The 144,179-nt window shown below is 37.9% G+C and overlaps 1 protein-coding gene across 3 annotated transcripts; it reads left to right on the top strand.

Moving 5' to 3' along the window:
* Positions 1–41,004: 41,004 nt before the first annotated feature.
* Positions 41,005–101,888, top strand: LOC121981408 (DNA polymerase I A, chloroplastic-like). 3 transcript variants are annotated; one of them, XM_042533902.1, is made up of 14 exons: positions 41,005–41,310; positions 55,221–55,381; positions 55,654–55,853; positions 57,112–57,300; positions 57,634–57,758; positions 57,837–58,310; positions 59,827–60,268; positions 60,555–60,650; positions 73,434–73,526; positions 73,602–73,796; positions 84,443–84,535; positions 84,632–84,844; positions 100,865–100,954; positions 101,527–101,888. In XM_042533902.1, exons 1-14 carry the CDS (start codon positions 41,168–41,170, stop codon positions 101,686–101,688), a joined length of 2,676 nt encoding a protein of 891 aa, XP_042389836.1. In that variant the 5' UTR covers positions 41,005–41,167; the 3' UTR covers positions 101,689–101,888. The 3 variants fall into 3 exon arrangements, with proteins under 3 accessions (XP_042389836.1, XP_042389835.1, XP_042389837.1); XM_042533901.1 differs by having other exon boundaries at positions 41,006–41,310; positions 57,634–58,310; XM_042533903.1 differs by having other exon boundaries at positions 41,007–41,310; positions 55,654–55,716; positions 57,634–58,310.
* The last annotated feature ends 42,291 nt before the right edge of the window (positions 101,889–144,179 follow it).

Here is a 144,179-nt window from a genome sequence, read left to right as displayed (position 1 = left end):
CCTCTCTGACCTAGTCCGGAGAACGAGCTGCCGAGCCCTCTCCGACTTCCCATGCCAAGCTTCCATACTTGAACTTCTCCTGTGCCAAGTCTCCATACTTGGACTTTTCCCGTGCCAAGCTCCCGGCTTGGACTTTTCCGTGCCAAGTCTTCATACTTGGACTTTTCCCGTACCAAGCTCTCTGCTTGGACTTTTCCATGCCAAGTCTCCATACTTAGACTTTTCCCGTGCCAAGCTCCCTGCTTGGACTTTTCCATGCCAAGTCTCCATACCTGGACTTTTCCCGTGCCAAGTCTCCATACTTGGACTTTTCACCAGATGTCTGGTCAACCTTGACCTATCTGGATTTCCCTTGCCTGGCTTCACTCACCAGGACTTGCCAACTGCCTGGTTTCACTCACCAGGACTTTCCAACTACCTGGCTTCACTCCCAGGACTTTCCCTTGCCTGGCTTCACTCACCAGGACTTTCACCTGGCTTCACTCACCAGGATTTTCCGAATCAGGTCGACTCACCTCGGGTCAACCAGATCAACCTTGACCAAATATTACACCCACAATCTCCCAAGTTTGTATTCTGTCAAACATCAGAATACAACTTTTCTACTCTCGTCAAACATCAGAATAGAGCTTTTCTATTCTCGTCAAACATCAAAATACAACTCGAGTCAGGTCAACTCGAGTCAGGTCAACCAGGTCAACCTTGACCTAAGGTTGCACCAACAATCTCTCCCTTTTTGATGTTTGACAAAACCATAAACAAGTTAGGTTAACCTGATAACCTAACTTAGGTTTCCCAATATTCTTCCTTGAACATTCTCCCCAAACTCTAATGTTCTTCCTTGAACATTCTTTGGATATTCTCCCATTCTCCCCCTTTTTGACACACATCAAAAAGAGTGAATCAAGGTCAAGAGTTTATTCCTAATGAAAGTCCCATACCTTTCATTGAAACCCTTAATTTCCACCTTGATACTAAAGTCAACAATCAACTTAGTGATAATCTCATATCACTCAAGTCTTTAGAGTAAAAACTCCCCCTAAAAGTCAACTCCCCCTTGACTAATAGGTAAATCTCCCCCTAAAGGTCAACTCCCCCTTGACCATTGCACCAACAATGTCTTGGAGAGTTTTAAACCTTTAGAAATCCAAAACACAAACTGTGTTTTAACTTTCAGCTGAAATTTCAGACAACACAGTCGAAAATCAGCATTTTGGCACGCCCGATCGGTCACCAGACCGATCAGGAACTCCCTGGATCGGTCCAGTGACCGATCCAGCATCCCCTGGACCGATCAGGGAACCTCCTGATCGGTCACACATCTGATTTCTGAATTTCTTCCTCCCGAAATTCAGAAACCCCTACAAAATTACAGAAAATTCCAAAAATTATAAAATTTTGAGGATACATTCTTCATAACATATACTATCATAGAAAAATAGTTTTCTATGAAAATAACTTCCATTTTCAAATCTTGATACAAAGTTCGGAAAGTTTTGAAATAGCTCAAAGTTTCAAAAACTTTGTATCAACTTGCTCAATGATGAATGCTATCACTAGAAAAGCTTTATCAAGGTTTTTCAAATCAATTTTGAAATGATTTTAAACCATTTAATTTAGGACCACAATCTTAGGGCTAAGTGTACATGACTTGTACACAAGCTTTCCCTATGATCCTCCATTTTGAATTAGGCTCATCTAGGTACAAGAACTATGCACCTTGATCCTAACTCATAATCCTAATATCTCACACACATCTAAGGTGTATCAAATACATCAAAGTCAATTTTGATGTGAGATATGGTTTAGGTCATCTTAATCTAAGTTCTCATGCATTTTCTAAACAACAATTTGATCTCCATATCAAATTGAGTTTTTATCCTTAAATCAATTTAATTGATCATTAATGCAAGAGATGATGACATGGCATACAATAATATCATAAGTGAAAACATGTGCCAATGTCATGATGTCATGTCATAAAGTATGAAACTTAAATAAAGCATGACATATATCTAACCTAAGTATTATCATGACATTTCAAATAATAATAAATTAAATATGATGTCATGACATGCCATATGGCAAACAATACATGGCAAATAATATATAAAGGTATAGAAAATACCTAATTCTAGCCTTAGTTGCCATTTTTGATAATTTTGATCATTTTGCCATAAATTCTATATTCCTAAGTGTAATAGACCTAAAATCATATACTAAAGATTTTTAGATCACTATGTGCCAATTAGATTGACCCTAGAGAATTCCTCAAATATGATTGGCACATCCTAATCACCTTAGGAATAACTTTTAATTTCATTTTCAAGGCTTGATTACACCTTGAAAATTCCTAAAGTGCCACCTTTTGTCATGAATAGATTAACTACCTATTCAATTAAGGTTGGCACACTCTAATCCATCTAGCATGATGGAATCATGCTCTTAGGAACCCAATACCTATTTGAGCTCATTGGGTTCACTAAATATTCACTAGGGATGACTTCCCTAGCAACCCTCCTAATGACCCTCCTAGGCTTTAAAGTCTTGGTCATTTGGGACTCATCAAGATCAACTCTAGGGGTGACTCCCCTTGTGACCTTGGTGATGGTCTTTCTAGCCCTAGGTCTTGTTCCATAATCGAATGGAACATTATGATAAGTGGGCTTGACCACTTGAGTCTTAGGTTTGTGACCCAAACCTCTCATGTCCTTAGGCTTTTGCTTTTGACCCTTATACCCTAGAGTTGACTTCTCTAAATTTTTAAGGGCCTTTTCTAAATTGTCAAGTCTTGACCTCAAGACTTGATTTTCCTTTTCTAATACCTCAAGTTTTAATTTGTCATTTTTCTTTGAGGGATACCTAGGCATATGTCTAGTTGTTTTGGTATTCCTACCTAGGTTTCCCTTAACCTTAGATGAGTTAATTCTAGAGTTGGTTTTTCTAGTATTGTCCTTATCTAGGCTAACATGTTTGGCACCTAAGCACGTGTATCGGTTACTATAGTTATCATGCTTATTATTATTGACAATAGCAATAAGGCTAGTAGCATGCATCCTACTAGAATTGCAAGAATGTGCCTTAGAGATTACCTTAGGGTTTGCCTTAGCTCCCCCTATAGACGTGCTCGATCTCTTGTCCTTGTGAGGTTGCCTCCCCCTCGGACATTGACTTCTATAATGTTCCCTTCGCTTGCATTGGAAGCACACCATGTGCTCCTTGCCCTTGCGTTTCGGGACTTCGACTTCCTTGACCTTTGGTGCCGGTGGAGTCTTCCTAATCCTCTTTGGACATTTACTCTTGTAATGCCCATATTCCCTACACTCAAAGCACATTATATGTAATTTACTTGAAATTAAATCGCTTGACTTACCTAGGGTTGTGGATGGATGTAATCTCTCTTCTTCATCCCTTCCGGAGGTAGAAGCTTCTTCTTGCACCAATCTTGAAGAAGAACTCTCCTCCTCTTCTTCCATAGATGTTGAGTAGCCCTCAACTTCTAATTCCTTACCTCCATGATGTGAGCTACTTGGCTCACTTGACTCCTCTTCATGACTTGAATTGGAGCTCTCCTCATGGAACTTAGCCAAGTTATTCCACAACTCCTTGGCATTATTGTATCTACCTATCTTACACAAGATATCACTAGGTAATGAAAATTCAAGGATTTTCGTTACCTCGTCGTTGATTGTGGATTGGTGGATTTGTTCTTTCATCCACTTCTTTTCCTTGAGAAGTTCTCCCTTTCTATCCACCGGAGGAATAAAACCTACTTGTACACAATTCCAATTTGCTAGGTTAGTCATAAGAAAATACTTCATTCTTACCTTCCAATACGCGAAGTCACAGCACTCGTAGAAGGGTGGAATCATGCTGTCTTCTCCGAGTCGATCCATTCTCTAGCTTGTGCTCCCCCGGGTGTTAATCCGACGAAGAGCAACCTCGCTCTGATACCACTTGTTAGGACCTTCGGATAGCGGCTAGAGAGGGGGGGTGTGAATAGCCGACCTCAAATTTGCGTTTCTTTCTACAAATCAAGTTAGCGCAGCGGAAAAATAACAACAGAAACGTAAATGGAGAAATCAAACCTCAAGCACAGCGATGTAACGAGGTTCGGAGATGATACTCCTACTCCTCGGCGTGTCCGTAAGGTGGACGAAGCCTATCAATCCGTCGGTGGATGAGACCCCAGATAACCGGCTAATATGAACTCCTTCTGGGTGGAGAAACCTCACCACAAAGTCTTTGCAACAGCAAAACAGAGGAGTACAACAATAGAGGAAACAAACAAGAACAATAGAAATTGTAAACACACTTGCTTGCCTTCTCGTCGGAGTCCGTTGATGAAGCAGCATCTTCACGGCTCCAGCAGCTAGAAAACCAGCACGAAGCTCACGCAAAGCTTCAGCAAACCGAGAGCTCAGCAAAGCTCAAGTCGCAGTTAGGAGGAAGAAGAGTTATTTCTGTAGAGGCCCTCGACCTTGATATATAACCTGCGAAGAAGAAGACAGATAAACTAGCCGTTGTGTCGCAACGGCTAGGGCCTGGACCGATCAGGCACACTCCTGATCGGTCCAGGAGTGTTCTGATCGGTCTTGGGACCGATCAGTTTTAGGCTGATCGGTCCCCGCATCGATCGCCAACTCTCGTGAGAGTTAGCCTCGCCTCGATCGGCCGCGGATCGATCAGATCGATCGCACATCCCACCGATCCCCCTTCTTCTCCCCTCCCGATCGGTCACCAGACCGATCAGGTAATTCACAGAAACACACTGTTTAGTTACTGATCGGTCACCAGACCGATCAATCAACCAGCGTATCACTGGATCGGTCACCAGACCGATCCAGGTTTAGAGCTCCCAGCCCTAAACCCTACCTAGTCCGGAGAACGAGCTACCGAGCCCTCTCCGACTTCGTCTGGTCCAGAGAACGAGCTACCGAGCCCTCTCCGACTTCGTCTGGTCCAGAGAACGAGCTACCGAGCCCTCTCTGACCTAGTCCAGAGAACGAGCTGCCGAGCCCTCTCTGACTTCGTCTGGTCCAGAGAACGAGCTCCCGAGCCCTCTCTGACCTAGTCCGGAGAACGAGCTGTCGAGCCCTCTCCGACTTCCCATGCCAAGCTTCCATACTTGAACTTCTCCCGTGCCAAGTCTCCATACTTGGACTTTTCCCGTGCCAAGCTCCCTGCTTGGACTTTTCCGTGCCAAGTCTTCATACTTGGACTTTTCCCGTGCCAAGCTCCCTGCTTGGACTTTTCCATGCCAAGTCTCCATACTTGGACTTTTCCCGTGCCAAGCTCCCTGCTTGGACTTTTCCATGCCAAGTCTCCATACTTGGACTTTTCCCGTGCCAAGCTCCCTGCTTGGACTTTTCCGTGCCAAGTCTCCATACTTGGACTTTTCCCGTGCCAAGTCTCCATACTTGGACTTTTCACCAGATGTCTGGTCAACCTTGACTTATCTGGATTTTCCTTGTCTGGCTTCACTCACCAGGACTTTCCAACTGCCTGGCTTCACTCACCAGGACTTTCCAACTGCCTGGCTTCACTCCCAGGACTTTCCCTTGCCTGGCTGCACTCACCAGGACTTTCACTTGGCTTCACTCACCAGGATTTTCCGAATCAGGTCGACTCACCTCGGGTCAACCAGATCAACCTTGACCAAATATTACACCCACAATCTCCCAAGTTTGTATTCTGTCAAACATCAGAATACAACTTTTCTACTCTCGTCAAACATCAGAATAGAGCTTTTCTATTCTTGTCAAACATCAAAATACAACTCGAGTCAGGTCAACTCGAGTCAGGTCAACCTTGACCTAAGGTTGCACCAACACACTGGAGTATGCAGGTTGCCTTTGCGTTCGCCTCCACTTTCTTTATTAAGGATGCATCATAGTTCTGGTATGATACTAATTTGCCTCAGTCGTCAAGTGGGAGATCAAGGCCAGTCTTGGTGATCATCCAAACTTCGAACTGGGTTTGCAAGTATGCCTCCATCCGGCCCTTCTAGTACCCGAAATTATCTCCGGTGAAGTGCGGTGGTCAAGCGGTGCTATAACCTTCTTGAAGTGTCATTTTAAAACCTGCACACACAAATAAATCTATTCCAAGACTGGGTCTTGGATTAGTAGTGTGGGATGTATAAAGAAAAAAAGACGAACTCGAGTGGTGTTGCACCAACTTCGAGAAAAACCATTTCGAACGAGGAAAACTTGATCAGAAAATAGCAATTATGCTAATTCCGATCGACTCTGAGAAAACTGAAAATACCACGAAAGAAATGCGTGATTCGTGGTTGCACCAGATCAACGCTACCCCGCTCTGATACCAATTGTTGGATCAAGAAGCGCTAGAGGGGGGAGGGGTGAATAACGCTCGTGGCTTTCACTTGTTTCGGAATCGTAAAACTCGAGTAATAAATGCAGCAGAAATTAAAAGAGCAATCACACACAAAGACACGAAGAGTTACTTGGTTCGGAGCCTGTGACGACTCTTACTCTAAGGCCCGCGATCGTTGATCGCTTCCGGTGGGTAACAACTATAAACTCGAAAATTATTACAATCTAAGTACAGAGAGAAACAGTAATTAAATTAATATTGACAATAGAATACTGAAAAACTGACGCTTCGGGTTGTCAGGATGATGTTGCAGCACTTCGGGATCGTCTCGTTAGTAGCTTGTAGCGTAAGGATTGCTCAGAAGGTGTTGTCCTGAGCTGCTGGTCGAGACTCCCTTATAAAGGGTGTCCAAGGAGCCTCCATCAAGCTCCAAGGCGCCTTAGAACCTAAGTTTTATCCCGCTTCGATTGTTGTCGATCAAGCATTGACCACTGCTCATTATCCACCTGAAGGCGCCCTCAATGCCAATCCAAGGCGCCTTCGAGCAGTGATCCAAGGCGCCTCCAGCTCCTCTGGATAGCTGGCTTCGACTTGCACCCGAGGCGCCTCCAAGCTCCATGGAGGCACCTCGGACACTGTTCATTCGAGGTGAAAGTTGCTCCTTTGTTCCTGCAAAATGTGTTAGTCCCAAACACATACCCTACAAAATAAAGTTAGCACAAAATAGATATGGTAAATAAAATATTGATAGTCTCCGGACTATCCTGGGTCTGACTTCAGATTTCCAACCGAAAACCCTAGGTCGACCCGACGCCTACTATTCACTCTGCGGGGAACGCGTCCTCACCTACTCCTCTCAGGAGAGTTACCGGTTGCCAGTGCGATCCTCCAGATCGACTGGACTTTTGCTCAGTGCTCAATGCTTCCGGACTTTTTGCTGGACGACCGCTCCCCGACCCGTCCAATCTTCAACCTGGTTCGCGACACCAGGACTATTCACCTAGGGTTACCAACCCCTAGGACTTTTTCCTGAAGCCCTCGACCCACCAAGACTTTCCGCATAAGGTTACCACCCCCTAGGGTTTTCCACCTGCCTAACCTCAATTATGACTTTTGCCTAAGTACACTTAGGACTTTCCTGCAAGCTCATTCAAACTTGTTAGATCACAACATAACCTTAACTTTGACTCCTTTGTCATTATCAAAACACTGATTCGATCATCGGATGCTTCCCGCACCAACATCATATGGTTTCAAGAGGAAGTTTATTTAAAAAGAATTTAATACACCAAAGGTAAAAGTTTTTGAGCTATGTAAATTGACTGTGGTAAATTAACAGGTAAGAAGTCTGGCTTAGAGGATACCGAAATTCTTACTGAATCAGAGGTTTAAAGGGGTTGTGAAACTTGACTAAAAGGATATCGGAGAATACTACCAAACCTAGTACTATGGTAAAGATTCGGCTTAGAGGATACCAGAATCCTTACAAAAGATGTGGAACCCGACTTAGATGATATTGGAGAACACTACCAAAACTAGTACTAGGGAAAATGTTTGGCCAAATGAATAGAGGATGAGGAAAAAAGGAGTCACATACAATGAACTGAACTCATTTACTCAGATGATGTTAAAGGTCATAATGATTAACGATATTTCATCAAAATTTGAAAGTTCATGGACTTTTGTGCTAGTAAGTTTTATTTTCTTTTGTTTAGAAAATGTTTAAGGTATTTTTCCTGAATGAATATATATATTGAAACATGTGTGTGTGTGTATAATAAATGTCGAATTTGCTAGGTCTTTCGATTCATTAGGTCTATATAGCGCAGGTAATGAGGAGACAGAGGATCTTGATGGATAAGCTACCTCGTATTAGGCAGCACACACCCGAGGGTCTCTTCATTTTAGAGTTGATGTCACTTTTCATTTATGATGTTGAAATCTCTTTTTTTTTCTTTAAGTCAATTATGTAGCTGGATGATAGATATTATGGGTTTCGTTAAGTTTGGTAAGTGGCACTCATTTCTTTTAGATGAACCTATTTGGTTTATAGGACTTTGAGATGATTTTCAAATAATAAATAAATCCTATGTATTTTATATGCAAGGTATAGGGAGTTAGGGTGTTTCATATATACTTTAGTAATTAGCTCTAATCATGAGATGATTGAGATGAAACTATTGTATCATATTTTAATAAAAGACAACATTTTGTGTTTATTATATTTATTTATATCTGTGTAAATTTGAATAAAATAATAATACCCTAGAATGGTAAATTATATTCTATAGCATATCAATTAGTTGAATTAATTGTGAGAGTCTATAGATATATATAGATGATTACTCTTAATTGTTTCTAGTTAAGTATTAATATACAATGACAATATTAATATATTGAGATTAGCATGTAGGTTAACTAATGACTTAATCTCATAAGTCATGGATATAAGATATCAAGTTAACACACTGGTATATATTAGAAATATGTACTAAATTGACCCACCATGAGAATGTTTCATGGATTATTATATGAGTGTTATAAATATTATCATAGTAACTATTACTATAGATAGTCCTTTAATCTGAAGTCACTACGGTTCCCTACATAAGGAGTTGCGTACTTTAGTATTGACAAATATAACATGTAACAAGGTTGATTATAAAGTTATTCACTGGGTATGCAATGAATTATGCGGAGGGATGTGAGTGATGTAGATGGAATTTGTCCCTTCTATATAATAAAAATGATATTTGTGAGTCCCTTGATTAAATAGGACTATTAAAATGCATAGTCATGCTTAAATAAGCCAATATGATAGATTATACTTATTTAGTTAAGTAAATCTACTTAGAGATTAAGAAATATATAGATTGATGAAAGGATGACATGATCTATATCTCGTAAATCAATCTAGATATCATGGATAAAAGGACTAAGTTATACAATAAAATGGCCATAAACAAGTTAGGTCGGATCTACGACATTCTCGTCACTTCAATAGCAATGACGCAGTGCTAAATAACACTCATTACTTGTGTCTTTAAAATGTGATTTTAAAGTCACTGCAAATGTTATGAGAACCTATTGGATTACACACAGAGAGTGCATCAATTTTAGATTTTATTTTATTTTAGTATGAATAAAATAAAGTGGGCATAAGTTTTACGTCTGAAATTAATTTCAGATTTTAAATTTGTTAGATTAATACTGGTCCTTCATTTAAGGAGAAGATTGTTGGGAATATAATCAAAGTTCCATATTAATCTAATTGAATCTTATTGTATTACTAGGTTAATCTAATTGGATCATAAACTTATTGGATTAATGGTTAATCTAATATATATTTGGTTTTTTAAATAAACCAAACCAAATGAAGCCCACGTTATTAGATAATATCTTAGTAGATAAGATTTAACCACTTTATTAGATAAAGTCTTATTAGATAAGACTTGACCATATTTTATTTGAGTCTTATTAGATAAGATTTGACCATATTTTATAAAGTCTTGTTAGATAAGACTTGGTGGTTACGATCATGTTTTATCTAATAAGATAACCCTAAAAATTAGGGTTTTATCTAAACTTATATATATGCATGATAGCTAGCACTACGGATAAGATATCGTAATTCTCCATTTGTGCTCGTGAGATGGGCGGTGACTATGCTCATGTGCATACCACTAGAGGCATGAATGTATTGATTGTGATGAGATCGACCAGACTCTCCAAACATGCAAAATGATTTTACACATCAAGAGGTGACATTATTTCCAAACCAATGATGTAACTTGAATTCACATGAATCCCTGGTGGATTTCTTTTCCACTGCGTTTAATTTTAATGCTTTATTTTTCTATCGAACCCAACAAAACTGCCTTCCACCTTTAACCTTATCACGTCTAAGTGTCGAGCATCTTGTAGTTTTATTAAAGTCAAGACGTTGTCTAGTTTTATATAGTTCTTTGAATTATATCTTCTAATAAAGAGTTTGCTTTTGAGACACTTGTTGTCCTTGCAAGATGATATTTCCTTTGTCAACAAAAGAGTCACCACTCAAAAAACTTTCTTTTGTCATGGATAAAGTCATCATTCCAAAAACTTTCCTCTGTTAGGGATAGAGTCGCCTTTGACATTTCCTTCATTAAGGGTAGAGTCTCCACTCAAAAAACTTTTCTCTATCAAGAACAAAGTCACCTTCGACATTTTCTTAGTCAAGGATAGAGTCTCCACTCAAAAAACTTTTTTTTTGTTAGGGGCAGAGTCGCCTTTAATATTTTCTCTATCATTCACCACTCAAGAAAATTTCCTTTGTCAGGCACAAAATCACCTTCGACATTTCCTCTATCAAGGACAGAGTCATTGCTCAGAAAATTTCTCTATTAGGGATAGAATTTCCTTTGACATCTCCTTCGTTAGGAACTGAGTCAATACTCAAAAAATTTTCCTCTTCCATGGATAGAATCACCACCGACATTTCCTTTGTTCGAGATAGAGTCGCCATTTTTTATCCTATCAGCCTTGAGCAAGGTTTCCAGGTCCAAGTTTAATCATAATTATCTATCTCATTTTCATATGAGTTATGTTTCTCTTTTATAATCTTGGTTGGCCTATCTCACATGGTTTATTGGTCATTTCTTTAATTGTGCTAAGGTAGTTAGTCTTATTCTAATTTCTTACTAAAATAATGGAGAAGTTTTCCAACACACGAGATTCAAAAAATGACCAATTTTTCATTTATCTAAAGCAATATTACATTAGATCTACTTGTATAAGAAAATACAAAAGATATTGTTGCTCAAGGAGATGCAAAGAATGGTAGAGTTGGGACTGAAAGATAGGGCAAGCTCTTGAGGTGACATGACAAGGTTATCTCCATCCCAGAGAGGCTTGCCATGTGGGCCTTGATGTTAGCTGTTGTGAGACAACTAACACAACAATTGTCTAGTCAGTTGGACTACTTTTTTCTTCGACTAGACTTAAGGAGGATGCTTATAATATGGGGGAAAATATAAGTTCCATGTGGCATATGACTTGGTCAATATAAACATACAATGGGATGAAAGTCAAGGCATGACCAAGGGTGCTTGACTTGAATGTGGTCTGAGATAGTTTGACTAGTCAGGTCAATTCAAATCAACTCGACTGAAGGATCCCAATTGGAATGATTCCAATGCAAGGAAGGCACCAATTACATGGGAAATAAAAAAAATGTGTATGTTGTGTCATTAATAATAGTGTCATAAATGGAAAGTGTGTTAGGAGAAGTTAATAATACTGCCACCGTCAACAATAATGAGGTGTGATAGTTGTAGGAAAGAGAGGTACGACTAGTACAAAGAGGTGCTCGTTAGGATTTCCTACGTGCTCTTCTTTCCTATTCTATATAAGGTGAAGGCGCCAACAAAGAAAGGGTGATCATATGATTTTACTACTACTCACTTCATTTTCTTTTTATTTCTCTATCACTCCAATACTAAGACTTGAGTGTTGAAGGGGTCATTCCATAGTGCACCTTGGCCCCTTTTAGTATTCTTTTCATCTCTTCTAAAGTAGCCGACCCAAGTAGACCTCTCCGAAGTGTTGGTATTAGAAGCATTAGCTAATCAAACATATTTTTTGATATTGATAAAGGTTCAAAGTTAAGTTATGTTATAATCTAACAATCTTATTTGAGTGTGTTGGCAAGACCTAATCAAAGGATTGAGGCACCTAAAACTAGATAGAAATGATCGAGAAGAGTTGCATTCAACATTCCCCATTTCAACAGTTGAGGCTCTTGGACTTGGATAAGTTGTGATGAACTCAGATCAGATAAGCTCTGGTCTAAGCTCCTCAATGGCATAGAGGTGACTAGATCACCCTTTATAAGCAGAGTTCAACTAGCAGCTACATAACAACTAAATGCTCAAAATCTTGCTGCAATACTTCGATTTCTAACACTACTACACTGCGACGCTACTCCAACAACTACGCTCTACACCATACTTTCATACTGTCGGTATAACTTACTTTCAAAATTATAATCATCTCTTTGTGCTTATTGAATTACTAGTGGATTGCCTAACGAAAGCGATTATCGATTGTGGGCCTTGGAGTAGTGTTAATATTAGTCATAAGAGTCAATTATGAGATAATTAGGCTTATTGGATTAATGACTTATTAGGTTAATTGTTAATCCAATATACTAATCCAACCCATTAAGAGGATAATGAAAATTAATGGAGATTAATTGGTATCATTATTGAAAGAAGACCAAAAGGCAAAGACTCTTGGTATTCTTTGAGACTCTTGGTATTTCTTGAAGAATATAAAAGGCCTTTTGAGCTTATTTTTCATGAGAGACTCTTGATCTTCTCCTTCTTCCTCCTCTTCTTCCTCTTAGTCGAATCCTCTTTGGCCATACCTTATAAGTGGCTAGTACCACAAAGTTGGTTCTTCTCCAAATCGTGGGCTCGTGAGACAGACAAAACATGTTCATGTGAATATTATAGAGGCGCAACCACTTGATCATGCTGAAATCCACCGAGGACAAAGTTACTGTCGGGAGTTCGTGTTTAAGCAACAAAAGAATAACTCTCATCACAACTAGTATATGGTTTCCTTCACATGGATCTTCTGGAAAGGATCTTAATATTTATTTCACTGTTCTTGTGTTGTTTTACGCTCAAGATCCTTACAGTGGTATCAGAGCCGCTTACAAAGACATATACCAAGTTGTAGTAATGTTTCAATATGTGATATAGAAATTGTATGAGACTTTTATTATGATTTGTATCATGTTATGAGTATTTGTTTTGTGTTGAACGAACTAAAGAATATAACATCTTCATACGTGTTATGAAAGCATGCTATAGTATGATTTTATTTGACAAAGACATACATGGTTATGGGTGGTCTCAGGTTAGTATCTGTTGAGAACAAATTGTGTGAAACACACAAATTATTATGAATAGTTTTGTTAGCTTCGGGTATGTGGTGGTCTTAGGTATGACAACAACTCATTTAAATAAGTTTGCAAAATAATTTTACCTTGGGGGCACTACCCCTAAGCCTCGCAAGGGGCATTATCCCCTTGACCCCCACCCACTAACTAGGTAGTGGGATTACCGTGGCATTACGGCTCATAATTCGTTATTCAAATCATAGTAAAGTATATGTCATAGATCTATTGTGAATGTTATATGACATGATGTATGGTTATGACCTTTTACCCCAATATGATTGGATATATGTATGTATGTTGTAATTCATAATACAGCTTGTGTATCGCGCCTTTCATCTTTTTTATTCCTATTGTAAATTTTGACTACCCTCGAATGTAACTCGAGTTTTTTTTAGATTTTGTAAGATACAAATTTTAAAAGAGCTAGTGTTGGATCGAGATGCACTAGAGGGGGGGGTGAATAGCGCTCGTGGCTATTTCGTTTTCATTTATCGGAATCGTATCGAGTAAGTCGTTCGAGTATAAGCGCAGCGGAAAGAAATAGAAACAAGTACAAACAAAGACACGAAAGATTTACTTCGTTCGGAGCTTGTGGCGACTCCTACTCGAAGGCCCGTGATCCTTGATCGCTTTCCGTGGGCAACAACTATAAGTACGAAAAAGAGTTACAACTTTGAAGTACAAGTAAATAAAGAAAACTAATGGTACCGACGACAAGAACAGAATCTTGGAGCTTCGGGTCGTCGGAGACTTGTAGCAGCACTTCCGGATGTCTTTTAGAGCAGCACGTTGGAGACAGAAGACTTGAAACTTGATTCTCTGAGCTGCTGGTCGAGACCTCTTATAAAGGCTGTTCAAGGTGCCTTCTACTGTTCACCAAGGCGCCTTGAATGAGCCGAGTCAGCCGCGGAGATAAGGGGCGAACTGGTCGAACCTTATCACAAATTCAAGGCGCCTTCTACTGTTCATCAGGGCGCCTTCCACTGTTCATCAAGGCGCCTTGAACAGCTTCTCGCAGCCAGCTCCAGCCTTGCACCCGAGGCACCTCCAAGCTCCATGAAGGCGCCTCGGACACTGTTCATCCGAGGTTTTAGGTCACTCCTTTGCACCTGCAAGATACGTTAGTCCAAACACTACCCTGCAACACAAAGTTAGCACAATAAATATGATAAATGAAGTATAGACAGTCTCCGGACTGTCCGAGTCTAACTTCGGGTTTCCGACCGGAAACCCTAGGTCGACCCAACACCTACTGCTCCCTCTACGGGGAACGCGTCCTCACCTACTCCACTCAGGAGATTTACCTGTTGCCAGTCGATCCTCCAGATCGACTGGACTTTTGCTCAACACTCGACGCTTTCGGACTTTCTGCTGGACATTCGCTTCCCGGCCAGTCCAGTCTTTCACCTGGTTCGCGACACCAGGACTTTCCACCTAGGGTTACCACCCCCTAGGACTTTTGCCTGAAGCCATCGACCTGCCAAGACTTTCCGCATAGGGTTACCACCCCCTATGACCTAGGGTTACCGCCCCCTAGGGTTTTCCCTTTGCCTAACCGCAGCTAAGACTTTTCTCCACCTAGGGTTACCGCCCCCTAGGACCTAGGGTTACTACCCCCTAGGGTTTTCACCTGCCTAACCGCAGTTATGACTTTCCTGAAACACTCATTCAACATGTTAGATAACAACACGACTTAACTTTGAACCCTTTGCCATTATTAAAACTTGGGTTCGATCGTCGGATGCTTCCCGCACCAACAGCTAGTCTACTAGATAATAGTGAAAAAGGGAGAAGGACAACAACACACGACGACCAAAGAAGCACTTGGAGAAGATACTTTTATCTAGGTTGACCTTTCGATCTTCTCATTGGCTTGAGAAGATTATAGTAGATGGGGCCATAACATGTCATGTTCTATTTTAGCATATATGTTGATATATGTCATGATATGTCATGATTGTATGCGATGCATTTGTAGTTTAATCATAATTTGGTCCTTTTAGTATGCCTACCAAAGTTTGGTACTCACTACTATCTCGATCAATTGTAGTCAGATTTTATTAAAGTAAAGTGACTTGATTTATCTTGATAGAGTGTGATAAGACAATTGTGATGTCCAACTATTGGACTTTGGGTGCGACTTAACTAAGTTACCTCAATTGGATTGAGAACTTAGAGACATATCTCATACGATGTAATTTAATTATACTAGTCTTGGGCAATTAGCCAAAGCTAACTCAAGATGAGTTATAATGTAGATTTCATGAGATCAAAAAATAAATAAATAGTCTTGTTCACCAATTATACAAGAGTTACCTATGATGTAATTGGTAAACGTTGTCTACCTAAAGTATACAAGTCTTGGGTGATTAGCCAAAACTAACTCAAGATAAGATAATATAGATCTTGCCCAATTAGTACATATTACCTACCTAAATTATACAAGTCTTAGGTGATTAGCCAAAGCTAACTCAAGATGAGGTATAATATGAATCTTATCCCACTTGAGTGTCATTACTTTTTGGTTTGGAGCTAATAGTGACTTACTCCTACTAGGCTTTAGAATTCAATGGGAGAATCATTTAATTAAAGGTCTAATTAAATAATCTAAATATGATACTTATATCTACATTTATTGTTGTAGATAATTATATTGTCTAGTACAACAAACACACACACTCTCTCTACGACCTGTCATTGATAAGGACAAGCTCAATGAAGCTAATTTCTTGGACTGGTATAGAAACTTGAGAATTATCCTCAAGCAAGAATAAAAATTGTGTTGGTGCGAGAAGCATCCAATGATCGAACTCAAGTTTTGATTATGGCAAAGGGATTCAAAGTTAAGTTTAATTGTTAACTAATGTGTGTGATTGAGTGTTTCAGGAAAGTCCTAGCTGCGGTTAGGCAAGTGAAAACCCCTAGGGGGTGGTAACCCTAGGTCATAGGGGGTGGTAACCCTATGCGGAAAGTCTTGGCGGGTCGAAGCTTCGGGCAAAAATCCTAGGGGGCGGTAACCCTAGGTTAAAATCCTGGTGTCGCGAACCGGGTAGAAGTCTGGATGGGTCGAGGACCGGACATCCAGCATGAAGACCGGAAGCTTAGGACGCTGAGCAAAAGTCCAGTTAGTCTGAAGGACCGAACTGGCAAAAGGTAAATCTCCTGAGTGAAGTAGGTGAGGACGCGTTCCCCGTAGAGGGAACAATAGGCGTCGGTTCGACCTAGGGTTTCTGAGTGGAAATCTAAAGTCAGAACCGGACAGTCCGATGACTGTCAAACTTTATATTTATGATATTATATGTGCTAACTTTTATATTGCAGGATATGCTTGTGTTTTGGGTCTAACATGTCTTGCAGTTACAAAAGAACAAGGTTGAGCCTCGGATGAACAGTGTCCCAGGTGCCTCCATGGAGCTTGGAGGCACCTCGGGTGCAAGCCAGAAGAAGTTAGCACAGTAGACTTGGAGGCGCCTCGGACCAGGCTGGAGGCGCCTTGAAGTTGGAATTGGAGGTGCCTTGGACAAACCATGGAGGCGCCTCAAGCTGGATAAGCGAGGAAAATTTCTGCGCTTATCTCCGCGGCAGACTCGGGGCTTGGAGGCGCCTCGGACAGGCTTGAAGGCGCCTCCAGCACTGTATAAAAGAGGGATTCGAGCAGCACTTGATATCATCAATTCAGAAGCTATCTCTCACTAATCTGCTGCTCAAGAGACGACGCTAAAGTGCTGTTGCAGTCCCTGATGACCCGAAGCTTCATTTATTATTACTCTGTTGTCGATATTGTTTCAATTTCAGTTGTACTTATTCCTACTTGTACTCATTCACGATATTTTAGTGATTGCCCAAAGTAAACGCTCAATGAGCGTGGGTCTTGGAGTAGGAGTCGCCCAAGGCTCCAAACCAAGTAAAACCACTTGGGTCTTCTGTGTTTATTTCTTATTTCCGCTGCGTTACTCGTTGTTTTTTACGAATCCAAAAAGAATGAAAGCCACGAGCGCTATTCACCCCCCCTCTCTAGCGCTTCTCGATCCAACAAATTGTACGTCTTAGAGCAAGTTATTCCTAAATCACCCGCCACCACTGCTACTCGTGCAGATAATAATGCTTATAAGAAGTATCAAGATGATGTATTAGATGTGTCATGTCTTGTGCTTGCAACCATGAACTCTGAGCTTCAGAAGCAACAAGAGAACATCAATGCTCATGATATGGTTGAACATCTTAGAAAACTATATCAGGGGCAAGCAAGACATGAGAGGTTTGAAATATCCAAAGACTTATTTCAATGTAAGATGCAAGAGGGAAGTCTCGTAGGAACTCATGTACTTAAAATGATTGGGTATATTGAGAACCTTGAAAGATTGGGATTTCCTTTGGGCCAAGAATTGACCATTGACCTTGTTCTACAATCGTTATCTGAGAGATATAGTCAATTTATCATGAACTACAACATGAATAAAATTGATAAGTCATTACCTGAGATATTAAGTATGTTAAGAACTGTTGAACTCAACCTTAAGAAGGCAAAGCCTAGTATCATTTTGATGGTGTAAAAAGGCAAAGACAAACGATAGCCCAAAGGTAAGGGTAAGACCCAGGCCAAAGGCAAGGGCAAGTCTCATGTATTGCAATCCAAAGGTAGGGTGGCTAAGGAAGAAACCTGCTTCCATTGCGGTGAGACTGGACACTGGAAGAGGAACTGCAAATTGTATCTAAAGGAAGTCAAAAGGAAGAGAAGTGAGGCTTCTACCTCAAATATATATATTATATAAATCAATCTATCTATTTCTATTTCATGGATATTAGATACCAACTGTGCATCTCACATTTGTACAAATGTGAAAGGGCTGAGAAATAGTAGATCATTGATGAAGGGAGAAGTGGACCTAGTAGGCAATGATGCATGGGTTGCTGCTATAGCTGTAAGAATATATTCCTTATCTTTACCTAGTGGGCTTATTTTAGAACTTAAAGAGTGTTGTTATGTGTCTGCTTTAACTAAGAATATTATCTCTGTTTCTTATTTAGATAAGAAAGGTTTTTCATTTGCAATAAAGGAAAAATGTTGTTCTGTTTATTTCAATGAAATATTCTATTACAGTGCACATTTTATGAATGGACTCTATGTCTAGACTTTGAAAACTCAATCTATAATAGAAATACTAAACGGTTCAAATCTAATGATCTAAACCAAGCATCTCTCTGGCATTATCACTTGGGTCACATAAATGAGAATCACATATCACAACTCCATAAGGATGGACTTTTAGACTCATTTGATTTTGAATCATATGTGGTATGCGAATCTTTTCTACTAGGCAAGATGACAAAGACTCCATTTAGTGACACAGTAAAAGAGTTAATGATTATTAAGATTCATACATATTGATGTATGCAACCCTTTCAATATAGCAGCTAAAGGAGGCTATCAATACTTTATTACGTATACTGATGATTTCAGTAGATATGACTATGTGTATCTTATGAAATACAAGTCTGAATCCTTTGAAAAGTTTAAAGAATTTAAGAATAAAGTACAAAACCAACTTGGAAAGCCTATTAAGATGCTTCGATCAGAATAAGGTGGGGAATAACTTAGCCAAGAGTTTCATGACCATCTCATTAAGTTTGTGATCATATCCCAACTCACTCCACCTAAAATACTACAGTGGAATGATGTATCAGAAAGGAAACATCATACTTTATTAGATATGGTACGATCAATGATGAGTCATATAGATCTTCCTACTTTCTTCTAGGAATATGCTCTAGAGACGGCTGCCTTCACACTTAACCATGTTCCATTTAAGGTGGTCATAAAGACACCAAATATGATATGGACAGGGAAGAGTCCCAAAATGTCTTTTATGAAGATTTGGGGTTGTGAGACTTACATTAGACATTAAATTTCAAAAAACTAGTACTCAAACCTGATAAGTGTTATTTTGTAGGATATCCCAAGAAAACAAAAGGATATCACTTTTATAATCTCACACAAAGTAAAGTGTTTGTTGCTAGAAATGATATTTTTGTAGAAAGAGATTTTATTTCTAGAAGAGCTAGTGAGAGTAAAGTCAATTTTGAAGAAATTTAAGATACACAAACTAGCACTAAGGCCTTAATGGAAATTGAACAGGCACCATAAAGTCTTATGGATCATGAATATGTTACACCACAAGTAGTTCTAGAGCAATAACCTATTCTCAACCTGAGAACAAGTGCTATGCAGATCTGGTAGATTACATCATCAGCCTGAGAGATATTCTTTTCTCTTGCCTAACCATGATGATGTAATGCTTGTTGATCTCAATGAGCCTATATCCTATCAAGAAATTGTAATGAGCCCAAAATTCTGAGAATAGCTAGAGGTTGTACACCAACCAAGTATGGACTTTGGTTTATTCATCTAAAGGGATCAAACTCATTGGGTGTAAGTGGGTCTTTAAAAGAAAGACTGATATGGATGGTCCTCTTCATACCTATAAGGGGTGATTGGTAGCTAAAGAATTCAAGTAGATTCATAGTATATAAACTATGATGAAACCTTTTCACCAGTTGAGATGCTTAAGTCTATTTAGATTGTGCTTGTTATTGTCTCTTACCATGATTATGAGATCTAATAGATGGATGTTAAAACTATATTTTTTGAATGAAAATATACTCGAGGATGTGTACATAACATAACCTGAGGGTTTTGTAGATCCAAAGGATGCTTGAAAGGTATGTAAGTTACAAAGGTCCATTTGTGGATTAAAGCAATCTTCTAGAAGTTGAAATCTTCGATTTGATGATGCAATCAAAGTGTTTGATTTCATCAAGAATAAAGATGAACCTTGTGTCTATAAGAGGGTTAGTGGGAGCATAATCATCTTTCTCGTCTTGTATGTAAAAGACATACTTCCCATTAGAAATGATATCCCTTCACTACAGTCTATGAAGATTTGGTTTGGAAATTATTTCTTAAAAAAAGACTTATTAGGCATCAAGATTTATAGAGATAGATCTAGGAGATTGCTTGGTCTAAGTCAAAGTACATATATTGACAAGGTGCTTAATCATTTCGCCATACAGAATTCTAAGAAGGGATTTCTGCCAATGTCACATGGTGTGAGCCTTTCGAAAACTCAATGCCTTCTCTTCTAAGGTAGAAAGGGGCAGCATAGATCAAATTTCTTATGTATATACTATAGGGTCTATCATGTACGTCGTGCTTTGTACTCACCCTGATATCTCGTATGTATTAAGCATGACAAGCAAATACCAGTCAAATCCAGGTGAAGGTCACTGGATAATAGTCAAGAATATTCTTAAATACTTGGGAAGAACGAAGGAATATTTTGCTTAATGAGGAGCTCGTTGTAAAGAATTACAGTGATGCAAGCTTCTAAACTGACAAGGATAATTCCATATCCCAGTTAGAGTATGTATTTTGCTTAAATGATAGTGATGGGTATTTGATGCTATGGCGGTTCAATCTCATTCGAGAGATCATTAATAGAAAAGATGTGAGACTATGTAGAGTATTAACCAATGCTAACATTACGTATCCTTTGACCGAGGCATTTGCACAGAGAAAGCATGATGGTCACAAGTAATTGACATTAGTGACATAAGGAGATTGTTAGTGTAAGCCTAAGAGTCAATCAAGAGTTGACTTAGGACATTTTGTATCATATTTCATTAATAAAAGGTAAAGGTTACAATTATTATATTTACTTGAAATCTGTGTCAGATGAATAAGCATAATAATGTCCTATCGTAGTAGGTTCTAGTCTACAACATATCAATTAGTTGAATTAATAGTGGGAGTCTATAGATATATATAAACACTTCTATTAACTATTTATGATCAAGTATTAATATGCAAGGATAATAGTAATGCATTGAGACTAGCATATAGGTCAATTGATGACTTAATCCCACAAGTCATGGATATGAGATATCACGTTGACACATAGGTATATATTAGAGAATATGTACTAAATTGACCCGTCATGAGATGTTTCATAGATCATTATATAAGTGTCATAAACATTCTTATAATGATTATTAGTATGAATAGTCTTTAGACCTAAAGTCACTATGATTCCCTACATAAGGAGTTGTGTACTTTGATATTAACAAACGTCACATGTAATAAGGTTGATTATAAAGTTGATTACTATGTATGCAATAAGATATGTGGAGTGATGTGAGTGATGTAGGTAGGATCTATCCCTTTCATATGATGGAAGTTATATCTGTGGGCTCCTTGATTAAGTAAAACTACTAAAATGCATGACTATGCTCAAATAAGTCAATATGAGATATGTGCTCATTTGGTTAAGTAAGTTTACTTGGAGATCAAGAACACAGAGATTGATAAAAGGATGACATGGTCTATATATCATTTGAACAATCTAGATATCAAGAATAGAAAACTGAGTCATGCAATATAATAGACACAGATAGGTTAACTCAAATCTTGACATTCTCATCACTTAGGTAGCAATGATGCATTGCTAGATGTTACTTATTGCTTATGTATCTAAAATGTTGATTTGGATACATTGTCAATATTACGAGAGTCTGTTGGGTCATACACAAAGAACATGCTACTTTAGAGATGAGTTTACTTTAATTTGACTAAAATACTAAGGAACTTAAGAATAATGGGTTAATTCAAAGTGTCAGCATCATTTTTGTAATGATTGACAATAGTGATAGTGAGAGATTGTTAGTATTAGCTCTAAGAGTCAATTATGAGATGATTAAGCTTATTGTGTTAATGACTTATTGGTTAATGATTAATCAAATATACTAATCGAACCCATTAAGAGGATAATGTAGATTAATGGAGATTAATTGATATCATTATTAGAAGAATACCAAAAGGCAAAGACTCTTGGTATTCCTTGAAACTCTTGGTATTCCTTGAAAAATATAAAAGGTCTTTTTGAGCTCATTTTTCATGAAAGACTTGATTTTCTCTTTTTTCCTCCTCTTCTTCCTCTTGGCAGAATCCTATTTGGCTGAACCTTTTAAGTGGCTAGCACCACAAAGTTGGTTTTTCTCTAAATCATGAGTTTGTGAGATGGACGGAAAGTGTTCGTGTAGATACCGTAGAGATGCGACGACTTGATCGTGTTGAGATCCACCGAGGACAAAGTTACTGTCGGGAGTTCATGTTTATACAACAAAAGTATAACTCCCTTTTAACAAACTTAGTATATGTTTTTTTTCTCCTTCGAGCGGATCTTCTAGAAAAGATCTAGTTAGTTTTTCCGCTGCGCTTTCTACGTGTTTAGCGCTTTACATTGGCGGAGCCAGCCTGGGTAATCTACCCGAGCTATGGGCCACTAGTGCGGGTGTCGGCGCCAACATCACCCGGTCTAGCCTTCTATTTTTTCCTTTTCTCCTCTAGGAAATCAGCTTTCCACCATTGTTGGCCTTCAGGCTACAGTTCGGGTAGCCAACAACGTGGCTTTACCCTTGGCGTTTTAGATCTTTACAAGTAGGAGTCGTCACTGTAGGTGCATCGGAGGCCGGCAAGAGGGGATGAATTACCTGAAAATAAAAAACTATACCCTCCTCGTGCTTTCAACTTCAAAATAATAAGCAACAGTAAAATAAACAAAGAAATAGACTCAGCAATTTACTTGGTTACAACCAAGACGGTTGTTAATCCAAGGTAGAAGAAAAACGCTCTGAAAAGATCTCCTTCTCTGAAGGCGGAGAAGCCTTTTACACAATGGAAAGCTCAGACAAGTTGCTAGGAATGACTACTAAGTTGAAAGAACAATTGATGAATAATTCCTAGCTCCAGGGGCCTTTATATAGCCTCTGAAAATTTTATCTCGGAGGTCCAAGGCGCCTCCAAGGGAGCGAGCGGATAGAACTCTATCCGTAGTGCAAACGGTCATTTTGACCAGATGAAGGCGCCTTCATCAAGTCTTGAAGGCACCTTCAAGGTGAAGGCGCCTTCAAGCTATGATGAAGGCATCTTGAGCAGTGTTTCCAGCACACTTACTTCTTTGCTTCAACTTTCGAAGCTCCGATCTTTTGGGTGATTCCGGCTAACCGAAATAGGGCTCACCCGAACCCAATTTCTGGCCTTCTCCTCGAGTAGCCTTCCTCCCCGACTTAACGTCCCTCTAACACCATGAACGTTTTTCTCGCCCACCGATATACTCTTCCGCAGCTCTCTCGTCCTTCCGACACACCGAGCCCGTCGGCTCCCTTCCCGTGCCGTCCTTCTCGCTAGCTGCGTCTTCCTTTCAACTTCCTGCGCTCCTAAGCTCCTGCATACTTAGACACAGGGATCAAACACAAAGCAGGACTTAACCAACTTGGTTGATCACATCAAAACAACCACGGGGTCTAACAATCTCCCCCTTTTTGATGTGCATCAACCCAAGTTCAAGTTAGGGTACAAATAGACAAACAGTAATTATAAAGAAATTACTAAACTAACATTTTTAAGTATAAATTTATAATTAAAATAAATTGCAACTATTTAATTAAGAGTTTAAACAGAATTTTTCAAAAATATTTTCAAAACTCAGAATTTTGAAAAAAAAATCTCTCCCCCTAAACTTGTACGTTTCTCTCCCCCTTTGATCACAGTAAAAATGAGGTAATAATAAGAGAATATGATATTTATTTTAAAAAAATATTTGGAAAATTCTTAAGTTAAAAAATTTCTAAGCAAAATGAATTTTTAGAATTTTTCAAAAAAAATTCTAACTAAAATGAAAATTTTGAATTTTCAAAAAAATTCTAAGTTAAATGACTTTTTAGAATTTACCAGAAAAAATTTCTAAGTAAATTGAATGTTTAGAATTTGAAAAAAAAAATTCTAAGTAAAATGACTTTAAAAAAATTCTAAGTAAAAATTTTGAAGATTTTCAAAGACAATATTTGAAAAACTTTCAAAGCATTATTTAATTCTTGTTTAATGTTTTTTCAAAAAGTTAATTAAACATTTTATTTCAATATTTCAGCTTTCAGGTCGTGGCGAGGCACTAGGCCTTCTTGGCTATTGGAGTAACAACCACTTCCTTAGACAAAACCTCATAGAGAAATTTTAACGTTTAATTTTCTTACTGGAAGCTTTAATAATAAAAGAAATTTAGTCTAATAACGCTTTTGGAACTCAATAGAGGTTCCTTCCTACTGTATTAATCAGAAACTTAGGAGGTATATAATTCTTAGGAATTTTCCTAAGTTGACCTTGATGATGTTTAACATACTGGTTTAATTTTCCATAAATCCTAAGTTTTGACTTTTGAAAAACATTTATTTTAAAACATGCATCAGTTTTCAAATTTTCAATTTCTAATTTTAAATGATCATTTTTTTATTTTAATTTATCTAAAATTCCATTTAAGTCAGCATTCTCTTTTTCCAATTTGAATAAATCTTTAGAAAGAGACTTAATAAATTGAAAGGATTGAGTTGGGGTTAGATTACGTACCTTACTTACCTGACTTGGTGATCCCCCTTCACTGCAGCTTTCTTCCTTTGATGTTCCTCCCCCTTCATCTATGCCCATCTCTGAGCTTGACTCTTCTTCCAGCTAATGGTTAGCCATTAGCGCTAACCCCGAGAAGGCTTCGACGTCTGATTCGGAAGAAGACGAATCTGACCAAGTGGCCTTCAGGTTCTTCTGTTTGGAGGAAGATTGTCGCTTTTCCTTTACTCTTCCCTTTTTCTTCAATTTTGGGCAGTCATCTTTGATGTGCCCTTCTTCATTGTAGTTGTAGCAACGAACCGTTCTTCTCTTTCGCTCATGCCTCTTTGTCTATGATCTAAATTTATTAGAATTAAAAAACTTATTAAATCGTCTTACCATTAATGCAACTTCGGATTTATCGATCGAGGCTTCAGAGTCAAAATTGTTTATTTTTGCCTTTAGGGCAATGTTCTGACTAGTCATCTCTACTCCATTGGGCTCTGCAACTCGAGATTCGTGAAGTTCAAAAGTAGAAAACAAATTTTCTAAAGTACTTACCTCGAAGTCCTTAGAGATGTAATGTGTATCTACTAAGGATGCTCATTCTGGAGTTCTGGGGAAGGTGTTGAGCGCGTACCCGATCAAGTCCCGGTTCGTTACTTCTTCTCCAAGGTTACTTAGTTGAGTTATTAGCTCCTTAATCCTTACTTGGAGTTGCGCTACCTTCTCGCCTTGGTTCATCCGGATGTTCGTAAGTTGAGTTCGGAGGATATCGCGTCTTGCAAGCTTCGCTTCGGATATACCCTCGTGAAGCTCCAGGGATTTTCCCCAAAGGTCTTTCGCGGAGTCGTAGCTTCCGATCCGACTTACATCTTGTGGTGGCAGCACGCTAAGCAGGTGGAACTCTACCTTTCCGTTGGTGATAAAATCGGCTTGCTTCTTCTTACTCCACTGATGCTCTCCTTTATCTTTCGGAACTTCAAAACCATATTTCATAGTTAGTAAAATATCGAAGTCGGTTTTAAAAAATACCTCCATTTGGCATTTCCATGTCACGAAGTCTCCGTCGAACTTCGAGGGATGAATACTTATTCCGGCCATCGTCTTGATCTTCGTGCTTCAATCGGCGGTTAGTCCTTCTGAGGCGGTCTGGCTCTGATACCAATTGTAGGTGCAGCGGAGGCTGGCAAGAGGGGGTGAATTGTCTGAAAATAAAAAACTATACCCTCCTCGTGCTTTCAACTTCAAAATAATAAGCAACAGTAAAATAAACAAAGAAACAGACTCAGCGATTTACTTGGTTACAACCAAGACAGTTGTTAATCCAAGGCAGAAGAAAAGCGCTCTGAAAAGATCTCCTTCTCTGAAGGCGGAGAAGTCTTTTACATAATGGAAAGCTTAGACAAGTCGCTAGGAATGACTACTGAGTTGAAAGAACAATTGATGAATAATTCCTAGCTCCAGGGGCCTTTATATAGCCTCTGAAAATTCTATCTCGGAGGTCCAAGGCACCTCCAATAGAGGTCAGAGATGCCTCCAAGGGAGTGAGCGGATAGAACTCTATCTGCAGCGCAAATGATCATTTTGACCAGATGAAGGTGCCTTCATCAAGTCTTGAAGGCGCCTTTAAGCTATGATGAAGGCGCCTTTAAGCTATGATGAAGGCGCCTTGAGCAGTGTTTCCAGCACACTTACTTCTTTGCTTCAACTTCCGAAGCTCCGATCTTTTGGGTGATTCCGCCAACCGAAATAGGGCTCACCCGAACCCAATTTCTGACCTTCTCCTCGAGCAGCCTTCCTCCCCGGCTTAACATCCCTCGAACGCCACGCACGTTCTTCTCGCCGAGTGGTGTACTCTTCCACAGCTCTCTCGTCCTTCGGACGCACCGAGCCCGTCGGCTCCCTTCCCGTGTCGTCCTTCTCGCTAGTTACGTCTTCCGCTCAACTTCATGCACTCCTAAGCTCCTGCATACTCAGACACAGGGATCAAACACAAAGCAGGACTTAACCAACTTGGTTGATCACATCAAAACAACTACGGAGTCTAACAGTCACAAACTCTGAACTAAGTAAAACCAATAGTATCGAAATTGTCTTTTTATCATTCTGCTGCCTTTATTACTTTAAGTTTTTTTAGAAAAAATAAAAAAGTTACGAGCGTTATTCAACCTCCTCCCCACTCTAACGTTGTTTCTCGATCTTACACAAAGGTCGAGCTCATTGAAGGTTGACCTCGCTAGAAGTAGATTCATTAGAATTCACTCGTCAGAAGTCGTGCTTGTAAACCATTTTCTCACACGTTCATGGATGGAACAATTGATCTAATTGAAAAGAGGATAATATCTAACCAACTAATTAATCCATCTATTTGGAAATAAAAGTCTGTATAAACACAAAAATGTTCACGAGGTTCAAATACATATTTTTTTATCATACCGAATCGGATTAAAAATGTATAAAGTTTCTCAAAATAAAGGTTTATCACTATAATTCATGCATTTATTATTATTATTATTATTATTATTATTATTATTATTATTTATTTATTTATGATGGATTAACTCCTCTATTTATAAATAAATTTCATGCATACAGTTAACTTAAATCTCGTCCAATCATTTGAAACATTGATCAAGGAAGCTTTATTTGACAATAACCACTCATCAACTCAACACCTATTTATCTGACTTCGATTCATATCTCAAGTGATTCAGCATCATCGACCCCTACCCTAATTAAATATTGATAGATAAATTACAATAATATTGTTTATCTTAATACAATAATCCTTTATATGAGACTAAAATTCATATGTTGATTCAATTAGAGAAGATCACAAGCTCATCTATCAATGGGTAACATTTGCATTAGACTCAAAATAAGTGTTGGAATAAATAATTAGTTACTGGAGATTTACGGGGAATTAATTGAATTTAAACTACACTGAATTAAATTCAATTTACAATCGAAATGACCTGAGTGGATAATCTTAGGCTGCCAGCAGGGGGCTGATTTCTGCTACATGTCAAATAGCGGACTGAGTCGCCGAGCGGGCCGATCAGCCGAGTAGTAGGTCTGTATTGCTGAGTAGGCAGATCGGCTGAGTTGCAGGTCTGTGTTGCAGAACGGCAGGTATGCATTGTAGAGTGACACATCTACGTTGTAGAGCGATAGAGCAACAGATCTGTGTTGCAGAGCGACAGAGCTGTAAGTCTGCATTATAGAGTGACAGGTCTGGCAGATCTGCTTTGCAGAGTGGCAGGTAGGGTAGATCTATGTTGCAGATTGGTTGAACAGCAGGTTTAGGAGTAGACCGACCGAGGTCGATCAGGCCAACAAACAGGCAGATCAAGACGGTTCATGCCGGGTAAATATGCCGAGCGGAGAGGCTGACCGGGCAAGTGACCGGTCGGGTTTTGAACTGCGGACTGAGGCCTATGATTGACGCAATTTTCTTGAAACAGATTCACCCGCCTCTGGATGTGCTTTGAGGCTTACTATGGTCGTCTGTTTCTCCAAAAACAATAGTTGACCGTGATTCCCACCAAGCACTGGTGGTCATGGTGAACTAAGTGACACCCGATTTCTATCACTGGCACTCTGCCGAGCAGGAGCTACACGACAGAGGAGGGAATGAAGGTGGAGAGCTTTTGTTTGTGTTGTTGTATATTCTCTGCCTATGATCGCAGCCTCCTTATATAGGAGCTCAGATCAATAGCAGCGTTAATGGTTGATGGTCAATTAATGACCATTACTCACCGAGTAGTGAAACGCCCACCGTTTCACTCATTATCACTCGACCATTTTGATTCTGCATTAATCTCAAATTTAATGCATCAGTTACACAACAGCAAAATGTTTACGTGGTAAAATGTTGATTGTTCCACTTGGCCAAATTTTGCCTCGACAGGTCTGGCATTCAGCGCGCGCAGGTCGTGCTCGCACACGAGTCAACATGGTTCAGTGCAATTCGAGCTCTAGATTTACACCCCCCCCTCTGTGCACACACGAGTGAGAGAGAGCCTCTCCCCGTGCATTTATTCACATCCTCAATGCATGTGAATCAATATAAACTAACCAACATGCCATGAAACTCCCAATGTGAGACTAAAGTCTCATTCATAATGGAGCTTCTATCCTCTTCCACCTCTTCTCTATTCATACATATTCAACAATCCCCCACATGAATGGAGATAGGGTATATGATAGCATTCAATAGTTGAATCAAGTATAGGATAGGTAGATTTTACCCTTTAAACCTTCCCTTGTGAAGATCTGGTTGCTTATTGACTGATAGTAGACACGATATCCTTGAACTATACTGTCGTCTGTGTAAGCAGTGACAAATCTCACCCAAGACTCTCCCTAATACAACTCAGTTCTCATGAGTATGTTCATTCTTAGCCATGAACACTCTTGGTTCTGTGAGAAGCTCGAAAAATTGTGCCTCCAATTCTCTTTGAAGCGGGCTTACTTCTTTCTCACATAGGTGATCCCTCAAAAGTTGTCATATACTCTTCTTGATCATTAAAAGCTCATCGACTTACCCTGGTCTAGTCACTATTTCATTAGGCTATCTCCCATAGTGTGTCAGCCAGTGCAGATTAGTTATCCCTTTAAACCTAGTTCTTGGGATCTGCAGTCAGCATAGGTTGGATGTCCTCTATACTGTTCACTGACAACGACATCAAACTCATTCCTTGTAATGAGCTTACAACTAACTCTCGATTTAACCCTTTGGTTAGCGGATCTGCTAGGTTATCCTTTAGCTTCACATATTCAACAGTGATAACTCCCGTTGAGAGTAGTTGTCTAATAGTATTATGTCTATAACGTATATGTCTAGACTTACCATTATACAGATAGCTTTGTGCCCGATCAATTGTTAATTGACTGTCGCAATGTATGCAAATTACCGGCACATGTTTCGACCATCGTAGAATATCTTCTAAGAATTGTCGTAACTATTCAGCCTCTTCACCACATTTGTCAAGAGCTACAAACTCAGATTCCATCGTGGATCTGGTTATTATGGTTTACTTAGAAGATTTTCAGGAAATAGCTGCACCTCCCAGAGTGAATACATATTCACTCATAGACTTAGAGTTTTTTATGTCAGATATCTAACTTACATCGTTGTATCCTTCGATCACAGCAGAATATCTCGTATAGTACAGACCATATTCACGAGTATACCTTAAGTACCTTAGTACTCTTATTATCCCTTTTCAGTGTTTAACATTGGGGTTACTCGTGTATCTACTTAATTTACTTACTGCATAGGTCAAGTCTGGTCATGTGCAACTCATCAGGTACACCAGACTTCCAATCGCTTGAGAGTATTCTAGCTGAGAGATACTTTCACCTCGATTTTTTGATAGATGTTGACTCGTATCTATCGGCGTTCGTGCTAACTCAGTATCACCCTTGGTGAATTTCTCAAGAATTTTGTCCACATAATGGGACTGGCTAAGAATAAGTTCTTCTGTTGTTCTAAGAATTTTGATTTCTAGAATCATATCAACTAGGCCCATGTCTTTCATGTAAAATCTTGAGTTCAACATATCTTTAGTAGATTTGATTATCTTATCATTACTCCCAATAATAAGTGTGTCATCTACACATAGTCACTCTCTATGACTTTCATGTAGACACATTTATCACATTCATTGATTTTGAATCAACATTCCTTCATAGCATTATCAAATTTTTCATGATACTTCTTTGGTACTTATTTCAAGTCATATAATGACTTCACCAATCTACATACCTTATTTTTCTATCTTGGCATAGAAACCCCTTAGGTTTCTCCATGTAGATTTCCTCTTCTAAATCCCTGTTTAGAAAGACAGTCTTTACATCCATCTGATATATTTCGAGACTCCATAGAGCGGCAATAGCCAACAATACTCTTATGGAAGTTATTCTCGATACCGAAGAATACGTATCAAAGTAATCAAGACCTTCTTATTGTCGGTATCCTTTGATTACCAATCTGGTCTTATACTTATTAATTGTGTTATCTGATTTTATTTTCTTCTTGAAGATTCACTTGCAACCTAGTGGTTTACTTCTCGGAGGAAGATCCACAAGTTCCCAAGTGTGATTATGCAAGATAGAGTCTATCTCAGATGCAATTGTCTCTCTCCAGTGAGGTCCATCATGAGAGTCTACAACTTCTAAGTAACTTCAGGGCTTACTTTCTAACATGAAAGTGATAAAATCCGATTCATAGGATTTTTCTACCCGAGCTCTTTTGCTCCGTCTAAGCTCAACCTCTACTGGTTCCTCATTATCATCTTCACCTTGTGTTTTATATGTCCGCTTTGAGGAGCTAGCATCCTCTCGGGTTTTATAGGAAAACACATGCTCAAAGAATGAGACATTTCTCGATTCTATTATCGAGTTCTTGTGTATCTCTGGTATTTGTGATTCATACACAATAAATCAATAAGCATTGCTATTTTGTACATATCCAATAAATACGCAATCAACAGTCTTTGGTCCTATCTTAATCATTTTCAGATCATACACCATCACTTTGGCAAGACACCCCCATATTCGTAAATATTTATAGGACAGCTATCTTCCATTGCATAACTCATAAGGGCTCTTATCTATTTTCTTCTAGGGTACCTTATTTAAAAGGTAATTAGCTGTTAATGCAGCTTCCCCCACATGAACTCTGGCAATCCAGAGCTCAAAAGAATAACATTCATCATCTCATTTAGAGTTCGATTCTTTCGCTCAGCAACTCCATTTTGCTGAGGAGTATAAGGAGTTGTTGTTTTGTGGCTGATCTCATGTTCAGTACACAACTCAATAAATGGTGATACATATTCATCGTCTCGGTCACTTCAAACCACCTTAATCTTTCTATTAAGTTGGTTTTCAACCTCATTCTTATAAAGAGCAAATTTCTCTATAGTTTTATCCTTACTTTTAAAAAGATATACATAATAGTATTTTATGTTATCATATACAAAATTGATGAAGCACTTATTCTCACAATGTGTTGGTGTACTTTTAAAGTCTCACACATCAGTGTGGATTTGGTCAAGTGGTTCGTTACTTCTTTCAATATGTTGAAAGGATGACTTTGTCATTTTCGTTTCAACACAAATCTCACACTTGTGTTTTGGGGCAAGGTGGAATGTAGGGATGCTTTGCATATTTATTAATCTACACAATACATCGTAATTAACATGTCCTAGTCTATCATGCCACAAACACGAAGACTCAAGCATATAAGTGGAAGAACTTTTATTTTTATTTATCTTGGGTCTAATGGTTATTACATTGAACTTGAATATCCCATCAGATACATAACCCCTTCCTACAAACATTTCATTCTTGGACAGTACAACTCTGTCTGACTCAAAAATAATGTGAAAATCATGCTTACTTAACAGTGATCCGGACACTAGATTCTTCCGAATCTCTGGAACATACAACACATTATTTAAAGTAAGCTCCTTGCCCAAGGTCATCTTCAGCACCACCTTTCTTTGGCCCATGATGTATGAGGTTGCTGAGTTTCCCATGAATAGTTTATCTCCAATGACTTCTTCGAAGTTGTGGAGTAGCTCCTTGTTGTAGTATACATGTCTGGTGGCTCCAGTATCAATCCACCATTGTCACAGGTTTGAACCGACCAGGTTTAGTTCTGAGACCACTACGCAGAGGTCATCCATTTCTGGTCCTTCGTTCAGGTTAGCCTCCTACTTCTTCTTCGGCTTCCTGCACTTCGAAGATTTGTGATTTACTTTGTCACAGTTGAAACACTTCCCAGAGAACTTCTTCTTGCTGATGCCTCCTCTGGGTCTCATCTTGGAAGACTTGGGGTTCTTTCATTTCAAGCTTTGACTGTGCTCAACCACGTTGGCTTTCACAGTAACCTAAGAGAGCAACTTTCTCTCTGAACTCTTGTTGTTTTCTTCGATACAAAGTCGAACAATTAGTTCCTCCACATTTATCTTCTTCCCCTTGTGCTTTAGGTAGTTCTTGAAGTCCTTCCAGCCTGGGGGGGGCAGCTTCTCAATGATAGTAGCCATCTGGAAGGTTTCACTCAGAACCATCCCTTTTGAGTGGATCTTGTGCAAGATCACCTGAAGCTCCTAGACTTGGTTGATCACCGTCTTGGAGTCAACCATCTTGTAGTTCAAGAATCGGCCCACAATGAACTTCTTGGCCCTTGCATCCTTCGTCTTGTACTTCTTGTCCAGAGACTCCCATAACTCCCTTAGTCGTTCTCTTCATGTTATACATAGCGTACAGTGAGTCGGCAATGCAGTTGAGGATGTTGTTTCGGCAAAGGAACTCAGAATGAGTCTATACCTCCACTGCACTGATGGTCTGCGCATCAACATCCTCAGCACGCTTGGGAGGGTCCTCGGTCAAGAACCGAACCAGGTTTAGTGTGGTCAAGTAGAAGAGCATCTTCTGCTGTCACCTCTTGAAGTTAGTCCACTGAACTTCTCTGACTTTTCCCCATGATTGATTGTCACAGTTCCAATCGGGGCTGAGGGAGCCTTCAGGTGTTGAGTTTGTTGCATATCAACATTTTGTTCTGTGGCCATCTCAACAGAGCTAAGTTTGTTTCAAGATTGTTAGAATAAACAATCTGTTGCCGGAATTTAAACTACACTGAATTAAATTCAACTTACAATTGAAATGACATGAGCGAATAATCTCAGGCTGCTAGCTGGGGGCTGATTTCTGCTACGTGTCGAATAGCGGTTTGAGTCACCGAGTGGGATGATCAGCCGAGTAGTAGGTCTGTATTGCCGAGTGGGCAGATCAACTGAGCTGCAGGTCTACGTTGCAGAGCGACAGGTCTGCGTTGTAGAGCGATAGAGCTGCAAGTCTGCGTTGTAGAGTGACAGGTCTGACATATCTGTGTTGTAGAGCGGTAGGTAGGGCAGATATGTGTAGCAAATTGGTTGAACAACAAGTTTAGGAGCAGACCGAGCGAGGACGGTCGGGTGAACAAACTAGCAGGTCAAGACGGTTCAGGCCGGGCAAATATGCCGAGCAGAGAGGTTGACCGGGCAAGTGGCTGGTCGGGTTTTGAGCTACGGACCGAGGCCTGCAATTGATGTAGTTTCCCTGAAACAGATTCGCCCATTTCCGGGTGTGCTTTGAGGCTTACTATAGTCGTTTGTTTCTCAAGATACAACAGTTGACCGTGATTCCCACCAAACACGGGTGGTCATGGTGAACTGAGTGACACCCGATTTCTATCATGGGCACTCTGCCGAGCAGGAGCTACACGACATAGGAGGGAATAAAGGTGGAGAGCTTCTGTTTGTGTTGCTATATGTTCTCTAACTGTGATCGTACCCCCTTATATAGGAGCTCAGGTCAACGACAGTGTTAATGGTCAATGGTCGATTAATGACCATTACTTGTCGAGTAGTGAAAAACCCACCGTTTCACTCATTATCACTCGACAATTTTGATTCTGCATTAATCTTGAATTTAATGCATCCGTTACACAGCAGCAAAAGGTTTACATGGTAAAATGTTGGTTGTTCCACATGGGCAAATTTTACCCCGACTGGTCCTGCATTTGGCACACACAAGTCGTGGCCGCATACAAGTCAACATGGTTTAGTGCAATCCGAGCCTTGGATTTGGACCCCCTGCACACTCATGCGTGAGAGAGAGTCTCTCCCCATGCATTTGTTCACATCCTCAATGCATGTGAACCAATATAAATCAACCAACATGCCATGAAACTCCCAATGTGGAACTAAAGTCCCATTCACAATGAAGTTTCTATCCTCTTCTACCTCTTCTCTATTCACACATATTCAATAATATATTTAGTCCACTCAAATCTAAGTCAATAAATTCAAAATCTTTTAGTTCACTCAAATATAGTTCACTCAAATAATTATTGTAATGAATTGTGTCCTCTAATTGTTGTAATGAATGGTGTCCTCTAATGGATACTTTTTTTAGTCGACTTAAAATCTCATGGAGTAAAAGATTAAGAAAAAATCACTATGAGATGGATATAGAAAAGTGTTGAGGACAATGCCCATTACTAAGAGTTTCAACTTGGAAAGGAATCATAAATGCAGTTTTATAATTTTATTTTTTTTTGGTATTTGTTTTTGTCTGAGATCGATGGAAGATGAGCCACCGATGAGTTGCCCCTGATGTTGATAAAGTCACCGATCACCAAGAAGAGGAACCATCAAAGATACTCACCAGTCTTAAGAAGGAGAAAAAGAGAGAGAGAGAGGAGGCTTAGAATGGAGGCCGGGGGTGCTCTAGCTCAGCCACTCCAACACCGAAATTAATTTTCCAATGGTGGAGAAAATATAGGAAAAGAATAGTGTGTGATGGTATATGTGTACCTTGGCCCACATATTTGAACCCCTTTTATAACATTGTTGAAATGATATTCCCTTCTTATTAATTAGACATCGTGTCATAATACGAATGCTACAACATCGTATTTCCATGTATCATATAATCATGTAACCCATATCCTATCTTAGTATAATCATACCGTCTCATGTGCCTTGACAACCCACGTGCTATTCTCACGTGCCACATTAACCCAAGTGTTGGCACACTCCCACAAGATGTAGAATTACTTGGGCCCAAGGGCTAGACCTGCTAAGCAAAGGAGTAGCATGTAACAACCTGACCCATTTGGCGGCCCATTTGGCAGTCAATTTGGTGACCCTCGGGTCGTCGACCGTCGGTCGTGCCGTTACTCTTTAGGACTTTCCACCCCTGGCAGTGGATTTTTGCCTCCCCCAGGATTTGAACTCTAAACCTCTAGGCTTAAGTATTAGAGTTTATGAATCCTGGTAACCAAGTGAGATCATCTCGGCCCTTATGTCGTCGGTCCTTATGTCGTCGGTCGACCAAGGGTCGTCGGTCGACGACATTAGAGGTCGCCAAATGGACCGACGACATAAGGGCCGACGATCGACGACATGAGAGGTCGCCAAATGGGCCGCCAAATGGGCCAAGACGGTCGGGTCATTACATAGCAAAGGAGGATTAAGTCGAGTCAATAGAGATGAACCAAATGACGTGAGCTTATCAAATTAGTGAAACTGTGCATCTGTTGCAGGTTGTCGCGAGAGTTAAGCCCCAATAGTGGGGTAGACTGACTAGAGGAGTCAAAGGAGCTAAACTTGTTGGGACCAAAATGTAGCTAGAGGGGGGGGGGTGAATAGCTCGTCGCGATCGTCGTGCTCGTCGTATCTTGTTTCTTTGATGGTGTGCAGCGAAAATACAAGAAACAAAAACATACAACACTAACAAGGAGAGTTTACTTGGTATCCACCTCACAAGAGGTGACTAGTCCAAGGATCCACACCTACTCACGCACCCTCCACTAAGAAATCACTCATTTTCGGTAACTACCGAAGGCGGAGAAGCCCTACAAGCTTACAGTACAAGAAGAAAGAAAGGAAAACAAATACAAGCAATAGCTTACAGGTTTTACACTGAAAACTCTAACCCTAGCTTTCTTCTTCAGCTGTAGATCCGCCTCTTGACTTGGAAGACCTCCAAGAACCTTCAAGAACTGGCGGAGAGAACCCTGTGGAGAAGCTCTGTGATCGCTGGTGAAGATCAGAAGAAATGGCCGAGAGTTCTGCCGAAGAAATCGCACGCCTGCAGCCTTTATCTGCGCCAACGGTCGGATCCCGATCGATTGGATTGCTCCCAATCGATCGGGGAGGCTTTGGATCGATCAACGGATCGATCCAGAGTGCCTCTATGCTCTAGGAATTTGCCTGGATCGATCGGCTGATCGATCCAGGGCTTATCGTGACAACACGCACCTTCCCAATCGATTGGGACCTCTGGATCGATCAACTGATTGATCCAGAGACGTTTTGTGTGCTCGCGACTTCCTCCCAATCGATCCACTAATCAATTGGGACGAAGGCTTCTCACGGGGACACCCCAATCGATCTGCCGATCGATTGGGCTCCAGCTAATCGATCGACTGATCAATCCAGCTGCTGGTTTTTGCCCAAAACCAAGTCTCAAAGCCCCCAAACCAACACCCGGTCAATCCATGACCTGTTGGTTCATCATGCCTAGCATCTGGTCAACCTTGACCTACTAGGACTCCCTCACCAAGTGTCCGGTCAATCCCTTTGACCCACTTGGACTTTTCTTCGTCATGCCAAGTATTCGGTCAATCCTTTGACCTACTTGGACTTTCACCAGATGTCTGGTCAACCTTGACCTATCTGGATTTTCCCCCGTGCCTGGCTTCACTCACCAGGACTTTCATTCTGCCTAGCTTCACTCACTAGGACTTTCACCTAGCTTCACTCACTAGGATTTTCTTCTACCTGGATTCACTCACCAGGACTTTCAACTGTCTATCTTCACTCACTAGGACTTTCAACTGCCTAGCTTCACTCACTATGACTTTCACCTAGCTTCACTCACTAGGATTTTCTTCTGCCTAACATCCCAGTTAGGACTTCCCAGTCAAGTATCTGGTCAATCTTGACCTACTTGACTCTTCTTCAACCAACCTGATCAGACCCTGATCAGAGAGGAATTGCACCAAACAATCTCCCCAAATGAACAACTGCATTGTCAAACATCGAAACCCAAACCAAGACTCAAGCTTGGTCAACCAGGTCAGCCTTGACCTGAGGGATATTGCACCAACAATCTCTCCCTTTTTTGATGTTTGATAATACCACATTTAAGTTAGGCTAATCCCATAGGCTCAACCTCCTTCATGCCAACATCCCAGTTAGGACTTCCCAGTCAAGTATCTGGTCAACCTTGACCTACTTGACTCTTCTTCAACCAACCTGATCAGACCCTGATCAGAGAGGAATTGCACCAAACAATCTCCCCAGATGAATAACTGCATTGTCAAACATCGAAACACAAACCAAGACTCAAGCTTGGTCAACCAGGTCAGCCTTGACCTGAGGGATGTTGCACCAACAAAACTGACTAAGTGAAATAATGGGTCAGGGGAGTTGAGCCCCGAGAGCCGGATAGATTGACTGAAGGAATTAGAGGAAGCTAAACTGACTGAGCAAAGTAATATGTTAAGAGAGTTCAACCCCAAGAGCCGGGTAAGCCGACTGAAGAAGTCAGAGGAACTTAATTGCCTTAGCAGAGTAATTGTTAGTGAAGCTGAACCCTAGGAGCCAGGTAGGCCAACTAAAGGAATCGAAAACAGCTTAACTGACTAAGCGAAGTAATGTGTCAAGGGAGCTAAGCCCTAGGAGCCGGGTAGGCCAACTAAAGGAGTTAGAGGAACTAAACTGACTGAGCACAGTAATGTGTCCTGGGAATTGAGCCCCAAGAGCTAGGTAAGTCGACTGAAGAAGTTAGAGAAACTAAATTGACTCAACAAAGTAATGTGCTAGGAGAGTTGAGCTCCATGAGCCAGGTAGGTCAACTGAAGGAGTTAGAGGAAGCTAAAATGATTGAATAAAGTAAAGTATCAGGAGATCTAAGTCCCAGGAGCTGAGTAGGCCGCCTGAAGGAGTTTGAGGAAGCTGAGCAGAGTGTTGAATGTCAAATGCCGAATTAGTTCAAGGGTGATAGATTTGATAGATGAATCTCCTCCCCTCAAGTAACCTAAGCAATCAGTAACCCAATGGACTCCGTTTGACTATTGACCTATTCCTAAATAGAAGCCTCTGATCGATCTCTCCATCAGTATTATTTGATTGAATTAGAAGATTAGTTACGTTGTATATAATTGAGGATTTATTATGTATCTTGTTATACAAAAGAGGTGACATGTGTCCCCGGGATAATGATATAATAGTTAGACCCTTCAAATAATTAACCAAGTATATACTTAAGGGTGAAATTCCAACTATGATATATTATAGGAATTTTTCTCTAATGGGATGAGAATTCTAAAATATTAACCGTTTGGATGTATTTTTGTGATTATTTTCTGATTTATTTCTGATCTATAATTTTTTTTATATTACAAGACCGATATAAAATTTATAGGTTCGCAAAAAATTAGCTATCTAAATTATTTAAAAAATAGCATGCTAATTCGAGCGAGAGTGCAATCAGGTGAGGTTTATGTACGATTCAATCAAAAATGGTGGACCCGGGCCACTTGTTGGTTAAATTTAAAATGTGATGCATAATCTTTGGTTAATTCAACCATTTTCTTTACAAAAGTCTCACAAAAAAGTAAATATTGTCTTTAGTCAGAGAAAGTGAAAAATGCAGGAGAAAGATCCATTCGCACTTTAATTTTGAAATTAGACCAAAACTTTAAAAGATAAATAAAGAAAGCGAGACAGTTTCCAAATGTTTTGATTCATGATTTTTTTTTATATTTTTGATATTTAGATGGATAAAATTGATGAACCAAATAATTCCTGAAAAAGTTTTTTTACTTGATTTAAATTCAAAATTGAATGTTAGAATTTTCAAAGATGATTACAATTCGCAGTTTGAAACCCTCCTCGGTTTATGACGTTTCAAAATTATTAACTTTTATTTATAATTTTATAAATTTAAAATTAAAAAATAATTTATATTTATTTAAATTGCATTTGTATCCTTTTCACAGTATAAGTGAATTAAAACCCTAGTAATTTGTTTATCTTTTTATTCTTATTACCTTAGGAAGTGGTGTTGTGACTAATTTTTATTTTCCATTCTTGTATTGTTAGTTCTTTTGATATCAAAATTTTCTATCTCATAAAATTGGATTTAGCTCTCATACAATCATCTGGATTTTCTGTATTTTTTTATAGCTCTCATCCAATCATCTGGATTTTTTGTATTTTTTTATAACTCTCATCCAATCATCAAGTAATGTCTGTGCTTTTAAAAAGTTAGGAGACAAAATAGATTGTCTTGCATCCAACATATTAACTCTAGAACTAAATATTTGTTCAATAGCAACAATTGACATAAGACAAGTTATAATTTCTTTTATTATGATAGAGAGGAGGGCAACATAGAGTGTTTTGTAACCACCATAATATCAAAATCAGTCTCGCTATCTTGTTCACTAAAATTTAAAAAAGTTATAAAATAATTCTTAACTTGAGATTCTCATGAATGTTTAATCTATTCTTTTAATAAAAGTTAATTTTTGTAAGTTCTAAAGTACTATTGCTACTAATATTTTGTGTATTAACGTATTAGTTTTTAATCCATATTTTAAACTATAATTTTTATAAATATTATATAAATTATTTTTAGTATTTTATTCCATATTAGTTTGCTAACATCATCTGATGAGATAAGATTTAATTGTTGTTGTATTCAATATTAGTTGGATAACATAAATTTCATATAAAATATTTAATTTAAGTGTCGTGTCAATTGCAACTAAATAATATCATAAATATGATAAAAATATTTTTCTCTTTTGTATTCATGGTTGGTAGTAATGAGATAAAAATTCATCGGTAACATATTTATTTAAAATTAAAATTGTTTAAAAAAATCATCATAACTAAAAGAGAGTAAAATTATTTAATTATAGGGATATATTTTTTTCCATCTTTCTAATTTTTTAATTATACCAATAAGTATAATTTGTAAAATACTTTTAGCAGATGAATTAAATTTTGTGTAAATAAATTTAACTAATGATTTTCTTAATTTAACATTAGAGTATTTAGAATATGTACCTTATTATTTGATGCAAAGGAGATATGACATGTCGAGTTTCGATCCTAAATCTCATGTGGCAACACTCTATACCTTAATCAATAGGAGACACTTGATACAAGTTTAGATAATTATATTTGAGAAGTTAACTTTAAATTTTGTTTGATATTTTATTTCGACATGTTACTTTAATGACTCATAACCGTTGCTCGGATTGAAATTCATAAGAAGTTTTACAGTATTTATATCTTGCACGTATTTATTAGAAGAATGATTTTTTCTCAAAATATTTAGTATAATTAGACGATTTTATGGATGAAAATTTCCAAATCTTAGTAGTTTCGATTTCTGATGTCTTAACAATTGAAAGTCGTTTTGGTTCATCATCAGAAAATTAACTATTATCAAAATTTATATTCAGAGTGCTTAGATGAATTTTTTAATTAAAATTGAAGAATTAAAGTTGAAAGTCGTTAAAATTTTAAAATTCAGACATAGAAGTAGAGAAGGTAATATAAAAATAATAAAAGGAACGAAGTGGTCGTCTATTTCCAATGGTCAAATAAAAAAAAAGAAAATTTGAATCCAGTGGTTAATTTAGCACAAAACCGTTCTGACGAGGCCAGTTACAATTCCGACTCATTTATCCGGGTCGGGACTGAGTTACCTGAGACTGGTCCAATTTAGGATTTAGGGTTGTGGGGCCGAACGAAGGCTTCTCTTCCTGCCACTCAGCCCCTGCCCAGCACACTGAGACCGGCCCATTCTCTCTCCGTCTCAACGACGGCTCCAGGAGCTGGCGCCGGAAAATTGATGAATTTTCTGGGAGTATGGGTTTGGGTTTCTCCACCTATGGCGGCGCTCTCAGGCACCATTCAACCTCCTACAACAGGGTTTGGTTCTCTTGCGTTTCCCGAGTAATCTCCTCCTCGAATGCGACGGCCCATATACGCCCCTACTCGTCCAACGGAAGGTGCTCGACTTTTGATTTCTTTTAATCTATTTCTATTTCTTCCTTTTTTTCGATTTGGTAGTGCTTCACTATACATTTGGTGGGGTCTTACATGACTTACCCTGTGTTTCGATGGGGTGAGCGAAGGTTCATTAACGGAAGGGGAAGGGAGGGGAATGGAGGAAAAGGGAAGAGAAGTAAAGTATTTATATTCTACTTGTTTGGGAGGGAGGGAAGGTTTATTAACGTAAAATGTATTACCGTGTTTGAGAGGAAAGTGAGGGTAATAAAGGTTAAATATATAAAGTTACAAAATTACCCTCACTTTTATTAAAAACTTACTTATTCAAATGCTCAGTGCATCTTGCATATATTTGTTGGTTAAGACTTACGTATTTAAATAATTGTAGTTCATTTGTTAAAGTCGACGTAGACATTGGCGTCGACGTCGAAGTCGACGTCGAAGTCGACGTCGACATTGGCGTCGACGTCGAAGTCGACGTAGACATTGTCGGCGTCGACGTCGAAGTCAACGTCGACATTAAAGTCTACGTCGGTGTCAAAGTTGGTGTCGACGTCGACATCGGTGTCGGCGTCAACGTCGAAGTCGGCGTCGGAGTCAAAGTCGGCGTCGGCGTCGACATCAAAGTCGGTGCCAACATTGACGGAGTGTGAACATTGGGTGGTGCCAGTTGGGCGATGCAAGTGTTTTTCGTCATGATGCAAAGAATACCTAAAACAATAATTTTTAAAATTAATATAATTAATAAAATAGGGATAAAATTGGAATATAATTTTTTTTTAATTGCCTTTACTCTTCCTTACACCCCAAATCGGGGTGTAAGAAATTCTTTTGTTTCATGGATAAGGAAAGTTAAAGCTTACCCTTCTTTACCTTTCCTTTCCGTAGCTCACTCCTTTCCAAACAGGGTTGCAAGTTTCCCTTCCTCTTCTTTACCCTTCCCTCTCCTTCCCTCACTTCCTCCCAAACAGTGCGTTACGCGCATCGTTAATTTCTCGAAGGGTTAACGTGTTCCCTTGTGCTTGGGACTTGTTTATACATAGAAGATGCCATTTCTCCACTTGGGTTTGAAAAATTGAAAAAAAAAACACAATTTGATATCTGTAACTGGGCGAGAATTTAATTGTTCCAGGTTTTAATAGTTGATTTTGAGAAATCACAATTGATATCTGCTTTGTTGACCACGTATAAACTGGCATTTGGGCCGACATCAAGGAAAATTCTATTAATTTCTTATCCTTGGAACTTGGTTTCATCACAGACCTGCAACTGCTACGACTTTGATATGAACTCTTGTTCATTTTTATTCTTCGATTATACCATTTGGGCTTGCCTAAGTGAACTTTTATGGGCAATGGACTATGCCTATTTATGAAAATAGAAGATTTTATGTTCCTTATCAATCATAATTATCATTTATCAAAACTAACAAGTTCAAACTTTCTCTACTCAATCTTAGATTGAATCTTCAGTCAAAATACCTGATTTTTTTTTTTATAAGATCAGCTTTCAGACTTATGATTCCTCATCTCGGATCATTTTTCACTTTGTTTATCTGCTACACAATTTTCTCTCCTGACACTCTTAGGTGAAATACTGAACTAAGAAATTTTTAGTTTTAATTTGAGACCTCACATAAAGAAACTAGAGTATTGCTGTTTTAGTTTTTTGGTTATACCTAAAGTTTCTACATTTCAAGAGAATATAATAAAGAAGAATGGGAAAATAGGTTCTAAGTTTATTTAAAGCCTCCTATGTGCATAACTTCTTCAAACATGGAGGCAATATGTTTCCTTTTTCCTTTTTTGGGAAGTCCAATTTCATTATCTAGATAAAGATTAATTGTTTTGATAATGAACTTGATACATTATGATATTTGTAGTAGAATTTTAATCACTGGGAAAATAAGTTCTTAGTTTATTTAAAGGCTCCTATGTGCATAACTTCTCCTAACATGGGGGCAAATATGTCTCTTTTATTCTTTTTCAGGAAATCCAATTTCGTTATCTAGATAAGGATTAATTGTTTTGATGGTGAACTTGATACATTATGATGTTTGTAGTAGAATTTTAACCAATGGGAAAATAGATTCTTAGTTTATTTAAAGCCTTCTACGCGCATCGTTAATTTCTCGAAGGGTTAACGTGTTCCCTTGTGCCTGGGACTTGTTTATACATAGAAGATGCCATTTCTCCACTTGGGTTTGTAAAATTGAAAAAAAAAACACAATTTGAGAATTTTATTGTTCCAGGTTTTAATAGTTGATTTTGAGAAATCACTATTGATATCTGCTTTGTTTACCACGTATAAACTAGCATTTGTGCTGACATCAAAGAAAATTCTATTAATTTCTTATCCTTGGAACTTGGTTTCATCACAGACCTGCAACTGCTACGACTTTGATATGAACTCCTGTTCATTTTTATTCTTTGATTATACCATTTGGGCTTGCCTAAGCGAACTTTTATGGGCAATGGACTATGGCTATTTATGAAAATAGAAGATTTTGTGTTCCTTATCAATCATAATTATCATTTATCAAAACTAACAAGTTCAAACTTTCTCTACTCAATCTTAGATTGAATTTTCAGTCAAAATACCTGATTTTTTTTATAAGATCAGCTTTTAGACTTTTGATTCCTCATCTCGGGTCATTTTTCACTTTGTTTATCTGCTACACAATTTTCTCTCCTAACACTCTTAGGTGAAATACTGAACTAAGAAATTTTTAGTTTTAATTTGAGACCCCACATAAAGAAACTAGAGTATTGCCGTTTTAGTTTTTTGGTTATACCTAAAGTTTCTGCATTTCAAGAAAATAGAATAAAGAAGAATGGGAAAATAGGTTCTAAGTTTATTTAAAGCCTCCTATGTGCATAACTTCTCCAAACATGGAGGCAATATGTTTCCTTTTTCCTTTTTTGGGAAGTCTAATTTCATTATCTAGATAAAGATTAATTGTTTTGATAATGAACTTGATACATTATGATATTTGTAGTAGAATTTTAACCATTAGGAAAATCAGTTTTTAGTTTATTTAAAGCCTTCTACGCGCATTGTTAATTTTCCGAAGGGTTAACGTGTTCCCTTGTGCTTGGGACTTGTTTATACATAGATGATACCATTTCTCCACTTGGGTTCGTAAAATTGAAAAAAAAAATACAATTTGATATCTGTAACCTGGCGAGATTTTATTATTCCAGGTTTTAATAGTTGATTATGCGAAATCACTATTGATATCTGATTTGTTGACCACGTATAAACTGACATTTGGAACGACATCAAGGAAAATTTTATTAATTTCTTATCCATGGAACTTGTATTCATCACAAACTTGCAACTGCTACGACTTTGTTATGAACTCCTGTTCATTTTTATTCTTCGATTATACCATTTGGGCTTGCCTAAGTGAACTTTTATGGGCAATGGACTATGCCTATTTATGAAAATAGAAGATTTTGTGTTCCTTATCAATCATAATTATCATTTATCAAAACTAACAAGTTCAAACTTTCTCTACTCAATCTTAGATTGAATCTTCAGTCAAAATACCTGATTTTTTTTTTATAAGATCAGCTTTTAGACTTATGATTCCTTATCTCGGATCATTTTTCACTTTGTTTATCTGCTACACAATTTTCTCTCCTGACACTCTTAGGTGAAATACTGAACTAAGAAATTTTTAGTTTTAATTTGAGACCCCACATAAAGAAACTAGAGTATTGCTGTTTTAGTTTTTTGGTTATACCTAAAGTTTCTACATTTCAAGAGAATAGAATAAAGAAGAATGGGAAAATAGGTTCTAAGTTTATTTAAAGCCTCTTATGTGCATAACTTCTTCAAACATGGAGGCAATATGTTTCCTTTTTTCCTTTTTTGGGAAGTCCAATTTCATTATCTAGATAAAGATTAATTGTTTTGATAATGAACTTGATACATTATGATATTTGTAGTAGAATTTTAACCACAAGGAAAATAAGTTCTTAGTGTATTTAAAGCCTCCTATGTGCATAACTTCTCCTAACATGGGGGCAAATATGTCTCTTTTATTCTTTTTCAGGAAATCCAATTTCGTTATCTAGATAAGGATTAATTGTTTTGATAGTGAACTTGATACATTATGATGTTTGTAGTAGAATTTTAACCAATGGGAAAATAGATTCTTAGTTTATTTAAAGCCTTCTACGCGCATCGTTAATTTCTCGAAGGGTTAACGTGTTCCCTTGTGCTTGGGACTTGTTTATACATAGAAGATGCCATTTCTCCACTTGGGTTTGAAAAATTGAAAAAAAAAACACAATTTGATATCTGTAACTGGGCGAGAATTTAATTGTTCCAGGTTTTAATAGTTGATTTTGAGAAATCACAATTGATATCTGCTTTGTTGACCACGTATAAACTGGCATTTGGGCCGACATCAAGGAAAATTCTATTAATTTCTTATCCTTGGAACTTGGTTTCATCACTGACTTGTAACTGCTACGACTTTGATATGAGCTCTTGTTCATTTTAATTCTTTGATTATACCATTTGGGCTTGCCTAAGCGAACTTTTATGGGCAATGGACTATGCCTATTTATGAAAATAGAAGATTTTGTGTTTCTTATCAATCATAATTATCATTTATCAAAACTAACAAGTTCAAACTTTCTCTACTCAATCTTAGATTGAATCTTCAGTCAAAATACCTGATTTTCTTTTTATAAGATCAACTTTTAGACTTATGATTCCTCATCTCGGATCATTTTTCACTTTGTTTATCTGCTACACAAGTTTCTCTCCTGACACTCTTAGGTGAAATACTGAACTAAGAAATTTTTAGTTTTAATTTGAGAGCCCACATAAAGAAACTAGAGTATTGCCGTTTTAATTTTTTGGTTATACCTAAAGTTTCTGCATTTCAAGAATATATAATAAAGAAGAATGGGAAAATATGTTCTAAGTTTATTTAAAGCCTCCTATGTGCATAACTTCTCCAAACATGGAGGCAATATGTTTCCTTTTTCCTTTTTTGGGAAGTCCAATTTCATTATCTAGATAAAGATTAATTGTTTTGATAATGAACTTGATACATTATGATATTTGTAGTAGAATTTTAACCATTAGGAAAATAAGTTCTTAGTTTATTTTTGCCTCCTTTGTGCATAACTTCTCCTAACATGGAGGCAAATATGTCTCTTTTATTCTTTTTCAGGAAATCCAATTTCGTTATCTAGATAAGGATTAATTGTTTTGATAGTGAACTTGATACATTATGATGTTTGTAGTAGAATTTTAACCGGAAAATAGATTCTTAGTTTATTTAAAGCCTTCTATGTGCATCGTTAATTTTTCGAAGAGTTAACGTGTTCCCTTGTGCTTGGGACTTGTTTATACATAGAAGATACCATTTCTCCACTTGGGTTCGTAAAATTGGAAACAAAAACACAATTTGATATCTGTAACCTGACGAGAATTTTATTGTTCCAGGTTTTAATAGTTGATTTTAAGAAATCACTATTGATATTTGCTTTGTTGACCACGTATAAATTGGCATTTGGGCCGACATCAAGGAAAATTCTATTAATTTCTTATCCTTGGAACTTGGTTTCATCACAGACCTGCAACTGCTACGACTTTGATATGAACTCCTGTTCATTTTTATTCTTTGATTATACCATTTGGGCTTGCCTAAGTGAACTTTTATGGGTAATGGACTATGGCTATTTATGAAAATAGAAGATTTTGTGTTCCTTATCAATCATAATTATCATTTATCAAAACTAACAAGTTCAAACTTTCTCTACTCAATCTTAGATTGAATCTTCAGTCAAAATACCTTGTAAAATACCGAAAAATGGCGGCTAATGATAAGGGAATTTTCTGAAATTTTTAGAAATTTTCTAGAAATTTTTCGGAGATCGTATGACTTCGTTTACGGGGAAAGTAGCCTGTTTCGGCTATCCCATTTAAGCGAGGAAATGTTGATTTCCTTTTTATTTTCTTTTTCTTATTTTTTTTCTTTCTTTCCTCCTCCACGCGCCCGAGTCTTCTTCCCCGCCCGACACCGTGCCTTAACCGCACGCGGCAGTTTCCTTCTCCCCCGAGAGTACAAAGCCGTGCCCGACACTTCTTCTTCTTCTCCATTTCTCTTCTTCCCTATCGCGCTGCTCCTCACCTGTGCCCTAAGATCCTGCCGCCGACCCATCTCCTCTCTTCTTACCGCCGGCCAAGTTTCTTCGTCCCTCGGAGTCACCTTCGGCCAAGGAGAGGTTCTATGCCGAGCCTCCACCTTTCTTCTCTTTTCCCCGACGCCGATGCCGCAGGGAGTCGACCCTAGGTCTGGTCCCTGGGCGCCGACCGAAGCTTCCCTTCCTCCTCGCACCAAGCAGCAGCGCTCCTGTGCCCTAGACTTGGTCCACCGCCACCCTTGCACGAGTGGGCTTTCAACCAGAGGCAAAGGTCCAAGGCCTAGTTGCTTCACCCGTGCCCTAGACCTCGCCATCGGGTCTTCCATCTTCACCACCAATCGCCGGCAGAGGGAATATCGAGTAGGTAAGGTGCACAGATTGTTATGGATTAGGTGGTTGTTGGCTGTGATGATTCTTGAGTTCATTCTGATCTGGACATTAAAATGCAGGTGTTGGCGATACAAACAGAACCTAAAGATCAGTGGTGTTTGGTGTTGAAGGGTATTTGATTTAGAGGGCACCATTTACCTCGCTTCGGTCAGGTTTACTGGCAGCAAGTTGTCTCTGGCTGTGGATCACCGATTGAGGTTTCAGATTAGGGTAAGTGTGTAGACTTGGTTTGATGCCGGAAGAAAATTCTTCCTTAGTTGTTTATGTGTTGATTAGGGTTTTGCCCTAATTTAGTGTTAGAAATTTTATTTAGCTACTTATTTAGATTTAGCTAAATAAAATATACACATTAATTGGTACAGGACTGTGATTCGAGACGGTGTCTCGACATCGGATTGGTTCGATTCGATCTATATTAGAGGCGGGTACTTTGACTTATCGTTTTAGATATGTATTGAGCATAGTAATGTTTTTAACAAAATAGTAATGATTGTGTTTCTTATCTGCATCGGTTGGTCACTACCCGATACTTGTTATATGCTTGTTTTGTTTACTTGTTATGCACTTCATGTTAGTACCTACCTGATTTTACATGCTTATAGGGGTAGTGACATAACCATGTTTTATTATGTTCAAGACCTAAGTTTTAATACCTTATTTGACGTATGTACCTAGACCATTGATTTGGTCAATGTATTCTATGGTACACATTATGTAGAGATGGATAGGTTCAGGATATTCCCATGCTTAGTATCATGCACCATCTCGCATGATTACATGCTGTGCGATAGTTGACTCCATTATTGTTGAGCACATCGCCAGTTACATAGATCTGCACATACCACCACTCATGGGTTAGTGGCATGTCAGGCAGGTGTGTGACAATTCTGCTGTTAGGCTTCGCTAGTCCGGTGACTCAGCGTGGTAGCCGGCAGACAGTTCTGATCTGTTAGGCTCCGCTGGTCTGGAGATGGGTAGTGTGACGCAGCGTGGTAGCCGGCAGGGATCCCTCCTCTGGACTTGCTCAGGGAGATGAGAGCATTGAGCTCCCCCACTTATGATTTGGGGTAGGAGGATAGGTGTACTCCGATAGCATCCCGTCTACTCGGTCACTCATCAGGAGTAGTGATGGCAGAGTGCACGGTTGTCACAGCCCTATCCACTCGGTCTCACCATCGTGTGTGAGATGGCTGATTGGCAGTAGGGGTGACCAGGACATGTCATTGGCATAATACGCATTGATGCATTTATTGCTTGTGGTTGCTGCACTTGTATACTGCATATTGGATGGATGCATTTGTTTGACATGTATACAGGATTCCTATACTTCTCGGTTGATTATCCATACACCAGGTCCTAGTTAGTACAGTTTTCTCCTGTTTAGTTCAGTTGCATTTATCATTCTTATATCAGGAGACTATACGCATGATTAGTGCTAGTTGTTATTTTATTATTATGCATGTCAACATTATCCGCTGAGGAGTTGACTCACCCCGTGGATATTTTACTATTTTCAGGTTGAGGCTGTCTGGAGGAGTTCCAGTCGCTAGTCCCCTGTAGATCGCGAGGATGTGTTTTATCTTTTGGTTTTTTCTTATTGTACTTTTTAGACTTGTACTAGTTTGACACTTGGATATTGTGTTATCTTTATTGTCGATGAGTTTTATTTGGATGTGTTTTTGCTACATGCCCATCTCGATGGCAAAAGAGGTGAGTTTGTTGTGATTTGTGTTTTATGAGTGTAGTGAAGTAGGATATCGGTTTTGAGCTTTATGGGTGTAGTTGAGTAAGATTTTTGACTTGGTTTTCCTTATCGTTGCATTTGTTTAGTTTTACTATCAAACTGCGAGGTGATTGCTTATATTTATATATATTGTTCCGGTCGTGTTGGCCGAGGTATTTGGATGGATGTAGAAAGTTTCAGATTGTTACCCGTACAGGCGAGGTGTTGCCAAAATTTCTTCTGGCAGGAACTCCCCGGGGCGTGACAATTTATTTGGTATCAGAGCTAGGTTAGCGATACTTGTTTGTTTTTTTTTTTTTTCGTGTTACAATTTTCAAGATTAATCTGATACCAATTTATTAGTATCAGAGCGGGTTACGATACCTGCTTTTAGTGTTATGGATTTTAGGGTTAGTCCAAGTTTACTAGTTAACTTGGGTATTTATTTTCGGATTTGTACGACGATTTTCTCGTCCGGAATTTTGAGGTAAATGGGGACTGGACAACGACGGAATATCTCCAGACGGCAAATAGGTATAAAGGTAATTTTATAATTTTTATACTTGTAGTGATATTTGTGTTATAACTTAACAGATATGAGGAGATCTACCCGAGTAGCTGCGAGACGTGGTGTAGGACGACCACGTAAGAGGACTTTGGAATCTCTGGCAACATACTCGCCAGAGATCCCTACTGGTATGAGCCTGTCGGTCAGGGATAGACTCAGGATACTGCGGGCGCGTCGGACTCTCAGACCCCGATGACTCCTTTATAGGTACCTACCTCGGCTGCACCGGTTGTACCCCCCTACTGTATTTACGGTACCACCAGGGGTACCACTGGCATACCCAACACCTGCTCCGGTCGAGCCCACGGCGTACCAGGCACCACCGCCTCTTGGACCTACAGTGTACTCAACACTCGCATCAGCAGTACCGGTTGCTCCATTTCCGGTACCACCACCTACCGTACCTCCAGCTGCGACCACCCATCTCGACTCTGCGGTACCACTAGCGGTATATGCTCCGTCTTATGTAGCAGCACTGGGAGTACCTTCCTTGGTCTATCCAGCGGTACTACCTGTAGCACCAGTTCCAGTGGTTCCGCTAGTTCCAACAGCCGTCCCTACTCACCTCACAGATATTGTCGCGGCACAGTTCGGATCCCAACATTGGCAGAGTCGATGAAGAGTCGATTCACACTCTTCCGAGAAGAGACTGATCCAAGTGTGGCTCAGTCCTGGTTAGAGACCATGGAGCGGACCTTCTTCTACATGGCTTGTTCCGAGTGGGAGAAAGCAGAGTTGGCTGCTTTCCATTTACGGGACGAGGCCGACACCTGGTGGGTTACGTAGCGTTCCGTCATAGGCGAGTAGAACATCACCTGGGCCAGATTCAGAGAGGCTTTTGAGAGCCGTTATTTCCCACGAGCATATCAGATGACTCGCCGTTAGGATTTTCTGAGTCTGCGACAGAACAATCGATCGGTGACAGAGTACAATGCCGAATTTAATCGGTTGGTCAGATTTTGTCCAAAACTAGTTGCTGAGGACAGTTCCTGTATGCAGCAGTTTATTCAGGGATTGGATGAACATCTGCAAGTAAAGCTTGCCGGCTTTGGGAACTCATCTTACATAGAGACACTGGACAGAGCCCTGATGATACAGAGAGCATATCAGGACAAGAAAAGGAAGCAGACTAATCGGACATCAGGACAGATCCAGCCGACACAGGCAACACAGCAGCAGAGTGGTCGCAGTCGGCCAGGTCAGGGTACTTCTGGGGCTTCTGGTCAGCCTCAGAAGTCAGGGTGATCTACATCAGGACGTTTCCGGTCTTCTCAGCAGAATCGAAAACAATCCGCCAACGACATTTGCTGCACCAGATGTGGGTCCAGAGACCACATCACCTCAGTCTGCTCCCTGGGACATTCAGTTTGCTATTTTTGCAAACTGCCTGGGCACTTGAGTCTAGATTGTTTGATGAAGGCTCAGCATATTGCTTCCGGAGTTTTTGGTCATGGAGTTTAGTCCAGTCAGTCCGGGACTCATCGAGGAGGGCGGAGAGCCCATTCTTCGCATACCCAGCAGAGGATAGCTCCCCCGGCAGCAGCTGCATATGGCATGGATGGATAGGAGCACCCCAGTGCCCTCTTGGTACCACAGAGTTCTGTTGTGGGACCCCCGTATCAGCTGCAACCTCAACCCCTAGTCTAGTATCTGCAGCCCCAGTCACTGGTTCAGTACCGGACGCAGTCTCAACTACCAGTACAGTATCAGTCGCAACCCTCTCATCCACTTTTATAAGATCCGCATTTAGACTTATGATCCCTCATCCCGGATCATTTTTCATTTTGCTTATCTGCTACACAATTTTCTCTTCTGACACTCTTAGGTGAAATACTGAACTAAGAATTTTTTATTTTTAATTTGAGATACCACATAAAGAAACTAGAGTATTGCCGTTTTAGTTTTTTTGTTATACCTAAAGTTTCTACATTTCAAGAAAATAGAATAAAGAAGAATGGGAAAATAGGTTCTAAGTTTATTTAAAGCCTCCTATGTGCATCACTTCTCCAAACATGGAGGCAATATGTTTCCTTTTTCCTTTTTTGGGAAGTCCAATTTCATTATCTAGATAAAGATTAATTGTTTTGATAATGAGCTAGATACATTATGATATTTGTGGTAGAATTTTAACCACTGGAAAAATAAGTTCTTAGTTTATTTAAAGCCTCCTATGTACATAACTTCTCCTTACATTGGGGGCAATATGTCCCTTTTATTCTTTTTCAGGAAATCTAGTTTCGTTATCTAGATAAGGATTAATTGTTTTGATAGTGAACTTGATACATTATGATGTTTGTAGTAGACAATGGGAAAATAGGTTCTCAGTTTATTTAAAGCCTTCTACGCACATCGTTAATTTTTCGAAGGGATAACGTGTTCCCTTGTGCTTGGGACTTGTTTATACATAGAAGATATCATTTCTCCACTTGGGTTCGTAAAAAATATCTAACCTGGCGAGAATTTTATTATTCCAGGTTTTAATAGTTGATTTTGCGAAATCACTATTGATATCTGCTTTGTTGGCCACGTATAAACTGGCATTTGGGTCGACGTCAAGGAAAATTCTATTAATTTCTTATCCTTGGAACTTGGTTCCATCACAGACCTGCAACTGTTACGACTTTGTTATGAACTCCTGTTCATTTTTATTCTTTGATTATAGCTTGCCTAAGTGAACTTTTATTGGCAATGGACTATGCCTATTTATGAAAATAGAAGATTTTGTGTTCCTTATCTATCATAATTATCATTTATCAAAACTAACAAGTTCAAACTTTCTCTACTCAATCTTAGATGGAATCTTCAGTCAAAATACCTGATTTTTTTTATAAGATCCGCTTTTAGACTTATGATCCCTCATCCCGGATCATTTTTCATTTTGCTTATCTGCTACACAATTTTCTCTCTTGACACTCTTAGGTGAAATACTGAATTAAGAAATTTTTATTTTTAATTTTAGATACCACATAAAGAAACTAGAGTATTGCCGTTTTAGTTTTTTGGTTATACCTAAAGTTTCTGCATTTCAAGAAAATAGAATAAAGAAGAATGGGAAAATAGGTTCTAAGTTTATTTAAAGCCTCCTATGTGCATAACTTCTTCAAACCTGGAGGCAATATGTTTCCTTTTTCCTTTTTTGGGAAGTCCAATTTCATTATCTAGATAAAGATTAATTGTTTTGATAATGAACTTGAAACATTATGATATTTGTAGTAGAATTTTAAAAATAAGTTCTTAGTTTATTTAAAGCCTCCTATGTGCATAATTTCTCCTAACATGGGGCCAAGATGTCTCTTTTATTCTTTTTCTGGAAATCCAATTTCATTATTTAAATAAGGATTAATTGTTTTGATAGTGAACTTGATACATTATGATGTTTGTAGAATTTTAACTAATGGGAAAATAAATTCTTAGTTTATTTAAAGGCTTCTACGCACATCGTTAACCTTGTGCTTGGGACTTGTTTATACATAGAAGATACCATTTCTCCACTTGGATTCATAAAATTGAAAAAAAAACACAATTTGATATCTGTAATCGGGCGAGAATTTTTTTGTTCTAGGTTTTAATAGTTGATTTTGAGAAATCACTATTGATATCTGCTTTGTTGATCACGTATAAACTGGCATTTGGGTCGACATCAAGGAAAATTCTATTAATTTCTTATCCTTAGAACTTGGTCTCATCACAGACCTGCAACTGCTACGACTTTGTTATGAACTCTTGTTCATTTTTATTCTTTGATTATACCATTTGGGCTTGCCTAACTGAACTTTTATGGACAATGGACTATGCCTATTTATGAAAATAGAAGATTTTGTGTTCATTATCAATCATAATTATTATTTATCGAAATTAACAAGTTCTAACTTTCTCTACTCAATCTTAGATTGAATCTTCAGTCAAAATACATGATTTTTTTTATAAGATCCGCTTTTAGACTTATCATTCCTCATCCCGGATCATTTTTCATTTTGCTTATCTTCTACACAATTTTCTCTCCTGACACTCTTAGGTGAAATACTGAACTAAGAAATTTTTATTTTTAATTTAAGATACCACATAAAGAAACTAGAGTATTGCCGTTTTAGTTTTTTGGTTTTACCTAAAGTTTCTGCATGTCAAGAAAATAGAATAAAGAAGAATGGGAAAATAGGTTCTAAGTTTATTTAAAGCCTCCTATGTGCATAACTTCTCCAAACATGGAGGTAATATGTTTCCTTTTTCCTTTTTTGGAAGTCCAATTTCATTATCTAGATAAAGATTAATTGTTTTGATAATGAACTTGATACATTATGATATTTGTAGTAGAATTTTAACCACTTGGAAAATAAGTTCTTAGTTTATTTAAAGCCTCCTATGTGCATAACTTCTCCTAACATGGGTGCAATATGTCTCTTTTATTCTTTTTCAGGAAATCCAATTTCGTTATCTAGATAAGGATTAATTGTTTTGATAGTGAACTTGATACATCATGATATTTGTAGTAGAATTTTGACCAATGGGAAAATAGATTCTTAGTTTATTTAAAGCCTTCTACATGCATAACTTCTCCAAGCATGGGCAATATGTGTCTTTTTCCCTTTTGGGAAATACAATTTTATTATCTCGATAAAAATTAATTATTTTGACAATGAACTTGATACATTATGATGTTTGTAGAAGAATTTTAACCAACGAATTTCCAAGACCATAGTGACACTTTGTTGCTGCTTCTTGTTTCCCTAGCACATGGGTGAACTTGTTTGAATATACATCTCAATCTTGTGGATTGAATCATAACTAATTGCTGGGTTGGCCTGTTTCAATTTAACAGAAAATTTGTTTCAATTTAACAGAAAATTTACTTGATTTGAATAACCTTCAACCAATTAGTTTTTACTTGTCTTTTTAAGACTTTGACATTACTGCTTTGATTCTCATGATCTTTGTAAACTTATTTTTCATTTTTGCATAAATATTTAACTTTATGCTACTATTATTAGCTACCATTGCAAATCAATTATTGTAAGGTTCTATATGCCTAAATATAATGACACATTCTACTCTTCAATGTAGGCAAGAAGTTGATTCAATATCACAATTGCCTTGCTTAAAGTCAAGGAGTGATAACCATAAAATTGTGAAGGGTTGTGTGTCAGTCGAAAACCATGATGCTAAAATTCGAAGAGTAGCTGCTCAGTTTAGACGTGGAGTTGGAAATGGGGGTGGCTACAATGGTAAATTCCAAGATGAATTTTCTAGTGATGCCTTCATAGATGAGGATCTCATATCCTACAATTTTCCATGCTGTAGTAATTTGGTTGTTAAACACTGTTCTGATCAGAAATGTCAGAAATTGACATCATCTTTTTATCACACCCTGAGAGAATCATCCCAGTTAACTTGGCACAAGAGATCTTTACCAGTTCAAGTTTCTCAAATTGATCCTTGTCTAGAAGTGCCTCAAGATGTTTCTAATAAGGCTGTACCTGCTGAATTTTTTTTGCAGGTGGCCAAGATGTTGAAGGCTCTTCTAAGATTGGTATCCCCATTAAACAGATATGGGCTACATGTAAGGCAGTAACTAAGAAACAACTTGCTGGTATATATGACAAAATCCTTGTCATCGATAATATCTCAACAGCTAAAGTGGTGGTTCAATTTCTTACCAATAAATACATGAAATTTATCCATGCATGTCATGTAGAGGTTTGTCGACTGGCACATGTCTATCTTGATAATATTTAGTGCTAGATATATTTGGAGTTTACTAATTAGAATATGAATGTTATGGTTTGTGTTCTTAATTTATGCAAGAGTGACACTTCAATCATCTCTCAAAGGCCATGGCTTCATTGCCAAGAAAATAAATGATTTATGATTGAAATTATTTCCTATTTCTCTTTTATTGTGGTTCTGCAGACAGATAGTTGAGAGGAAAAATATAAATTTTGTAGTTTAGTAAAAAAGAATTATGATGGAATATGCATGAACTTTGTCAACAGTTGTGAAGCTTGACAATACTTTGGGCTGAGCTTTAACTAGTTAACTACTAGGCTAAAGTTGATGGTGATCCACTTGGAGCTCCACAGGGATTGCTCCATGATTCAACCTCAACTTGTGATGTGCATTGAAGTTGCACTAGTTTTATTGTTAACAATTACTTTATGGTGAATAATGTTTTCTCCTTGTTTATTGCATTTTTCTTTCTTTCATTTATGGATTCCTACTAGAAAGAGAAGACTCACAACTCTAGTTACTTGGGAAAAATAGAACAAGAAAAGAGAGAAGATGGAAGTTAGGGAGGCTAACAAAATAAAAATCCCTCACTTTTTTATTTTCTTCTTTTTTTACTCTGCAAAACTAGGTGCTATGGAATTACACATAATTGCTCATGCGGACGATCTGGTTTCAATTTTAAGTTATGGAATAAAGAAAACATATTGAATTCAATTAATATATTAAAAGGGGTTTAATTTTATTAAAATGATTAAAGTGTCAATCTGTCAAACTTTCCATCCATGAAAGTTTTCTCACCCATTACTTTTTTTTTTTTTAAATCTATTGTCTTTTTACTTTTCCTCTAGTTTTCCATCCATGTAAGACAGTCTAAACCCATAGGTTATCCAGTTTACATTAGATCAGTTCAGTTTCAAATCATCTTCTAAAGGTTATCTCCCGTATTCAGCATCATCACTTAACATTTTGCTTAGGTTGTTTTGTATCAGTGTCAGGTCATATACCTAGAGGCATTCAGTTTATGTTTGATAATTCCCTTACAGAGATTGTACTTTTTGCTCTATAGATAGAATGTTGCATGAGTGTACTGGTGAGGAGTCTTCTGCATAATGGCAAATAGTGTTTAAGATTTAATTAGATTTTTCAGATACTTAACGTCCTTATATTCTTTACTTATTCCGATTTCTTTGTTCATAAAATCTTATTGCCTTAATTTGTTGTTTCTTAGGTTACAAACTTCGATGAAAATTCAGAGACGCCAGTTGGCCATGGGGAAATCATATGCTTTAGTATCTACTCTGGTCCAGAAGCTGATTTTAATGAAGGAAAATCATGTATATGGGTTGATGTTCTAGATGGTGGGAAGAGTATACTACTGGAATTTGCTCCATTTTTTGAAGACTCGTCCATCAAGAAGGTGGGTTCTTCCACTAATTTCACCATTTCTGAATGCTAGATGCCAATCTTGGATTATTTTGTACTCGAATCTAATGTCTACTAATCATAATTTTTTGGTTAATGGTGCATTGATAAGTAACTGTGAACTACTGCACTGTTTATCTGTTTGAGCCTTTAGGCTCTTGGAGCCGAAACCTTTGTTTTTGGATTTGGAATTTTTTTCTTTGAATTTCAATTAGTAATGCCCCATCATCCCATCTTATTATTTTCTCCCTGGTTTACTGAGTTTATGTCTTTGCTGAAGGAGAAACTAACTTAATTATTTGATATATATATATTTTTGACTTTGTAGGTTTTCCATAATTATAGTTTTTTCAGTCATGTGTTAATGAACCATGGGATCAGGCTTTCTGGGTTCCATGCAGATACCGTGCATCTGGCACGACTTTGTGATTCTACCAGAAGAGCTGATGAAGGGTATTCACTTGAATCACTTTTGAATGATCCAACTATAATGTCTTTGCAAGAATTAAATGCTTTTGATGCATTAATTAGGGGAAAGAAATCAATGAAATCCATATTTGGTAAGAAAAAGTTAAAAAAAGATGGTTCAGAGGGAAAACATATCATTCTTTCTTCTGTTGATATCCTTCAGAGAGAAGAACGGATATTATGGATTTGTTATTGTGCTTTAGATTCCATAAGAACTTTAAAACTCTTCGATTCCTTGAAAGAAAAGCTTATGGATATGCCATGGAATCTTGATAGTGAAGACAGAGGAACAATGTATGATTTCTATTTAGAATACTGGCAACCTTTAAGTGTTGTACTAGTGCAAATGGAATCCAGGGGAGTGCTTGTTGACAGACATTATCTTTCAGAGATGGTAAAACTTGCTCTTTCTCAAAAGGAGATTGCTACAAACAAATTCAGGAAGTGGGCATCAAACTACTGTCCAGATGCTGGATACATGAATGTTGGAAGTGATGCTCAAATCCGTCAGCTATTGTTTGGTGGCGCATTGAATAGGTGGTTGCATATTTTCCCACCATTTTTTATTACTTAAAAGGTTCTCTGGCTTTATTTTATTGTGAGCATATTCCTAATCTTTTATCTTTATTGATTTTTTTTTTATTATTTCTGGTGCTTTGGTAAATCTGCATAAAATATATGAAATTGTTTTACCTTCCGACATGTTTTTGTTAACAAAAAATGTTAGTTAAGAAAAGACTAGATTGTATATATGTGTACTGAGGAGTAATATTGGAACTGTCAGGTTGGAATTCTTGTAGGAAAACTTCATGCTTTTTAGTCATTTTCTTGGTAACATCCAATTCCACTAGTAGTGCTCCCCATATTGTTTATATCAAGGGTTAAAATCTCATTCGGAGTTAGAATTTGGGTTTCTGGTCAGAACAAGATGTTTCAGTGCTGTGTCGACAACTCTGACACACAATGCTGATGGTGCTAATGAGAGAAGAAAAGAATTGGATCCAAGGAGAAAAGAAAGAAGATTGGAGGAGAAAAAAGAAAATTCTAACCTCTTTTTGTGATTGTTGTAGAAGCTTGTGGTGGTGTTTGATGCTATAGTGGTTGGCATTGTTGCGTTCTATGGTTGAGCGGCTTCGTCGCCTCGAAGAGGGGAAGCCTTGAGTGGCTTTGTCTCAGACAATGAAAGCTTTGAGTGGCTTTGTCTTGGGCGGTGTAAGCCTCAAACAACTTAGTTTCTAATGGTGGAATCCTCAAGTGGCTTCATCTTTGATAGTGGAAGCCTCAAGCAACTTACTGTCTCAGCCAGTGGAAACCTTGAACAATTTCATCTTAGGCAGTGGAAGCCTCATGCAGCTTCGTCATCTCTGACATTAGAAGCTTTGAGAAACATGGTCATCTCAGAAAGCTCATGAAACTTAGTTGATGAGGTCCAAAGAGTTTGAGATATTGCAATGACGTTAGACAACCATAGATTGCAGTTTAACCATCTTGAACAGATTCCATGTGTCCGTTGGCAGGTGGAACAAGATGTTTCTCCTATGCCGACTGACATAGAATGTTATTTAAATCCTTTGTTTATGTTCATGGTATAACTGTGGAATTCTTGTTCTTCTTCTCAACTCAAGCAAGCAACATCTGCACCATGAATTAGTGGCCATGGTTGCAGTCAATCTGAAATTGTACAAATGCTGATACTCTTAAGAGTCATAGAATTATATTGATAAAACAATTGCTCAACAATTTTTTAATGTTTACTGAATAATTTTATTAACATTACCTGAATATAAGCTCAGCTAGTTGATGTATTCTTTAAAATGTGTAGTGCCCGGATTCTAATCTTTTAGTTGGCAGACTCCTGAGCAGAATTGTTTTGGATGGAGTTTATTTTAGTTGGTTTATAACTATAGTCAAAAGGCAAATTACTGAGTATCCAATTTTTGTTATGTTTTAGTTTAACTTGTTTTATGCTGCATTTATTGATTCATATTTGTTTTTAGCATTATGCTAAAAGTTCTTATGTTTTACTTATGTTTTAGTTACTTGTATGCTCCAGGAATGATCACAATGAATGCTTGCCTGATTGCAAGTCATTCAAGGTGCTTGATACTGTGAATGATTTTGATGAGGGGAAAAAATCTCCTAAATTCCGTACTATTTTGCTACATAAGATTGGTGAAGGTTTACAAACTGATGTATATACAGCCAGTGGGTGGCCTTCAGTTAGTGGCAATGCTCTTAAAGTTTTTGCCGGAAACTTGAATGATGGGTACAAGGATCAGTCTGGTAGCAGGAAAGATATCTTGGTGGACCAAACAGAACAGATTGCTGATGCCCCCTATGTTTGTACAACTGGTGAACACATTTGTGGTTATGGATCTGCGTACAAGGCATTTGGTGGAGGTAAAGAAGGGAGAGAAGCTTGTACAGCTATAGCAGATCTTTATGATGCTGGTTCTATTGACTCCTTGATATCAAATTACCTTCTCCCATTACAGGTTTTTTCCCAGCATGAAAGACTCATAGATAAAAATGTTTGTGTAATGTTATTATTGTTTGTTAGCCTGTCTGAATGATTGCATTATAATGTTTAAATATTTTTAATACCTACATTGTACACATCGGACTATGCGAGCTTATGTAACATCTCAAATTGTTTACAATCTTCTTCAATTTTGCTGGACATATGGTTCTACTATTTATTGCCAAATATACTATTTTGAAGAATACTTGCTGTTGCGTGAAATCTTAATGGGTCCCATACGCTACTTTCTTGTGGTGCAGGATAGTTGTCTTTCATGTGCTGATGGACGAATTCATTGTTTGCTGAACATAAATACTGAAACTGGTCGCATATCAGCCATGAGGCCTAATCTGCAGGTTCTCTTTTTATACCTTGCCTGTACCTCTCTCTATGATAGTATTTTTCTTCTTGTATAATGTTAGCAAGTTAGAAACCAAGATATTTTTTTTTGAGTATCTTGTGTAATCCTAGTGATGCTATATCTATATCATACTATTTCTCCTTAATTCTTCTGACATGCATTAACATCCTTCAATGGCAACATAATTACAATGTTAACACTTGACATGACTTTCCTTGTACTAAAACTTGATCATGATTGGGCTCTCTAATCTGTTGAAACTAACTTTGTAGAATGTATATCTTTCGTATTTCCTCTTTTCTTTGGAGTTGACTGAGTACATTAGTTATGTTATTGTTTAAACCATACAAGAATAAATACTCGTGCTCAATTGAGATTTAACTGCCAACATAAAGTAGATGTTCTTATATATAGTATTTTTTTTTTTTGTTTAAAATTGTAGTTCTCTAAATTGTAATATAAATCATTAAAACAATGAAATCTCAAAATTAGTTAGGCCAATTAAATTTCTGATTTTGAATTAAGCCCAATTAATCTCAAATTCTAAAAATCCAATTGTATTAAAATTATTTGAATTTACTGCAACTCAAGAATATTAAAATAGAGTTGGCGAAAGTTTAACCTACTCTTTGTTAAAAAATTAATTGTTCTAAATTAATTTCGTAATTTTTATATCAATAAGAGTGACTTAATATAATTGTCTCCTATTCAAATACATTTGACCCTGCGTAATAAACCTTGCTAATGTAACACTAAATTACATTTAAATTAATAAAATTACCTTATCTTATTAATCAGAGATATTCAATTAATTAGTCTTGGAATCAATTAGATCAATAAATCTGATCAATTTAATCTAACTGTTGCTTTCTACCAGTTTAAGCTTTTGAATAATGAAAATAATCATCACAGAAAATACCAAAATATTATTAAATTTAAATTATATTATTTTTGCCTATATATTTGTTTTTTTAGTAATCCAGATATCCAATTCTTTGAATCCACTAATCCTGGCTCGGTCCCACGGAAGTTTCCCATACCAGGATAAATCGAGGAGTACCGTAGAGGGCTATCCAAGCGGCCAACGCTCTTAGAGTTGTCATCCTATTGGATGAAAATCTGTGCAGTGCATCGCAGCTGGGATTCGACTCTTAGATTCCTAGTTAATTACTTGAAGGGCCTAACTGCTGTATCATTGCCCGGGGATATGTGTGTGTGTGTTCGTTCTTAACTCGACAAAATTACTAAAGGTTGTTGATTGTAGGTATTATTAAAATTTATCTGACTAAGTTCACTTATTTAATTCAAAATTTAAAAAATCACCATTTAACTAATTCAAATATTGATTGAACTTGCTAAATTTAGTTTAATGCAAATTGACTAAAAAAAATATCAATTAAAATAAAAATAATTAAATAACCAAATTACTACTTTTTTGAATGCTTGCATACTTATTGTTTTAAATAAACATTTTCAACTAAATCTAATTTTAAATTATGTGGCCCTTGGACAGTCGCAAAATGAAGTTTTCCTTTAGTTATTGCTTATTTTTGTTCCTGAACAGTAATACAGAGTCTGATTGATCTTGAATTTTTATAAATATAAATTTTTATGCATTAAAGATTATTTTGTAAATATCAAAAATATTGTAAAATATATTCTTTATGGATATTTTAATACAAATATTAAATTATTATTTGGAGCACTTTCCACCAAAGGTCGGGTTCAAATCCGTATAACTACACTATTGAGAGGGTACTAAGCTTGCTGTTCTCGTCCCAAACGGGGATTTATGTCACATTTATTGTGGTGTGGGGAAACCTGATGGACAGACAAACAAATTATTTATCTAGTAACAAATATAGCAAATTATGTTGAAGATGATTGTATCTATTGCCATCGGAGAGTTGATGTGACAATACACAGTAGATGCAAAATAAATTTGCACCAATTGAACCTATCCACCAACCAGACACCAAAGCTTAACTACAAATTAAGCTTGATAGGACCCCACCTTATTAACTATTGGGATGGCATGAAAATTCAGATTTGGGTATAAATCATGTTTTTTTTCATCTCTCACTCACTCTTGTTTAGGTTGGAAACAATGCTTTAGATATAATGGAATAGACTAAAATACAAGTTCTCCATCAGATCATGTCATGACTGTTCAAGTAGCCCACATGACTATTGCATGCTGTGTTCATCTATTAGATAGTGCAAGTTCTCCATCCGATGCATACACTTGTCCAACTAGACCGGTAATACATCACACATGAGAAGATTGAGGTCACAGGTTTTAGAAGAGTTTACATAATAGGTTGGCAATGCATGGTATTCAATTGCTGGACTAGTACCAGGTTTGAATATGCAGCCACTTGGTATAGCATTTTGTTTAATGGCATTAGGCTATAATTACCAGGTAGAGCTTTCATGGTTACAATGTCTGATGAATTGACAGTTCACATGTGAAGGACAATAACTTGGGGACAAACAAGCACATGTATGAAAAATTTCGGATTGTGGTTTATCATGAATAATACTTTTCATTGATTAGATAATTTATTGTTTTAGATCATAATGTTTTAAAAATAACCAATAATATGACTTGATCCATGAACAACTAAGAAAGGAAATTTTGCTTCATTGTCGTTGGATTTTAAAGCCTTTTTTTTTTGTGTTGTTTTAATGTGCTAAGCAAGGTTTAAAATTTCAAGTCATGCTGGAGTTTCGGTTTATGATAGGAATAATATGATTTCGGTTCGGTATCATGCTAATATGATTTCAATATATTTTTTAAATATAAAATATATTAATTAAAAATATTTTTATTAATATTTGATCACTACATATGCTTATTGGTGAGTTATATTTGAAATGTAATATTGAATTTAAATTTTGATATTATCTCATGAAATGTTTAATGTGTATTAAGTAAAAGCAAGGAAAAGAATACCATTCCGTGCCGGGCGGCACATACGATTTTTACTGTTCTGTCTCTCGGCCGAAACCGGCACTAGACGCGCTATAATTTCGGCGCGCAACTGTGACAACACTCGCGCTGTCGCGATCAATTAATTGAGCGACAGTAGGAATCGAATCAATTCCTTTTATCGCATGATCGATTACAGGAGGAATCAAATTTTAGATTTAATTAATTTAACCAAATTCCAAGTAGGTGTGATATTCCAAACAAACTTTTATAAACCCTAATTAAACTATTTACTTTTATAAACCCTAATTAAACTATCTAAATAAAATATATAAAAAAATATATTTAAAATTAAAATTTTAATTAATATTCTGAAAAATTATTTTTTAATGGTTTAAATTGTATTTAAAAATTTTAAAAAATTATAATAAATCTAATTTATATTTTAATATTTTTATTATTATTTTAAATTTCATTTAAATTTTTTAAAAAATTATAAAAATACAAATATATATTCTAATTTTTTTTATTATTTTAAATTTCATAAATTCAAAAAAATTATACAAATTCAGATATATATTCTAATATTTTTTTATTATTTTAAATTTCATTTAAAAATATTCTAAAACATTTAAAAAATTCTAAAAAAATCTAATAAATTAAATTTATATTCCGATATTTTTATTATTTTATATTTTTTACAAATAATAATTAAAATTAATTAATTAATTTGTATAATTATTATATATAGAGTAACATTTTTATGTTAATTTATATATTTATCATAGATAGTGTTTTTTTATTTTAGAATTAATTTGAAATTTGAATCCATGAATATTAACATATTTAACTTTTATAATTCTTGCTTCCTGAATATATAAATATATATTTTTGTCAAAGAATGTTTCGTCATATATATTTTTGTCTTAGAATGTCTTTACTTGATATGTTTAGGAAGTATTACATGTCCTTTATTTTAGAAGTTTTATATGCTGTCAAGTTTATGATTCCTAATAAAACACTTATAATCTTGTGCAATTCTGATCATTTTAAATTGAGAAAGATGAATTAATATTTTTAGAAGATTGTTTCAAATTTCAGGAAGTTGCTCTTTATAGTTTATATACTTGATTTGTAAATTTACAATGATAAATACATTCTTGATATTATAAAATTATGACCATTACTTGGAAATGTGTGTTATTCTTATGTTTTTGTATAATGCATAGATAATGACACTAAAGCAACAATCTCATGATTCAGCTTAGAGACACACGTTGATTATAAAATCGATTCCATTGGCAATGTTTGTATTGCGATATGATTGGACGCGGCAGTGGGGTCACATGCCTAAAACAACATCTTGCTGGTGGATATCCGGATGTTTCTAATTGTCCAAAAGTTTCTCAAGAAGTTCGTCGTGCAATGAAAGAGGGACTTGATGGCAAAAAAACATTAAAGTATAAACGACAACGTGAACTTGTTGATAGTCGAAGCTCTAAAGAATGAATCTATGATGAAATTGAAGGTCGTGGTGAAGTTTCAAATGCCGAAGACTTTTTAGCAGCTCTCAGTGCCTCTCGAACTCAATATGACTATGAACAAATATGCGACATAGAAGTGACTCAACTACTGCAACAACATTAGGAAGGAGTGCAAGTGTTCTTATTACTTCAACATAAGGTGATATTGGTCGGTTTTTTCCTTCTATGGGATGAAGACATGCAGTTGATATTGTTGATATTGATCCACTAGCATTCTCAAACTAAACTAGCAAACAGACTAGGATTGATGATACATATTCAAAAGAGAAGAAGAAATCAATGTAAAAGTATTGCTAAATTTTTTCATTTTAATCATTTCCCCCTAATACAACAAACAACACATACTAACGTAGCATGGTGTCTAACATCCAAAAATCTGGTCATGGTATTTAACCTCCTACTGCATATGAAATTGCAAGTCCATATTTAGATAAACAAGTGGAGGAGATCAAGACTTGGATCCTATCATGCAAGAAGCAATGGAGCTTATATGAGGTTACGTTGATGTGTGATGGTTGGACAAGATCTACACGGATGAGCATTATCAACTTTCTACTATACTACAATATAAAGGTGATATTTCATAAATCTATTGATGCAACTATAGATTATCATGATGCACCTACATATATCGTTTGATGGATAGTGTAGTTCACGAGATAGGTGCAGAACATATAGTGCAGGTGATTACAAATAATGGTGCAAACTTTAAAAGGGTTGGAGAGTTATTGGGGCAAAAGTATCAAACATTATTTTGGACACCATGTGCATCCCATTGTATCGATTTGACGATGGTAAATATCGGTAAGTTCGATATAGTGAAGAAGGTAGTGAAAAAAGGTCAATCTTTAACAAAATTCCTCTATAATCATCATTGGGTTCATGGATTAATGAGGAAATTTATTGATGGGGAGATTTTGAGACCAGGAGCGACTAGGTTTGCTGCTTACTTTCTCCTGTTAAAATTGTTGAATAAGAAAAAAGTCGGATGGAAGGCCATGTTCTCTTTTGAGGATTGGGAAGCCTCTCGATATTTTAACATGACCGAAGGTAAGGAGGTGCAAAAAAATTATTATATCTGTCAGATTTTGGGACTATATTGTAGATATTCTTATAGCAGTAGAACCATTGTAAATTGTTCTATGTAAAGTTGATATGGACAAGAAGCTACAAATGGACAACGTTTATCACTTAATTCATGAAGCAAAAGAAGAAATTAAGAGGCGTCTACAATCACTGACCAAGTATCAACATTACATTGATATAATCACTACAAGATGAGACGATCAAATGGGAAAATATATTCATTTGGTCGGTACGATTTTTTAATGATAATTTTTTTTTAATATTATTATTAATAATTATATATGTTTAATTATTGTAGGTTATTATCTCAATTTGGCATATCAATACTGTTATAATCTTGGCACAAATGATGATTTATTAGTGGCCCTCAAACATGTAATATCAAGACTACATACACAGAATCAATTGTTGAGACTATTAATGAAAGCTAATTATTTCGAGAGGCATATGACTCTTTTAGTAACCCTATTGCAGTATCATGCAGATATAAAATGGATGCAGGTAAATATAATAAAAATTATTACTAATTATTATCAACAAATATAAATACTATTTTAATTTTCTTTTTATTTATCTTACAGTTGAGTGATGATTATAATATGGATGATCAACTCCAAATTTGAAAAAGATTGCGGTACGAATTCTCTCACGGACTATGTCTTCAAGTGGTTGTGAGAGAAATTGGTCAACTTTCTCCCTCGTTTATACAAAAGTACGAAATTGTCTTTCTTATCGTCGCTTGGAGAAGATGGTCTACGTTCATTATAATATGCGTCTTCAACTAAGAGCAATAGCAAAAGAGAATGAAGAACAAGATTCTGGTGATGTAGACTTATTTGATATTGGATTTGTTCAAACTGAGAATGATTCAATGATGGATTGGTGGAGCGCTGTTGAGGCTGAGAATCCATTACTTGATGAAGCAGGAGACCCACCACGACCATCTCAATTTCTTACTCAACAGATTGAAAAAATACAAGCTAGAGGAGATATCTGAAGATGATGATGAAACTTTTGAGCAAGAATTTCGATTTTCTAGATCTCGGTCTAGACGTTCTCAAACATCCTAACTCCAAATCCAACCAAAGTTCATAGATAAAGGCAAAGGCAAAGCTCGTGCAATTTTTACTAAAAAGAAAGAAAAAGGCAAACCTCCTGCTTTTACGAGAAGGGGTCAATTGAGAATTAGAGAAAATCCACTGGATGCAATTGATGAGCAAGAACTTGATGACAGTGATGAAACATCATCACCTTTTGACACTGTAGTCCGACGAGAAGTTCAAAATGAAGATAGTGATATTGATAGCAGTGCGTACTCATGGAAGTGATGACAGTGGTGATGCATCTAGTGGTAAAAATTATGTTCCTCTACTCTAGCATCGGAGTCATGGACATGTGAGATATATTACACACATGCAACAAGCTCGGGGATGTATGCTTATCCTTATCCTTATCCTGTGCTTGTACCTATACCCGTTCCGATTTCAGTGGTGCTAGTTCAAATCCAATAGCTAGTGATTGATCGAGACATGCTGATGGACATGTGGAGAAATCAATATCAATATTGCATGTCATGGGATGATTATTTAATCTGTGCGTTGGAGAACTATGAAGTTGACCTAAGCAGAATGTTACAAGAATCAATGCTTCCATTTGATTCACGCTACTTCTTTTGGTATTAGTAAGGTAATATATTATAATGTATCAATTTTAATTCAAATTATTGATAGATCAATTTTTTTTTAAAGAAAACTATATTTAATTATTTTTTCTAACAATATTAAGTTATTCAATAATTGAGAATTTATATAAAATCAATATATAACTTATTTTTAAATTATATACAATAAATATATTTATCTAATAATTATTATATAAATAAAAAAAATACTGAAACAGTATCGACACGACACGATAAAATACTGAAACCGTATCGTTTCGGAGACCGAAATCTCGATATGGGTCGAGATTTTAAACCTTGAGTAAAAGTCAATTTAGGTTAAATTAAATCAAATTTATACATAGAATAATTTAATTGATTAGTAGTAGGATATTTTATAAAGTTAGAAATTATATTATATTTAATTTTTTTTATCTTAATAATCTGTTTCCTATCCCGTTAATTGTTTTTTAACTTTAGTCTACTCACAGTAGCCTTTGCGAGGTTCACGACAACCATATTGTGAGTTAACATATTTATATATATCATGTAATAGTTATATCTTATAAACAATAATACATTCTTATCCCTCTCAACTTGACATTAAAGTGGCTTCACTCCTAGGGTTTGATTTCTACAATAATCCCTTGACCTCATCTTCTACCTTATCAACTTAGCTTCCCTTTTCTTTCATCTTATCTATTAAACGCTAATTTTTTTTTCATCTTTCTACAACAATGAAATATTATTGATATTAGCAAATATCATTCTATCACTTCAAATTCTTCTGTATCATTGTTGCTCCTTTTTTTTGAAGGCTTGTTCCTCATCTTCTCTTTGTTCCTTGCTCCAAGTTCTTGTAAATCAGATTCAAATATAAAACCTAATTAGTAGTTCCTCTTTAGCTACTCCATCAATTACATGATTATCCTCATCATTCTCTCCATGGACACAATCCTTTTCCTTTTTGACCTCCACATCTCCTCTTCCTCATGCTTATCTTATCTCATATCTACATCTTTTCCTCCTACGTATCTTTTCTCTCATCTCCTTGCCATAGTGTTTCTACTTGAATCCCTTATTGCAAAAGTCATGCAATTTTTTGACCTCACTTTTTTTTCACCAACTTTCCTAGATAGATCTTGGTAGAAACTTTCTTCCCTTTGCTAGGTTGCTCCCTCTCAATTTGTTATGAATGTGTCACATGCATGTGACGATATGAAAGAGGACCTCATAGAGAGTCATGTTCTCCCATTGTATATCTGGGCATGCTAATCTTGATGAGTTAGATGAAGTAGATCATCCACAATTGTTCCCTCTTTAAAATTGAAGATCACTTTCTCTTGTCTTTGGATTGTCATTTCCTTGCTTGTTTTGTTGAAGAAGGATTCTATGATTAAAGAAGCACGGTTGCAACATCCCCCATTTGAAGAAACAAAATGATGTTGTCTTAAGGCTCAATTAGAGAGTTGGTCTTAGGGTTGTAAATTGATCAAATGCTTGTGAACAACCTTGATATTCGTCTTGGTAAGAAATCCTTTATGTTCATTTAGAACTCATTAAACTAAATGAACGAGTTTAGGTGTTTAATTCATTATTGTTTATGTACAAAAATTACGAAATTATTCATGAATAATGTAAGCAAATAAAGCTCATGAACAATGTTTAACAAAACTTTTTATCAAACTTATAAATAAACCTACAAATAAATAAAAAAGCTTTCAAAATGAACAAACAATGTTGTAATATCAAACTCACTAAGCAATCAAGCAAGCTTAAAAATGTCAATGCTTCAAACAACTAAACAGATTCAAATTAAGAGCTTGATAACATTCAAGGTCAAGCTAAAAAAATCAACCAAGTTGTTTTAGTAGCTTGGTTAATTCTAGTTGGTCAAATTCCATAAGATCCTATGTATTTTGAAAAAAATAGATAAAAAAGAGAGGGAATATCATATTAAGGGGAAAGTGTCCCCTTTTAGAAAGGGAGAAATAGTAAGGAGAAAGAAAAAAAGAAAGAATAGAGTAATTCATGATGACAACATAATAACGAAGTGCAAAATTTGGAAAATAATTTAAATGAAAAGGAGTTGGAATACTTCTATTTTTAAAATAGTGATATTTGAATTAAGAATAAGAATGGAAGATTAGAAATATGTATCTTGGTTCAAAATTTCTCATCGTCTTTTGTTACTAAGTATTGCTAGTTTTTAAATTTCACCATCATGATTGCATGTCTCATTCATCTCGTGTTTTTGTCTACGTTTTGTCTACTGTCGTATGATCTGGAGGTCACGGTTTCGAGTTGCAAAAACAACCTCTTACAATACAGGTAAGGTACAATAGACCTTGTATGACAGGAGTTTCGTGCACTTGGTTGCCCTTTATAGATGAGGATATAGTAGGGGATCGAGTCCAATGACATAGGAGGATCCATATAGTTGATCTCACTTAGTCGGATAAGGACTTACTTGTTGATGGTTTTGTTTGAGTAAAATGATTGACAATTCAGTATCCATTTGCTATTTCTCATCCACAAGGTTGTCGATCAGATCACTAATCTTAGTCATGTTTGCAATAATTATATCACATTCTTCATTGGTTGCAACTTCAAAAAGATAGATATGTCCTTGTCCTCTTCTTATCTCTTCTTGTTTAATGAGAAGATGCTAGAATTTTTACTGTCTCCACTTTGGCTTCCTTGTCTCTAGGAGTAATATCATAGTTTGCTTGATGCCACTCCTAATATTAACTTCTTTTTGGATAAGTAAAAGTGGTATATCATGTATCAAGATGTACAAAACCTAATATTAACTTCTTGTCTCAATAGATGGTGGACTTCCAATTAATTTATTCATTTTGAAGCTTCTCACAAGTTGTCATTTCATTATAGTAAACTTATGAATCTTATGGAATTTCAGTTTGAGGGAGAGTTACTACAATAACAGCCAAACCTCATCTCACTAGGTGGGGTCAGCTTTATGAATTCTTCTACAGTATTAGGTTCTATCCTCTATTATATCATCATTTATAAAAAAAAAAGGGCAGCCCGGTGCACGAAGTTCCCGCCATGCGGGGTCCCGAAGAAGGATCCATTGTACCCAGCCTTACCTTGCTTTTTGCAAGAGGTTGTTTTCAGGATTCGAACCCGTGACCTTTTGGTCACATGACAACACTTTACCGTTGCGCCAAGGCTCCCCTTCTATTATATCATCATTTATATTTAAATAAATTTTATCTTATTTTATTATTGCTAACCAAATTTTTTTAGTTTTCCTTTTCTTCGTTTGATGTGCACATTTGTTATAGTTCACATCGCCTAACTGAAGCATTTATTAGTCATTACATGTCTATACTATCTTGAAGGGGAGCCTTGGAGCAACGGTAAAGTTGTTGCCATGTGACCAAAAGGTCACGGGTTCAAATCCTGGAAACAACCTTTTGCAAAAAGCAGGGTAAGGCTGCGTACAATGGATCCTTCCCCGGGACTCCCATGGCAGGAGCTTTGTGCACCGGGCTGCCCTTATACTATCTTAAACGTGTTTCCAAAGTTTTACTTTCTCGCTAATAATTTTATTTTTTATCCCGTCCATCCTTTTATGTCTACACATCCACCTTAACATCCTTATCTCTGTAACTTGAGTCATAACTTAACATTTAACTCCATATAACATAGCAGGTCTAACTGTCGTGTTGTAAAACTTTACTTTAAGTCTTAAAGGTACTAAAATTTATGGTCCATTTCAACCATCTTGCGTTATTCTTTGTAGGACATCTCTGTTAATCCCTCGATCCTTTTGCAAAAATGATCCTAAATACTTAAAGCTCTCACTTACAAACAACTTATCATCTCTTATCTTAACAATTATCTCATTACATTTAATATTGCTAAACTTCAATTTCATGTATTCTGTCTTTACTACTAAGTCTAAAATCTTTCACTTCTAGCATTTCCCGCCAAGATTTAAGATTAACATTTACTCCTTCGCGTATCTCCTCTATCAAAATAATATCATATGCAAATAACTGACACCACGATACCATGACTTCATCCATGATGAGTGTAGAAAGATAGGGGCTTAAAGCTAATCGTTTGAAATCTTCACACTTGTATTACATCCTGATACATATCCTTGATTAGTTCAATATATGCTATGCTAACTTTTTTTTTAGAATTTTCTCTATAATTTCCCTTGAGACTATCATAAACTTTTTTTATCGACGAATATCATGTGTAAATCTTGCTTAAAAGACAGATTATTTAAGTCCTTTGGTGACTGTCATCTACATCATATTTCAAGATCACTTTCTTATAAAAGGCATTTGCTTTAATCTAGTTGTCAACTCTTTGAAGATCGATCTAGTGCATTGTGTCAACATCCACAAGCCGCTACACTAGTATTGTATCTTGATCTTCATCATTGTTAACTGATTTGGTCAGTTCTATTCCTTTTTTTTTTTGGCTTTTGTAATTTTTTTTTCTAGTTTATTAAGTAGCTGAACTTATATAATATTTTTGCAGCATCTTGAGGAAGAGTGTTGAAGTTACTAGATATTGAAGTTGTTACTTATTGGTTGCGTTGTGAATTTAGTCCTAAATACAATGTAATAGTTATTTGTTATCAACAATAATATAATATTTTAACCCTCTCAACTTGACCAATCTACCAATTTGAGCTGGTGAAATGTCTTGGTTTGGATGTTCGTATCAACTCTTGCCTTTCTATGCCTTTTTTGGTAACTTTAGATTAATTGATGCCAAGAGAAATATGTTTTGGAACAAATATACTTTCATCAAAAGCAACATGTGTAAGCAAAGTTTTGATGACATAATTTCTAACTCTCATGTCCTTTGCTCTTTTTTTTGCTCTCATCTTTATTTATCTTTCTTTCCCTTAATTTATTGTTTGTTTGGAAAGTTGATTAATTCAATATGCTATTAAAATCAATTATTATGCTACTGAACTCTCCTTGTTTTCTGTTCCAACTTTTTAGTCTAATCTGGTTTACTTAGGCACATTTAGTTCCATAATATTTAAAGGTTAATATTTATGTACTCCATTGTTAGTAGCTGTCTCTCTTTTGAAACCATTATTCTCTTTATTCTCATGATTCGGATACTTAAAAAAGTTCAAGCCCGACTCTCTTTAGATTTCTTTTTCTGGTTTCAGGCTAAATTTCCTAAAATCCTAGATTTATTTATCAACATGTTACTCCCCGCTGAGTGAGTCTGTCAGAATCATACATATCATGGTGCTTATAATGGAACCATTTCTGATATGGCAGGTGTAAACAATCCTTCGGTTGGATGATAATGATCCCTCTTATCATTAAACTACTAAATTCTATGAGTAGATATTGTGAAATTTCATGTGTTGATAATGTCTTGACTACAAGTAACCTTTTCTTCAGATCAATATTATTTTTTCAATTCGTTTCTTATTTTATCATGCATCCAGATATATTTAGTGATATTTCCTTTATGATCTTAAGCATGAAAGGACTTTCTGTTTTTAATCTGAGGATAATTACTGTCTCTCTATTTCTACCTTATTAGACTGTACCTGCACGGGGAAAGGATCGATACAAAATTCGACAGGCCTTCATTGCTGAACCTGCGAACTCTCTCATTGTTGCGGATTATGAACAGGTTAGGAACTAAATAACTAGTGAAAACATACTCATGACTAACTCGTGCTTATCTTTGTTCAAACAAAATCTGAAGCTGGAGCTTAGGATACTGGCGCACCTTGCTAATTGTACAAGTATGTTGGATGCCTTCAGAGCTGGTGGAGATTTCCATTCTAGAACAGCTACCAATATATATGCACATGTGCGAGACGCTGTTGAAGAAAAAAAAGTACTGCTTGAGTGGCATCCTCAACTGCCAAAATATGAACCTCCGGTCCCATTACTAAAGGTGAGACACCTTGATAAAGAAGCATTTCTTGTTGGATGGACGCTCCAATTAAAAAATGAAAGTATTTATTTTATTTCTAAAAAATCATACAGCCAAGTAAAATAAATTAGTATATGATATAAATTTGAATTTATTTATTATTATTTTGAGTTATTCTATTTCTAACAAGCCTAGATATTCATGATTCATATCAAGTCTTTAGAGGTTGATAAGGCCTATCCATCCTACTGTTGTTCAATCATCTCAATAATGATACATTTTCTGAAGATTATTTTCTCATGAGATTGATGGAAGTCAGCAATCCCTTTTGATATTGTTGGTTGAGGTTCGTGGAATTATCCTCGCATTACTCCAAGTTACATGAGGTTGCTAGTTGAGGCATCTGACCTTGCTCTTGCATCCTTAATTAGCGTTGTGCTAATGTGCTGTCACAGCTCTTCAGTGCTATTTTAAACAGAGGATGCAAGAGCTCTTCACAATTGTAAACAGAGTATGCAAGAGCTCTTCACATGAGTATTTTGTGGAGACCAAGCCTCTCAGCCTGCGGGATTATCTTTGTGCTACAAAGGTTCATTCATATTAGGCGGACACTGGTAATAGAAAAGTGCAACAATTTTATCTTGAGATTTATTTAGGGGTTGATTCAAGAATGTAATAGAAATTGCAAGAATCAGAATTTGAGACTTGGTACAAGAGCATATGTGAATCCAATAAAAGACAAATTGCAGACCTTAATAGAGAGAAGCCTATCAGATACAAAATCAGATATGGACATGTGATAACTTAATTAGTGGATTTGTTGATATCATCCTTGCATGATTATTATTTTTTAAAAATGATAAATGTTAAGAGCTCTGCCCATATTACTTCATAAGTTAGAAAACACTACTTAATTAGTGGATTGAGGAATATGGAAATAAAACAAACTTCCTTCCATTACTACACAGGGGAGTTTTAAGTTTTGCTTGCTATCTTAACTAATGGTAGTAAGTTTTCTGTGTGTTTGGAGCTCTAACCACCTAGGTTCTAGTATCGTCAATTCACTGGTTCAATAATGTCAGCGCAGTAGGTAGGACTATCTTTGAATATATTGCGATTCTTATAGCACTAGGAACAATTTTAACCGAAAAACTCACAGAGAAAATATGCTATTAAATTGAAAAATGTATGACATCCATACCCTCTATAAATCAAACAATAAAGATCAAAGTACCTAACAGGATAGAACAAAATTTTAAAATACTTAAATAACCTTTAAACATTTTAAACTTGGAATTTAAAATTAACCCTAAATTTAACCTTAGTTATTAAACAATATAATTTTCATTGGAGCAAAAGGTGATATTGCTCACCCCAAGCGACCCGTATCGCCGACCCCACAACAACATACAGGCAGGTAAATCACGGGGGACGCTTTGCTCTAGCGGAATGACCCATTATATGGGGGAGGTTAGGTACTCAACGAGGCATTTTGCATAGAACTTGATTTCTAGGCTAGTTATTAGCCTCTTTCTTAGGTTCTCAATTTTGAGTATAAGGAACAATTGCCTCATTTACTTTGATTCATATGGTTTCTCCGTTAGTTTTCCTTGATTTACCTATTGAATATGAGAAACTACTTTATTTTCATCTTTGCTTTATTCTTTGAGAAATTTATTTTCTTTATCACCTACATCTTTAGATGTGTCTTCTAATTAGCAAGGAATAGTTTTTCTTTTTCAAATGAATATAGCTGGGTTTAAGGTTTTAAATGTCAAGCCATTTTGGTCGGCATGGATGAAGATTACTATTCCTCACTATTGGCTCACAAAACATATAGTGACTGTTATTTAAGATAAAAAGAATACTTTATTTAACGAAGAGTGAGACATATTTATATACAAACTAGAGATATGTTTTAAGAAACTACAATTAGGCTAATTATTTAAACTATAATTAGGCTAATTAATAATTAACCTAATTGACAAATATATTTTAACTACGGTTTTTTACTGAATCAAGTAGGTAACTTTGGGAAATGACGAAATCACGTAGGTAAGTTGAAAAATAACGAAATCACGTATGCTGTATCGATTTTAACCCTGTTACAATCGATTCTTTTACCAGTCGAATCATTTTTTTCATCAGCCGTTTTTGATCAAAATCGGCTGATCAGTAATTTCGGGATCTAGAGAGATCTCAGAATTATGTGAAACTAGTTCCTATGTGCTCGTCTAGTTCTTATGATTATATTAATGCCCTCAAACATCAATTTGACCCAATATATTGAGAACAATGATTTTTTGAACATGAAAAATTAATTCATGTTCAAAAAATCATTGCTCTCAATATATTAGGTCAAATTGATGTTTGAGGGCATGAATATAATCATAAGAACTAGACGAACACATAGGAACTGGTTTCATATCAATCATAGATTGTTTGCCCATCAAACGATTTTTTCCAAAATAGATTTTTTTAAAAATCCATCATGAACAGTATTATTTTTTAAAAAATTAATTCGTGTTCAAACGAATAATGTGCTCAATATATTGTGTCAAATTGATGTTTGAGGGCATTTATATAGTCAGAAGAATTAGACGAACACATAGAGATCTAGTTTCATATTATTCCGAGGTCTCTAGGTCCATCAGCCGGTTTCGGCTAATTTTGGCCGAAAACAGCTGATGGACGTAGAGACCTCGGAATGACATGAAATCAATTCCCATGTGTTCGTCTAGTTTTCCTGATTATAAAAATGCCCTCAAATATCAATTCGACCCAATATATTGAGAGCAATAATTTTTAGAACAAGAAAATGTGTTCGAAAAATTAATTCGTATTTAAAAAATCATTGCTCTCAATATATCGGGGTCAAATTGATGTTTGAGGGTATTTTTATAATCAGGAGAACTAGTCAAACATATAGGAATTGATTTCATATTATTCTGAGCTCTTTAGGTCCATTAGCTCGTCCATCAGTTATTTTTGACCGAAATCGGTTGATGGATGAATTTTTCGAAAATTGATTCGACTGGAAAAAATCAGTCAAATCGATTTCCAATGGACTTTTCAAATAGTTTGGAAATTGATTCGACTTATTTTTTTCTAGTCGAATCGATTTTCGAAAACTCCATCCATCAATCAATTTCGGCCAAAATTGGCTGATGGACCTTGACCTCGGAATGACATGAAATCAATTCCTATGCGTTCGTTTAGTTCTTTTGATTAGAAAAATGTTTCAAACATCAATTTGACCCGATATATTGAAAGCAATGATTTTTTAAACCATAGAGTGCTTGGAATCAAGTGAAACCATGTCAAATTGATGAACATAGAGTGCTCGGAATGAAGTGAAACCATATCCTATGAGTTCCTCTGGTTCTCCTGATTATATCTATGCCATCAAATATCAATTTGACATAATATATTGAGAATAATGTTCCGAACACATTTTCAGGTTTAAAAAATTATTGCTTTCAATATATCGGGTCAAATTGATGTTTGAGGGCATTTTATAATCAGGAGAACTAGACAAACGCATAGGAATTGATTTCATGTCATTTCGAGGTCTCTAGGTCCATTAGTCCGTCCATCAACCGGTTTTGGCCGAAATCGGCTGATGGATGGATTTTTCGAAAATCGATTCGACTAGAAAAAAATCAGTCGAATCAATTTCCAAACTGTTTGAAAAATCTATCGGAAATCGATTTGACTGGTTTTCTTTCCAATCGAATCAATTTTCGAAAAATCCATCCATTAGCCGATTTCGGCCAAAACCGGCTGATGGACGGGTTGATGGATCTAGAGACCTCGGAATGACATGAAATCAATTCCTATGTGTTTGTCTAGTTCTCCTAATTATAAAAATGCTCTCAAATATCAATTTGGCCCGATATATTGAGAGCAATGATTTTTAGAACATGAATTAACTAGTTCTCCTGATTATAAAAATGCCCTCAAACATCAATTTGACCCGATATATTGAGAGCAATTATTTTTTGAACATGAATTAATTTTTCAAACACATTTTCTTATTCTAAAAATTATTGCTCTCAATATATCGGGTCAAATTGATATTTGAGGGCATTTTTATAATCAGGAAAACTAGACGAATACATGAGAATTGATTTCATGTTATTCCGAGGTCTCTACGTCCATCAGTCGTTGTAGGCCAAAATTAGCCGAAACCGGCTGATGGACCTATAGACCTCGGAATAATACGAAACTAGGTCTCTATGTGTTCGTCTAATTCTTCTGACTTTATAAATGCTCTCAAACATCAATTTGACACAATATATTGAGCGCAGTATTCGTTTGAACACGAATTAATTTTTTCAAATAATACTGTTCATGATGAATTTTTAAAAAATCTATTTTGGAAAAAATCGTTTGATGGGCAAACGATCTATGATTGATATGAAACCAGTTCCTATGTGTTCGTCTAGTTCTTATGATTATATTCATGTCCTCAAACATCAATTTGACCTAATATATTGAGAGCAATGATTTTTTGAACACGAATTAATTTTTCATGTTCAAAAAATCATTGCTCTCAATATATTGGGTCAAATTGATGTTTGAGGGCATGTATATAATCATAAGAACTAGACGAGCACATAGGAACTGGTTTCATATAATTCTGAGATCTCTAGGTCCTGAAATTGACTGATCAGCCAATTTTGATCGAAATCGGCTGATGAAAAAAATGATTCGACTGGTAAAAGAATCGATTCGACTGGAACAGTAACAGGGTTAAAATCGGTACAGCATACGTGCTTTTGTCATTTTTCAACTTACCTACGTGATTTCGTCATTTCCCAAAGTTACCTACTTGGTTCCGTAAAAAGCCGTTTTAACTAATATATATAGTAACAAATATATATATATATGGTAACTAATATATAGATAATACTCCCCAAGTTGGAATAGATATTAATCATACCCAATTTGTTACAAAGATAATCAACCCGAACCCCATTTAAAGCGTTTGTGAAGATATCCCTAAGTTCACTGTCTTCACATCCTGTAGAAATCAAGCTTTGTTGAATTTTCACACGAATAAAATGACAATCAATTTTAATGTGTTTAGTTTGTTCATGAAACGCAGGATTCGATGCAATATGAAGAGTAGTTTGATTATCACACCACAGTTTAGTTGGTACTGAAATTTTAAGTCTTTAGTCAAGAGTTGATATAGCCACATTATCTCGCATACAGACTGTGCCATATACCTATATCTTGGCTTTGCACTGGATTGTGACATAATGTTTTGGTTCTTACTCTTCCACGAGATTAAATCCCCCCCCCCCCCAAAAAAAAATATAATAACCTGAAGTAGATCTTCTATCCATTTTGGAACATGTTCAATCTGCATCTCAAAAACATTCAATATGAGTGTGCCCTTGATTTTCATATACGATACCAGTCCGGGCGCTCCTTTAAGTAATACAAAATTTGCTCTAATGCTAGCCAATGATGAACGTTTGGAGGTGACATATACTGATTGACAACACTAACTGAATATACAATATCTGAACGAGTTGCGGTAAGATAATTCAACTTCCCAACTGACCTTCGATATCTCTTAGGATATTTAAATAGTTCCCCATCTCTTATGATGTGCATGTTTTAAGTCATTGAAGCACTACAAGGTTTTGCCCCCAATTTTCTTATCTCAGTTAATAAGTCGACGACATATTTTTTTTGTGATAGAAATATACCTTTTTTACTCATAATTTTAACACCTAAGAAATACTTTAGCATCCCCAAATTTTTCGTATGAAATTGAGTATGAATGAAAGATAGAGATAAGATTCTAGTAGTATCACTTGCAGTGACAACAATATCATCCACATATATAACTAATAGAATGATACAAGCTGTTGACTTCTTGTAGAACACAAAATGATTATACTTACTTTTCATCATATCAAATTTTTTAACAACCTGACTAAATTTTTCAAACCAAGCATGAGGTCTCTATTTCAAACCGTACAAAGATTTTCAAAGACGACAAACTTGCCTTGACTCCTCTTGAGTAACAAAATCAAGAGTTTGCTCCATATACACCTCCTGAAGATCACCATGAAGAAAAATATTTTTGATATCTAGTTAATGTAAAGGCCAATGATGAGTAGTGACCATTGAAATAAACAATCGAATAGATGCCAACTTTGCAATAGGAGAAAAAGTGTCACAATAATCCACCCCATAGCTCTGAGCATAGCATTTAGCGACAAGACGAGCTTTTAATGACCCATTCAGATTGATTTTAACTATGAATATCCATTTACATCCAATGACTCGTTTCCCTAAGGTAGATCGACCAAGTCCCAAGTACCATTATCATCTAAAGAATTTATCTCCTCTATCATTGCATCTTTCCAACTAGAGATATGACCTCACGTCTTAGGAATAGAGATAGAGTCAAGTGAAGCAATAAAAGAACAAGAGGAAGAGACAAGCTGTTATAAGAAACAAAAGTAGGATAAGTACACTGGCGTTTATCTTTGCGTAACACAATAGGAAGATCATCGCTCATACTGGATCTGATGATGAAATAGTAGGTATATGATATGAATCTAGAGGGTGACGTCTGGAGTAGACTTGAATAATAGGAGGCTTGATAGGAGCCGGTTCCGGGATGGATGCGGAGGATGTGATAGAATATAACAGCAAATCATAATTCTCCTTTTGACAAGTCAGAATAGGTAAGGACGGGAAATAAGATATCTTCCATGAAGGTAACATCAATTTAGACAAGATATTTGTTAATATTGGAACAATAATATCTATAACTTTTTGAAGATGAGAATAAAAGGAAGATACACTTTAAAGACTTGAGATCTAATTTAGTGACATGTGGACGAACATTCCGAACAAAATAAGTGCTACCAAATATCCTAGGGTTAATAGGAAATAATGACTTATTGGGAAAACAAATTTTATAAGGGATCTCACTATGACGAACAGAGGATGACATGCGGTTAATGAGAAAATATGTTGTAGAATTTGCATCAACTCAAAAAGGTTTGGGAATATTTATTTGAAATAAAAGAGTCCATACAGTTTCAAGATGTTTATTTTTATGTTTAGCCATACCATTTTGGGATGGAGTGCCAACACAAGAGGTTTCATGAAGTATGCCATTTTGACCCATGCGATTGGAATAAACTAGACATACACTCCTTAGCATTATCACTTCGCAAAGTACGGATGGATATTTTGAATTGAGTTTTAATCTCAGTATAAAAGACACAAAACAAAGAAAATAATTCAGAACGATTTTTCATTAAATATAACTAAATTATACGAGAATAATCATCCACAAAAATAACAAAATACGTAAAATTAGGTTTAGATAAAATAGGACAAGGACCATGAACTAATTTAAAAGGAATAGTAACACGTTTATTTACTCTAGGATTCGAATTAAGATGGTGATGTTTTGCAAACTCACATGACTCACAATTTAATGAAGACATTGTGGATAGAGTTTTTTTAGCAGAGGGAGAGATGGATGGATGTCCCAAGCTATTATGAGCCTCGAAAGGAGAAGTCACACTTGAGCAAGCCAAAGAATTTGGGAGCGATGTGTCAAGAATATAGAGGTCTTCATACTCATGTCCTTTATCAATAATTTTTTTCGTCAAAAGATCTTGAAATAAGCAATAATTAGGAAAAATGTGATGCAACAGTTGGGATTACGAGTTAGTTGACTAACTGAGAGCAAATTAAAAGATAAATTAGGTAAATGTAAGATAGAGGATAAAGGAAACAAAGGGGTAGGATTGATAATGTTAGACCCACGAACACAAGATGGAGACCTATCAACTAAAGTAACGGTATGAGTATTAGTTTTGGATTGAAAAGTAGAAAAGAGACTAGAGTTGCTTGTCATATGATCCGTGGCACCAGATTCAATGACCCATTTGGAGTGTGAAGAAAGAAGACATGCGTTTTGTTTACCTGAATTAGCAATAGCAGTTACAGAGGGAGATGACATGAGTGATTCCTGATATTTTGAGAATTTGGTAAATTCATCTGCAGAAATAAGGATTGATTTATCAGAGACATTATTAGTGAACACAATATGGGCAAGTGTTTTTGTTGATTTTTATAGTGAAGCTTTCTACACTCAAACTTTGTATGACCTGACTTACGATAATAATTACACACAGTTCCACCAAAATTCAAGTTTGAAAGTCTTGAGAGCCTCTTCCTTTGCTTCCATTGTGACTAGTTGATCTTTTAGGCACATAATTAATATTGCAACTTACCAAGGCACCACTAAGCGGAACAGATGTAGTACTTTCTGTACAGAGAATGCGATTAAATACATCTTGTAGAGAAGTGACCTTAGAATCAAAGAGAACTTGTGACTTAACAGACTCAAAGTCAGGAGATAGCCTAGCAAGGAAGCTCATGACATCCATATGCTCTCGTTAGAATTGTTGAACCTTCTCATATATCTTTTTGAACGCCATAGAATAATTGATCAGAGGCCAATCTTGTTTTTCCACACGGTAAAAGGCTTTGCAAATCTCATACATGTGGGAGAGATTCCCTTTTCTAAAGTATTAAAATTTCAAATAATCCATCAGTTCTTTAACTTGATTGATCGAACCAATTATCTCACTATCAATACAATTTTGAATATGAAGGAATTAGCGAGCATCCTCTCTAAGCCATGTTTGTTTTGTATCTATCGTTAGGAGGATCATCAGTCAAATGTCCATCTTTATCAATACTTCGTAGATAAAGACAAACAATCTTACTCTAATCTAAATAGTTCGAACCATTTAACTTATGACCCGTGGTCTTAGACATTACAGGAACTACATCCGTCACAATAGAAGACTTATTCTTAGCCATAAGCTTTTATCCCACAGGAGAAGGATGATCAACCAAAACGCAGCGACAGTGGGAAGAGAAAACGCAGCAACAGGGGATGGAGTGTTTGGGAAGAAGCAGAAACAGAAGATTTCTGAAAATGTGAAAGAGCAACTATCTTCTGCTAAAGAAGAGGTTGAAAATAAAACGTGCACGGCTTAATATGGAAGACAGAAGCAGAAAATAAAATGGAGACAGAAGCAGAAAACTAATTTGGTGAAAGATGAGCTTACGGCTAATCCAAACAGCAGAAAACGCATGCAGTATGCATCTGCATCTGTTTCATTGGAACCAACAAGTATGAGAAAGGATCTCTAGCTTGTGCCAGAAAGAGAAAACGCAGCAAGGAGAAGAGAAAACACAGCAACAGGAGAAGAGACGTGCACGGAAGAACTGGGCAAAAGCAAAAACAAAAGCAAAAGGTGAGACCATGCAGCCGGAAGAACTGGGCAGAGAAAGTGAGGTAGATAAAAAATATTAAAAAGGGCAGTCCGGTGCACGAAGCTCCCACCATGTGGGGTCCCGGGGAAGGATCCATTGTACACAGTCTTACCCTGCTTTTTGCAAGAGGCTATTTCCAGTATTCGAATCCGTGACCTTTTGGTCACATGACAACAACTTTACCGTTGCGTCAAGACTCCCCTTCATAAAAAATATTAAAGAAGCTTGATAATCAAATAAGAACCTGCTGTTTTATGTCTGTTGTCAATGCATCCTCCTCGCTGCCCCTACTGTTTCCTCTTCCTAAATTAGTGAACCCCATTGACGTGTGGTTTAGAATAGTGTTGGTATGTTTCTACAACCAATTCTATCAATCTTGGTAATAATTAATAATGCTCACTCATATGAGAGAATTGATCTATTACTTTGTTCTGCCCAACTAGTCTCAAACTGTTTAGTTCATCTATTTAACCTTATAAAGTAGGTGTATTGGTTCACAATTTAATGTGTTTTACTTGTGATGGTCTCACTTAATGCTTAGGTCCTCGTCAAGATCCAAAGTCTAGTCCATAATTCATAATCATCCTTAAATTAACATGTAATGCCTAGTGGTCCTTCCATCTTAATACATGCATTTCTTTTCAAATACATCATCAAACCTACAATAAAGTTTGATGTATTACCAATTTTAACAAACGTTTTAGATGAACTTTCTTTTCTTATTAACTTTATTGTCCCAATCATTAGCCCAAATATGTTTAATCTAAGTTATGGTGAGTTGCTAATCAAAGCTTATAAATCTCCTTTAATATGGTTATCAAGTGCGACTACTACACTAGAATGCCATACAATCTCTTGGAACCAGAGAGCAGTAACTTTTACACTCTCGTGGGGTATGCTGCAACTATTGAAGACGTTAGCTAAAATTGTGCATTTGGCTCCATAACAAATATAGTTTTTCTATGTTAGTTCAATTGCTTATTTATTTTGAGTTTTTCTGTTAGGATGCTAATTATTTTCAGATTGACTATTGAGCTATTGATTATAACTTAGCGGAGCATAAAGTTAAATTTCTTATGATATTATGCAGAACCATTAGATTGTGCAGGGTAAAAGATCCCATATAACTGCAGCCCAGATCCTCTGGACCGCTTTTTGCGGTCCAGGGGATGGTCCCTTGATATGGATTGATGGGGATGAATGATCCCCACCTATTTTGTGAATGAGGACCATTCATTTCACCAATCCATGCCAAGGGACCATCCCCTGGACCGCAAAAAGCGGTCCAGAGGATTTGCCCTCATATAACTGTCTCCTTACATTGATTATAGGATGTATTTGCTGCTGAAAGGAAGAGGGCTAAGTTGCTTAATTTCTCTATTGCGTATGGCAAAACTCCTCTTGGAATTTCTCATGATTGGAAGGTAATATCTGAGTAGTGTGAATAGCCATTTTATTTTGGTTGATTACCTAATTTGATCATCTATGAAGCATTTGTCCCTGTATTACTTTGTGAATAGATTCCCATTAGGGAAGCTGAAGAGACAATCAATTTGTGGTACAAAGGGAGGGAAGAGGTTTTACATTGGCAAAATCAACAAAAAATGGAAGCTAGAAATAACAAATTTGTCAAGACATTACTTGGGCGATCACGCCATTTTCCTTCTTTGGTGAATGCTGGAAATGCTCAGAGGGCTCACATTGATCGAATGGCTATTAATACTCCAGTTCAGGTATTTTTCCCTATCTTAGTGTTTAGTATATCCTTGGATGATTTATAAGGTAGAAGGATATCGAAACCTTTATCCTTTTCTTGGAAATTTTCTCGTAGAAACAACTGATTGGTTTTGCCCTGTATCATTTCCTAAATGTTAGGGAGATTAATATACTGATAAAAGTGGCTTGAATTGACATCAAGGTGAATCCTTACAGATGTACCATTTGTGAGGAAAAAATGCTCCATTTTTGAAGTACTGGACAATTTAATATTTCATAGTTATCACCTCTTGAAATGGAATTTTATTTTATGTGGGCTCAAGAACTTTCGACAAGGGCGATATCTTACTGTTAGTTTCTTCCAAAGGACTATAAAACCGTTGATTAAGATGGCAAAAGTAGTGTCAAAATGATAAAAATGTTTATTGATGGAATATTCATTTACAATATCCATTACTAGTGTTGTAAATGTGACGGTAAGCGGTGGCGGAGCGGTCAATGACCGCCTATCGCCTAGGCGGTTGATTTATTTATTTTTAACACTTTTTTATAAATAATAATATAAATAGTCATCATTTTTTATGTAATATATATAATTAAGTGATGTATATGTATAAATAAGCTTCATACAATACAATACAATTTATATAGGTACAAATAAATATATAAATGCAACTAACAATATAATTAATAAAGATTCATCACCATATTAATATTAAAAAAGTAATATCATTACTTTTACCAAAAGTCTAAGTTTAAAATTCAAAGTTTCAATTCAATACGATAACAAACCAACAAGGACTAGATTAAATATAACTAATCTTCTAAATCCTCTCCACATGCATCATCAACTCCATTCGTAATTTGATCATCGAACTCAAAATCAACATCTTCATTCTCCTTCTCTGATGTATCTAAATCCTTATCAAGTTCTCTAATAGGGATCTTCCTTGTACTCTTCCTTGGTTGTAGTACTTCATTCGCTCCCGAGGCCTCCGCCATCATTCTCCAAGTAAGTTTCGAACCCCGTTCGACCTCATCTTCATTACCACCATCAACAAGCCAACCTTGAGCTTTACTAGCATGAGAGGATAGAAGCAAATATCTACCTATTTCTCTTTTACTCTTCTTTATAAGATTGACGTTGAATTTGACATATACAAGTTCATTCAATCTTGATATCTCGAGTTTGTTCCTCTTCTTAGTATGTATTTAAACAATTAGAAAATTATTAAAAATTAATAAAATGCAAGGATAAATAACATAATTTATGAATACTACTTACTCCTTCAAATTGAGTCTAATTTTTTCATACCCAGATGAACTACTTGTCAAAGAAAGAAATTTCATTGCTTTTTTTTTTGTATGTTTGAAGTGTCACCACCATAATTGGACCACCATCCAACTTTAAAAAAGTAAAGAGGCAAAAAAAAAAAAAAAAAATAATAAACCAAAAAATAGGTAAAAGAGACATGCATGTTAGTGAATAGAAATAAAGGAAAGAGATGTATCCGAATTAAAGTCATGGTACGCATCCACCTTCTCATATGTTGCGACCGCCATTTTTCTTCCAAAGTTTTCGGATTTACTCAGTTACTTCAACAATTCATCGTTAGAAATGGTGGATTGCATGATCTCGTCAATGAGAAAAATTCTCTAAACACAATTCAAGAACTTATTCATAACATTAGTGCCATTTTGTATGCTTGGATCTTCGAATTAAAAAACCAGATTCAACAAGTAAGCGGCACGATACAAAGGACTATCAAGTCTATCTTTAGATTTCTCATCAATAATCTTCAAAATAGGGGTGACATTTTCTTCCTTTGTGAATGTCTTTCTAATTTCTTCCCTGACTTGTTTAAGTGCACCAAATACAAAGGCCGTTGAAGGTTTTTTGTCACCGTCAATAAGGCGTAAAACTTTCACTAAAGGGGTGAAAACATTCAAATCCAAAGAAACACCATTCCAAAAAGAGATATTGGTTACGTTGCCTCTTTCCCCTTCACACTACTTAATTTTGTTTTGCTCCACTTGATGTAAACATAAGTCTCAATTGATATTTCTTGTTTTGAGACTTTCTAAGGTCAAAAATGAAGTAGCAAATCTAATCACCTTGGACTTCACAATATCCCTCTTCTTGGTATATTTCCTTATAATAACCAAAGTTCTATGATGTGCATAGATGAATATTGATAGGCCCTTTGCTTTCATAAGCATACCGTTAAACTTGGATAGCTTTCTATTTGCTTCAAGTATGAGGTTGATTGTATGAGTCACACAAGAGGTTAAAAAATTTGAGGTTGTGTAACATTCAACAATTCCACCGTCGTTATATTGTTTGTCGCATTGTCCATCACTACTTGAACAACATGTTGAGAACCAATTTCATTAATGTATTTTTCCACAAACTCGAAGATGTAAGCCCTGGTGTGTGCCTCCATGGATTCTTCAATAGAACCAAGAAAGTGCCTAATTTGCAATTAACATATAAATTCATAATGCTTCTCCTCTTGCGATCCGTCCATGCATCGGTCATAATTGAATATTCATTTTTCATCCATTATACTTTATGCTTTTTTAGAAATAATTTGGTCCTCTCAACTTCTTGCTTTAAAAGTGTCTCTCTTAGAAAATATTGACTTGGAGGTTTGTAGCCTGAGTCGAATGAGTCGAATTGGCCAACCGTCTCTACAAATTGTCTAAATCTTTGATTGTAAATTGCATAAAAAGGAACCCTCGCCTCATAAACCCATCTTGCAAGGTACTCATGCACACCATTTGTAAACTTTAACCTCAATACATCATTTATGTTTTGTTGTCTTGCCTTTGTTGGGCCGATTGCGGATGCCCATTTATTAATAAGCCTGAGGTGCTTTGACTTCTTTTTAGAAAAATCTCCCTCTACTTGACAATCATCATCGTCTACTTCAGCATCTATATTTACTTCCGCCCTTTCTTAGCATTTATCCTATCTTAACAATTTATATGCCTACTACTACTAAATTTAAATTCTATATATTCTACCTTTATTAAGTCTAAAACCTTTTACTTCCAGTGTTTCCAACCAAGATTCAAGCTTATCATTTACTCTTTCACATGTCTCATCGATGAACGCAAGGTTAGGGATGTAAATGAACCAAACGGTTCGCGAGTTATTCGAAGCTCGGTTCGATAAAAAGCTTGTTCGAGTTCGTTCGTTTATCTTATTGAGCCGAGCTCGAGCTCGACAGTTTTATCAAGCCGAGCTCGAGCTTAAGGATATTTGGCTCGTGAGCTCGCAAACATGTTCGTTTGTAGTCTCACGAGCCAAAAAACGAGCTCTAAAAAGAGTCAAAAAACAAGTTCTAAAACGAACCTTAAAACGAGCCAAAAAAATGAGCTCTAAAATAAGCCCGAAAACGAGCCCGAGCTCGCTTAACGAATTAGGCTCGTTAACTATGATAATCGAGCTAATAACGAGCTGAGCTCGTACTGTTCGCAAGCTTGATAATTCCAAAACGAGCCGAGCTCGAGCCTTGTAATAAAAGTTCGATTCGAGCTCGAGCCGAGCTCGAGGCTGAATATAACTTAAACGAGCCGAGCTCGAGCCTAATACTGTTCGGCTCGATTCGGTTCGTTTACATCCCTATGCAAGGTCATCTGCAAACAAAATGCACCTTGGTAACGTGTCTAGTGAGTTCATTCATGACTAATGTAAACAAAATATGAATTTAAAGTTAATCTTTGATATAACCTTATCTTTATATTTCAAAGTAATGAGTGAAGCCAACAATATGCTTGTGTCTACAACTTGATACAAAAAAAAAGGAAAAAGAAACATCTATAAAATAGCTTAAGCGAGAGAGAGAAAAATAAGGATCTCACCTAAATAAGATTCATTAAAGATGAATCCAATAGCATACCTAATGAAGGATGAGGAAATAAAGAAGCAATGGAATAAATATTTTCATTAACTTTTAATGAAGGTTTAGTAACCAACTTAGCTTAAAAAATTTAAGTAGGTAAAAAAATATATGAAAAATTAAATTTTTATTAGAAAATTTAAAATTCACATTAAATGAGATATAAAATAGAAAAATGATTGGATTAGATGATATTTTAATTTAACATGATGTTGAAAATAATAAAAAGTTGATTAGTGGAGGATAAGTACTCTATTCCCTTATATAAAAATAAAGAAGACATACAAATATTGTGCGAATTATAGAAGCATCAAAAGTTGATTATTGGAGGATAAGTACTCTATTCCTTTATTAATTATTCAATAATGAGTCATATGATGAAATTTTGGGAAAGTGTGATGGAAAAAAGACTAAGGAGATCAAAATGATAGAAAATCAATTTGGATTTATATTTGAAAGGTCAACAATAGAAGTTATATATCTTCTTTTACAAGTGATTGAAAAGTTTCTCGAAAAGAAGTAAGTTTTACAAATGATAACTGTTGATCTAAAAAAAACTAATGATGGAGCGGAATTTATTGTAGAATTCTATAAAAGTATTAGCGTAACATATATTGGAATAATTAATAATATACATGAGGATTTAATAATATAAAATTAGATATGAATATGTATTCTTGTTGCACTAACATCAAAATGAATAATATTATTATACTATTAAATGAATATTATATTACTTTTTATATATATGTATATTAAACTTATTTTAAATAAACTATAATTCATTTAACATATTGTATAATTTTTTATTTCAATTTTTAGTCAGCTATGATTCTTAATATGAAAATTCACCTAAGTAATTTATAATGTGAACCTCCTTTTAACAACTATGAGTTCATAGATTCTTGAACTAATCAACCTAGGATACATCAAAGACCTAAGTGACTTTAACGAAATCATTTTAACCAAGGTGCAATTAAAATTGAATCATTGACGTTAAAGTAGTAGTAATAGTATAGGTGCAATTACTTCATTCAAACTGGTACTATAATCCATGGTTTAAAGTGTCGTGCCCAGACGGTTGAAATGGGCGAAACATCTCATTCCGCTTGACATCTGACACTGGCACCAGACCCATGACAGTTGCGACGTGTTGCGCGACCCCGTGGTCGCAGCGAAGGGGTTGCTCGACCCCGCAATAGCAGCGAAGGGGTCGCATAACCCTTTCGCTATCGTCGCGGAGGCGTCGCGCCACCCTGCGACCGCTGTAGAGGGGTCGCACGACCATCGTAGTCACGTCGGAGGAGTCACCCGATCCCTGCGACCATGGCTGAGGAGTCACGCAACCCCGCAATAACACCGAAGTTGTGCGAGCTTGGGAGTGGTGTCGGATTTCGGATTTTTTTAAATTAAACTTAGGTTAATTATTTTATTCAACTTCTAGCTATGATGGAAATAATCTAAAGAGTCTTTATTAAATTCTAATAAAATTATCTAATTAATTTTATATTTCATTTATTTTAATTTAAAAATTATAATAAAATTTTTATTTATTTATTTATCTATTTTCATATCTTTTCCTTTTTTTTAAAGATTATTTTTATATATCTATTTTTTATTTTTAAAAATATTTATGTTAAATATTTTTTTAATTAATATATTATATATTTAAAAAGAAAGTGAGCCTTAGCGCAACGGTAAAGTTATTGCTTTATGACCAAAAGGTCATGAGTTCGAATCTTGGAAACAACCTCTTGCAAAAAGCAGAGTAAGGCTGCGTACAATGGATCCTTCCTCGGGATCCCGTATAACGGGAGCTTCGTGCATCGGGTTGTTTTTTTTTTTTATATTTTATATTTAAAAAATACCGAAACTATATTGGCACAGCATGATACAATACCGAAATTGTATCGTTCCGATCCAGGACTGAAACCTCGGTACGGGCCGAAATTTTAATCCTTGCTATATTACATTCACTTTGCCAGTGGTTCAAGCATTACTTTTGCCTATTCTCTTAGTCATCCTTTTGATTCATGATCCTTAAGTCACTTAGTCTAAGTTAATTGTGATATTTAAATTTTTTTATTATGAACTAAATACACATGTTTTTTACTTATGAAATTTTATGTAATGATAGATTCTTTAGTGTGCTTCACAAAGCATCATCCATGAAATCATATGTGCTTGTTACCTCTTAAAGGAATGTGTTGATGAATCAATATTTTACTTAATATAAGGTATTTTGTTATATAAATCCGTCAATGCCAATCCCAAGCTTGGATAAAAAAGGACAAGGGTTGCGTGTTAGATTGTCTGTAGCGTTGACTTTTAGACAAATGTTTAGTGAATGGATCCATCAAACTATTGTGCTAATGTTAGATCCTTCGCTGGAAGGAACTCGTTGTAGGGTCCAACTGTAAAGTCTTGATAAGGCTTGCTATGTCTCTATAAGAACTTTGATGTAGTGTTAAATATTTAAGAGTTTTCACACCATATATTGGATAAGAATAAATATAATAGGAAAATTAATTGTCTAAGATTTGAAATATGAAACCTAGTAACACTTATTAGTAAAGTAATGGAGTTAGTAGACATGATGATTATGAGAAAAATTAACATTTTATGTGTACAAGAGACAAAATGGGTAGAAGAGAAGGCAAAGATCATAAAGAATTTGAGTTTTAAGTTATGGTACATAGGAATGAGTAAAACAATAAATGAAGTAGGATAAAATAGTAGTATAAAAGGGGATATGATTATAACCTCAAGATATTAGTGATGAAAGAAATTGTTAATGCAATTAGCATATATGCACCTTAAGTAGGATTAGAAGAAGACACCAAATCTAAGTGTTGGGATGATCTAGATGAGGTATTACAAAATATTCTACCAATCGAAATGATTGGAGATCTAAATGGATATGTAAGAGTGAAACATGAGGAATATGATAGAGTCCATGGAGATTATGAGTTTGTAACAAGAAATGAAGAAGAAAAAATTATATTGAATTTTGTGATTTTATATAACTTTATACTATCTAATACATTTTAAAAAAAAAAAGAGAAAAACACTTAGTTACGTTTAAAAGTGAAAAAAATAGGTCGTAAATCGACTTTCTTATGATTAGGAAGAAAGATAGAAAGATTTGTAAAGATTACAAGATCATTCCTTGAGAAAACTTAACTATCCAACATAAGTTAGTAGTATTGAATATTCTCCTTAAATATAGTATCAATAGAAGGAAAATGTGCACAACTTCTAAAATCAAGTAGTGAATGTTAAAGGATGAAAAACAAAACATTTTAAGGAGAGGATAGGAGTACAAGTATTAAGAGAAATCCACAACGACTCGAATATGATATGGGATAAGATGATATTAAAGTTGAAAATACTAGCCAAAAGTACACTCAGCGAGTCAAAGGGACGCACACTACCAAATAAAGAGTCTTGATGGTGAAATGAGAAAGTATAGGAACAATGGAAAAACGAACAACCTATAAGGTATTATATACTTGTAAGAACGAGGAAAATTTTAAAAAATATACAATAGCCAAGAAAGAGGCTTAGAGCCGTGATTGATGACAAAAATGGAATTTTTGAATGCGTATATTGAAAATTGGATACAAAAGAAGAGGAATTTGAATGCTTATATTGAAAATTGGATATAAAAGAAGAGGAAAAGAACATTTATAGAATAGCTAAAATGAGAGAGGAAGACAAGAGATCTTATTAAAATAAGATTTATTAAAGATGAATATAATAGGATACCGTCGAACAACTATGAACAACTTTCACAACTTGTACAGAATAAATAGCTATGTCGAACAACTTGTACTGAATAAATAGTTGTGTCGAACAACTGTGACAGTTTGAACACCTATAAATAGTAACAGCTGTGAGAACATAGTAGGAAATCAAGGAATGCAGTTAGAAAGATATTAATTTCATATGTACAAAATAATTAGTTTCCTATTCTCTCTTATTGTAATTTTGTATAAATGAGTGTTCTCATTCTGAATGTAATACAATTTGGAGATATCAATTCTTTCCATATGGTATTAGAGCATTAAGCTTTCATTGCTAATTCTTTGCTTCTATATTTCTTCATCATGGCCAATTCTGCATTTCCTAGGCGGATTCAACAATATAGAAATTGAGAAACTTCGAGGATTGTTAGGTTATCTTAATAAATCATCTGGCGTGTGCTCTTTTATTCTCTTATGTATTTCCTCACTTTTTTTGTGTATGAATACCTCAAACAGTTTTTTTGATAACTCATGGATAATAGACTTCGGTGTCACGGACCACATGACTCTCAATTCTCAAAATTTCAACATTTATAACCCCAGTCCAAGTAACAGAAAAATTGTAGTAGCCAATGGATCTTTAGCGACTGCTGGTTTTGGAAATGTTCACCTTACCCCTAGCCTTATCCTTAAAAACATCCTTCATGTACTAAAACTGTCTCCAACCTTATTTCCATTCAAAAATTAACTACTAAACTTTACTGTCATGCCATTTTTTCTCCTTATTGTGTTTTCCAAGATCAAGACTCGGGGAGGAGGATTGGACTTGCTAAGAAACATAGTGGCCTTTACTACCTTGAATTCACTAAGAAGAATAATTTATCTTTGTCCTTTAATAGTTTTTCCAATAAAGATAACATTTGGTTGTATCACAAATGTTTTGGTCATCCCTCTTTTAGAGTTTTAAAGGCCATGTTTTCTCATCTTTTTTAAGGATTGGATGTTTCTTATGTTTGCGAATTGGCAAAACATTCTCGTGTACTCTTTCCTATTACCAATAAAAGAAGTTCTACTCTTTTTCATTTAATTCATAGTGACATATAAGATCCTTCTAATATTCCCATGTTTCTAGGGCTCGATGATTTATCTCCTTAATTGATGATTGTACTCGGGTTACATGATTATTTTTCCTTAAACAAAAATCTGATGTCAGTATTATTATTCCTAATTTTCACTCAATGATTCAAAATCAGTTTGGAGTGAAAATCAAAAGCTTTAGGACTGATAATGCTAGATATTATTTCAACCAAACCTTATCCTCTTACTTCCAATCTTAGGGGATTATTCATGATTCGTCTTGTGTTGATACACCTCAAAAGAATGGAATAACAAAAAGGAAAAATGAACATTTACTCAACACTACTCTCATTCTTTTCCACAACAATATCCCTAAATTTTATCGGGGAGAGACTATTCTTAATATCACATACATGATAAACAGACTTTCCTCATGTGTCTTAGATAATAAGAGTCCTATGCAACTCCTCAATAATTTTTATCCGCATTTCCGAGCCACAAATGAACTTTCTCTTAGGATTTTTGGGTGCATTGCTTTTGTCTATATCCATGGTCCACTACGAGGTAAACTAAATCCTCATGCCATCAAATGTGTCTTCCTTGGATACTTATCCACTCAAAAAGGGTAGAAGTGTTACCACCCTTCATCTCAAAAGTTTTACATTTCCATGTTACCTTTTTTGAACATACCTTGTTCTTCTCCAAGTCCTATCCCCAGGGGAGATTTCAGTGACAAAAGATAGCATTTCTGAGTCATTTGAACCCATTAATGCTTTTGATCTTCCTCCTACTCAAGTTCGTACCGAATCACCTTCTATTCCTATTCCATCTAGAGAGTCACCTCTTCCTTTCCATCTAGTGTTTCTTGTGATACTCTAAGTATTCCTCAAGTGTATTTAAGGAGAAAGGCAGCTCCAAAAGCGATACAAGTCTAAGAACCTCAACCACAAACCTCCGACCCTAATACTTGGATCATGGTAAGATCTGATAGATAGTCTTGACCTTCCCATTGTTGTTAGAATAAGTACTAGAGAATGCACTAAACACCCTCTCTACCCTCTATCTCACTATGTTTCTCTTAAACATCTATCACTAACTCACAAAAGATTCATTGTGAATCTAAATACTATAACTATTCCCAAATACTATTTCTGAGGCATTGTAAAAAGGAGAATGGAGGGATGCCATGAGGGAGGAAATGGATGTGTTAGAAAAGAATAAGAGACATGGAAGGTTGTTGAGAAGCCAAAGGGGAAGAACATTGTGGATTATAAGTGGATTTTTATACCAAAATACAAAGCAAATGGATCTCTTGAGAGATAGAGAGTTAGGTTGGTGGCAAAAGGTTATACTTAGACTTATGGGGTAGATTATCAGGAGTATTCCAGTTACAAAAATGAATACTACCATAGTTGTACTATCTTTTGTTGCACACTTCGACTGGCAACTCTTATAGTATGATGTGAAGAATTCATTTTTCATGGAGATTTAGATGGAATTTATATAAACCTCCCACTAGGATTTGCAAGGGATAATGATAACATAGTATGTAAATTGCGGAAGACTCTTTAGGGTCTAAAACAATCTCTCTACCAAAGGAATATTTATTTCTCAGTAGAAATATATGACCGATCTTTTAGCTGAAATAGGGAACATGGGGTGTAAGACGATTTCTAGTCCAATGGATCCAAATCACAAGATAGGAGAAGCTAAGTAAGAACCAATTGTGGACAAAAGGATGTATCAGAGGTTGGTTGGTAGGCTCATATACCTTGTCACACTCGTCCAGACATAGCATATGCTATGGGTGTTATTTGCCAATTCATGCATGATCCAAGGGAATCTCACCTTCAAGCTGCTTACCTAGTATTACATTACTTGAAAGACACTCGGTAAAGGGAATTTTGTTCAAGAAAAATGAGATGCTAGCTTTAGAAGCTTATATAGATGCAGACTATGCAAGTTCTCTAGTGGATAAAAGATCAACTAGACGATATTATACTTTCCTTGATGGTAATCTGGTGACATGGAGAAGTAAGAAACAAAATGTGGTGGCAAGATCATCTGTAAAATCAGAATTTAAGGCCATTGCTCAAGGATTAAGTTGAAGATTATTTTGGATGATTTGAAAATCAAAGGGAAATGCTCCAAGAAACTCTATTGTGACAATAAGTCAGCTACCAATATTGCTCATTATCCTATTCAACATGATCAAACTAAGCATATTGAAATTGATAACATTAAAAGATTAGTGTGTATGTCTTATGTCCCTTCAGAACTACACTTGGCTGATGTGCTCACAAAAGGACTGAACAGTTCTAGATTTTATGATCTTATAGTCAAGCTGGGAATGTAAAACATCTATTCCTCAGCTTAAGGGGGAGTGTTGAGCCGCTGTGAACTTTCACAGCTTGTACAGAATAAACAACTCTCTTGTATAGAATAAACAACTCTCTTGTACAGAATAAACAACTGCGTCGAACAACTGTGACAGTTTGAATAGTAAATGTTACTGTGAGCACATAGTAGGAAATTAAGGGATGTAGTTAGAAAAATATTAATTTCCTATGTACAAAATAATTAGTTTCCTATTCACCATTAGTTTCCTATTCTCTTATTGTAATTTTGTATATAATGGGTATTCCCATTCTGAATGTAATACAATTTGGAGACATCAATTCTTCCCACAGATATTATTAAACGATGAGGAAATAAAAGAGCGATGAAAGAGGTATTTTTTATGAATTTTTTAATGAAGATTTAGATCAACATAACTTAAGTAATTTAAGTAGGGCAAATGAGTATAAAAATTAAAATTTTTATTGTAGAATTCAAACTCCAGAAGTAGAATAAGCTTTAAATAGGATGCAAAATGGATAGTTAGTTGGACTAGATAATATTTTGATAAAGGTATGAAAGTGTCTAAGATATTGAATGACTTATAAAGTTATTCAACCTGATATTGAAAATTAAAAGAAATACTTGATGAATGGAGGATAGGTACTCTAGTTCCTTTATATAAGAACAAAGAAAAAGTGTAAAATTGTACAAATTATAGGGGTATTAAACTAATGAGTCAGACTATAAAAAAAAGACTAAAGGAGGAGACCACAATAACTGAAAATCAATTTGAATTTACGTCTGAAACATTGATAATAGAAATAGAAATTATACATCTTAAGTAACTAATTGAAAAATATCAAGGACAGAAGTAAGATTTACACATAGTATTCGTCAACCTAGAAAAAACTTATATTATATAGAAAATTCTAGAAAAGGGAGTGTTAGTGTAGTGTATATTGAGCTAATTGAGTATATGTACGAGGATGTAATAAAAAGAGTGAAGACTTCAGGTCGACTAACCGAAACATTTCTTATAAAAATAGGATTATATTAAGGATCAACCCTATGTCCCTATATTTTTATAGTAATCATCACTAGACACATCTAAGATTTGGTACCATGGTACATGTTTGTAGATGATATTATTTTGATAGATGAAACATGCGAAAGAGTAAATGTTAAACTCGAATCTTGGCAGGAAATGATAGAATTGAAAGATTTTAGACAAAATATATAAAATTTAAGTTTAGAAATATTAAACATAATGAGACAATTGCTTAGATAGGAGATGACGAGTTGTTTCTAACTAAGAGATTTAAGTATTTTGGATCATTTTTGTAGAAGGATGGAATGGAGGGGTTGAGAGAGATGCTACATAAAATACAAGCTGGTTGAAATGGAAGAGAGCGTTAGATGTTCTTTATAATCGTAAAGTAGCTTTAAGACTTAGGAACATTTTTTAAAATGATGGCTAGAGTTGTTATGTTATATGGAATTGAATGTTGGTTGAGTCGAGCATACGAGTAGAAGATGAGAGTTGTAGAAATGAGGATGTTGAGGCGGATGTGCAGATATACAAGAATGGACTGGATAATAAATGAAAATATTAGAGAGAAAATTGGAGTGACATCTATTGAGGGAAAACTTCGGAGATACATTTAAGATAATACAAATATATACTTAGACGACCAATAAATGTTCCAGTTAGGTAACGTGAAACACAAATGTTTATATCAAACGAGGAAGAGGAAGATAAAAAGACTAAATGATATAATAGGAGATAGAGCCCGACTTAAAAGAATTCATATAGTCGACCTCACCTGATATAAGGTTTGGTTGTTATTGTTGTAGTATTAGGAATTTTGTTACATGTGTACCTAACAAGAAATGTAATTTCTTCTTCACACTATCTTATTAATCATGTTCCTTCTGCATATTTTGTTATCTTGCATAAGTTGTTCATTTATCACTTGAGTTTGTTTGTTTGTCTGCATTTTTGAAATCTTGGTCCTGTTTGTTGTATCTTTCTCAGTTACTCTCGCTTGTAAAAGTGCTATAAGTGGTAAAGGGTTGGTTGCTGTTGTAATAGTATCAATATTTTGTTACATGCGTACCTAATAAGAAATGTAATTTCTTCTTCACACTATCTTATTAATCATGCTCCTTCTGCGGATTTTGTTATCTTGTATAAGTTATTCATTTATCACTTGAGATTGTTTGTTTATCTGCATTTTTGCAATCTTGGTTCTATTTGTTGTATCTTTCTCAGTTACTCTCCCTTGTAAAAGTGCTATAAGTGTTTGAATCAGTCTCTTTCCATTCTTATAGCTTTTGTTATATTCTTTAAGATTTTATTTTATTTTTTGGACTACCATTGTCCCTTGATCCATACCACTTCTACACCAACTACGCTAATCTCCCCACACAGACTTCCACTACTCTTCCTTCAAATGATGTATTGTGAGAGAAGGAGATCTCTAACTTTTTAGCCTCCATCAACAACTACATCCATACATCCTATGACATTAGTACCTTCTCCATCTCTATTTGAGATTGATTTACCTATTGTTGATAGAAAATGTAGGCTTACTCCCATATTATCAATTTTGCCAAAAAATTGAAGTCCAACTTTATTTGTGTTTCCCTCATCTTTGTCATTTGTCTGTTCGTGATATGAAGCACTTGGAGATTCCAATTGGAAGTTAGATAATAGGTAAGATATTTTCCCTGGTAAGATGAACGTAGAAATATCTTCCTCTACACCTTTTTTTTTCATTGGATGTTTATAGTTAAGTGCATAGTTTGCAATGTTGAGCTGTGTTGGCTGACACAAGTACAATTTACCATTTAACTCATTTATGGACACACAAGATGACTTCGGCATCATCCTGTGACAGAATGATGAAACAGAGAGAAGAGAAGCCAAGGGAAAGAAGGCAGAAAGCAGAAGGCATAAGAAGAAGAAGAGATGCACTGTATTAGAAAGGAAGAGAAGGGAGGAGATGAATTCCTGAGCAGTAGTGGGTGGGCAATAGCAGGAGGCGACTCTACGTGCAGGCTGTGACTTGCTAGTGGAGGAATCCAGGAGAGAAGCATAGAGAGACGGGAAAATAATTCTTAACCTTTTAATAATGCCACTAAATTAAATATCATTGAACCTAAATATCTTATATATAAATTTAGTTTAGTTTTAACCCTGTTAAAATAAGTCCAAATTTAGCTTAATTTGAATGCGGTGAGATCGACATGACTTTAAATCAACTTTCACTCAACCCTAAACACAAAATATTAGATCGATTTGGCTTAATTAATTACAACAACTAAGCTTTATCCCACTAGGTGAGGTCGGTTATATTTGACTTAATTTAAAATGTGAACATTTTAAATAGGATAAACTTTAGTAGTTAATATATGTGTGTGTGCGCGCAATGAGAAAATTAGGGTTTGATGGGATGATGTTGTTGAGCTTCTCATTTGTGGCTTGTCTCAACTTTGGTTCGAGCATTAAGAAACAACTAGAGTTTGACTCAAGACTTTAATTAACTAAAAATTTATTTGATTATGTTGTAAAAAATAATTTATTTATTTTTCTCTCATTATTTTTAATTCATTTTATCGAAATATAATTAAAGATACTTGTTGAATACAATAGTTGTATACTAAATGGATCAAATTAATTTTTTTTAAAAAACTCTATTTGGTTGAGAGTTAAATTTGAATGTGTAAAAAATTTTATATTTGATTTTTTTATGAAAAAAATTGAATCCAATTTTTTTTATTCTAGTCGAATTTAGGTTGAGTTTTATTTTTTTAGAAATTTTGTACTTATAAACAACAATAATAACTAAACCTTTATCCTACTAAGTAGGGTCGGCTATATGAATTCTTTTACGCTATTGGACTCAATTGCCTATTAAAAATTCTCATTTATATTGAATTTTATACCATTTATCGTTGCTAATCAGTCTTGATCTTCCTCTTGCTTAATGTGCATATTTGTCATGGTCCGACTAGATATTTATTGGTGTCTAAGTACATATCGATACATCTTAAACATGTCTTTTGGAGTTTTATTTTAATATATGTAACCCCGACTTTCTCTTTAGTGTTCTCATTTCTTATCTTGTTTCAGGTCACACGACAACAATTTTATTATATTTGGGTTATATTAAAAAAAAAAATTGATACCTAATTTCTTATGATCAGAAAAATATCTCAATTTGGTCTATGAAGTTATTAATGCCTCAATATGACCCAAATAACCTATCCCAATTGCATCTAGTGTCCAACACTGATGTCTATAACAGTATATTTCCCTCTAGCAAGTGCTAGACTTTTTGTCGGTAAAATTATTTATTCTTTTGGAGTTTAACTGGAATTTGAATAAATAATTAAAATCATATAACATATGCTACCTAATTAAAATCATATCACATTTTTTTGTGATCTCTTAGAACACTAGAATGCAGAGAACCTAATTGGTTTGTGATGTGGTCTATTGGGGCACATGAAACTAAACTGCACATATTGATTCTTCCATACTGTTGCCTCCATCTCATCATTCGTGGCCACCTCTAATGCTGATTATATTTTCAATTGTTTCTCAGTGGAGTTCATAAAAGTGATTGATTTTGATCCTATATATTAATCCAATCAAGTTGCAAACATTAACATTTCCTGTTCTCATAAGTGGTGACTAGTGTGATTTTGGACAATGTTGGACAATTAGGATTTATTTGGGCCAAATTGAGATACATTTGATAAGGTGAGGGGCTCAAACATAGACATTCAAGACTTTGTGGGACACAGAGACATATGATAATCTAGGATGGTCAAACTGAGGTATTTGAAACTTAAGTGCCAAACTGAAACCTTTTTGAAACTTCAAAGGCCAAAGAGGACTTTTTTCTCGAGCTTTTTGTCCTTGTTTAACCTCTTAAGTCAGTTTCTTTTTCTTATTTACCAGGGCAGTGCTGCAGATGTGACCATGTGCGCAATGCTAGAGATTGAGCAAAAAGTTCAGTTGAAGGAGCTTGGCTGGAAATTGCTACTGCAGGTCCATCTATATCAGTTTTCCTTTTTGTAGATTTTTCAATTTCCAGTTGTTGCTTGCTGATGTTTATTCTCAACAAATTGTGCTGTCATTTCTATTATATTGCTTGAAATTTGAGCTTTTAAAATTTGAAGGCTCTGAAGATTTTCATTTAATACGCACATCAAATGAGAAAGAGAAAGACTAAAAAAGACTTGGTTAGTAATAATAAAACAAGATAAAATAAAGTATAAATTGTGATATAGTAGGGGGATGGAGTTCAATGATGTAGAAGGATCCATATAACTTATCTCACCTAGTGGAATAAAGTTTGGTTGTTGTATACATTGGTATCTAGTTTGTACCTTTGAGAGACTCCATTTCTAATAGGCAACATATTACTTTGGCGGACCTTCATTTTTACATGGAAATTTCTAGATACTCCCTTGTTTCTCATTAGTTGTCTTCCTTTAGTGGCTTATCCTTGCTTAATTTGCCTTGTAAATCTTGATTTAGCTGGGTGTTTTTTCATTGTATCAAAATCCAGTCCTTGCAATAAACTATGGAATCATTCTAACCATGATCTGGATTACCAGGTTCATGATGAACTAATACTTGAAGGACCAACGAAGTCAGCTGAACTTGCCAAAGCCATTGTCGTCGATTGCATGACCAAACCCTTTAACGGGACAAACTTTCTCAAGGTTGACCTTGCCGTGGATGCCAAGATCGCTCAGAACTGGTATGCAGCCAAATGACATAAGCACCAGACTTCCCAACCTTTTTGTTTGTTTGTTTGTTTGTTTGTTTTTGTATATATACACACCCAAATTGAAGGCCTGGCATCTGTTCTGTAGAGGCTCAAAGCATCAGAAACTGGGAGGCTAGTATGATATCTGAAAATCTTGTATATCAGAACATCTTTAGTAATACATTAGCATGAGAATGATTTACTGAATTTTTCTTGCTTTTATTTTTTATTTTAGCCTTTTAGATTTTAGACATGATTTCAACAATATCTGAGTTTTTAATTCTTTGGTTAACTTATTTCCCTTGGATTACTTGTCTAAAGAGGTCAAATCTAAAGAAACTGCCATTTCAACAAAACTAAAGTGCACCCCCTTTAATGTAAAGCAACATGTAAACAATCTTCAATAGACTTAAATTAATAGTTGAGTGATAATAGTGATTAGGAATTGTTAAGGTTAATTCTAAAGGATGAAGGTACCTTTTAATGGGATAACCAAAGAAAGTTAGAGAAATAAATCGTTGGTAAGGGTTCACTTATGCCCTGTTTATTCCATAATGCAGATTAAGAAAAGGCCGTGGAAGAATCGAGACACTCTCATGTCTCATCTGATTATCTAACAAAAAAATAAACAATGGATGAATCTCAAAGCCATCCGTGAACAAATTTTTATCCTTTTTCTCATTTGCTCGAATTTGGGCGGCACAACCTCTCCATCCCTTCTCCTTCGGTTGGCTTATCCCAAACAAAAATTAGTTACCTGCCCATGAGTTTGCTGTGAGCACTGTGGCCGTCGCGAGAGGTGAGGCTGTGCTGTGGCTGTCACAAGAGGCGAGGCTGCAACCATCCTCCATGAGAACTCATGGTGAGGCCACGATCGGCCTTTCCGCGGTGGTCGTGTGTTCACGATGCAACCTCGACTTCCCGCAGGTCAATGACGTCGGTTACATTGACTTCAATTGCATAGTGATCACCGTCCGTGAGCGCGGTTGGGCAAGGACGACGATGGCATGGGTGTTTTCTCGGCCTCCACTGGAGAACTCCGCCACTATTTTTGCATCACCCACTACAATCTAGTCAAGTTTCACCGCTGGTGACCATCAAGGCCTTGCCGTAAACTAGCGACGAGACCACAATTAGCCTCTCTCCGATCATGACGAACAGCAAAACCGCATGAGTTCGTTGTCACCACGAGCTCACGATGAATTGCAACCTCTCTGTGGCCATCGTGAGTTCATGATGTCTCGACTACGAGCTCGAGCTCGAGCGGCAGGTCATAGGCCACCGAAGGATTATTTTCTATCCATCCTTTTGTTGTATCTTTCTTTTCCTTCATCTTTCTCTTCCCTTCCTTTGAGGATAGTTTTCCACCATTAATTCCTTTCCGTTCTTTGTTCGCGCTTCGGAGTAAACAGAGCATTAGGAATTGGGCTAGAGGTGCTCTAGTTGGGGCAAGTTGTCTTAGAGCTAAGTTTAATAAGAATGGTCTGGTGGAATTGCTTCTCTAGGTGTCTTGGAGAAGTGCTTCTACAAGTTGCTCTTTGAAGATCTTGCTCTTGCTCGATAGCCTATAACAGTGTGTCACCTTTGGTAGTAAGATACGATGCTAGAATTTATTGCAACGACAAACTATACAAAGCAGTCTATGAAACTCTAGACTAGACTCTTTCCTACTCGAGTTAACCCTTAATCTTAGACTCCTCCCTAGATCAAGAAAAATCTTTAAAAAAAAAACCCTCTCTCTGAGTATATTGAAATCTTGTTTACTTTCAGCAACCTACCTTGATCATTTGTGTGACCACCTATTGTTGCTAGAGAGCTATATAAGATAATCTCTTGCTTCTAGATACCTTCTAGAAGAAAAGATATTTTCAAGATAATTTATAATATGTATATACGAAGCAAAATCCCCGCTCACTTTATAAATTTGAATCTAACTCTACTTGAGAACAATGATATCCAAGGGAACTTTACAAAAGGATGAAACCTTGACTTCTGATTCATAACTTTCTTGGTGTTAATTTACTCTGCCAATTGAAAGAAATAGTGGGCGCGATTTCAAATATTTTCATGTGAACATTATATGCTAAAGAAAGTCATTAATAAAGCTTTTAATGCATGCTCTAATGACTATTTTCTCCTCCAAATGGAATTCACAACCAAGGATACTAGATTTCTAAATTGTCCATCAGAAACGTTTTCTGATTTACCGATAGAAAATTTCTATAGGGCTGGACCAATCGCTTCAAATTATCTGATTTGGTTAATTATTTTTTTTATCCCCGGGACTATAGTGCAATAGAAGGGTGTCCAGTTGTCATTTAGATAATCACGGTTCGATTCCCAGCTACGACATATTTGTAGGAATTTTTTTTCCAAATGAAACTTACAACCAAGGGATGTTAAACTTCTGGACTGTCCGCCGTGAGTATTTCCTGATTTATTTTGATGCTATGTGAAAAATTTATGTGGAATCGAACCGATCGCCACATAGTTAACGTTACCTCACGTGAGTAATCATGTTTTTTAGGCGCTAGTATTAACCTACGTTAAACTTGTGGCATCCAAGATAGGAAATATGACCATTGGAGACCCCATGTTTAATTTTGGGTCAACTCGGTCAACACTCATGAATTGATCAACACATTTCAGAACACAAAAAAATGTCAACCAACCTCAATATTTGCTCGACGCAGCTAAATAGGTCAACCGGAGGAAGCATGTTTGGTTGACCTAAGCCTTAGGCCGACTGTTATAAAAATGAATCAAGATTCATCTAGGTTTATTTCACTATCCAACTACTATGGATCGATCCAAATTCTTAAGATTGTTGAGAAATAATGTTTCTTTGTGGTTTGGTTCGACCTTGTTGTTTTAAAATGTTGGCGATTAGATTTAAGTGTTTCTGTAGTTTGATCTGTGCATTGTGTATAGCGACCTAGTGCACATTGAGTCCCCGGGGGTGCCTAGTTGTGCAGGCCTCTCAATGATCCAATATCATGTTAGGTTTCAGTTAGTTTACTTGTGAGTAGTTCTTATTTGTTTTCATTTTTGAGATGGATCACAAATTTAATTTTCACAATTAGTCAAAATTGATAAGTCTCTAACTAAGTCATTTCTATTTATTTTCGAAACAAGTTTTAAATGAGTATGACCAAGTTTTCAATGTCATAACTAAGTTTCCTCTTGATGTATTGTAAGACACTTATGTAATGAAGATGTTACTTTAGGTAAAACAAATATGACAACATTAAAATAAATGAAAATGCTACTTTAGATATTGCCGATCAGAAATGAAACAGATCATAGCATGTCACAATACAGAAGGCGAGAGAGGACAAGAACATGAACACAAGAGAATGTGTGAATGAATAATTGAGTGATTTATAAACTCTGCCTAGAAGCTCTTTTTATTGTATCCCTCCGGTCGCCTGGAGAAGTGTTGACATGCCTGTAATTGTTATTTGTTCGATAATGTTAATGAAGCTCTTCGGTCATCCATAAGCCCTTTGGTCACCTGGAGAGGGGTCAAATATGATCTTAACTCAACTTATTCAAATTGCTGATAATGTTATCTTCCAGTTGCCTGGAAGCTGCTTCGATCTCCCATATCCTCCAGTTGCTGGATCCAATATGGTTGCTTGGACTTTTCAAAATCTCTTCGTCAAGAGTTATCACCAGTCAGTCACCTCCGGATTCCATCTGGTTGCCTGGAACCTTCAAACATGTTTTCTTACAGTGGTTATACGTAATGAGTAATGAGTAGGATACAGAATTTAATGTTACTCACACTTACGTTAGGTCTAGATGCTTAGCCTCCAGCTGACTCATCTATATTGAGGTGCCAAGCAACAACTCTCAGCTGCTTCCACTTGGACTTATTTACCGATCCTTCAGCTCCCAGTTGACTCTACTTGGACTTGATTCACCTAGCACGTAGCTAAAACTTTTGTTTGCCAAGCCTTAATCACTTGGACTTGATTCACCTAACCTCCAATTAGAAATGTATTGTTTGGTCTCCAATCAAGACTTAGCTCATATCTGACTTCCAATTAGGACTTTTGATGCATAGCTTCATTAGGACTTAATTACTGCTTAGTTCACAACTTGGACTTCATCACTTGTCAAGTAACTTGCACCTGCAAATTTGACACAGCTGGTTAGATTATAACTAACGTAACTTTAACCTGTCATATATCAATACTCTAGGTTAAATGTTATGCACCCAACACTAACAAAATAGTGATAATATGTGCAAGCTAAAGTTGGGATAGTTAGAGGAAGAGAGGGTGAATAGCGAATCTGGAATAAAAAGTCTTTCTCTTGCTAATTTCTTAGCAAGGTCACACACATATTAATGGAAGCAATCATAAATAAAACAAAGTACAATCATGCCAATACGACATTGAAATTTAATTGGTTCACAACTCCTATATTATTATATCTAAGGCCTATGTACAGAGTGTTGTCCACTATTTTTATCTTCTTTGATAAAGGGATGGAGGTGAAAAAACCTCTTATACATAGATCAACAATATTACAATTAAGAAGCGGCTTAAATAAAAAAAACAACAATATAGAACAATTAATTTTGAGTGTGGTGTTGTTTTTTTTTTTATCTTAAGCTTCTAGTCCCCAATTTCTAGCCTCCACTTCAAGATGATTACTATGCTAATGTGGCACATTCAGTCGGTTCGAAAATCATATTCGTTCAATTCGAAAATCATATTCGGTTGATCGAAAATTATTGACTCAACTTCTTGGTCACACCCACAAACAACCATCTTTATCACTTCTATTGATGTGGTAGTTTTCAAGTTGATCAAATCCCTTTTCGATTGCCTGATTCTCAGTCAGATGGGATCTCCTAGTTCGATCATGTTCCATGTTGATTTTAGGTTGATTGTATGTCTTTTTTGGTCATTTGATCCCTACAAATAACCTATTCAAACAATTAAGAAGAGTTCACTATGCATTAATTGACAGGTTTTTTTTTTTTTTCAATTGATCGAAAGTTTTAATCGTCTAGAACCATGTTTTTGGTCACCTAGAGCTTTTGACTTGGTTACTATAATAGAGTACGCTAACGTTGAATCTATCCTTCATCCCAATTACAATTCCACTCAACTCAATTCACCAAAGTTTATCTTCAGTAATTTTCCTCTCAGTTTGTTATCCCTTGGATGCATCGACACTTTGACTTGTGTGTCATTCTCCCTTCATTAATGTACTCTTCTACTAAACTTATCATTCATTGAATGTAGCAAATTCATCAACTCCCTGCATATTCTATCCTTTTGGCTTGCTTGCATTTTTTGCTCTAAGTTTGGCTATTCTTTAATGCGTATAGTCCTTGCTTAAAGTTCGCACTTTATCTTCTCTTCTTTGTGCTTTACTTTTATTCTTATAAGGAGTGTAAGAGGTTTCTCTACTTTTGAAAGGATTCTATAAGGATTAGCCTCACCATTTGATCTAACACGAGGCTAGGCTATAAATGACATGATCTCAAGATAACAATCCCTATACAAAAATAAACTTTATATTTACGTCAGTCTACTTGAAACAAACCCACAAAATACATTATGACAACTTGGGTTTCAAGTTAAATTGGTGATCTTTAAACTTGATCCAACATCATAGCTCCATGCTCACTTTCAATCACCTATCAAGTTTGATCAGCTTTTCAATAATCTCTTAGTATAAGTAATGTCACACACTTGCAATCAAATTATCAAATACAAATAATTAACTTAAAGCATTTGTGAAATATCAAAACATTGTGATTAATCCTAATTACAAAGGAAGAACCAATTTTTCAATACATAATATCATTGTATGCCATCAATCCTTAACTATGTATTGTTATATTAGGATAGTATTATTGAATGTTTCTAATTATAATAATGTCAAGATGGGATGTTGTCATTGTTGTAAGACTAGTACATATTGTTCAGGTATGAGATCATGGTTTGGTGAGTCAGCGAAGGGTAATTGCCGTGGAGAAGTTCCAGATGTCTCGATGGCGAACAAGGCTCAAGAAGATCCTACAATCAATCATCAAGAGGTTAGAAGGGGCGCCAAGGTTGGATGTGGCGTGACCATTCTGATGCTCAAGTTATCATAGGATCTAGCCAAAAGTGAAAGTTGTGGAGTAGTAAAGTTAAGATGATTGTGTTCACATACATGAGCCCACGGGAGCAGGTGACTTTTTATAAAGATGTAGTTGTGCCCTCACGTTCTCCATGTGTTCTAAGATGAATGCTTACGTTCCCCATGTCCTCCAAGAGAAACAACTATATTATCCATGTTTTTCGGGATGAACGACCACATTACCCACATCCTCTGGGAGAGAAGACTACATTGTCCATGTCTTCTAAGAGAAATGGTTCAACGAGCTACGTATGGTGCAAGTCCCACCCAAGAGATGCAAGTACCCCGTGGTAATTTTGATATGATCAACTAAGTCAAATAAGGTCTTGTTATCTTTTGATGCCATGTGTCTAAGTGTGTAGGAACTTAGGAGTACAAGAAGTCGAGTAAAAGACATAGCAAGCAAGAAGGATGGTACGGGACAAAGTCGACGGGCTTGATATGTTCGAGAGACGAGACGCCGCAGAAGAGTATGATGGCGGATGAGAAGGAAGCGCGTGATGTTTCCTAGGGACAAGAAGCCAGAGTGGAAGGTTGCTCGAGAAAGCTATAAAATGAGTTCGAGTGAGCCCTATTCTGGATGGCCGAAATCATCCAAGTGAGGAGAGTCGGAGCAGAAGACTCGGACAGAAAGCTAACATGGAGTTGACTGTGGTTCAGGCGCTTGGACCAGTTTGGTGCAGCCGAGGGCGCCTTGGCGAGGCACCCCTGTGCGAAGGTGGTTCGTGTGTCCGGAGCTGTTCCAGGTGCCCAAATCAAATAAAATATTATGTTTTACCTGTTCCATAGCCATTGTGACGCAGATAAAGTTTTATCCGCACCCAGACGCCTGGACCATGCCACGTCAACAACGGTCATTTTAAACCAGTGGACTATAAATAGAGCCTTGGTCTTCTCCTTTCAGGAAAACACACTCTGTACTTTACGTTCTATTCAGTTCTTCATTTCTGAACGTCACTTTCGTGTATGAGGCTTCTCCGCCTTCGACATTTTGTTCGAGAAGGAGATTTTTCTATTGAGCTTACTTTCCTTGAAGTAGCAATCCTCTGATTTCCAACCAAGTAAATCTTTACTTATCTTGTACTTATTTTCCTTTCATTCTGTTTAATTAAGTGTGAAATTGTGTTGAGCACGATCGAGTTGAGAAAGGTGTTTGTTTATTGTAAATTGTGCAAGACAATTCATCTTCTCTTGTTGGCCACAAGGGACCAACAAGTGGTATCAGAGACCAATCACTTCAGAAGGACTAACCACTGATCGAAGCACAGAAGACGATGGCTAAATTGAGCATCTATCTACCTAAGTTCGAGGAAGAGTTTGCAAACTGGAAAAAGAAAATGGAAGTATTCTTCAAAATTGACTTTGAATTATTGTTAATAATAAAGTATGATTTTGTAACACCCAAGGATCAGTAAGAAAAAGATAAAGAAGAACATCAATAGACGAAAAAGGAGCAAGCTGACTTTGTGGCAAATGACAAAGCAGAATTCCATCTGTTGAGTGTTTGATCACCACAAGAAGTCAACCAGATTGGCGTCTACGAGTCAGCCAAAGATTTCTAGGAAAAATTTATGAAACTACACGAAGGAATCTGGGAGGCAAAACTCATACAATGGGACCCGCTCCAGAACTAGATCAGCAACCTCCGGTTGGAAGAAGATGAAACCGTCACACATCTACACTCGAGGCTCAAATAAATCATCAATGGACTCATAAATCTTGGAGAAAAGGTAATCAACCAAGATTCAGTAAGGTATGCGCTTAACGCTTTTCCTAGAACACCTGAATGTTCAACCCTAGTAGATGCATATTACATCTCTAAGGACCTAGAGGTAAGTAATTTAGAGGAATTATTTTTTACATTTAAAATACATGAAACTAGATGTGCAGATCTAAAGAAGGAGTCGAAGCACAACATTATCTTAAAGGCAAAAATAGACAAACCAGAATCCGAAACTCCTCTCTCGATGATGAAATGACATTCATGGTAAGGAAATTTAAAAGTTTTTTTTTAAGCTAATAAGTTTAATCAAGTGCAGGCCAAAAGAAGAAAAAGGAAAGTAAGGTGCTATCATTGCAATAAAGAAGGGCACGTCAAAGACAACTGTCCAAAACTGAAAAACAAGGACAAGGACAATAATAAGGACAAAAGTGTGACTCAAAAGAAGCACAAGAATCTAAAGACGACATAGGATGAAACATCATCATCATATTCGGGCGTCGTAGCCTATATTGGACTTGCACTGATGGCAAGTCACCAAGAAGATATGAAGCAAGTTTAGCGGAGATGAGCCTCGAGAACATCAATGAAGGGGGAGCAACTTCAGAAGAAAACATCTTTTCGGGGGGGGGGGGGGGGGGGGGTTTCAGATAATGAGGTCGACAAGGTAAGTTAGGTACGATCTCTACCTCCTGATAAGTTATTTAAATTTATAAAAATACCATCAAAAAATTCTTTTAAATTAAAATTGAAAATAGAAAATTTAAAAAGAAAAATTAAGAATTAAAAATAACCTTGGTAATATCTGGTTGATTAGAAGATTTTGACAAGTAACTGTAACCAAAATATATTAAAAAAAAATCTCTAATTAATCCAATAGGTAGGAACCTATATTGGATTCCAAAATTATACTTAAATTAATTTTTTTTGTCATACTTTCAAATTGATTTATTTTTTTATTGTTTGCTTAGAATTATCTAAATAAATTGCTTCATATAATTTCTATTGGAAATTAATTTTTTTTGAGAAAGAGGATTTCATTACTTAATTATAGGAAAATTTTCAAAAAAATTTTGACTATTGAATTATTTTTATAAATTTTTTTAACAAAATTATAGTTTTCAATTTAAAAATAATTCATAGAGTTATTTTTTGCAAACATTATTTTTCTATGAAAATATATCATATTATCTATCAAATAAAATATTTTTATTTTTTTTAGTTATTGGTAAATTTTCTATGAATTATTTATCTAAATCTAAATTTTAATATTAAAAATTCTTAAAAATTTAATTTTTGGAAAATTATTTTTTTTTAAAAAAAATTCTTGTTCTATTATATTTTAATAAAATTTTTCATGATTTTTTGAGATTATAGACTATTTTAAAGCATTTTTTAGAAAATATAACTTTCTATCGAAAATAATTTATTTCTACTTAAATTCATTACTTAATTTTGTGAAAATTTTATCACAACTTTGGATATATATTCTTAACTGCTATAAATTTTTTTAAAAAAATTTCTAACAATTAAAAATAATTTCTCCAAACTGCTTGATAAATCCCAAAATATTCAGATTTTCACTTCATAATTTTTGTTAATATTGGTCATTTTTTTCCTTAGCAATTATTTTGGATTATTTCCCCTATTTTTAATGTGATCAAAGGGGAAGAATTAGAGATTAAGTATCGGGGGAGTGTATATATTTTCATTACATTTGTTATTAATTACAAATTATTTACTTGCTATTTTTTACTATTATTTATTTTTAGTTCACCCTATCTTAACTTGGTTTGCTCACATTCAAAAGTGGGAGATCCCGTGGTAGTTTTGATATGATCAACTAAGTCAAGTTAAGTTTAGTTATCTTTTGATGCCTTGTGTCTAAGTGTGTAGAAATATAGAAGCATAAGAAGTCGAGCAAAAGACACAGCTAGAGAGAAGGATGACATATGATAGAGTTGACGGGCTCAGTGCATCAGAGAGACAAGGTACTGCGGAAGAAGACGCTGGCGGATGAGAAGGAAGCACGCAACTTTTTCGAGGGACTAGAAGCCATAGCGGAAGGTTGCTAGAGAAGGCTGGAAAATGGGTTCGGGTGAGCCCTATTCCAGATGGCCAAAATCAACCAAGCGAGTAGAGCTAGAGCAGAAGACCCGGATAGAAAGTCAACATGAAGTTGATTGTGGTATGGGCGCCCGGAGTCCGAGCGCCTGGAATAGCTTCAGACGCCTAGAGTCCGGGCTCCTGGAGCTAATCCAGGTGCCCAAACTAGTTTGGTCGAGCCAGGGGTGCCTTGGCGAGGTGCCCCTGTGCGAAGGTTGTCCGGGTGTCTAGAGCTGTTTCAGGTGCCCGGACTAGATAAAATATTATCTTTTTCTCGTTGCATAGCCATTGCGATGCAGATAAAGTTTTATTCATACTCAGACATCTGAACCGTGCCACATCATCAACGGTCAGTTTCGATCAGTGGGCCATAAATAGAGCCCTGGTCTTCTCCTTTCAGAAAAACACACTATGTACTTCAAGTTCTATTTAGTTTTTCATTTTTGAGCGTCACTTTCGTGTACGAGGCTTCTCTGCCTCCGACGTTTTGTTCAAGAAGGGGATTTTTCTACTGAGCTTACTTTTCTTAGAGTAGCAATCCTCTGATTGCCAACTAGGTAAATCTTTACTTGTCTTATACTTATTTTTCTTTCATTCTGTTTAATTAAGTGTGAAATTGTGTTGAGCCTGATCGAGTTGAGAAAGGTGTTTGTTTGTTGTAAATTATGCAGGGTAATTCATCCCCCTTTTACTAGCCGCAAGGGACCAACAAAAGAGTCGAGCTACCAGGCTGAGGGAGTCAGGTTGTTGAGTTAGGGATTCAAGAGTTGAAGGACTCGGGTTGCTGAGTTGAGGGAGTTAGAAGTTGAGGGACTTGGGTTTTTGAGTTAAGGGAGTCGGTGACCAGATAGAGGGAGTCAAGAGTTGAAGTAGTTGGGTTGCTGAGTTGATGGAGTTAGGAGTTAAGGTAGTCAGGTGTGTCACCTTGACCAGGGTTGACTTTTGGCTCCTTTTAACTTATTGCTCCACTTGACTTTTAACCAAGTGCTTGGCTTCTATGTTGACCCTACAACATAGAGACCTCCATTGTTCGCCATATCACAAGTCTCCCCATTGAATCTAGTCATAGAAGGCCTGAGTTTGACTAAATGGACTGAAGTGTGTTTTAACCCAATTATCGACTTGAGCTTTAGGGCTGACATGGCTATTGTTGGTACAATCGGTCTTCAGGGTTTCGATGTTTGATAATACACCTATGTTTGGTCCAGTTTGGATAAGAGTTATTCAAACATAACCTAATGTTTGGAAGAGAAAAATTTAGTCAAATCAAAGGTTAACTGGGTTAGTAACAAGGGAAAGTCCTGGTGAGTGAAGCTAAACTATGAAGTTCTAATGAGTGAGGTTATGTCCTTGTGAGTGAAGCTAGGTGGTGAAAGTCTTGGTGAATGAAGCTAGGCGGTGGAAGTCTTAGTGAGTGAAGGTAGGTAGTAGAAGTTTAAGTGAGTTAAGCTAGGCAGTAAAAATATTAGGGGTGTGAACCATAGGTGGTAAGTAATTTACTGAGTGACTAGCAAGTCCAAGTGTGTGGAATTAATTAGGAGTTGATTGCTTGGCATAAATCCAAGTGTGTGGATTCAGCTGGGAGCTGATTGGTTGGCAACTCAAACTAGATGGGTCCAAATCTAGTCAAGTAAATGCGAGTAACTTTAAATTCTATATCCTACTCATTACATAATTAAACCTAGTAAGTTTAGATAAACCAAGTAATAAGTTTCGTTTGCTTGCTTGTTTGTTTTGCAGAAAATAATAGCGGGACAAAGACTCGGGAGATCAAAACTTGTTTAAGAGAAATAGACCAAGTTTGGAAGGGTAAAACTTCTCCATTCTATCCTAGAAGTTTCTAGGCAACCCGAACATTCGGTTGACCCTATAGCCTTACCATTGACCCTAACCTACGGTCGACCCTAGAGCCTTCGGTTGATCCAGTAGGAATTTTATTGAGTTTGAACGAGTCGGGTCTTAGATAAGTTTTGGCTGAGTTGGGGGGTGACTGAAGGGTGTCTCTTTGATCGGGAGGTCAAAAATTTATCTCGAAGAGGATAAGTTTGCAACCACGTTAGTAGCTATCTAGGCGACCGGAGGGCCTCCAGTCGACCGAGGAAGTATCGATTGAGTTGTATAAAAGGAGAGCCAATACAACGTCTTCTAACAAATCTTGTAAACATCCTTCTTTGTGCTTGTGCTAAAAAAGTGCTCTAAACTTTGCTCGTGTGGTCTAGAAAGCGCCAAAAGGAGTGTCACGACATTTAGGCCTTTAGATGACCAACATGAGTTTGCTTTTACTTACATGCTTATTGTTTATATTACTACTCATTTTTATATTTGTGATTGCCTTATAAGTAAGAGGTTTCTTCACCTCCAGAAGAGTTCCAAAAAGGAGATACAAATAGTAAACTCACGTTGAGTGCATAGGTCTTGGATGTACTAATATTGGGGGTTGGGAACTAAGTAAAAATTTGGTGTCTCTTTATCTTTTATGTATTGCTATTTATTATTCTTCTTTGCTACTAACGACTCTTATAGAAAAGAAAAAGAACGACAATAAAAAGGTGATTACTCTATTCACTGCCTCTAGCATTGAATAAGATCCTACAGCTAAATATCCTTACCACTATACTATTGATTGCCTCGAAAATCTGCTAGTTAGGCATCATTAATGCGAGTGACATGCTAGATTAGGTATCAGAGTCATGATTGGCGAGTCCCATCGACCATTAATGCGAACAAGTTCGAGGGTGACACGTAACGATGCTATGCCGAGGGATCAACTTAATGTGACTATTGAGATCCTATGGATTTAGGCACGTGGTCCAATGGTCCAGTGCAGTAGCCCATCTTTTTGTCTCCTATATTTGATGGCCAAGATTTGCATGCTCGGGATTTATTAGGTTTAATGAGGGGAGAATGTCGTCATATTCTTTGTCGTCATATTCTTTGTCGTCTTCTTTGAGTTCGAGTAGTAGTGATCTTCTGTGACTATATAAACCTCCTTTTTGCTATAAGTTTCTTTGCCATCCCCACGCTCTAGCCCTCCCTATTCCTCTCTTCATTCTCCCTAGTCTTCTAGCCTATACATGATGACTGAAAGCATTCCACTCTTTGGTACACATTAGTGGTGTCGGATTTTAATAGAGGGGACTTGGAGCAACTGCAATTATAGTTTGAAATTCTTGCTGACCATCGATTAGTAATCTCGAATATGTAAGTACCTCATGATGGTTTTGATGGGATCAACCAAGTCAAGTTATGTTCTGTTGTTATTTTGATACTGATATGGATGTGATTAAGGGGCAGAGAAGGAATTAGGGGGAAAGTGGAGGGCATTTTGGACATTTGGAATCAAATTAGGTTTTGGCTTTAAAGGGAGATCACGATTCACTGGAAAGGGGGGGCTGGGTTCGTGGGAGAGAGCCGCCGCCGCCAAACGGAGCAGGGACAGAAGCATTTTCTCCCCTTCTCGCTTCTCGCCGGCGCCGGCCACCACTGCCTTCCTCTCCTCCTGGCGATTCCGACCACAACCCTCCTTTCTCCTCACGGCATCACCCGACAGACCCGGTGGACGGCGACGAGGAGCACCACCACCGTTGCCGCCAGTGAGCGCCGTTGCCGCCAGAACGCGTCGCCGCCCCCGACAGGCGCTGCTTCCGCCTCCGGCGACTACAGCTGCCGATTCCCGTGGTCGCCGTCAGCATGCGCCGCTGCCACCAGCGCGCACTGCCGCCGCCAGTGAGCGTCGTTGCCACCAGCACGCGCCGTCGCCCCCGACAGGCATCGCCGCAGCCTCTTGAGGCCTCCGCCACCCCCACCGCAGCAGATTCCAGGGGTTGTCATTGTCGCCTACAGCGGCTGTTGTTGCCGCCTCCACCGACTTCAGCGTTTGATGCCACCTACAGCCGCTGATGATACCTCCAGTGACTACCACAGCCGTCCCGATCGAACACCGTAGTCACCCTCCGAGCAGTCATCGTCCGAGGGTTCAGGTATCGTATTATGCTCATATTCCGGCCTGCGAGCCGAGAGAGTGCCCGGCCTTCGTGTCGTTGTTGTATCCCGGTCTGCGAGCCGGTAGAGTGTTCGCCTTTCGTGCCGTTGTTGTATTTCGGCCTGCGAGCCGAGGTTGTAGTCGGATAGTGCATCATCCTACGGGTCCATATCGTGTTCGGCTCCGAGCCACTGGAGCTAGCTACTCACTAGGCGGACGTTCGCCTACTATTTAGGGTCGCGACGACCCGGTCAGTATCCCGATCAGCTTATCTATCCATCCGAGGGCGCCCCCCTGGGCCAGGGTACGTTCTCGTACCTTTTCTACATTTCGTTAACTATTCTGTCATTAGTATTCGATTGCTCATATATCTGTGGGAATCGCCTCGAGCACCGAGGTACCAGAGGCCGGGGTGACCCGGCCGCTGGATGTAGGTACAGTTGACCGGAGGAGGACTTCTGACGATCTGGTCAACGTAGAGGACAAATCACCACTGGGTCATGAGGATGCGGTCCACATTTCAGACACGTCATACGGCAGGTTCGTTTTCTCAGCTTCCAGACAGGATCAGATACCTTGTGTCTAAGTGTGTAGGAACTTAGGACCACAGGAAATCGAGTAAAAGACGTAGCTAGCGAGAAGGATGGTATGGGAAAGAGCTGATGGGCTCGGTGCGTCTGAGGGATGAGTCACGGGAGTACGCTAGCAGATGAGAAGGAGGCACGCGACGTTTCTGAGGGACGAGAAGCAGGAGCGGAAGACTACTCGAAGGCTATAAAATGAGTTTGGGTAAGCCTTATTCAGGATGACCGAAATCACCCAAGCAAACGGAACCAGGGCAGAAAACCCAGACCAATGCGAGTGAAATCGGAGCGGAAGACCAGGACCAAAAGTCAACAAAATGTTGACTTTTTGGTTCGGGTACTCAGACTTAGTCCAAGGCGTTCAGACCTGGTCCAGGCGCCCAAAACCCCTAGGAGTGCCTGGAGCTGAAATCTCAACCAAACACAACATGGGGCATTCCGTTGCGACAAGGATAAAGGTTTATCTCCCTCCAGGTGCCTAGAACCCTTCCAGGCGCCCGACCAAGACTATAAATACAACTCTGATCCCAATGAATCAGAACAACACTAGTGAATGATTCCTCTTTAGTTTTGTTTTGTAATTAAGTACTTCAACTATTGTAAAAGACTTCTCCACCTGAAGGAGATGTTTAGTGAGCTTCAACTTCCTTGGATTAACAATCCCCTGATTGCAAACCAAGTAACCCTTTTGTGCCTCTTCTTTTTAATCAGTCTCTTATTTCTTTTATGCAAGTGTTTATTCTAATCGAGTTATAAGATCAAGAAAGGGGATTTTGTTTGTTTTTATTATGCAGGTTATTCACCCCCTCTATCCAGTTGTCAAGGGATCAACAAGTGGTATCAGAGCCCAACAATTTCAGGAGGACTAACCGTCGAATAAAGTACAATAGATGGTCGGACTGAGCATCTACCCACCAAAATTCGAGGAGGAATTCACGAGCTAGAAGAAAAAGATGGAGGTATTATTTAAGACAGATTTTGATTTACTATTAATCATGAAATTTGGTTTTGTAGCACCAGGGGGCAAAGAAGAATACCAATGGATGAAGAAGGAGCAAGCCGACTTCGTGGTAAACGGAAAAGTAGAGTTTCATCTGCTTAGCATTTTATCACCTCAAAAAGTCAACCGGATCGGAGACTATGAGTAAGTCAAGGAGCTTTGGGAGAAATTCCTGGAACTATACAAAGGGACCTCGGAGGCAAAACTCGCGAGATGAGATCTGCTCCGGAACTAGATCAATAACCTCCAATTAGAAAATGGTGAAACTGTTGCACACCTTCACTCTAGAATAAAGGAACTCATCACCAAACTCACGAATTTAGGAGAAAAGGTAACCAACCGAGATTCACTAAGGTATGCGCTTAATGCATTCCCTAAGACTACTGAATGGGTATCATTAGTAGATGTTTACTATATCTCTAAGGATCTAAAAATAAGTACTTTAGAAGAGTTATTTTCAACTTTCGAAGTTCATGAAACGAAATGTGTAGATCTGAAAAAGGGGCTCAAACACAACATTACCTTAAAGGCAAAAATAGATGAACCAAATTTTGAAAATTCTCTCGATGATGACGAAATGACGTTCATGGTAAGAAAATTTAAAAAGTTATTTAAAACTAATAATTTAATCAAGTGCAAGATAAAAGAAGAAGAAGAAAGATAAGATGCTATCACTGTAATGAAGAAGGGCACGTGAAAGACAACTGCCTTAAGTTAAAGAGCAAAGACAAGAACAAGGACAAAGGTAAGGATAAAAGACCAGTCCTGACAAAGCATCGAAATCTAAAGGCAACGTGAGATGAAATGTCTTCTGAATCAGAAATCGAAGCTATCACCAGATTTACGCTAGTGGCAAGTCACCAAGAAGATGAAGACGAAACAAGCTCTTCCTCAATGAGCATCTAGAGCATCAATGAAGGGGGAGCATCAGAAATCGACAAGATAAGTCAGATACGATCCCTACCTCCTGACCAATTATTTAAATTTATAAAAATGCTGTCAAAGAGTTCCTGCAAATTAGAGATAGAAAATAAAAAATTATTAAAAGAAAATGAAGAATTAAAATTTACCTTAACAACATCTTGTCGACTAGATAAAAATAGAAAACAAAAAATTGAAAAAGAAATTAAAAAAATGCATGCTCACAAGTTAGAAAGTATAATGGACTAAATTGAAATTTTAGATGCCATAAGGGCCAAATTAGAAGAATATCACAGAGATATATCCCTAAGAAATTTTTAATTAACCTAGTTGAAAGGAATCTATTTTGGGTTTCAAAATCATGTTTAAGTTAAAATTATCATTTTGTGCATTTTTTTTTTAATTTTTGAAAGTTAGACCAAGAGCTTTCAGAAAAAAATTAAATATTTAATTTCTCTAAGAGACTTTGTCTAGAAGTGGTTGTTGTTCCGATAGCCAAGAAAGCCTAGTGGCTCGCTATAGCCTGGAAGCTAATTACTGAAATGAATATTTAATTAACTAACTTTTAAAGCATTTAACTATTATAAAATTATCTAATGCTTCACCTAAATTGGTCTTGCATTGCTATTTTTTTGTAAAATTTATTTTTTCTGTGGAACTTTATTATTTTTTCTATCTAAGGGAATTTTTTTCAAAACTATTTTTTTTTCAAAACTAAAAGTTTTTTTAAGTTTCCAAACATGGTTTAAAAATCTAGATTTTCAAAAACTTAAAAACTTCTTGATTTTATTCCTTAGTCTTTGCATACACTATCCCATTTTAATGTGATCAAAGGGGGAGAACTAGAGATTAAGTCTAGGGGAGAGTACATTTTTTTTATTTTTGCATATGTTTTTCTTATATGCAAAATATGTACTTGCTATTTCTATTATTATTTATTGCTTGGTTTATCCTAACTTAAGTTGGGTTGATCCACATAAAAAAGGAGGAGATTGTAAATCCCCCATGATGGTTTTGATGTGATCAACCAAGTAAAGTTAGGTCCTATTGTTATTTTGATGTCTTGTGTCTAAGTGTGCAGGAACTTAGGAGTACAGGAAATTAAGCGAAAAATGTAGAGAACTAACGGGCTCGGTGCATCCGAGGGACGAGGCACTACGGAAGAGTACGTTAGCGGACGAGAAGGAGGCATGCGATGTTTCTGAGGGATGAGAACCCCGAGCGAAAGACTGCTCGAAGGCCGGAAAATGAGTTTGGGTGAGCACTATTCTAGATGACCGAAATCACCCAAGCAAGTGGAACCAGAGCGGAAGACCCTCACCAATGCGAGCGGAACCAGAACGGAAGATCAAGACCAAAAAGTCAACAAAATGTTGACTTTTTGGTCTGAGCGCTCGGACCTAGTCCGGGGCTCCCGGACCTAGTCCAAGCACTCTGGCTTGGTCTGGACACTCGGACTCCAGGCGCTCGGAATTGAAATCTAAGCCAAACGCAATGTGATACATTCCATTGAGATGGAGATAAAGGTTTATCCTCCTCCAGGCGCCAGGAACCTTTTCAGGCGCCTCGACCAGAGCTATAAATACAACTTGGATCCCAGTAAGTTAGAGCAATACTAGTGAATGATTCCTCTTTAGTTTTGTTCTGTAATTAAGTACTTCAACTATTGTAAGAGGATTTTCTGCTTGAAGGAGATTGTTTAATAAGCTTCAACTTTCTTGGATTAATAATCCCCTGATTGCAAACCAAGTAACCTTTTTGTGTCTCTTCTTTTTAATCAGTTTCTTATTTCTTTTATGCAAGTGTCTATTCTCATCGAGCTATAAGATTGAGAAAGGGGATTTTATTTGTTTTTATTATGTAGGCTATTCACCTCCTTTTAGTTAGTCGCCAAGGGACCAACATAACACTCTTGATCAACCTTCTCTCCCACCTGCTGGTTTCATTAACTTTTTAGGGGTCAATTATTATGCAACCTCTAATTTCCCATTCTAAGTTTCTTTATCGAGGTCTTCCAATACTTTCATATTCTCCTTTAATAACTAACACCCAACTCTTTCTGACTACTTTGCAGGATATCCATTATTTTTCATCTATATCGAATATCCGTCATAATTCGAGTCTTCCATTATTTATTCTATCTAAAGAAAATGGATGTCAAAGTCTTCTACTTCGCAATGGGACCTACCAGTCACTTGCTAGACAAAATGTTGACTTTGCACAAGCGATGGAAGTACCATTATGTATTTATCTGACCTCCCACTCCATTCACATGGCCGACTAATTGGAAAATAGAATTGCCAAAGCCGCCAAGTTTGAGTCGTTCAAGATAGAGCCCACCTATCTCACAGCAGTGGACATTTTGTCTGGTCTCTGTCAAACTCTTGCTCAAGGAGAGTCTTCTCCTCCGCTTCCAATTGAGTTTGATTAAAGTCGAGCTCCTATATTCGTTTGTTAAGAGTTTTCCCTTTTTTGTCATATGTGATGGCTAACTAAACATTTTCCTTTTTGTGCAGCTTAGACAATGTTGAAAGCATCTCTCATCAAATATCTCATGTTGACCAAGTCGGAGCACGATGCCTCGCCTTTTGGCTCCTTAGGTTATGTAGCTATGAACATAGGAGAGTTGGCACCACCCCACCCCTTGATGTTGGCGGTGCCTATCTCTTCAGAGGAGTCAGTGGAGTCCTTGAGAATAACCAGGAAAAGGCGTCGACCAAAGGAATCTTCAACTTAATTGAGTCAATCTGTCAGTGGGAAAGAGGAGGCTTGTCTTTGATACCAATCACGCTCGAAGGCCAGGATACTCCTCGAGCGCCTAGGACTCAATAACAATAAGATTAACCAACACAATGGTGAGGCTCTGGGCGGGTGTTGATGAAGCTACAAAGGACAAATCCTTCACGAGTCTAGTTTAGTCAATATCTCTAGACTTAACTAGGGTAAGAAATAGTAGGCTTTACAGTGTTAGAGCGAGGTGATTAAAGTTGGTTTGAGATTCAATTCTAATTTTTTGTTGCAACTATGGGCCTAGATAATGGAGTTCACTTCCCATGTCCTTGAATTTCTTTATACCAATGAGTTATGTGCGCTCGGTTAGATGAGCTAGAGGCTCAACAAATCTTTTCTAGTCAAGAGTTCGAAGAGGTGAAGGCAGTAGCAAAGTGCCACAAGGTTGAACTCATAACCCAAGCAAAGCAACTGAGCCTGATGTAGCAGTAGCTAGACACGGTGAGGGCTGAGATGACATCCCTCAAAGAGAAGTCGAGCAAGTTCAAAGTACGTATGAAAAAATTGAAATTAGAGGCTTCATCTGCGAAGAAATGGTGGGAGAAGGCTATGAAAATGGGCCGAGATAATGGAGTTTACTTCCTGAGTCCTCGAATTTCTTTATCCAAAAGAGTTATGAGAACTCGATTAGATGAGCTAGAGCCTTAGCAAATCTTTCCCAATCAAGAGTTGGAAGCAGCGAAGGCAGTAGTAGAGCGCCACAAGGCTGAGCTCATAACCCAAGTAGAGCAGTTGAGATTGATGCAACAGGAGCTAAACACGACGAGGGGTGAGACAACATTCCTCAAAGAGTAGTCAAGCGAGTTTGAAGCTGACATGAAAGAAAATCAAAATCTGAGGCCTCATCTGCTAAGAAAGACAAGAGATGGCCACGACTGCCTTAGAGGCGACAAAGGATGAGTTAGAGACTCGAAAGGTAGTGCTGGAGGGGATGAGGGCAGAGCTGGAGGCTGGGAGGGCCAAATCCAAGACTCGAAAGGTTGAGATATAGGTCTTGAAAGTCACATTGGAGGCCTCAAGGGATCAGCTGGAGAGTAAAGAGGTGGAACTTAAAAGCTATCGAGTTGGAAAAGAGGAGCGTTGGGCGACCAATGGAAAGAATTTTTACGGTTAGAAGAGTTCTATGATCTAGTTGATGACTACATTCTCAAGGTAGTCAATTATTATTGTTGTTGGGAGAACTACATTGAACCCAAAGTTTTGATGTATGACTAAAATTAAAATTAGATTTGTTGAAATCTAACAAGTTGTGTCAAGTGTACAGGTGTAGGTTGCTTGACAAGTGGTAAAGTCCTAGTTAGAAATTAGATAGTGACAAAGTCCTAGTGGAGTTAGGCAACTGAAATCCCTATTGTGAATTAGGAAGGAGCTATGTTTTGGTTGGGAATTAAATAATAAAGTTCTAGTTGGGAACTAGGTGGATCAAATCCAAATGGAGTTAGCTAGAAGTTGAACGCTTGGCAAATAAGTCCAAGTGTAATAAGTTGAGAGTTGAAGCGTGACAAATAAGTCTAAGTGGAGTAAGTCGGGAACTAAAACTTGGCAAACAAGTCCAAGTGGAATCAGCTGGGAGTTGTAGCTTGGCAATTCAGTGTAGATGAGTCAGTAGGGAGCTAAAAATCTAGACCCAAAGTAGGTCCATGTAACTTTACATTCTCTATCATACTCGTTATGAATAACAATTGTAGGCAAGCAAAGTTTGACGGTTCTAGTAACTAGAAGGAGTCCAGACGACTGGCTGGTGATAACTCTTGATGAGGAAAATCAAAGAGTCTAGGTGACTGTATAAGGGCTGGGGCAATCAGAGCATACAAGAGACAGGAGATGGTGTTACAGCGATCTGAGCGAGTTTGGTCAAGATCAAATTTGACCACCTCTCCAAGAGAAGTGTTGGTGCGGTTTGCACTAACGATTTAACCCAAGTTTTGATGAATGACAAATCAGGTTAAGTTAGCTTATTGTTATCTAAACACTCTGATCGAGTGTGCAGGAAAATTCCAGATAGGTCGACGGGCTGACCAGATATCTGGCACGAAACCCAGCTAGGTCGACGGGCTGACCGGATAGTTGGCGAGAAGTCTAGCTAGGTCGACGGGCTGACCGGATAGCTGGCGAGAAGTCCAGATGGGTCGAAGGGCTGACCGGACGTCTGGTAGGTAAGTAAGGTAAGTCACTGGAGGGGAGTGACTGCGAGGACGCGTTCCCGGGAAGGGAACATTAGGCGTCGATACGGCTTAGATCCATTTCGGATATCTAAGTCGAGATCGTGACTAGATTCCGGTCTCGGAAAGACGGAATCTAAGTCATACTCTGTTTCGCTAAGTCATACTTCTTATACTAAAACTCATAAACTGTGCTAACACTTTTTGCAGGATCTATTTGTCTCGGACTAACCTTGTTTTGCAGGAAAGTTATTCGCTGGAAAAAGGTGGTCCGGGCGCCCGGAGGGGATCCGGGCGCCCTGGAGGCAAAAATTATCCTGACCGCGCGTCGCCACTTGGAGCTCGCTGGTTGGACTTGCCATATCTCACCAGGGCGCTTGGAAGGGATCCAGGGTGCCCCGAGCTTCATATAAAAGATGGGGCGGAGGCAGAGATCAGAATCAACTCAGAACTCTTAGACTGCTTGCTCTGCTGCTATGCGCTCCAACGACGCCAACGAAGCTCCGACAACGTTCTCTTGTCCTTGTGGTTTTCTTTCTGTCGGTATAGCTTTGTTTTAATTTTCATTAGCATTCCTTGTACTGTCTTTTGTAATCATCATTTCGAATTGCTAGTGAATTGCCCAACAAAAGTGCTCACGGAGTACGGGCCTTCGAGTAGGAGTCGTCACAGGCTCCGAACGAAGTAAAAAAAACATTGTGTTCATATGTCTAAGCTATTTCATTTCCGCTGCGCTTAACTCTTTTATACTCGTTGTTTTTCGAATCGATATTCACCCCCCCTCTATCGACGTTTCACGATCCAACAAGTGGTATCAGAGCAGGTACCGCTCTGATTTGGTGCAACCACCAATCAGACAGGGGGTGAAAATATTTTGTTTTTTCTTCGCTTAATTCTAAATTGATATTACTATTTGATCCGGCGGTAAAAAGCCGGAACCCCACAAGGAGTCAACGCTGAGGGGAGGTCAAAGGGTCCAGTGGCTCACCCGAAAGGGGCGAGCCGACCGGACTTGGAAAAAAGGGAAATCTGATAGTAAAAAGACACCCTGGTAGGGACCAGGGTTCCGACGCTCAAATGAAGCAGTGCACAATGACCGAGCGGAAGGAAGCACCCCCCGGACGGCGCAAAGAATCAGGGCCGTCCGGACGACTTTCACCGCGTCCGGACTTTCACCGCCCGCCCGGTGGGCCGGGCTCCCCAGACAGGTGGTGGGTAAAAGATGGGAACATTTTCTGACAGCCGTCAAGTCGTATGGCTATGCCATACTTCTAGCCTGACAACGGGGGTCCTGCCGTCCCATCAAAGAACATTCTCTCACTGTAGCAGTATGGGATCAGGTAAGCTCTCTGACAAGTGCATACCGTGGTATGGGTTGCTGACACGTACGCATCTCGATGGGCGTGCATCAATTCTTTCTCCGTCCTATATAAAGAGGCTATTACTTCGCCAAAGGTACGCATGATACAGATTTGGCAGCCACTTTCTCCATAGCCTACCTGACTTGAGCGTCGGAGGACCGTCGCCGGGAACCTCTCCCGGCCCGGTTTGTTGCAGGTTCGCCGGAGCACTCGAAGATCCAGCAGAGAGCGCCACGTGCCCAGCGTCCGCTGACTCTTGGTTCGGACAGGATCAAATTGGCGCCGTCTGTGGGAACGCTCCTGCATCCGAGCAGAGACAATGGACGAGGCTGGACGACAGCACACGGTGACGCTTTCAAGGGAGGAACTCGACGCTCTGGTCGAGATAAGGGCCGCCAAACTCGTGGAGCAAAAACAAAAAGCATCCGTCGAGCGGGCGGAGCAGCAAGCAACATCGGCGTCAGGTGGCCGAGCGGAAGCACCTCCAGCCACCGTCGCATTCCATCGGGCCTTATTTCGCACCCCTGGAGCCACGCCGGCCCGAAGAGATATAGGATCTTCCTCAGATGAAATGCCAAGGCGGGATGACAGGAAGGGGAAAGCTCCCCGAGCGGACTCCTCCCCCGAGCAGATCAATCGCCAATTCTCGGAGGCTATACTACGGGACCCTCTGCCCAAGCACTACGTGCCTCCGACAATCGGCGAGTACAATGGAACAACGGACCCGGATGATCATCTGGGTAAGTTTGATAACACAGCCACGCTCCATCAATACACCGATGGAGTGAAGTGCCGAGTCTTTCTTACCACTCTCTCGGGATCTGCTCAACGGTGGTTCCGGAGGTTGCCGGACGGATCCATCACGAGCTTCAAGGAATTCCGAACGGCCTTCCTCCACCACTTCGCCAGTAGTCGGCGTTATCAAAAGACAAGTGTCAGCTTGTTCGCCATCAAGCAAGAGCCGAGAGAATCGCTTCGAGCTTACATTCAGCGGTTCAACCAAGTGGCGATGGACATCCCAACGGCCACCTCGGAGACGATGATGAACGCCTTCACGCAAGGCCTAGCGGATGGAGACTTCTTCCGGTCGCTCATCCGAAAGCCGCCCCGAGATTATGATCACATGCTACATCGAGCCAACGAATATATAAATGTGGAAGAAGCGCAAGCCGCTTGGAAAAAGGAAGCTCCTGCCGAGCGGGCACATACTCACGCCGAGCGGGCTCAAGCCGCCCAGAGGACCGAGGGCCGATGCAATCCGACCCCCATGCCAGGTCTCACGTCCGCTCGGCCCAAGCCAAAGAGGAGGTGGACCCTATGTTCGCACCTTCCACCGGACGGATACACACAACACGAGGGATTGCGAAGCATTCCCTTGTTGTCCAATCCGTTCGGAAAGCCGAGCGACGGTCTCCTCCCATCGGCGAGACATAGGACTCATGAAGCTGACCGGACCCACACCGAGAGGCGACATCAGACACCGGATCGGCACCGATCTCCGAGGCGGGAGAATCGCCGGGCGTCGAGAACGGTCACGGCCCGCTCGGGATGAGGAAAACCGAACAATACTTCCGGGCGAGATCAGCGTTATTGCCGGCGACCGACCGAGGAGACTCAATCGAGCCGAAGGCGGGCGTCGCGACACCGCGGATCCACGCGGTGTAGTCAAGAACGGCAAGTGGACCGAAATCACTTTCGGACCCGGGGACTTAGAAGGAGTAGAAGTGCCCCACGACGACGCGCTGCTCGTTAAAGCGGTAATAGCAAATTACACCATTCACCGCATATTTGTTGACACAGGGAGCTCGGTCAACATCATATTCAAGAAGGCGTTCGACCAGCTGCAAATTGATCGAGCCGAGCTGCTGCCCATGACGACCCCGCTCTACGGGTTTACGGGCAACGAAGTTCAGCCGGTCGGACAAATCCGGCTGGCCACCTCGCTGGGAGAAGAGCCGCTCAGGAGGACCAGGACAATCAACTTCGTGGTGGTCGACTCTCCATCATCCTACAACGTCATTTTGGGACGACCGGCGCTCGGCGAATTCCGAGCGGTTGTCTCAACCTTCCACCAAAAGATAAAGTTCCCAGTGGAAGACAAAGTAGGAGAAGTGCGGGGAGATCAGCTAGCAGCTCGGTGCTGCTATATAGAGATGATCCGAGCGGAGGCCTGTTCCGCCCGGAAGGCACCCCAAATCGAGGTACACGTCATAACTGAGAAACCTCCTGCTTTAATTTATGATGAAAAGGAGGAAGTCCAGATCCATCCAACCCGATCGGAGGCCACGACTTTTATCGCCTCTGATCTGGGGAAAGAACAGAAGGAGAAGCTGATCCAGTGCCTCCAACGAAATTATGATGTCTTCGTCTGGTCGACACATGAGTTACCTGGAATTTCGCCGAGCCTGGCGCAGCATGAATTGCATGTCCGACCGGACGCTCGGCCGGTGAAGCAGAGAAAAAGGGATTTCAGCGCCGAGCAGAATACTATTATCCGGGCAGAAGTAGAAAAACTTCTGAAGGCCGGCCACATACGCGAGGTGCAGTTCCCAAGCTGGCTGGCCAACGTAGTCTTGGTCTCCGTGGAGGGTCTGCATCGACTTTCGAGACTTAAACAAAGCATGCCCCAAGGATTTTTATCCTCTGCCGGATAGATCAGTTGGTGGACTCTACGGCTGCGAATTAATTTGCATGCTTGACGCCTACCAAGGATATCATCAAGTCCCGCTCACCAAAGAAAAGTAAGCCATGACCGCCGACGGCACATATTGCTACAATGTGATGCCGTTCGGATTGAAGAATGCCGGGGCCACCTATCAACGCTTGATGAACAAAGTGTTCAAGGAGCAGATCGGGCGGAATCTGGAAGTTTATGTGGACGACATTCTTATCAAATCCGTCCGAGCGGCCGATCTTTTCAAGGATATGGAAGAAACCTTCCGCACACTGCGCAAATATGGAGTCAAGCTAAATCCCCAGAAGTGCTTGTTCGGAGCTAAAGGAGGGCGTTTCTTGGGGTACATAGTGACCGAGCGGGGAATCGAAGCAAATCCCAGCAAGGTAAAAGCACTGCAAGACATGCCGCCCCCAAGAAATACAAGAGAAGTGCAAAGGTTGACCGGTCGGATAATTGCTTTATCCAGATTCATCTCCAGAACCGCCGATCGGAGCCTGCCATTCTTCAAAATCCTGCGCAAGGCTACTAAGTTCCAGTGGGATGAAGAGTGTGACCGAGCATTTGAAGAATTGAAGACATATCTAAATTCTCTGCCTGTGCTGGCCAAGCCGATCGGGGGTGAGTCACTGTATATGTATCTGTCGTCAACTGAGCATGCTGTAGGCTCAGCACTTGTGAGGGCGAGCGGCGAAGAGCAGCCGGTGTATTTTCTAAGCCACATTTTAAAAGATGCTGAATTTCGTTACACTGGGCTCGAGAAGTTGGCTTTAGCTTTGGTTTTAGCCGCTCGGCGCCTTCGACCGTATTTCTTGGCTCACACCATCATTGTCCGGACGAACAGTCCACTCGGAAGAGTGCTGTTGAATCCAGAAGCGTCCGGACGGCTTATCAAGTGGACGACAGAATTAAGTGAATTTGACATCCAATATCAGCCCCGCTCGGCGATTAAAGCCCAATCTTTGGCTGATTTTGTGACCGAAGTGCAAAGACCAGAGCCGGAAGCTATGTGGAGAATATATGTGGATGGATCCTCCACTCGGCTCGGAAGTGGGATCGGAATATTACTACTCTCACCTCAGGAAGAAAAGATGCACCTATCCGTCAGGCTAGACTACAAAGCTACTAACAATGAAGCAGAGTATGAGGCCCTCATAGCCGGATTGCAGGCAGCACGGCATGTGGGAGCCGGTCGGGTGGCACTCTATTCTGATTCACAGTTGGCCGCTCAGCAACTTTCCGGCACCTTTGAAATCAACAGTGTTCGGCTCAAACTCTACGCTGAGGCTTTTGAAAAACTCAAAGCTGCTTTCCGAGAGGTGCTTATTCAGAAGATTCCCCGAACGGAGAACCAGGAGGCCGATGAGTTAGCCAAACTCGCGAGCTCAATAACGCCGGTCGCCGTTCAGCAACCAATTGAAAAAACGCTGCTGGTGGCGCATGTCGACCGGATGCAAGGCCTCGCGTTTTCAAATGACTGGAGGACACCTATTATAGAATTCCTCCGTTCGGGCACCACACCATCAGATGAATATGCAGCCCGGCTCCTCAGAAGAAGAGCCGGTCGGTTTACACTAATCGGAGATCAACTTTACAAGAAAGCTTTCTCGCGCCCTTTGCTGAAATGTGTAAGCTCGGAGGACTCAGCTTACATCCTCCGGGAAGTACATCAAGGATCATGCGGAGGTCATCCGGGCGGACGCTCGTTGGCCAAGAAGATTCTCTTGGCCGGATACTTTTGGCCAACTTTACAAACAGATGCCGCTCGGACAGTATCTACATGCCTTTCGTGCCAGAAGTATCACAACTTCTCCCACCGACCGGCAGAGGAGATGAAGGCATCAACCATCTCATGTCCGTTCGATCAATGGGGAATGGATATTGTGGGTCCATTTCCGATGGCGACCGGGCAGAGAAAATTTTTACTAGTGGCAGTAGACTATTTCTCCAAGTGGGTGGAGGCCGAGCCGTTGGCAAAGATCACTGAACAAATGGTTAAAAAATTCATCTGGCAACACATCATTTGTCGGTTCGGCATCCCTCGCCGACTAGTGTCCGACAACGGACGGCAGTTCATAGGGAAGATGTTAGAGGATTGGTGCAAAAGCTACGGCATTGAGCAACATTTCACGTCCGTGGCCTATCCTCAGAGCAACGGTCAAGCTGAAGTCGCCAACCGGGAAATTCTTCGTATTTTTGCGCTCGGCTCGACCATATGGGAGGAAGTTGGCCGGATGAAGTGCCGGGCGTCTTGTGGGCCATCCGAACGACGCCAAAAGAAGGGACAGGAGTCACACCGTTCCATTTGGTATATGGCGGTGAGGCTGTCATTCCGGTCGAAGTCGGCATTGAGTCAGCCCGGATCCAGAGCTATGGTGATGGCAATGCCGAACGAAGAAACATGGAGCTGGACTTGGTAGAAGAGGAGAGGGCAAAGGCGTTCGTTCGGCTGATGGCATACCGTCGCCGGATGAGGCAAAACTACAACCGTGGCGTCATTCCCAGATCGTTCCAGGTCGGCGATCTTGTCTGGAAGAAAGTGAAGCCGGTCGGCGATGTCGGCAAGCTTGAAGCTCCATGGGCAGGTCCCTTCAAAGTCATCGAAAAGCTCCGCTCGGGCGCGTATTATTTGGAAGACGAGGACGGTAGGCAGCTAGATAGACCGTGGAGCGCGAACCACCTCCAACCTTATCGGTCGGGGTGAAAGGTGTATCACTGTAAATCACCCTGTGTACTTCATTTTTCGACTAAATACTTGAAATGCAGAGATGAAAAGTCAAAAGAGCGAATATAAGGCATTATCATCGTGACCCGAAGGCCCCCGAGCCGATCGGCCGGGAGGTTTATGTCCGAACCGGGAGCTCGAACTCGAAGACCCCGAGCTGTTCAGCTGGGCTGCATACTAGTGTGGCAGGAAGGAAACAAAAACCCTGCGCTGATCAGGATGATAGAGGGAGATTATCGCCTGAGTGAAGGCCTGAGCCGTTCGGCTAGGTACATTTTAGCCGAGACTACCTCAGGGATGATTATATACAAGCCAAGCGCTCGACGACGAAGGCCGCGCCGTTCGGCCGGGTGTGCAGTCTCACTGGACGCGCCGACGAGCTCCGTCGTTAAAAATCAAGAGCCGCGCCGACCGGCTATAAAAACCGCGCCGTCGAGCTCCGACGATAAATATCGAGAGACGAGCCGGCGTCTTTAAATAATCCGAGCGGACGCGCCGACGAGCTCCGTCGTTAAAAATCAAGAGCCGGCCGATCGGCTATAAAAACCGCGCCGTCGAGCTCCGACGATAAATATCGAGAGACGAGCCGGCGTCTTTAAATAATCCGAGCGGACGCGCCGACGAGCTCCGTCGTTAAAAATCGAGAGCCGCGCCGACCGGCTATAAAAACCGCGCCGTCGAGCTCCGACGATAAATATCGAGAGACGAGCCGGCGTCTTTAAATAATCCGCGCCGCCGAGCTCCGTCGTTAAAATCAAGAGCCGGCCGATATCCGCGGCGTCGAGCTCCGACGATAAATATCGAGACGAGCCGGCGTCTTTAAATAATCCGGGCGGACGCGCCGACGAGCTCAGTCGTTAAAATCAAGAGCCGTACCGGCTATAAAAACCGCGCCGTCGAGCTCCGACGATAAATATCGAGAGAGGCGGCGTCTTTAAATAATCCGAGCGACGCCGACGAGCTCCGTCGTTAAAATCAAGAGGACCGGCTATAAAAACCGCGCCGTCGAGCTCCGACGATAAATATCGAGAGACGAGCCGGCGTCTTTAAATAATCCGAGCGGACGCGCCGACGAGCTCCGTCGTTAAAAATCGAGAGCCGCGCCGACCGGCTATAAAAACCGCGCCGTCGAGCTCCGCGTCTATAAACGCCTGAGCTGGAGGTCTTGCGAAAATCCAACGAAAACCCCTTTGGAGACGAGGATTTCTAGCTCAAATAGAAGCTAAAATAGAGAGGAACAGAAGATTATCTAATATGCAAGTCAAAAAAGTCATTACATAAGCCGGGCCGAACGGCGGGAATTCAAAAAAGCTTACAAAAACGCTCTTCACACATCAAAATCAAAAAGAGCGTCGGGGATGGCATCCATCACGCTCGCTAAGTCCTCGGGGGGGATGGTCAGCTCGGCAGACAGGTGACCTTTGGTCTTCAAGTAGCCCACCGCCGCCTTGATTGCCTCCTCGAACGTGAGGGATATCTTGTCGGTAAACTTCTCTCCGAAGCCTTCCGAGCGGAGGAACGCCTTCCTCACTTCCTCCGAGCGGGCCGACTCTCCCTCTTGATATTCCTTGAGCGCGGCATGGGCAGCGTCGCTAGCGGCTTGGAGATCCTTCAAGTCTCCATCGAATCTTTGGAGATCAGCCGAGCGGCTCTCTTTTTCGGTGGCCAGCAGAGCATCCAGGTCCTTAATGCGTTGCTCCAGCCCCCGGATCTCCACCTTCATGTGGTCCATATCATTGATGGCCTGTTGCTTCTGAGTGGTCGCCGTCTGGATCTCCTTGTCTCGTTGTTTAATCATGGTTTCAAGCCGAACGACCTTGCTCGCCAGATCAGCAGCTCGTTTCCGCTCAGCTTCTAGTGATTTTTTGGCCTTCTCCAGAGCGGCCGTCGACTGCCTGGCGTCTCCAGCTGTTTTTTGTTTCTTCAGTTCCTCCTCCAGCTCGGCCAATCGATCGCTAATGGCGATCTGCTCCACCCAGTTCTGCTAGCAAACACGAGCAGGTTAAAAACTTCAAATAGGAGAGAAAAGAAGGGAAGGGGCCATACCCCGGTAGCTGATTGAAGATTGCTGTCGCCGAGCTGCCCGGGAGTCAATTTGGCTATACGACTCCGAGCATCTATCCAAGCTTGTGCGAGAGGACCCGTCAGGGTGATCATCTGCTCGGGAAATACCGGCCGATCGGCGGCAGCCATGTACGCCTCCGAAGGGAGGCGCAGGACGGTTTTAAGTAGATTCTGGCCGCTCGGCCCGCTCTGAGATGGCCCACCAGCAGAAGAGGAGGGTAGCTCGCCTAAACGCTTGAGACGTCGTCGAGTCCTCGAAGGGCTGGACGGCGGAACTTCCGAGCTGGCCCTCGGAGAATCCTGAGGGGTAGGGGTACTCTCGACGAAAACTGTTCCGGACAGCACCGGCGCGCCTACACCCTGCTCAGGTTGTGGCTCATCAAGTGTAGAGGCAGGTGCGGATTCCGGTCGCCGGCGTTTCCGAGTGCGCAGCGGCGCATCATCGGCCGAACGGGCCTCCACTTCAGCTTCACTTCCATGTTCTATATTGCCCGTGGCCTCATCAGGAGGGGCAGGGGCGTCCGGGGCTTCTGGGACCGTTGGCGTCCCCTCACCTTCTTCGCCGGCCGGGTCAGCCGGAGCCAGGCCCCGTTCGGCGGCCTCCTTGCTCGTCACCGCCTCAATCTGAGCGGCTTTCAGTTTGAGCTTCTCGGTAGCTCTGGCTCTCCACATGACCTCAGCTGCAGAAGCAGAGAATAAATCAGTTAGAACAAAATAAAGGAGGAGATAGGGAAGCTTACTCATGCTACAAGGCAGATCGGCTGGTGCAGAAGACAAGCCGAATATATGCATTACTCCTGGGAGAAGCATCTTGTCAATGTGGTAGCGCTGACCGACTAGCTGTTCGGCCGCATGGAGATAGTCTGCGTCACCTCTAAACTTGCCGAGCTCCGGTTGCGCAGGCATAGCCGTCTGCCACTTGGTGCGGAAAGTGGGCCGCTCGGGAAAGCGTATATAGAAAAAATTCTCCTTCCAGTGTTTGTTGGAGCTCGGCATATTATCGAAAAGGACGAAGCCTATCCTAGATTGGAAAACAAAGGTGCCCCACTCGGCTTGCTTGGGATAGTAGAAGTAGTGGAAGATTTTTGGGGTTAAGGGAATGCCGTTACAAAACTATCACTCCGCTCAGCAATCTAATAGAATTGGGAACTACTTGGCCGAGCGGAATGCGGAAATAGTTGCAAACTTCTAAGAAAAACTTGTGAGGAGGAAAACGTAGGCCGGCCAGGAATTGATCACGGAAGAAGACAACAGTGCCGGACGGAGGATCGTTAGGCCGATCGGAAGGCGTGGCTAACACTATTTCGTGGTCGGTCGGTAGGTCATATGCTCGAATAAGGCGCATGGCGTCTTCCTCGTCGAACCGACTTTCCATGTTCGAGTACCAAAGACCCGGAGCACCGCCGGTTGACTGCGAGGTACTGGTCATGATCGAAAGGCCAGAATGCGGGATAGAAGAGGATGGTTCAAGCAAAGGAAGAAAACCGACTGACGAGGATGATTAACAGAAAGAAGAACGCGTCTCGAGCGAGAAAAAGGATCTTACAAGCGAGGGAGATGATCGGAAGTTGCCGTGTGATCGTCGGGAAGTCTGAGCACAAGGTCGCCGGCGAAAGGAGGAGCGACAGGAATCTGGAAATGAAGAAGATGAAATGCGGCGGAAACGGAGTCAAGGGCTTTATATCGCCGCCCGGAAGCGATCTCCACCGTCCGATCCAGGTCGTCGATATCGAGGTTGTCATCTGATCGTCCGTTTCAAACGGCGGCTGTCCCATCGGAAGTGACGCAACCGCCATACTCTGACAAATGCACGATCGCCACGTGTCAGCCGGTTACTAGCCGCATTTAATGAACTCCCCTTACCGTGCGCAGAGCACGTGATGGGAGGTGTGGGAGAACAACGGACGTCGATTCCAAGAAAATACAAGGCATGGACAAAGTATCGCCGAACGGACAGATATCGCCGCATGGATGAGCAGCCGTATGTCGCGCCGAGCGGCCTAATGCAATAATCATTGTTCGGCAGATCGGCAGTCCAGTCAGTCGGACTTTGCCTCCTTCGACTAGACTCGAGAGGAAGGCAAGTGATCCGGCGGTAAAAAGCCGGAACCCCACAAGGAGTCAACGCTGAGTAAAAAGACACCCTGGTAGGGACCAGGGTTCCGACGCTCAAATGAAGCAGTGCACAATGACCGAGCGGAAGGAAGCACCCCCCGGACGGCGCAAAGAATCAGGGCCGTCCGGACGACTTTCACCGCGTCCGGACTTTCACCGCCCGCCCGGTGGGCCGGGCTCCCCAGACAGGTGGTGGGTAAAAGATGGGAACATTTTCTGACAGCCGTCAAGTCGTATGGCTATGCCATACTTCTAGCCTGACAACGGGGGTCCTGCCATCCCATCAAAGAACATTCTCTCACTGTAGCAGTATGGGATCAGGTAAGCTCTCTGACAAGTGCATACCGTGGTATGGGTTGCTGACACGTACGCATCTCGATGGGCGTGCATCAATTCTTTCTCCGTCCTATATAAAGAGGCTATTACTTCGCCAAAGGTACGCATGATACAGATTTTACAGCCACTTTCTCCATAGCCTACCTGACTTGAGCGTCGGAGGACCGTCGCCGGGAACCTCTCCCGGCCCGGTTTGTTGCAGGTTCGCCGGAGCACTCGAAGATCCAGCAGAGAGCGCCACGTGCCCAGCGTCCGCTGACTCTTGGTTCGGACAGGATCACTATTAATTTAGGAATTTTTTTTTCTTTCTTCTCGTTGCAATTAAATCTAAATTGGTGCAACACCAATTTAGATACAGCTATTATTTTTCCGCACTACTAATCCAAGACCAAGTCTTGGAATATTTTTTTCGTTATTTACTTGTGTGCAGCATGTCTCAACTAGAAGGATTTAGCACAGTACGACCTCCCTTATTCAACGGGGATGACTTCTCGTACTGGAAGAAAAGAATGGAGGTTTACCTAAAGACAGACTACGATCAATGGTTCAGCGTTATAAAGGTGTATCGAACTCCAGTCGACAACTCCGGAAATCCACTAGACCCGGAACAGTGACTCCGGACATGAGGAAAAAGGCATCAACAGAAAACAAGGCAATCAATACACTGCATTGCGGACTAACACGAGAAGAGCTGAATCACGTCGGACCACATCAGAATGCTAAAGAATTGTGGGACAAACTGATTGAGTTGCACGAAGGAACAAGCGACGCGAAGGTAACAAAAAGAGACCTACTTTTAAATAAAATATTTAATATAAAAATGCAGGAAGGGGAAACGGCAAGTCAACTGCATGTAAGAATCAAGGACGTCCTCAACGGACTCCACGCGATAGGCCACCAGATGGAAAACAGAGATTTAATATGGTACGCACTAAATGCTTTTCCTCGTAATAGCTTGTGGGCATCAATCGTAGATGCCTACAAAATTTTGAAAAATTTATCTAAGTTAAAATTAGACGAGCTTTTTTGTGAGTTAGAATTACATGAACAAACTAATGCTGGAGCCGAGAAAGGTATTGCTTTATTTGCAGGCTCATCCAAAGAAAAGAAGAACAAGCCTAAATCTGAAGAAGGTTCTGATCAAGATACCGAAGACGAAGAACACCTGGTGAACCTGGTAAGAAAAATGTTCACCAGGAGAAAAAGAAGCTTCAGCAAGAAGGACCTTCAAAAGATCAGTTCTCCCTCGGAACAAAAGAACGTGATGTGCTTCAGATGCAACAAAAAGGGACACTACAAGAACGAATGCCCAAGACTGAAGTTCGACAAACCGAAGCCAACCAAAAAGAAGGCCCTCAAAGCAACGTGGGACGACTCCTCGGACGAATCGGAGGCAGAAGAGCAGAAACACCAGAGCCATTTCTCGCTGATGGCCCGCGAAGCTGAAATGGAAGACGAGTCGGAAGATGAAGACGGGTCTGAAACCGAATCAAGCCACGAGTCCGTACTCGTTTCCGAAGGCCCGGATGAGGTACATTTTAATTTAAACAAAAAATTCTTTAAAATTATTTCTTGCTTAAATAGTAAGTTAATTAAAATAGAAAATGAAAACAAATCACTCCTTGAGGAAAATCAAGACCTCAAGGAACAAATAAAAAATTTAAATCCAACTCAAGATCTAATACTTGAAGAGAACTCATCATTAAAATCAGAAATTAATAACTTAAAAGAAATACTAGAAAAATTCACTACAAGATCAAAAAATCTAGACTTAATCCTGAACAATCAAAAAACATGTTATAATAAAACCGGACTTGGATACAAGTCGAACTCAAATAAAACCTTTAAGTCATTAATAACCCAATACAAATCAACTAATCAAGCTTGGGTTCCGAAAGCGTGTTTGACCACGCAAGTAGGAATTAATCAATATTACATACCTAAAGAAAAAATATATTATATAAACTCGAATAAACTAAATCAAAAACCAAAACACAAATCAAAGAAATCAAAATTTAAAAATATTAAAACTCAACAAAATATAAATTATCACCAAGTTAATTATAACTATAAAAGGAATCGACACAAACCTAAAACGAAAATTTAAATTAAAGGCCAATTATTCAGGGGGAGGCTCCAGAATAGCTGGCACCTCTAAAACTAACTTACCCGACAGGGTAACCTAAACAAACTAACCCGGCAGGGTAATTAGAATTAGTTAAAAAGAGATCAAGTTTAACTTGAATCATGGTACTGGTGAAATTGTTGGATGATAGTACGTTAGGGAAGCTTGGACATCACATGTCTAGAAAGATATGGTTTCGATCTGGTGCATTTGGCTAAGTGGAACTGACCGAAGGTACCCTTAAATGAATCCTAACTAGTTAGACCAAGATTTAGTACTAAGCTCCGTGGATAGGACTATTCGGAAAACCTCGAAAGGTTGGTTACTTCTAATTACGTCCATGTGACTCACCAAGCTTAGAAGTTTATTCGAAAAATATCTATTTGTAGAGACCAAAACTAAATCTGAATCTAACCCAAGTTAAACCAAACTCCATAATTAAAATCCAACCCATCTCACAAAATTATAGGATTCCCTGATTGAAAACTTAAATCAGGTGAGATGACTAAGGATCAAAATTAAATTTTGAATTTCAAAATAAATTAAAATTAAAATTCGAATTTTAAATTTAAATTAAATTTTGAATTAAATTAAAATTCAAATTAAATTAATCAAATTAAATTTCGAACTGAATTAGTTAAGTTAAATCTTGAACTAATCAAATTTCGAATTAAATAACTAAAATGAATTACGATTAATTTATTTTTAATTTTAAAACCAAATTAACCTCAAAAACTATTTAAAAAATTATTTTAAACTTTAAAAACTATTTTAAAAATTATTTTAAAACCAAATTAACCTGAAAAACTATTTTTAAGACTAACCTTAAATCTTACTCATTGTAGGAAACCAAGTGGATTTTGGACAGTGGTTGCTCCAAACACATGACTGGAGATCACACTAAGTTCACTCAACTCACCTACAAAAGCTTAGGAACAGTTGCCTTTGGAAACAACGGTAAACTCAAGGTGATCGGAATAGGTAATATTGAACTAAAAATAGATTTCATAATTACAAATGTTCTACTTATCGAGAATTTTAAATACAATCTCCTGAGTATAAGTCAATTGTGTGATACTAGGTATAAGGTTAAATTTCTATCCACAGAGTGTTTAATCAAACATCTAGATAATCCTACTATAAGCCTAAAAGGTTTTAGAAAAGACAACATCTATGCTATCAACTTAACCACCTCTTCAATTAAGTGTTATTTAACACAAAAAGAAGAGACTTGGTTATGGCATAGGAGAATGTCTCACACAAACTTTAGAAATATAAGCAAATTAAATGGACTAGTGAGAGGCTTACCGAAATTACCTAGCCTAGATTCAACCATATGTAATGCTTGTCAACAAGGTAAACAAACAAAATCCACTCACAAACCAACCAATCAACCATAAACCTACTCGATATTAGAACTTCTACATTTAGACCTTTTTGACTCCCATGGGGTCAAATCCATAAATGGAAACTTATACTGCTTAGTAATAATAGATGACTATTTTAGGTTTACTTGGGTTAAATTCTTAAAACATAAAGACGAAACTTTTGAAATCTTTGCAAACTTTTGCAAACAAATTGAAAATGAAAAAGATATTAAAATTAAAAGAATTAGGAGTGACAATGGGGGAGAATTTAAAAATCATAATTTCAACAAGTTCTGTCTTGAGAATGGCTACTATCACGAATTTTCGTGTCCTAAAACCCCCCAACAAAATGGAATTGTAGAAAGAAAAAATAGAACTTTACTAGAAGCCTCTAGAACTATGTTAAATGAATATAACCTACCTAAATATTTTTGGGCAGAAGCTGTAAGTACAGCCTGCTATGTGCAAAATAGAACAACATTAAATAAAAGACATAATAAAACTTTCTTTGAAATATTTTATAACAAACAACCCAACATAAAATATTTTAAAGTATTTGGGTGTCCAGCCTACATCTTAAATACTAGAGAACACTTAGGAAAATTTACCTCTAAAGTAGAAAATGGAATTTTTGTAGGATATTCTCTAAACAGTAGGGGTTACAGAATATATAATAAAATTATGCTAAAAATCGAGGAAACCACAAATGTAAAATTTGAAGAAACCCAAGAACAAACTCAACTTCAACCTGTTGAAAATAATAATTCTGAAGAAACCAATCAATCCTTAGATCATGAAGAAGATGAACACACTCAAGCAAATCAACCTCCTAGAACTATAAGAATCAACCCTAACCATCCAACTGATCAAATAATTGGTGACCCGGACCTAAGGGTTCAGACCAGATCATCCTTTAGGAACCTAAGTCAAATTTCCATGATTTCAAAAATTGAACCCAAAACTGTAGCTGAATCCCTACTTGATCCAGAGTGGATCATCGCTATGCAAGAAGAACTAGCTCAATTTGAGCGTAATGAAGTTTGGGATCTAGTACCACCACCTAAAGATAAGAAAATAATAGAAACAAAATGGGTATTTAGAAACAAATTAAGTGAATCTGGGGAAATTACTAGGAATAAAGCTAGGCTAGTTGCCAAAGGGTTCAGTCAAGTTGAAGGACTTGACTACGATGAAACCTATGCCCCAGTAGCCAGATTAGAATCCATTAGAATGTTACTAAATTATGCAGCGCATAAGGGATTCAAACTATATCAAATGGATGTTAAATCAGCTTTTCTCAATGGACTAATAAAAGAAGAAGTTTATGTAGGTCAGCCTCCTGGATTTGAAAATCTAGAACATCCTGATTATGTTTTTAAATTAAAGAAAGCATTATATGGACTTAAACAAGCACCTAGGGCATGGTATGAAAGGCTGACATCTTACTTAACATCCAAAGGATTCAACCAAGGTCAAATTGACCCAACCTTGTTTGTTAAATTACTAAAAAATGACATATTTATAGCACAAATATATGTAGATGATATAATATTTAGTTCAACTAACTCAGACTTTTTAGAAGAATTTATCAACCTAATGGAACAAGAATTTGAAATGAGTTTAGTAAGAAAATTGACATATTTTCTAGGATTACAAATTAAACAAACAAATGAAGGAAATTACATTTATCAACATAAATACACTAAAGAATTACTTAAAAAATTCGGAATGGAAAATACAAAAGAAATAAAAACACCCATGGCAGTAAATACAATCTTAAACAATGACCCAAATGGAAAACCAGTAGATCTAAAATATTATAGAAGTGCAATAGGCAGTCTACTCTACTTAACTGCAAGCCGACCTGATATTATGTGTGCAAGATACCAAACATGTGCTAAAGAATCCCATTTGACTCAAGTCAAAAGGATTTTTAGATATCTTAAGGGAACAACAAACGTAGGAATTTGGTATCCTAGGACCAGTGACTTTGAATTAATAGGATATTCTGATTCAGATTATGCTGGATGCAAATTAGACCGCAAAAGCACAAGTGGTGGATGTCAACTACTAGGCCCATCACTTGTTAGCTGGTTTAGTAGAAAGCAGCATTGTGTTGCACTATCTACAACTGAGTCAGAATGCATAGTCATAGGAGAATGTGTAGCCCAATTATTATGGATGATGCACACCTTAAAAGATTTCAACTTAAAAATCACAAATGTAAAAGTTTTAATTGACAATATTAGCTCAATAAATTTAACAAAAAATCCAGTGCATCATTCAAGAACCAAACACATTGAAATTAGGCACCACTTTATCAGGGATCATGTTACTAAGGGTGACATTGAGCTCAAATACGTTGAGTCCAAGTCAAACTTAGCTGACATATTCACTAAACCACTCCCTGAAAATGAATTTAGCCATTTACGTAGAAAACTAGGAATGTGTCTAATAGACTAGGAGTTTCAAATTTCAAAAATATTTTCAAAAATGGTTATTCTCAAATTATAGGTTAAAACATATTTCGTTTTCAAATCTTTCCTATTTTTAGATTTTTAAATGAATTTTTAGCCTTAGACTAGTTTAAAATCCTTAGAAAGCATGTACCCATAGAACTAGTTTTGAACATCTCACCAAAACCCTAGGCTTACCTTGCTTGTGTTTGACGAACGTAGAAAGGGGTGAGATGCATAGGCCACTTGCCTAAGACTTAAGATGCTTATTTCAGTGCATCGACATAAGTCTGGGCGTTAAATACAAAATATATATTAATCAAGTTAAGGTTGACCTTAACTTGACTAACCAAGTGAAAGCTGCTATCTTTTGATAAGTCAGTCAGTAACAAACTGGTTAGACATTTGATGTCAGGTTCCGGGGGAGAAATAAAACTACTTCAGTTTTTCAAATTAAACTTTAAAATTATTTTTGACTCAACTTGATTAAAAATATGCAAATTTTTTTTGAAAAATTGATTCTGAAAAAGAATTTTACAAAATAATTTTGAAAACTCCTTTGTCTACTTTAAATATTTTAAAACCATGTTTGCAAACTAACTCTTATACAATCAAGTTGTTTTGGGTTTCACTTTTTATTGAAAATTGATTTTAAATATTAAATTTAACTTAGTTTTGAAAATTAAAAATCTACTTCTCAAAATTTGATTGTACTTAATTTGAAAGTTAAATTTTACAAAAATTAGTTTAAAAAAAAATTGCTTTGTTATTGAAAATTGTGGAAATGAGATTTTTCAAAAACTTAAGTTTACAAATTAAATCTTTTACAAACTTAGTGTTGAAAAATAAATTTCAATCAGTTTTGAAATATAATCTTTTTCAAACTCAGTTTTGGAATTTTTGAAAACTTATTTGAAAAGCATTTCAAAATTGAAACTAGTTTTGAATATTTAAAATTTGGTCTTGAAATTTAGAACTTATACACTTGTGTTTGAGATCTTTTTTAGACTTAGCTATTTTTTTAAAATCTAAAAGTTAATGCTTTAAACAAGTTTTTCAAAAATTTAACTCCCCCAGATTATCGTGACATTCTTTTTATCTGCTTATCTTGACATTTCAAATATCAATGTTTACTTAATCAAAGTTTATTTTTGATGAATGCCAAAGGGGGAGGGTTAGGTGGTTAAGTTAGCTAAACCCATTTGAAAATACAAACTAACTTAAAAACCACATTAAATGCATGTTGTTTTATGCATATGTTTACACTAACTTAACCAGGTTGTCATTCCATCAAAAAGGGGGAGATTGTTGGTGCGGTTTGCACTAACGATTTAACCCAAGTTTTGATGAATGACAAATCAGGTTAAGTTAGCTTGTTGTTATCTAAACACTCTGATCGAGTGTGCAGGAAAAGTCCAGACAGGTTGACGGGCTGACCAGATGTCTGGCACGAAGCCCAGCTAGGTCGACGGGCTGACCGTATAGCTGGCGAGAAGTCCAAACGGGTCGACGGGCTGACCGGACGCTTGGTGAGAAGTCCAGCTAGGTCGACGGGCTGACCGGATAGCTGGCGAGAAGTCCAGATGGGTCGAAGGGTTGACCGGACGTCTGGCAGGTAAGTAAGGTAAGTCACTGGAGGGGAGTGACTGCGAGGACGCGTTCCCGGGAAGGGAAAATTAGGCGTCGATCCGGCTTAGATCCATTTCGGATATCTAAGTCGAGATTGTGACTAGATTCCGGTCTCGGAAAGACAGAATCTAAGTCATACTCTATTTTGCTAAGTCATACTTCTTATACTAAAACTCATAAACTGTGCTAACACTTTTTACAGGATCTATTTGTCTCGGACTAACCTTGTTTTGCAGGAAAGTTGTTCGCTGGAAAAAGGTGGTCCGGGCGCCCGGGAGGCACTCGGGTACCCTGGAGGCAAAAATTATCCTGACTGCGTGTCGCCACTTGGAGCTCGCTGGTTGGACTTGCCACGTCTCACCAGGGCGCCTGGAAGGGATCCAGGGCGCCCCGAGCTTCATATAAAAGATGGGGCGGAGGCAAAGATCAGAATTAACTCAGAACTCTTAGACTGCTTGCTCTGTTGCTTTGCGCTCCAACGACGCCAACGAAGCTCCGACAACATTCTCTTGTCCTTGTGGTTTTCTTTCTGTCGGTATAGCTTTGTTTTAATTTTCATTAGCATTCCTTGTACTGTCTTTTGTAATCATTATTTCGAATTGCTAGTGAATTGCCCAACAAAAGTGCTCACGGAGTACGGGCCTTCGAGTAGGAGTCGTCACAGGCTCCGAACGAAGTAAAAAAAATATTGTGTTCATCTGTCTAAGCTGTTTCATTTCCGCTGCGCTTAACTCTTTTATACTCGTTGTTTTTCGAATCGATATTCACCCCCCCCTCTATCGACGTTTCACGATCCAACAAGAAGGTGGGTCACCGAGCAACCAAAGAGCACTGTCAATGTTTTTTATTTAAGAAAATTCACACCCAAATCTAACAAAGGAATATTTTTAGGATATTCCTCAAACAATCGAGCCTATAGAGTCTACAATCAAAACACCCTAAAAGTTGAAGAAACAACTAATTTAATATTTGATGAAGAATATAATCTACCAAATATAAATGAGAATGTTGAAGTTGACCCAAGAAATATAGAAGATGATGAAATTCAACCAGATCTTAATATACCAGAGGAACCAGCCCCTGACCCACTTATCAGACCAACTAGGGTCAGTACCTCTCACCCATCTGATCAAATTTTGGGTGATCCAAATCTAGGGGTAAGAACTAGATCCTCCTATAGAATTCACAGTCAGATTGCCCTAATTTCTAAAATCGAACCAAAAACAATAGAAGAACCCCTACCTGACCCGGACTGGATCATAGCTATGCAGGAAGAGTTAGCCCAATTTGAGAGAAATCAAGTCTGGGAACTTGTATCTAAACCCTCAAATAAGTCAATAATCGATACAAAATGGGTATTTAGAAACAAGCTAGATGATCAAGGCGAAATAATTAGAAATAAGGCTAGGCTTGTAGCTAAAGGATTCAACCAAGTTGAAGGTTTGGACTATGATGAAACCTATGCCCCAAGTAGCTAGACTCGAATCCATTAGAATGTTGTTAGCCTATCAGACAAACAAAAGATTTAAACTATACCAAATGGATGTCAAGTCGGCATTCTTAAATGGATTTATTAAGGAGGAAGTATATGTAAGCCAACCCCGGATTTGAGGACTTAGGATATCCTAATCATGTATTTAGGTTAAAAAGGCCTTATACGGACTTAAACAAGCCCCTAGGGCATGGTATGAACGATTGTCAAATCACTTAATATCCAAAGGTTTCAACCAAGGTCAAATAGATCCAACTCTATTTGTAAAAACTGTAGACAAAGACATCTTCATAGCTCAAATCTATGTTGATGATATAATTTTTGGATCAAATAACTCTAAATTTTTAAAAGAATTTATTAAATTAATGGAAAATGAATTCGAAATGAGTATGGTTGGTGAACTTAATTTTTTCTTAGGCTTACAAATAAAACAAACTAAAGATGGAATATATATTTATCAAACTAAATATGCAAAGGAATTAATTAAAAAATTCTGCATGGAAAATTCAAAAATAATAAATACACCAATGGCAACCAACATTAACATAGACTCTGACCCTGAAGGAAAACCAGTAGATCCAAAGTACTATAGGAGTGCCATAGGAAGCTTGCTTTACCTAACTGCAAGCCGACCCGACATATTATTTGCGGTTGGTATGTGCGCAAGATACCAATCTTGTGCAAAAGAGTCACATTTAACCTATGTTAAAAGAATACTTATGTACATTAAAGGTACTCTAAA

This window comes from Zingiber officinale, chromosome 5A (assembly GCF_018446385.1).
Source record: "Zingiber officinale cultivar Zhangliang chromosome 5A, Zo_v1.1, whole genome shotgun sequence".
Lineage (NCBI taxonomy): Eukaryota > Viridiplantae > Streptophyta > Magnoliopsida > Zingiberales > Zingiberaceae > Zingiber > Zingiber officinale.
The sequence above is the reverse complement of the archived record's forward strand: the minus strand, read 5'-3'. Positions and strand labels throughout refer to the sequence as shown.

What these genes read in the sequence shown, in the direction of transcription:
- LOC121981408 (XM_042533901.1), top strand. Translation starts at nt 41,168, where the DNA reads ATGGGTTTGGGTTTCTCCACCTATGGCGGCGCTCTCAGGCACCATTCA. An exon ending in AAATGGGGGTGGCTACAATG is followed by an intron (nt 55,382 to 55,653) that starts GTAAATTCCAAG and finishes TTTTTTTTGCAG; the next exon opens with GTGGCCAAGATGTTGAAGGC. An exon ending in GAATTTCTCATGATTGGAAG is followed by an intron (nt 84,536 to 84,631) that starts GTAATATCTGAG and finishes CTTTGTGAATAG; the next exon opens with ATTCCCATTAGGGAAGCTGA.